The 137,294-nt window shown below is 32.8% G+C and overlaps 1 protein-coding gene across 1 annotated transcript; it reads left to right on the forward strand.

Moving 5' to 3' along the window:
- Positions 1 to 23,189: 23,189 nt before the first annotated feature.
- On the forward strand, positions 23,190 to 106,049 carry LOC127702202 (uncharacterized). The gene is made up of 12 exons (XM_052206311.1): positions 23,190 to 23,235; positions 33,633 to 33,716; positions 42,768 to 43,073; positions 43,569 to 43,623; positions 55,026 to 55,159; positions 57,331 to 57,408; positions 58,945 to 58,992; positions 60,028 to 60,135; positions 62,026 to 62,487; positions 93,518 to 93,651; positions 94,923 to 97,305; positions 104,008 to 106,049. Exons 2-11 carry the CDS (start codon positions 33,665 to 33,667, stop codon positions 94,992 to 94,994), a joined length of 1,449 nt encoding a protein of 482 aa, XP_052062271.1. The 5' UTR covers positions 23,190 to 23,235; positions 33,633 to 33,664; the 3' UTR covers positions 94,995 to 97,305; positions 104,008 to 106,049.
- The last annotated feature ends 31,245 nt before the right edge of the window (positions 106,050 to 137,294 follow it).

Below are 137,294 nucleotides of genomic sequence, written 5' to 3' on the forward strand. Positions count from 1 at the left end.
GAGACAGCCACCTAGTGACAGAAATAACCAAAAAGACATGTGCTCGGTTTGACGGTAAACCAGATATATGCGAGATTCCATCACGGGATAAAGAAACATAAGACCATTCACAATTTGTCTTACATTTGTTTTTCTCTCTTTTAATTAAATAAAAAAAAAACTTTCGAATGTTGAGTTCATAAGATAAAAATATTCCCTGTGGAACAACCCCCCCCCCCCCTTTTCTTTGTTTGGTGCTCTCCAATTTCAACACCCAAATAACTTAAAGGCTTTTCAATCTAATTAAAATTAAAACCTTGCTTTCTAACCAATCTATTCGTGTACCGGACCGGGAACTTTCTTTATTTAATAAGAAAATCTACAGTGCCGTTATATAAATGCATGCTGTCTGCTTGGAGTCCCCGCCCGAAAAGAAAGAAATAGCCCAACTCCAAGATACTACATTCCTGCATCACGTGATTTTTGCCACGTGGAGCTTACATTAGAATGAATACCGAATATGGAAAGTGAAACTACAGTTCAAAACATAAAGTCCGAAGGCACATAGAAGAAAAAGAAGGATTTTTTTTTGCAAAGGGTGCCGGGGTAATCTTCTCTGTGTTCATAATATACACGAAATATTTGCCACTGCCCCTTGTCTGTTCTATAAATTGTAATCCTGAGTTTTCTATCTGTTACATGCCAAGAAATCCTCGCTAAAAATTCCGGTGGACCTCCTACGGCACCTATTAGTATTTAAAGATTTGATTTCATTCAACAAATTAATTTATGACCTGCAAGTACGTGTCGCTTAGAACACGGCCATATACCAAATGGTCAATATTAATCATCCATGTAATTTGCTCTATGGGATGTTTGCAAAATTTCAACGGAGGCAATTTCTTGGCATGACGAGACAGCATCTCAGCGATAAAAGAATATGTTTGAAAGAACTATGCACTTGGCTACCTTTTTTTCTTCAATTCATTTTTAAAACGTCTTGGCTTCTTCAACTTGAATAATAGAAAATAAAACTATATATCAAACGAAAACTGGAGAAAGTGAGAAACAAGTTTCTTTCATTAGTGAAAATTACTGCTTCATTGCTTATCTCAGAGTTCGAACCCTACACGTGGTAGCTTGGTTCGACTCCAATCTTAATTGACTAGGATTGACAGTTTCCTTGCCGAAGGTCAGTGGTTCTCTCCGGGCGTCCCAGCTTTCTACACACAAAAAAAAGCTGGTCACCATGAAATAGCAAATAATGATAAAAGTGGCGTTAAAGACCAACAATGAATACATCAATCACTGTACATCTTAGACGTTTCAAACACATCTCGTAGTTTTTTTAAACACGAATCTATTTTTTTTAAATTGAATTTGACAATAGCAATTTTCCCGCATCGTATAATGGTGAATCCGGATAACACTGCAATATGTGCCGTTGGACATGAAAAAGCTTAACCTCTAATAATTTTGAATAACTAGGAGAATAGATGAATTTTAAAGCAGAACAATTTTAAATATTTGTCAGCTACTTTAGGGGAAAGCAATAAGTATTGTGCAGATATTTAAGATTTCCGAGGATAAGGCAACATTAAAGGGACCTGTCTTTAAAGGTTGGTGTGTCCATCATATAACATATGTGGCAACCTTTTGTTTAAGGCTTAAAACAAATTAAACTTTTCAAAGTTAATCAAGTTCCATTACTAACTTAATGTCGACACCTTATAATGTAGAATATCTATTTTAAACAGAAAAGGGTAATTTCTATGTCAAAAGATTGCAAAATTTCTGAGAATGAATAGAACAGTCCCTGTTCGAATGCAGCATTCGCTAACTTAGTAGACATGTCTTTGACAAGCAATACTTTGAACCACTGACAGTGTCTTTAACGATCCCATGCGCAAAAATGACAAAATTAAAAAACAGAGTATTGTCCCTGCTAAACTGAAGAGTGTAGGTTTCAGCTGGAGAGTTCCCGATGAAGACATTTTTTTTTTCAGTTAAAAAATTTGAGGTACACAGTCTACAAAATAAAACAAAAGTTGAAAATCTGATGCTCGTCTTGGCGTATACTCAAAAATGTACTTATTTGGGACTGCTTAGACATGAAATGATGTCACAAGACACATGCGACCAGTCACGGCTTTTATAGAACGAGTTGCCCCTCAATCATACACCTTTGACACATAGTCCCACAATGCCCTAATGTTCTAAAGCATAATAAAAAATATCTTAAAATCCACTATAAAAGAAATAACATAACTAATAATTTTAACCATAAAATTTTATATGAAAAAAAACCCCACATATATTAAAGTTTACATTCATTTCAAATGATAGGAACTATATTTGTAGACAATCGATTACGAGCGACCAAACAGGTCATTTTTGAAAATCAGATCATTTCGTCTTTTTCTATTTAGTTCTTTGAGTCTCTTTTTTTGCTATTTTTTCACTTTATTATTCATGGATTGAAACCTTAACTTCATGTTCTAAAACATATACAATGTACGTGGGCATTGTGCTTCAATGAAAAAATATGGGGTAAACGTCAATGAGACAGCCACCTAGTGACAGAAATAACCAAAAAGACATGTGCTCGGTTTGACGGTAAACCAGATATATGCGAGATTCCATCACGGGATAAAGAAACATAAGACCATTCACAATTTGTCTTACATTTGTTTTTCTCTCTTTTAATTAAATAAAAAAAAAACTTTCGAATGTTGAGTTCATAAGATAAAAATATTCCCTGTGGAACAACCCCCCCCCCCCCCCTTTTCTTTGTTTGGTGCTCTCCAATTTCAACACCCAAATAACTTAAAGGCTTTTCAATCTAATTAAAATTAAAACCTTGCTTTCTAACCAATCTATTCGTGTACCGGACCGGGAACTTTCTTTATTTAATAAGAAAATCTACAGTGCCGTTATATAAATGCATGCTGTCTGCTTGGAGTCCCCGCCCGAAAAGAAAGAAATAGCCCAACTCCAAGATACTACATTCCTGCATCACGTGATTTTTGCCACGTGGAGCTTACATTAGAATGAATACCGAATATGGAAAGTGAAACTACAGTTCAAAACATAAAGTCCGAAGGCACATAGAAGAAAAAGAAGGATTTTTTTTTGCAAAGGGTGCCGGGGTAATCTTCTCTGTGTTCATAATATACACGAAATATTTGCCACTGCCCCTTGTCTGTTCTATAAATTGTAATCCTGAGTTTTCTATCTGTTACATGCCAAGAAATCCTCGCTAAAAATTCCGGTGGACCTCCTACGGCACCTATTAGTATTTAAAGATTTGATTTCATTCAACAAATTAATTTATGACCTGCAAGTACGTGTCGCTTAGAACACGGCCATATACCAAATGGTCAATATTAATCATCCATGTAATTTGCTCTATGGGATGTTTGCAAAATTTCAACGGAGGCAATTTCTTGGCATGACGAGACAGCATCTCAGCGATAAAAGAATATGTTTGAAAGAACTATGCACTTGGCTACCTTTTTTTCTTCAATTCATTTTTAAAACGTCTTGGCTTCTTCAACTTGAATAATAGAAAATAAAACTATATATCAAACGAAAACTGGAGAAAGTGAGAAACAAGTTTCTTTCATTAGTGAAAATTACTGCTTCATTGCTTATCTCAGAGTTCGAACCCTACACGTGGTAGCTTGGTTCGACTCCAATCTTAATTGACTAGGATTGACAGTTTCCTTGCCGAAGGTCAGTGGTTCTCTCCGGGCGTCCCAGCTTTCTACACACAAAAAAAAGCTGGTCACCATGAAATAGCAAATAATGATAAAAGTGGCGTTAAAGACCAACAATGAATACATCAATCACTGTACATCTTAGACGTTTCAAACACATCTCGTAGTTTTTTTAAACACGAATCTATTTTTTTTAAATTGAATTTGACAATAGCAATTTTCCCGCATCGTATAATGGTGAATCCGGATAACACTGTAATATGTGCCGTTGGACATGAAAAAGCTTAACCTCTAATAATTTTGAATAACTAGGAGAATAGATGAATTTTAAAGCAGAACAATTTTAAATATTTGTCAGCTACTTTAGGGGAAAGCAATAAGTATTGTGCAGATATTTAAGATTTCCGAGGATAAGGCAACATTAAAGGGACCTGTCTTTAAAGGTTGGTGTGTCCATCATATAACATATGTGGCAACCTTTTGTTTAAGGCTTAAAACAAATTAAACTTTTCAAAGTTAATCAAGTTCCATTACTAACTTAATGTCGACACCTTATAATGTAGAATATCTATTTTAAACAGAAAAGGGTAATTTCTATGTCAAAAGATTGCAAAATTTCTGAGAATGAATAGAACAGTCCCTGTTCGAATGCAGCATTCGCTAACTTAGTAGACATGTCTTTGACAAGCAATACTTTGAACCACTGACAGTGTCTTTAACGATCCCATGCGCAAAAATGACAAAATTAAAAAACAGAGTATTGTCCCTGCTAAACTGAAGAGTGTAGGTTTCAGCTGGAGAGTTCCCGATGAAGACATTTTTTTTTTCAGTTAAAAAATTTGAGGTACACAGTCTACAAAATAAAACAAAAGTTGAAAATCTGATGCTCGTCTTGGCGTATACTCAAAAATGTACTTATTTGGGACTGCTTAGACATGAAATGATGTCACAAGACACATGCGACCAGTCACGGCTTTTATAGAACGAGTTGCCCCTCAATCATACACCTTTGACACATAGTCCCACAATGCCCTAATGTTCTAAAGCATAATAAAAAATATCTTAAAATCCACTATAAAAGAAATAACATAACTAATAATTTTAACCATAAAATTTTATATGAAAAAAAACCCCACATATATTAAAGTTTACATTCATTTCAAATGATAGGAACTATATTTGTAGACAATCGATTACGAGCGACCAAACAGGTCATTTTTGAAAATCAGATCATTTCGTCTTTTTCTATTTAGTTCTTTGAGTCTCTTTTTTTGCTATTTTTTCACTTTATTATTCATGGATTGAAACCTTAACTTCATGTTCTAAAACATATACAATGTACGTGGGCATTGTGCTTCAATGAAAAAATATGGGGTAAACGTCAATGAGACAGCCACCTAGTGACAGAAATAACCAAAAAGACATGTGCTCGGTTTGACGGTAAACCAGATATATGCGAGATTCCATCACGGGATAAAGAAACATAAGACCATTCACAATTTGTCTTACATTTGTTTTTCTCTCTTTTAATTAAATAAAAAAAAAACTTTCGAATGTTGAGTTCATAAGATAAAAATATTCCCTGTGGAACAACCCCCCCCCCCCCCCCTTTTCTTTGTTTGGTGCTCTCCAATTTCAACACCCAAATAACTTAAAGGCTTTTCAATCTAATTAAAATTAAAACCTTGCTTTCTAACCAATCTATTCGTGTACCGGACCGGGAACTTTCTTTATTTAATAAGAAAATCTACAGTGCCGTTATATAAATGCATGTTGTCTGCTTGGAGTCCCCGCCCGAAAAGAAAGAAATAGCCTAACTCCAAGATACTACATTCCTGCATCACGTGATTTTTGCCACGTGGAGCTTACATTAGAATGAATACCGAATATGGAAAGTGAAACTACAGTTCAAAACATAAAGTCCGAAGGCACATAGAAGAAAAAGAAGGATTTTTTTTTGCAAAGGGTGCCGGGGTAATCTTCTCTGTGTTCATAATATACACGAAATATTTGCCACTGCCCCTTGTCTGTTCTATAAATTGTAATCCTGAGTTTTCTATCTGTTACATGCCAAGAAATCCTCGCTAAAAATTCCGGTGGACCTCCTACGGCACCTATTAGTATTTAAAGATTTGATTTCATTCAACAAATTAATTTATGACCTGCAAGTACGTGTCGCTTAGAACACGGCCATATACCAAATGGTCAATATTAATCATCCATGTAATTTGCTCTATGGGATGTTTGCAAAATTTCAACGGAGGCAATTTCTTGGCATGACGAGACAGCATCTCAGCGATAAAAGAATATGTTTGAAAGAACTATGCACTTGGCTACCTTTTTTTTCTTCAATTCATTTTTAAAACGTCTTGGCTTCTTCAACTTGAATAATAGAAAATAAAACTATATATCAAACGAAAACTGGAGAAAGTGAGAAACAAGTTTCTTTCATTAGTGAAAATTACTGCTTCATTGCTTATCTCAGAGTTCGAACCCTACACGTGGTAGCTTGGTTCGACTCCAATCTTAATTGACTAGGATTGACAGTTTCCTTGCCGAAGGTCAGTGGTTCTCTCCGGGCGTCCCAGCTTTCTACACACAAAAAAAAGCTGGTCACCATGAAATAGCAAATAATGATAAAAGTGGCGTTAAAGACCAACAATGAATACATCAATCACTGTACATCTTAGACGTTTCAAACACATCTCGTAGTTTTTTTAAACACGAATCTATTTTTTTTAAATTGAATTTGACAATAGCAATTTTCCCGCATCGTATAATGGTGAATCCGGATAACACTGTAATATGTGCCGTTGGACATGAAAAAGCTTAACCTCTAATAATTTTGAATAACTAGGAGAATAGATGAATTTTAAAGCAGAACAATTTTAAATATTTGTCAGCTACTTTAGGGGAAAGCAATAAGTATTGAGCAGATATTTAAGATTTCCGAGGATAAGGCAACATTAAAGGGACCTGTCTTTAAAGGTTGGTGTGTCCATCATATAACATATGTGGCAACCTTTTGTTTAAGGCTTAAAACAAATTAAACTTTTCAAAGTTAATCAAGTTCCATTACTAACTTAATGTCGACACCTTATAATGTAGAATATCTATTTTAAACAGAAAAGGGTAATTTCTATGTCAAAAGATTGCAAAATTTCTGAGAATGAATAGAACAGTCCCTGTTCGAATGCAGCATTCGCTAACTTAGTAGACATGTCTTTGACAAGCAATACTTTGAACCACTGACAGTGTCTTTAACGATCCCATGCGCAAAAATGACAAAATTAAAAAACAGAGTATTGTCCCTGCTAAACTGAAGAGTGTAGGTTTCAGCTGGAGAGTTCCCGATGAAGACATTTTTTTTTTCAGTTAAAAAATTTGAGGTACACAGTCTACAAAATAAAACAAAAGTTGAAAATCTGATGCTCGTCTTGGCGTATACTCAAAAATGTACTTATTTGGGACTGCTTAGACATGAAATGATGTCACAAGACACATGCGACCAGTCACGGCTTTTATAGAACGAGTTGCCCCTCAATCATACACCTTTGACACATAGTCCCACAATGCCCTAATGTTCTAAAGCATAATAAAAAATATCTTAAAATCCACTATAAAAGAAATAACATGACTAATAATTTTAACCATAAAATTTTATATGAAAAAAAAACCCACATATATTAAAGTTTACATTCATTTCAAATGATAGGAACTATATTTGTAGACAATCGATTACGAGCGACCAAACAGGTCATTTTTGAAAATCAGATCATTTCGTCTTTTTCTATTTAGTTCTTTGAGTCTCTTTTTTTGCTATTTTTTCACTTTATTATTCATGGATTGAAACCTTAACTTCATGTTCTAAAACATATACAATGTACGTGGGCATTGTGCTTCAATGAAAAAATATGGGGTAAACGTCAATGAGACAGCCACCTAGTGACAGAAATAACCAAAAAGACATGTGCTCGGTTTGACGGTAAACCAGATATATGCGAGATTCCATCACGGGATAAAGAAACATAAGACCATTCACAATTTGTCTTACATTTGTTTTTCTCTCTTTTAATTAAATAAAAAAAAAACTTTCGAATGTTGAGTTCATAAGATAAAAATATTCCCTGTGGAACAACCCCCCCCCCCCCCCCTTTTCTTTGTTTGGTGCTCTCCAATTTCAACACCCAAATAACTTAAAGGCTTTTCAATCTAATTAAAATTAAAACCTTGCTTTCTAACCAATCTATTCGTGTACCGGACCGGGAACTTTCTTTATTTAATAAGAAAATCTACAGTGCCGTTATATAAATGCATGTTGTCTGCTTGGAGTCCCCGCCCGAAAAGAAAGAAATAGCCCAACTCCAAGATACTACATTCCTGCATCACGTGATTTTTGCCACGTGGAGCTTACATTAGAATGAATACCGAATATGGAAAGTGAAACTACAGTTCAAAACATAAAGTCCGAAGGCACATAGAAGAAAAAGAAGGATTTTTTTTTGCAAAGGGTGCCGGGGTAATCTTCTCTGTGTTCATAATATACACGAAATATTTGCCACTGCCCCTTGTCTGTTCTATAAATTGTAATCCTGAGTTTTCTATCTGTTACATGCCAAGAAATCCTCGCTAAAAATTCCGGTGGACCTCCTACGGCACCTATTAGTATTTAAAGATTTGATTTCATTCAACAAATTAATTTATGACCTGCAAGTACGTGTCGCTTAGAACACGGCCATATACCAAATGGTCAATATTAATCATCCATGTAATTTGCTCTATGGGATGTTTGCAAAATTTCAACGGAGGCAATTTCTTGGCATGACGAGACAGCATCTCAGCGATAAAAGAATATGTTTGAAAGAACTATGCACTTGGCTACCTTTTTTTCTTCAATTCATTTTTAAAACGTCTTGGCTTCTTCAACTTGAATAATAGAAAATAAAACTATATATCAAACGAAAACTGGAGAAAGTGAGAAACAAGTTTCTTTCATTAGTGAAAATTACTGCTTCATTGCTTATCTCAGAGTTCGAACCCTACACGTGGTAGCTTGGTTCGACTCCAATCTTAATTGACTAGGATTGACAGTTTCCTTGCCGAAGGTCAGTGGTTCTCTCCGGGCGTCCCAGCTTTCTACACACAAAAAAAAGCTGGTCACCATGAAATAGCAAATAATGATAAAAGTGGCGTTAAAGACCAACAATGAATACATCAATCACTGTACATCTTAGACGTTTCAAACACATCTCGTAGTTTTTTTAAACACGAATCTATTTTTTTTAAATTGAATTTGACAATAGCAATTTTCCCGCATCGTATAATGGTGAATCCGGATAACACTGTAATATGTGCCGTTGGACATGAAAAAGCTTAACCTCTAATAATTTTGAATAACTAGGAGAATAGATGAATTTTAAAGCAGAACAATTTTAAATATTTGTCAGCTACTTTAGGGGAAAGCAATAAGTATTGAGCAGATATTTAAGATTTCCGAGGATAAGGCAACATTAAAGGGACCTGTCTTTAAAGGTTGGTGTGTCCATCATATAACATATGTGGCAACCTTTTGTTTAAGGCTTAAAACAAATTAAACTTTTCAAAGTTAATCAAGTTCCATTACTAACTTAATGTCGACACCTTATAATGTAGAATATCTATTTTAAACAGAAAAGGGTAATTTCTATGTCAAAAGATTGCAAAATTTCTGAGAATGAATAGAACAGTCCCTGTTCGAATGCAGCATTCGCTAACTTAGTAGACATGTCTTTGACAAGCAATACTTTGAACCACTGACAGTGTCTTTAACGATCCCATGCGCAAAAATGACAAAATTAAAAAACAGAGTATTGTCCCTGCTAAACTGAAGAGTGTAGGTTTCAGCTGGAGAGTTCCCGATGAAGACATTTTTTTTTTCAGTTAAAAAATTTGAGGTACACAGTCTACAAAATAAAACAAAAGTTGAAAATCTGATGCTCGTCTTGGCGTATACTCAAAAATGTACTTATTTGGGACTGCTTAGACATGAAATGATGTCACAAGACACATGCGACCAGTTACGGCTTTTATAGAACGAGTTGCCCCTCAATCATACACCTTTGACACATAGTCCCACAATGCCCTAATGTTCTAAAGCATAATAAAAAATATCTTAAAATCCACTATAAAAGAAATAACATAACTAATAATTTTAACCATAAAATTTTATATGAAAAAAAAACCCACATATATTAAAGTTTACATTCATTTCAAATGATAGGAACTATATTTGTAGACAATCGATTACGAGCGACCAAACAGGTCATTTTTGAAAATCAGATCATTTCGTCTTTTTCTATTTAGTTCTTTGAGTCTCTTTTTTTGCTATTTTTTCACTTTATTATTCATGGATTGAAACCTTAACTTCATGTTCTAAAACATATACAATGTACGTGGGCATTGTGCTTCAATGAAAAAATATGGGGTAAACGTCATTGAGACAGCCACCTAGTGACAGAAATAACCAAAAAGACATGTGCTCGGTTTGACGGTAAACCAGATATATGCGAGATTCCATCACGGGATAAAGAAACATAAGACCATTCACAATTTGTCTTACATTTGTTTTTCTCTCTTTTAATTAAATAAAAAAAAAACTTTCGAATGTTGAGTTCATAAGATAAAAATATTCCCTGTGGAACAACCCCCCCCCCCCCCTTTCTTTGTTTGGTGCTCTCCAATTTCAACACCCAAATAACTTAAAGGCTTTTCAATCTAATTAAAATTAAAACCTTGCTTTCTAACCAATCTATTCGTGTACCGGACCGGGAACTTTCTTTATTTAATAAGAAAATCTACAGTGCCGTTATATAAATGCATGTTGTCTGCTTGGAGTCCCCGCCCGAAAAGAAAGAAATAGCCCAACTCCAAGATACTACATTCCTGCATCACGTGATTTTTGCCACGTGGAGCTTACATTAGAATGAATACCGAATATGGAAAGTGAAACTACAGTTCAAAACATAAAGTCCGAAGGCACATAGAAGAAAAAGAAGGATTTTTTTTTGCAAAGGGTGCCGGGGTAATCTTCTCTGTGTTCATAATATACACGAAATATTTGCCACTGCCCCTTGTCTGTTCTATAAATTGTAATCCTGAGTTTTCTATCTGTTACATGCCAAGAAATCCTCGCTAAAAATTCCGGTGGACCTCCTACGGCACCTATTAGTATTTAAAGATTTGATTTCATTCAACAAATTAATTTATGACCTGCAAGTACGTGTCGCTTAGAACACGGCCATATACCAAATGGTCAATATTAATCATCCATGTAATTTGCTCTATGGGATGTTTGCAAAATTTCAACGGAGGCAATTTCTTGGCATGACGAGACAGCATCTCAGCGATAAAAGAATATGTTTGAAAGAACTATGCACTTGGCTACCTTTTTTTCTTCAATTCATTTTTAAAACGTCTTGGCTTCTTCAACTTGAATAATAGAAAATAAAACTATATATCAAACGAAAACTGGAGAAAGTGAGAAACAAGTTTCTTTCATTAGTGAAAATTACTGCTTCATTGCTTATCTCAGAGTTCGAACCCTACACGTGGTAGCTTGGTTCGACTCCAATCTTAATTGACTAGGATTGACAGTTTCCTTGCCGAAGGTCAGTGGTTCTCTCCGGGCGTCCCAGCTTTCTACACACAAAAAAAAGCTGGTCACCATGAAATAGCAAATAATGATAAAAGTGGCGTTAAAGACCAACAATGAATACATCAATCACTGTACATCTTAGACGTTTCAAACACATCTCGTAGTTTTTTTAAACACGAATCTATTTTTTTTAAATTGAATTTGACAATAGCAATTTTCCCGCATCGTATAATGGTGAATCCGGATAACACTGTAATATGTGCCGTTGGACATGAAAAAGCTTAACCTCTAATAATTTTGAATAACTAGGAGAATAGATGAATTTTAAAGCAGAACAATTTTAAATATTTGTCAGCTACTTTAGGGGAAAGCAATAAGTATTGAGCAGATATTTAAGATTTCCGAGGATAAGGCAACATTAAAGGGACCTGTCTTTAAAGGTTGGTGTGTCCATCATATAACATATGTGGCAACCTTTTGTTTAAGGCTTAAAACAAATTAAACTTTTCAAAGTTAATCAAGTTCCATTACTAACTTAATGTCGACACCTTATAATGTAGAATATCTATTTTAAACAGAAAAGGGTAATTTCTATGTCAAAAGATTGCAAAATTTCTGAGAATGAATAGAACAGTCCCTGTTCGAATGCAGCATTCGCTAACTTAGTAGACATGTCTTTGACAAGCAATACTTTGAACCACTGACAGTGTCTTTAACGATCCCATGCGCAAAAATGACAAAATTAAAAAACAGAGTATTGTCCCTGCTAAACTGAAGAGTGTAGGTTTCAGCTGGAGAGTTCCCGATGAAGACATTTTTTTTTTCAGTTAAAAAATTTGAGGTACACAGTCTACAAAATAAAACAAAAGTTGAAAATCTGATGCTCGTCTTGGCGTATACTCAAAAATGTACTTATTTGGGACTGCTTAGACATGAAATGATGTCACAAGACACATGCGACCAGTCACGGCTTTTATAGAACGAGTTGCCCCTCAATCATACACCTTTGACACATAGTCCCACAATGCCCTAATGTTCTAAAGCATAATAAAAAATATCTTAAAATCCACTATAAAAGAAATAACATGACTAATAATTTTAACCATAAAATTTTATATGAAAAAAAAACCCACATATATTAAAGTTTACATTCATTTCAAATGATAGGAACTATATTTGTAGACAATCGATTACGAGCGACCAAACAGGTCATTTTTGAAAATCAGATCATTTCGTCTTTTTCTATTTAGTTCTTTGAGTCTCTTTTTTTGCTATTTTTTCACTTTATTATTCATGGATTGAAACCTTAACTTCATGTTCTAAAACATATACAATGTACGTGGGCATTGTGCTTCAATGAAAAAATATGGGGTAAACGTCAATGAGACAGCCACCTAGTGACAGAAATAACCAAAAAGACATGTGCTCGGTTTGACGGTAAACCAGATATATGCGAGATTCCATCACGGGATAAAGAAACATAAGACCATTCACAATTTGTCTTACATTTGTTTTTCTCTCTTTTAATTAAATAAAAAAAAAACTTTCGAATGTTGAGTTCATAAGATAAAAATATTCCCTGTGGAACAACCCCCCCCCCCTTTTCTTTGTTTGGTGCTCTCCAATTTCAACACCCAAATAACTTAAAGGCTTTTCAATCTAATTAAAATTAAAACCTTGCTTTCTAACCAATCTATTCGTGTACCGGACCGGGAACTTTCTTTATTTAATAAGAAAATCTACAGTGCCGTTATATAAATGCATGTTGTCTGCTTGGAGTCCCCGCCCGAAAAGAAAGAAATAGCCCAACTCCAAGATACTACATTCCTGCATCACGTGATTTTTGCCACGTGGAGCTTACATTAGAATGAATACCGAATATGGAAAGTGAAACTACAGTTCAAAACATAAAGTCCGAAGGCACATAGAAGAAAAAGAAGGATTTTTTTTTGCAAAGGGTGCCGGGGTAATCTTCTCTGTGTTCATAATATACACGAAATATTTGCCACTGCCCCTTGTCTGTTCTATAAATTGTAATCCTGAGTTTTCTATCTGTTACATGCCAAGAAATCCTCGCTAAAAATTCCGGTGGACCTCCTACGGCACCTATTAGTATTTAAAGATTTGATTTCATTCAACAAATTAATTTATGACCTGCAAGTACGTGTCGCTTAGAACACGGCCATATACCAAATGGTCAATATTAATCATCCATGTAATTTGCTCTATGGGATGTTTGCAAAATTTCAACGGAGGCAATTTCTTGGCATGACGAGACAGCATCTCAGCGATAAAAGAATATGTTTGAAAGAACTATGCACTTGGCTACCTTTTTTTCTTCAATTCATTTTTAAAACGTCTTGGCTTCTTCAACTTGAATAATAGAAAATAAAACTATATATCAAACGAAAACTGGAGAAAGTGAGAAACAAGTTTCTTTCATTAGTGAAAATTACTGCTTCATTGCTTATCTCAGAGTTCGAACCCTACACGTGGTAGCTTGGTTCGACTCCAATCTTAATTGACTAGGATTGACAGTTTCCTTGCCGAAGGTCAGTGGTTCTCTCCGGGCGTCCCAGCTTTCTACACACAAAAAAAAGCTGGTCACCATGAAATAGCAAATAATGATAAAAGTGGCGTTAAAGACCAACAATGAATACATCAATCACTGTACATCTTAGACGTTTCAAACACATCTCGTAGTTTTTTTAAACACGAATCTATTTTTTTTAAATTGAATTTGACAATAGCAATTTTCCCGCATCGTATAATGGTGAATCCGGATAACACTGTAATATGTGCCGTTGGACATGAAAAAGCTTAACCTCTAATAATTTTGAATAACTAGGAGAATAGATGAATTTTAAAGCAGAACAATTTTAAATATTTGTCAGCTACTTTAGGGGAAAGCAATAAGTATTGAGCAGATATTTAAGATTTCCGAGGATAAGGCAACATTAAAGGGACCTGTCTTTAAAGGTTGGTGTGTCCATCATATAACATATGTGGCAACCTTTTGTTTAAGGCTTAAAACAAATTAAACTTTTCAAAGTTAATCAAGTTCCATTACTAACTTAATGTCGACACCTTATAATGTAGAATATCTATTTTAAACAGAAAAGGGTAATTTCTATGTCAAAAGATTGCAAAATTTCTGAGAATGAATAGAACAGTCCCTGTTCGAATGCAGCATTCGCTAACTTAGTAGACATGTCTTTGACAAGCAATACTTTGAACCACTGACAGTGTCTTTAACGATCCCATGCGCAAAAATGACAAAATTAAAAAACAGAGTATTGTCCCTGCTAAACTGAAGAGTGTAGGTTTCAGCTGGAGAGTTCCCGATGAAGACATTTTTTTTTTCAGTTAAAAAATTTGAGGTACACAGTCTACAAAATAAAACAAAAGTTGAAAATCTGATGCTCGTCTTGGCGTATACTCAAAAATGTACTTATTTGGGACTGCTTAGACATGAAATGATGTCACAAGACACATGCGACCAGTCACGGCTTTTATAGAACGAGTTGCCCCTCAATCATACACCTTTGACACATAGTCCCACAATGCCCTAATGTTCTAAAGCATAATAAAAAATATCTTAAAATCCACTATAAAAGAAATAACATAACTAATAATTTTAACCATAAAATTTTATATGAAAAAAAACCCCACATATATTAAAGTTTACATTCATTTCAAATGATAGGAACTATATTTGTAGACAATCGATTACGAGCGACCAAACAGGTCATTTTTGAAAATCAGATCATTTCGTCTTTTTCTATTTAGTTCTTTGAGTCTCTTTTTTTGCTATTTTTTCACTTTATTATTCATGGATTGAAACCTTAACTTCATGTTCTAAAACATATACAATGTACGTGGGCATTGTGCTTCAATGAAAAAATATGGGGTAAACGTCAATGAGACAGCCACCTAGTGACAGAAATAACCAAAAAGACATGTGCTCGGTTTGACGGTAAACCAGATATATGCGAGATTCCATCACGGGATAAAGAAACATAAGACCATTCACAATTTGTCTTACATTTGTTTTTCTCTCTTTTAATTAAATAAAAAAAAAACTTTCGAATGTTGAGTTCATAAGATAAAAATATTCCCTGTGGAACAACCCCCCCCCCCCCTTTTCTTTGTTTGGTGCTCTCCAATTTCAACACCCAAATAACTTAAAGGCTTTTCAATCTAATTAAAATTAAAACCTTGCTTTCTAACCAATCTATTCGTGTACCGGACCGGGAACTTTCTTTATTTAATAAGAAAATCTACAGTGCCGTTATATAAATGCATGTTGTCTGCTTGGAGTCCCCGCCCGAAAAGAAAGAAATAGCCCAACTCCAAGATACTACATTCCTGCATCACGTGATTTTTGCCACGTGGAGCTTACATTAGAATGAATACCGAATATGGAAAGTGAAACTACAGTTCAAAACATAAAGTCCGAAGGCACATAGAAGAAAAAGAAGGATTTTTTTTTGCAAAGGGTGCCGGGGTAATCTTCTCTGTGTTCATAATATACACGAAATATTTGCCACTGCCCCTTGTCTGTTCTATAAATTGTAATCCTGAGTTTTCTATCTGTTACATGCCAAGAAATCCTCGCTAAAAATTCCGGTGGACCTCCTACGGCACCTATTAGTATTTAAAGATTTGATTTCATTCAACAAATTAATTTATGACCTGCAAGTACGTGTCGCTTAGAACACGGCCATATACCAAATGGTCAATATTAATCATCCATGTAATTTGCTCTATGGGATGTTTGCAAAATTTCAACGGAGGCAATTTCTTGGCATGACGAGACAGCATCTCAGCGATAAAAGAATATGTTTGAAAGAACTATGCACTTGGCTACCTTTTTTTCTTCAATTCATTTTTAAAACGTCTTGGCTTCTTCAACTTGAATAATAGAAAATAAAACTATATATCAAACGAAAACTGGAGAAAGTGAGAAACAAGTTTCTTTCATTAGTGAAAATTACTGCTTCATTGCTTATCTCAGAGTTCGAACCCTACACGTGGTAGCTTGGTTCGACTCCAATCTTAATTGACTAGGATTGACAGTTTCCTTGCCGAAGGTCAGTGGTTCTCTCCGGGCGTCCCAGCTTTCTACACACAAAAAAAAGCTGGTCACCATGAAATAGCAAATAATGATAAAAGTGGCGTTAAAGACCAACAATGAATACATCAATCACTGTACATCTTAGACGTTTCAAACACATCTCGTAGTTTTTTTAAACACGAATCTATTTTTTTTAAATTGAATTTGACAATAGCAATTTTCCCGCATCGTATAATGGTGAATCCGGATAACACTGTAATATGTGCCGTTGGACATGAAAAAGCTTAACCTCTAATAATTTTGAATAACTAGGAGAATAGATGAATTTTAAAGCAGAACAATTTTAAATATTTGTCAGCTACTTTAGGGGAAAGCAATAAGTATTGAGCAGATATTTAAGATTTCCGAGGATAAGGCAACATTAAAGGGACCTGTCTTTAAAGGTTGGTGTGTCCATCATATAACATATGTGGCAACCTTTTGTTTAAGGCTTAAAACAAATTAAACTTTTCAAAGTTAATCAAGTTCCATTACTAACTTAATGTCGACACCTTATAATGTAGAATATCTATTTTAAACAGAAAAGGGTAATTTCTATGTCAAAAGATTGCAAAATTTCTGAGAATGAATAGAACAGTCCCTGTTCGAATGCAGCATTCGCTAACTTAGTAGACATGTCTTTGACAAGCAATACTTTGAACCACTGACAGTGTCTTTAACGATCCCATGCGCAAAAATGACAAAATTAAAAAACAGAGTATTGTCCCTGCTAAACTGAAGAGTGTAGGTTTCAGCTGGAGAGTTCCCGATGAAGACATTTTTTTTTTCAGTTAAAAAATTTGAGGTACACAGTCTACAAAATAAAACAAAAGTTGAAAATCTGATGCTCGTCTTGGCGTATACTCAAAAATGTACTTATTTGGGACTGCTTAGATATGAAATGATGTCACAAGACACATGCGACCAGTCACGGCTTTTATAGAACGAGTTGCCCCTCAATCATACACCTTTGACACATAGTCCCACAATGCCCTAATGTTCTAAAGCATAATAAAAAATATCTTAAAATCCACTATAAAAGAAATAACATAACTAATAATTTTAACCATAAAATTTTATATGAAAAAAAACCCCACATATATTAAAGTTTACATTCATTTCAAATGATAGGAACTATATTTGTAGACAATCGATTACGAGCGACCAAACAGGTCATTTTTGAAAATCAGATCATTTCGTCTTTTTCTATTTAGTTCTTTGAGTCTCTTTTTTTGCTATTTTTTCACTTTATTATTCATGGATTGAAACCTTAACTTCATGTTCTAAAACATATACAATGTACGTGGGCATTGTGCTTCAATGAAAAAATATGGGGTAAACGTCAATGAGACAGCCACCTAGTGACAGAAATAACCAAAAAGACATGTGCTCGGTTTGACGGTAAACCAGATATATGCGAGATTCCATCACGGGATAAAGAAACATAAGACCATTCACAATTTGTCTTACATTTGTTTTTCTCTCTTTTAATTAAATAAAAAAAAAACTTTCGAATGTTGAGTTCATAAGATAAAAATATTCCCTGTGGAACAACCCCCCCCCCCCCTTTTCTTTGTTTGGTGCTCTCCAATTTCAACACCCAAATAACTTAAAGGCTTTTCAATCTAATTAAAATTAAAACCTTGCTTTCTAACCAATCTATTCGTGTACCGGACCGGGAACTTTCTTTATTTAATAAGAAAATCTACAGTGCCGTTATATAAATGCATGTTGTCTGCTTGGAGTCCCCGCCCGAAAAGAAAGAAATAGCCTAACTCCAAGATACTACATTCCTGCATCACGTGATTTTTGCCACGTGGAGCTTACATTAGAATGAATACCGAATATGGAAAGTGAAACTACAGTTCAAAACATAAAGTCCGAAGGCACATAGAAGAAAAAGAAGGATTTTTTTTTGCAAAGGGTGCCGGGGTAATCTTCTCTGTGTTCATAATATACACGAAATATTTGCCACTGCCCCTTGTCTGTTCTATAAATTGTAATCCTGAGTTTTCTATCTGTTACATGCCAAGAAATCCTCGCTAAAAATTCCGGTGGACCTCCTACGGCACCTATTAGTATTTAAAGATTTGATTTCATTCAACAAATTAATTTATGACCTGCAAGTACGTGTCGCTTAGAACACGGCCATATACCAAATGGTCAATATTAATCATCCATGTAATTTGCTCTATGGGATGTTTGCAAAATTTCAACGAAGGCAATTTCTTGGCATGTTTATTATCATGATGACATGTTTCAGTCAACATGGTTTAATACAATCTTTCAGAATTTCTAGATGAGCCCCGTATATTACACAAGGAAAAGAGTTTAAAATCAGTTGTTCGAATGAACCACTACTTTGAGTTGATGTCTGTCGACAGAGGCGGATAATTTAGAGGGGACCTATACATATTATGATAAATGCATAGAGCTTGTATAGCTTTTTAGCCTCCCTTTCAAATCCTGGAACCACACCTGCCATTATGGGTGGTTAAAGTAAGCAAGATATGATCATTTTGACAAATATCTATCTGACTTCCAGAAGATGATCCTGTGAGGCATACTACTCGACCTTTTTGTTTCTCCTCGGGTTGATATATACATCATGTACATTGATCTAACATTTATAGGCCAAATTTAAGACGAAGTACATGTATATATAAATTTTGGTGTTAGTCCTGTATAACCACAAGTTATCCGATGGAGAACGTCTGTCGTAAAATTGTCACATATTTAGACGTAATAACATTTTTATTTGATGTGACGGCATGGTAAGTGAAATAATCATCCTTTACGACAGACAAACTACTTGCCACTATACATCATGTACTGTGTTACATCCCTAGATAAAGCCGACGAGGAAAGGCATTACTCGATCAAAGAAAACTATATTTTATATAGCCTAGTTGGTCGAGTGGTATAGGGCGCTGGACACAGTGCAGGCGGTGTAAAAACGTTGCCACGATGTCTCAGATGCAAGGGTTCGAATCCCGCTCAATGAAAAACACACATTTGCAGTTCTAACATTGTTTGGCTAAATTAGAGACGAAGTATATATAATATATAGGTAGTATTTGTTAAGGATCGGACCTATGTTTTAAGTTCAGGACTCGCGATATATATTCTGATTTTACATACAACTGTGAATTCCTAATATAAGAATCTTACAAAATAGACCAAAATTCAGCTTTCATTTCGTATTTGAATGTTCCAAAATCAACCAAATTCGTATACATGTACATGTATACGTGCATGCACTTGCATAAGATCGATTTCTTTCCGACGCAGCTTATATATATGTGTATAATATAAAGAGAGAGGGAGAGAAAAAATGGGGGTGGGGTCCATTCCCCTGAAGCGCCTGTGCCGGGATATGTCAGTCTATGCACAAAGTAAAAGAGACTCAATAAACTGTTAATTTCTAGCTGGGACCGGGACTAATTCATGTATTATCTATTAATCCCAGTGTGTAGGATTTTTCCGTATAAATTTTAATTAATGGTCCTCAATACCATTTTTTTTAAATGAAGAGGTAGACAAAATGATAGAATAAACATGTAAAAAAAAAATTGAATCATTATATTCAAATTATTAGAAATAAAAATAGTAGAAAATCCAAATATATTATAGGTGTATAATAATTATGTTTGTAAACATAATCTAGGACTATTATATACGTGACACGATAAGCTGTCTATCAAAACAAACAATCAATAATCCGCTATCGGGATAGTGCAATCTCAACAGATTGATCAGTTTCCAGTGCCGTTAGTGTAATAGCCCCAGACATAATCAACTTGTCTTTTTTAGCTGTACATTGACATCATTGTACCCGGAAATTCCGTGCCCAACCGTGAGTGGTTTAATTTTTTAATGGAAAGGGTTACACTAATGTCCTGACCAATGTCCTGACTAATGTCCTGACCAATATGAAAAATGCTTATAACTTTTTCGTTCTTTGAAGTATAAACTTCAAATTTGATGTCAAGGACGATTATAACATTACATATATAAATATAAGAAAAAATATATAAAAAAATAATTTAAAGTGTTGAAAGTCTTGACCTGACCAAAGTCGACTCTGCCCTGACTAATGTCCTGACCGATGTAAAATTGCTAATTTCTTTTTTGTTCTTCAAAGGCTCGACTTCAAATTTGATGTCAAGGAAGATTATAGCATTAAATATAGGAATAAAAGAAAAAATATATAAAAAAATAATTTAAAGTGTTGTAAAACTTGACCTGACCAAAGTCGACTCTGCCCTGACTAATGTCCTGACCGATGTAAAATTGCTAATTTCTTATTTGTTCTTCAAAGGATCGACTTCAAATTTGATGTCAAGGAAGATTATAGCATTAAATATATGAATAAAAGAAAAAATATATAAAAAAAATAATTTAAAGTGTTGTAAAACTTGACCTGACCAAAGTCGACTCTGCCCTGACTAATGTCCTGACCGATGTAAAATTGCTAATTTCTTATTTGTTTTTCAAAGGATCGTCTTCAAATTTGATGTCAAGGAAGATTATAGCATTAAATATATGAATAAAAAAAAAAATATGAAAAAAATTAATTTAAAGAGTTAGAAAACTTGACCTGACCAACGTCGACACTGCCCTGACTAATGTCCTGACCGATGTTAAAATGTTAATCACTTTTTTATTATAGAAACAATTGACTTAAAGTTCGTTACCAAAGAAGATGATAACATTAAATATAAGAATTTATGAAAAAAAAATTTTGCTAATTTTTGAAATGTTAGAAAACTTGACCTGACCAACTTGATCTTTGCTATGATGAATGTCCTGACCGATATAAAAATGCCAATAACTTGTTTGTTGTTGAAAGGGATATTACCAAGATTTGTATCAGGGAAGATTACAACACTTAGTATAAGAATGTAAAAAAAAAATTGTAAAAAAAATATTTAAAAGGTAAAACAACCTTGACCTGATCTAGGGTTACCTTGTCCTCGCCAGTGTCCTAACCGATGAAAAAAGACAAATATAAATATATCTGGGTTTTTCTCTCTCAATAGACAGAATAGACTTCTTTAAATTATATTAATACTTCATTTTTTAAATATAGTTAAGAAAGAAGATGCACTTTTAATTAATTGAAATGAAAAGATGTATAGAAGAAAGCAAAAGGACAGTGACATGATAAAATTATGTTTTAAATGTTTATATTTCTATAAGTATGTGATTCTAACATAATTTTACTTTGATTACTTGTATAAACATTATTTTGAAATCAAACGAAGCCCATTTCCTGTCCTTATTTATGTTATTTGACACTGTATATTTAATCCCTCATTAACTAAAAAAACAGAAATTGAGTGAAATAAAAAGAAAATATAGGTAAGTAAACACTGCAATTTGTGTTAACTGTAATTAATATAGGTGTGATTAAATTTTAATTGTTCATGTCCCTGTCTTTTGACTTTATTGAATTCTGTACATCTATATCATTTTAATTTTTGAAAGTAGGAAAAGTGCATTTACTAAGTATCTTAATCATCATACATAAGGTTATCTAATCACATATCACTTTTATAATTATTTAATATGGTTTAATAAATCAGTAATTAATTTACACTTAACCAAGTTTATAGAATTATGAAAGTAGGGGTCAGTACTCACTGTCAACAACCAGTAATCATATTTACCAAATCATTTCAAATTAACAAAAAAAAAAATACTTTGAATGTTGTGTTTTTGAGGGGATTGGATAAATATGTTTTCATGATTATACAAGGCAAGAATTAAAACAGTTTCTGTGAAGTTTTGATAGGGGTTAATTGTGATCATTTCAAGTTCCATGTTGCTTAAAATTAAAAAGTGCACCTTCTTTCTTAACTATTTTATAAAAAAAATGGAATATTGATAAAATTCAAAGAAGTTTATTCTCACTTTTGAGAAAAAAAAAACAGTTATATTTTTTTATCGGTCAGGACATTGGCGAGGACAAAGTATAGATTGGTCAGGTCGAGTTTTTTTTACCTTTAAAATTATTTTTTTTTTACAATTTTTTTTTTAAAGTCTATTACTAAATGTTGTCATCTTCCCTGATACCAAACTTGATAATATCCCTTTCAACAACAAAAAAGTTATTGGCATTTTTATATCGGTCAGGACATTCACCATGGCAAAGATAAAGTTGGTCAGGTCAAGTTATCTAACATTTCAAAAATTAACAAACATTTTTTTTTCATAAATTCATATTTTTTATGTTATATTCTTCCTTGGTAACGAACTTTAAGTCAATTCTTTCAATAATAAAAAAAGTGATTAACATTTTTACATCGGGCAGAACATTAGTCAGGGCAGAGTCGACGTTGGTCAGGTCAAGTTTTCTAACCCTTAAAAAAAAAAAATTCTATATTTTTTCTTTTATCCATATATCTAATGGTATAATCTTCCTTGACATCAAATTTGAAGTCGATCCTTCGAAGAACAAAAAAGAAATTAGCAATTTTACATCAGTCAGGACATTAGTCAGGGCAGAGTCGACTTTGGTCAGGTCAAGTTTTACAACACTTTAAATTATTTTTTTATATATTTTTCCTTATATTTATATATGTAATGTTATAATCTTCCTTGACATCAAATTTGAAGTTGATCCTTCAAAGAACAAAATAGTTATTAGCATTTTTCATATTAGTCAGGACATTAGTCAGGACATTGGTCAGGACATTAGTGTAACCCTAATGGAAATCCCTTTTGCTAAAATTAGAACTTTGATAGACTAGAAGGGATCGACAGAGTGGTGGACAGAGCTTCAGGTTTGTTTATTTAAAAAGTAAGAAACACAACAAGAAGATGCAAAAAGCTCTTGATTATTTTGATACTTATGTTGTGTCAGTTTATATCTTGTGCAGCATGTGTAGAGCCTTCACAAAAGGGATTACCAAGACCTGATTATAAAAACAATCCTGATACTAATATCAAAGTTGACACAACTTGTCTCTCTGTACTGTTTTTTTTTTATTTTTATTTTATGGTACAGCGTTGCACATGGTAATTTCTGGCGGTACTTCCGATGTTAAGGCACAGGATCGGGATTCAATTTGAATCCATGACAAATCGCCCCACTGGAAAATCGCCCCACACCTAATCGCCCCACTTTTTCACCAACTCGCCCCACTTTCTAAAAAATAGCCCCACTTTTGTTTGCCAACTCGCCCCACTTATGAAAAGGGTAAAATCCCATTGAAAACAGGTTGGATAACTTGCCCCACTTATGAAAAGGATTAAAATCCCGCTGAAATAAGGTCTGCCAACTCGCCCCACTCATGACAAAAAGATAAACCACGACGAATTTAGTAATACCAACTCGCCCCACTTATGAAAAAAGATGCAATCCCGTTGTACAAATGTATGTCTATGTCCCTGCCCCACTTATAAATAAAATCAATACCTAATGAAATGAGATTAAATTAATAATACCAATTAAGAAAATAATAATGATTGAATAATAATCAATAGAAAATGATTATAATAATGTTTAATCAATATAACATTATAATATCAATAATAGTAATATAATGATATACATTTTGGAATGGGTTTACAGGAATATATAACTACGTGAATTTGGATTGGATATTGGCAAAATCAGAGACTTTATTATATGTCTCTGGCAAAATAAAACACGTGTCTCATTACATCAATATACAGAATGAGATATCAAACATAAATAGAATTTGAATGGATGGCACGTGCTATCGTATATACACGTGTCAAATTGTTTCATGCAAGGATATAAGAAAAAAATGTGTTTAATTACTGCTTAGTTTTTTCCATTTTTGAATTAAGATTAAATTCAAACTAACTCAAATATTTTTATTGGTGACTACTCGTGTTTACTAACAAAAACAAAAACATGACACACGCTTATTGTAAATGAATGAATGGACATTCTCTTTGGTATTTACTTGAAAGTAACATTACGAAAATTACATGATAATAGATAATGTATTTACAACTATATTTTAAAAAAGTGAAACATCATTTAATTTCAATAATAATAATTTAATGAATTTTCTTTTTTTTTTGTATTCTGTGTAGATTAGTTTTCATTTAAGTGGGGCGAGTTGGCAGACCTGAAAATTATATATTCATCTAGATTTTACCTTTTTTTTTATTAAGTGGGGCGAGTTGGCAGGAGTAAAATTACCGAGATTTAACCCTTTTCACAGGTATGATTTTACCTTTTTTCATTAAGTGGGGCGAGTTGGCAGGAGTAAAATTAACGGGATTTAACCCTTTTCACAAGTGGGGCGATTTTTTAAAAAGTGGGGCGAGTTGGTAAACCAGTTTGGGGCGATTTTTTTAAAAGTGGGGCGAGTTGGTGAAAAAGTGGGGCGATTTGGTGTGGGGCGATTTGCCAGTGGGGCGATTTGTCCTGCTTCCTTCAATTTCAGGGCTTGTCAGTTCTTGAAATCGCCATGATCTTGCTATATATCCCCCTACAATGCACATATGCCAACTTTTCATGAAGCAAATGCGTGAGATTTGGCTAAAATTGTAAAGATCAAAGAGAAAAAACAATAGATCAAAGGAAAATGCCGCCAACTAAGCATGAAAATGCGTGAGTCTCACGCTAAATGTGTGAGACTTGGCAGCCCTGACAATTTGAGTTGTTGCTTTGTAGCTTTCTCTCTTTGGTGATACATGTAATGTGACATCATGTCTTTTGGGACGTTCAGCATTTCCATTTGTCTTAGCATATCTTCTGTTTCATGATGGTGTCTTGGGCAGTATAGTACTTAATAAATGTTCTGTTGTTTCTTCTTCACCTCATTCACAATATTATGGCGCGAGGGACTGACCTATTTGGTTTCTGTATTTATTTAATCTGCTATAACCTGTTCTCAGTTCTGACAAATTTCTTCCTTTTAGACAAGGGGTTATATGTATCTCTATATAAGACATCTTTGCTAGCCAAGGGTAACGACCCAACCCACTCCTCTTCAGGGTGTCTAATTGTAACCCTTGGCTATCAAAGATGTATATTAGAGGGCCTTAATTTTTAGACCATAATTATTTTCCCACTGGCTACAATTATGCTTTTCTTTGTAAATTCTTTATTTACATGTAGCAATAATTTCAGTTTCTTACAAAATAAATACTTCTTCAATATTAACATGATTAAATCAAGATTTATGGGTGATAACTCAATTGTATTGAATTAAATCAACCATTAATTCCTGTAATTTGGTTTGGTTATTGAATTCAGTTCAGTAATTTTTAAGACTTTCAACAATCTGAATGTAAACATGAACATTTGATAAAAAATATAATCCTGAGGTCTTATTTATAGTAGGCAGATTTCAAGCACAAGGGGACCTCAGATTATGCATCTCTTTTAAGTGGTTCTAATCTAATATATCATAGTTGTGAATGAGTTTATAAGCAAATAAATGCCATTTTAACTCATTTGAATGCATTATGAGGCATAAGCCATTCAGTATATATTTATAATTGGAGATTTTTAAGTGTCAGGTTTACTCCTTATGTTGGGGAAACCCCCATTATTCAGGAAATGGCATGTCTGGATCTTATTTTTGCTGCTGACTTCAGTGCACAGGATTGAGTCATGTCTTTCTAGAATAACTTAATTCCTATAAAGTAATAAAAGTTAATTTGAAGGCATGGAGCACATACTTTTGTTTACTTAACATGCATCCAATGGCAAATTTTTCATGAATTATTCATCACAACTTACAAGTCCATTTTGAAAACAAATATTACAAATTTTTACTAACTTTCAATTTTGCTAAAGTATTTATTTAAATGTAAACAGATTATATGATTATACAATTTTACTATCACTACTACAACCATGCATTCTAACTCCCATATTTTCAATCATTGTTGTGAATTACATGAATTAAGCACTTTAAATAAATCTTTGATGGGTCCATAGTCTGTTGCAAGGCAGACATGTTTGCCCCTACATGTATCTAAAATACCATTGTTTTCTAGGGACAGTCATATTTTCTTGCCCTTTATTCAGGGTTTTCACTATGGGAAGTCCATGAGTCCTGGACTTATCTTTTTGAAAAGTGGTGAGTCCAAAGATGCATCAAGTTGTAAAATGTTGTGTCCACTGAGCACATATATACATCATGTACATTGTATCATCAGTGTATAATAAGTTTATAACAGTAATTAAATTTGATGTCATTTCCTTGCTCTATTTTGTCATTAATTGAGACTCAAATAATAAATTAGATGTATATATATATATAGCAATAAAATGTCATTTTCACACTGTTGGACTCGTCTTCAAAAATCCATAGTGAGAATTGGTCTTCTTCCTTGCAGAACCTACTTATTGCATTAATTGTGAGTAGTTTCTCTGCATGTATTTACATGAAATAATTGCCACTGGATGTTTAGCAAACAACAAACAATAGATCAATCAATTATACCAGGTAATCAATTAAGAAAATCTATTACATGTATGATATGGTGTTAAGTGTACATGGTGTAGATGAATGGCAACCAACTAGTTCCTTTTCATGGTCATGATCATGATGATGGAAAAGTGATACTTTTTGTCGAGCTGCGACTTTTGTCGCAAAAGCGAGACATAGCGATCCTACATTCGGTCGGCGTCATCAGCGGCGGCGTCCACAAATATTCACTCTGTGGTTAAAGTTTTTCAAATTTTAATAACTTTCTTAAACTATCCTGGATTTCTACCAAACTTGGACAGAAGCTTGTTTATGATCACAAGATAGTATCCAGAAGTAAATTTTGTAAAAAAAAAATCCTGTTTATCCATATATTACTCATAAATGGACTTAGTTTTTCTGCCAGTTAACATTACATTCACTCTGTGGTTAAAGTTTTTCAAATTTTAATAACTTTCTTAAACTATCCTGGATTTGTACCATACTTGGACAGATTTTTTTTTAAGCTTGTTTATGATCATAAGATAGTACTCAAAAGTAAATTTTGTTAAAAAAAAAATCCTGTTTATCTGTATTTTACTTATAAATGGACTTAATTTTTCTACCAGTTAACATTACATTCACTCTGTGGTTAAAGTTTTCAAAATTTTAGTAACTTTCTTAAACTATCCTGGATTTGTACCAAACTTGGACAGAAGCTTGTTTATGATCAAAAGCTAGTATCTACAAGGAAATTTTGTAAAAAAAAAATTTCCTGTTTTTCTGTATATTACTTATAAATGGACTTTGACGTTGGCGTAGTCATCGTTGTCGTCATCCGAAGACACATTGGTTTTCGCACTCTAACTTTAGTTTAAGTGAATGGATCTCTATGAAATTTTACCATAAGGTTCAATACCTCAAAAGGAAGGTTGGGATTGATTTTGGGGGTTATGGTATCAACAGTTATGGAATTAGGGGCCAAAAATAAGCATTTTTGTAACTTCCAGACATAACTTGTGTGTTAGTGTATGGATCTCTCTGAAATTTTACCTCAAGGTTCCATATCACAAAGGAAATGCTGGGATTGATTTTGGGGGTAATTGCCTCAAAATTTTAGGAATTCGGGGCCAAAAAAGGGGCAAAAAACAAGCATTTTTCTAGTTTCCAGACAATAACTTGTGTTCAAGTGTATGGATCCCTCTGAAATTGTACTGCAAGGTACCATATCACAAAGGGAAAGCTGGAAATGAGTTTGGGGGTAATTGCCCAAAACGTTTAGGAATAAGGTGCCAAAAATTAGCATTTTTCTAGTTTCCAGACAATAACTTGTGTTCAAGTGTATGGATCTCTCTGAAATTGTACTGCAAGGTACCATACCACAAAGGGAAGGCTAGGATTGATTTTGGGGGTAATTGCCTCAAAATTTTAGGAATGAGGGGCCAAAAAGGAACAAAAAACAAGCATTTTTCTAGTTTCAGGACAATAACTTGTGTGTAAGTGTATAGATTTTTATGAAATTGTACTACAAGGTTCCATATCACAAAGGGAAAGCTGGGTTTGAGTTTGGGAGTAATTGCCCTAAACGTTTAGGAATTTGGGGCCAAAAAGGGGCCTAAAAACAAGCATTTTTCTAGTTTCCAGACAATAACTTGTGTTCAAGTGTATGGATCTCTCTGAAATTGTATTGCAAGGTACCATACTACAATGGGAAGGCTGGGATTGAATCATAAGTGGGTTCAAAAATTTTGGGGGAGGGATTTTTTTTTTTTTTTAATTTTCCATTTTAAATTGGTTATTTCTGATTTATATGTAAAAGCAAATAATAATGATATGGTTTGAATAGGTCAATTAAAAAAATTTAAGTTCTTAGACCACATTCATTCTGTGTCAGAAACCTATGCTGTGGCAAATATTTAATCACAATCCAAATTCAGTGCTGTATCAAGCTTGAATGTTGTGTCCATACTTGCCCCAACTGTTCAGGGTTCGACTGCTGCGGTCGTATCAAGCTGCGCCCAGCGGAGCATTTTATTCTTCCCGTTAACATTACATACAGTATGCAGTTAAAGTTTTTAAAACATTTATTAGATTCATAAACCATCCTGGATTCTTACCAAACTTAAACAGAAGCTTCTTACATTCAAAAGATAGTATCTAGAGGAAAATTTTTAATAATTATTTCCCCATTTTTGTTGAGCCTGCGACTAACAGCAAAAGTAGGTGAGAGACCGGGTTCCGCGGAACCCTTACGAATTTTTGTTTGAAACATTTTAAAGACTTTATTCTCCATGTTCTCTTTTATCACAACGACTATATACACTATTTATGACTGTTTGTCAAATTTTTTTCTTCAGTAAAGTAGTTTTTTATCCCACAGCCAGGCCACAGTTGTATTAGTAAACCAAAACATTACTTAGATGTACATGTATTAGAAGAAAGATTATAATAAGTTTAAATATATCGTAAACACTGATTCTTGTCTTTTTACTCACACTTGAATTGATAAAATTTAGACTTCAAATATAATATACCCTGCACCATTGAGTGTATATTAGAACTGCATGAGCATGCAGCATATATTATATTTTAAGTTAACATTCTATTAATTTAAGTGTACAGTGAAATTCTATTGATCTGAAAAGAAAGAAGGATTATTGATAGCAATATTTGTTCATAATTAATGCAAGTGTTTTTCTTTTCATTAAAAACAATTAAATTATACATGTATATATATGTTGGCTAATTTTATTGTTTGATTAAGATCTTTATACTCCTAATATTTTACATTTGATAATCAAGAATCTGCATTGATAAATCTGAAAGTTTTATTTTGGTGTGTCTAATTTTGATATTTTCACCTTGGGCGTCAATTAAACCAAATTACAACCACATTATCCTATTATGGTATAGCTTAATAAAATGTGAAAATGTGTTAGACTTTTCATGTTAATATTGAAAAGTATGTGCTTTATCATATATCTATTGACATGAGCTTCCTTTCATGAAATAAATTTCAGATTTACCGTTTCTGAGTTCTGGGGTTTTATTCATTAAAAAAGGGGGGATTTTCCAGTTTTCCGACAATAACTCAAGAATGTTTTCACCAACTTGCAAGAAATTTTGGTGAATTGTTGATATCTATTGACATGAGCTGCCTTTCGATTTTTAAAAATTTTAGATTTTACGTTTCCGAGTTACAGGGTTTTATTCATAAAAAAGGGTGATTTTCCAGTTTTCGGACAATAACTAAAAAATGCTTTCAGCAGTTCTCATGAAACTTTGGTGAATTGTTTATATCTGTTGTCATCATGTAAGCTCCCTTTAGAATTTTATAAATTTAGATTTTACATTTCTGAGTTATGGGGTTTTATTCATTAAAAAAGGGGGGATTTTCCAGTTTTTGGACAATAACTCAAAAATGCTTTCAGCAGTTCTCATGAAACCTTTGTGAATTATTTATAGCTATTGATGTAATCTCCCTATTGATTTTCATAAATTTCAAATATGACATTGAGAAGAAATTGAACTTTATTTGTTTATAGTCTGACAACAGATTTACTAAGTATTGCGCAACAGCACAGTGTATTGCACAACAGCAAGAAATCTTTAATTGAATATAAATTCAATTCATATAACCAATTTCAAGTTCTTTGACTACATTTATTCAGAAACCTATAATATGTCAAATATTTAATTACAATCCAAATTCAGACCTGTATCAAGCTTGAATATTGTGTCCATTTTTGCCCCAACTGTTCAGGGTTGGATCTCTACGGGCGTATCCAGCTGCACTCAGCGAAGCAGTTTATTATTATGTAGCAAGAAAACGAGTCCAGTGACCTATATTTATGCCACCTCCGTGGGAGCATTAAGTTTTACCCTTGTCCCTCTGTACGTACGTCCAAAAATTGGTTTCCGTTCTCTAACTTGAGTTTGCCTCAACCAAATGTTATGAAACTTATACACAATGCTTATTACCACAAAACACAGATGAAGTTTGAATTTTGGTGGTGTCATTTTAACCGTTCTAGAGTTATGCCCCTTTATAAATGGAAAAATTGCAAAATTTTTAGTTTCCGTTCTCTAACTTAAGTTCGCCTTAACCAAATGTTATGAAACTTATACACAATGCTTATTACCACAAAACACAGATCAAGTTTGAATTTTGGTGGCGTCATTTTAACCATCCTAGAGTTTATGCCCTTTATAAATGGAAAAATTGCAAAATTTTTATTTTCTTCTAAATATCAAGTAATTTTTAAAATTGGAGTTATCTTCCTTTGTCCATGGTTATAGTTGAATCAACTACAATCAATGCTTTATACAATGCAATGTTTAATTTTGACATCCACTGATAAAACACAGATCAAGCTGAATTTGGGTAGTGTCACTTTAACCATTATTGAGTTATGCCACTTTATATAAACATAAAAATTGCTGAATTTTTCGTTTCCGTTCTCTAACTTTAGTTTGTCTCAACCAAATGTTATGAAACTTATACACAACTGTTCTAGAGTTATGCGTGTTTACAAATAGAAACATTGCTGAATTTTTAGTTTCTGTTCTCTACTTAAGTTAGCCTCAACCAAATGTTATGAGACTTACACACAATGCTTATTACCACAAAACTCAGATCAAGTTCAAATTTGGGTAGCGTCACTTTTACCATTCTTCAGTTATGTCCCTTTATAACTATATGATATGCAAGCGGGGGCATCATCTGTGTCCACATATGGACTCTTTCCACATTTATTTCTTTTTATTATCTGAAAGCATATTATTAAAGCTATCTTCTCATATTTTATTTTAAAATTCTATGTTGTAGTTTTCTTTTCATCATACAAAAATGGGTTTTCCATGCATAATCTATACAAAATCTGACAATTTTGCACAACCTCTAGCGTGAAAAAAAGCCTGGTTACCCATATTTTTTATTATAATTTTGAAAAAAGCATGTTATAAACTACATTTTGACAATTTAAATCATTAAAAAAATTTATGGACTTTAATTTAGAACCCTATCTACCTTAACAGTATAAGATTGTGGTATTTAGTAAGTTCCTGATGGATAGTATGGTATTATCCTTTCCCCTTACTATACATTACTGAGACATGTCAGGGTTGGATCCAGGATTTGATGTTTTTTTTTTTTATTGGGATAAAAAATCCAATGTCATATGATATATGTATTATATTGGAAATGCCTTTTGGTAGGATTAATTTTCATACGACCACAAAAAATTTTGCGGTCGTATATTGGTATCACGTCATCGTCGTTGTCGTCCGAAGACATTTGATTTCCGGACAATAAATTCAGTAAATGTGAATAGAAATCTATGAAATTTAAACACAATGTTTATAACCACAAAAGGAAGGTTGGGATTGATTTTGGGGTTATAGTCCTAACAGTTTAGGAATTAGGGGCCAAAAAGGGGCCCAAATAAGCATTTTTCTAGTTTCCAGACAATAACTTGTGGAATGGTGTATGGATCTCTCTAAAATTATACCACAAGTTTCCATACCACAAAAAGATGGTGAGGATTGACTTTTGGGGGTTATGGCTCAAACCGTTTAGGAATTAGGGGCAAAAAATGGGGAAAACAAGGGTTTCCTGGTTAATGGACAATTTAAAAGCAGTGTAAGGGAGGTAATCCAAACACATTTAAAGTACAATGTTGTGTATGTTTTGATTTACCTCCCTTACACTTCTTTTAAATTATGTATAAAGAAATATTGTATTGTCTTGAGGTGATTAGCTGTCAATTAATTTTTAGAAGTTACTATTAAAGGAATATTAATTTAGCCATGATTATGTATGTCATTTTCTATTTTAAGACTTTTATGATGTATTTAAATTGGTAATTATGGTTGCAAACTCCATTGGAAATTTGAATTGAGATTATGACCATATCTTGAGGTGAAGATTTTTTTTTGGGAAAAAGGGGAGTGGGGGGGGGGGGGGGTGAAAAAAGGTTGGGGGGGCAATCTTTTCTCATTTCAGCTTTCAGAAATTCTTCAAATAATTTTTTTTTGCCAAAAAAAGGGAGGGGGTAAAAAAAAAATTTTTTTGGGGGGCGGGGTCAATATGCAACAGCATAGTGTATTGCACAAAAGCAAAAAAAAGGGGGGGTAAATTTATTTTTTTTGGGGGGGGGAGGGTCAATTCGCAACAGCATAGTATATTGCAAAAAATTGAATATAAATTCAAATCATATAACCAATTCTAATTAAGCTCTTTGACTACAGTTATTCTGTGTCAGAAACCTATTATGTGTCATATTTTTAATTACAATCCAAATTCAGACCTGTATCAAGCGCGAATATTGTGTCCATTTTTGCCCCAACTGTTCAGGATTGGACCTCTGCTGTCGTATCCAGCTGTGCTCAGGGAAGCATTTTATTTTTTTAGCAATCAATCCTTCTCCTTTTTAAAAGTATTCAATGAGTTAAAAAACAGAAGTACAGCTATGAATAAAAAGAGATTTGGGGTATACACCAATAAGACAGCAACCCAATGACACACCAAAATTAAACGTCCAAAAGAATACATTTTGTACCATAAAATCATATTGGCTTGCATATATATAGTTGTGCATGTATAAATGTTCATGATCAATGAAAAACAAGATCATTATGAACTTTTATTTATGTAATAGCCTTTGTTATTCTGATCTAGGAATTCATGCATTGTATTGTCTATGACAATTTTTAAAATTGAGTTATTAAAACTAGAATGTAAACTTTGTAATTTTAGATTATCTTTTTATCTTTTTCAGAATTTGAAATACCAAAATTGGTAGTATACATAATGTGGGTATTTGTTTGGATGGTTTTCATGCTCTTTATGTCAGAAGCTAAAGGTATGTTTCACAAGTATATGTGTACCAAATGTTTGATTTTTATACGACTGCAAAAAAATTTTGTGGTCGTATATTGGTATGACGTTGGCGTCTTCGTCGTAGTTGTCTGGCGTCGTCGTCCGGCGTCGTCGTCCGAAGACACATTGGTTTTCGCACTCTAACTTTAGTTTAAGTGAATGGATCTTTTTGAAATTTTACCATAAGGTTAAATACCACAAAAGGAAGGTTGGGATTGATTTTGGGGGTTATGGTACCAACAGTTAAGGAATTAGGGGCCAAAAAGGGGCCAAAAAATAAGCATTTTCTAGTTTCCAGACAATAACTGGAACGGTGTATGGATCTCTCTGAAATTATACTACAAGTTTCCATACCACAAAGGGATGGTTAGGATTTGCTTTGGGGGGTTATGGCTCAAACCGTTTAGGAATTAGGGGCAAAAAAGGGTGAAAAACAAGGTTGTCCTGGTTAATGGACAAATACTTTAGTACAAAACATAATTTAAAGCAGTGTAAGGGAGATAAATCAAATACATCATCTCCCTTACACTGCTTTTAAATTATGTATAAAGTAATGGTTAATGAACAATAAAGATAATTTAAAACAGTGTAAGGGAGATAATCCAAATACAACGTTTTGGTTACTTCCCTTACACTGCTTTTAAATTATGTTTAAAGAAATGCATATTTATAAAGGAAGACCAGTAAAAATATCTGCAAATGTTGCACCCTTTTTTTTTACAAAAAAATCCATATGAAAGATTTGACACTATATTTTTAATTCTATTATAAAATAGATTAAGTTAGCACTATGGTAAATTTAAATGGGTAATTATGGTTGCCAACTCCATTGGAAATTTGAATTGAGATTATGACCATATCTTGAGGGAAAGAATTTTTTTTGGGAAAAAAGGGGGGGATAAAAAGAAATTGTGGGGGGTCAATTTTTTCTCATTTCAGATTTCAGAAATTAAAAAGAATTATTCTTCAAATATTATTTTTTTTTCAAATTTCAAATATTGAAAAATTTCAAGAAGTAATCTTTAATTGCACAGTATGGTGCATTAGATTTGTAAAATCTTTGATCACATTTATTTATTTATTTGTTATGCCGAATCTAACAGTGTATTTAGATTTTTAATTTTTGGTCCAGTTTTCAAATTGGTCTACATTAAGGTCCAAAGGGTCCAAAATTAAACTTTGTTTGATTTTAGCAAAAATTGAATATATGAGGTTCTTTGATATGCTGAATCTAAACATGTATTTAGATTTTTGATTATGGGCCCAGTTTTCAAGTTGGTCCAAATTGGGGTCCAAAATTAAACTTTGTTTGATTTCAACAAAAATTGAATATATGGGGTTCTTTGATATGCTGAATCTAACCATGTATTTAGATTTTTTATTTGTGGACCCCGTTATCAAATTGGTTCATATTGAGGTCAAAAGGGTCCAAAATTAAACTTTGTTTGATTTCATCTAAAATTGAATTATTGGGGTTCTTTGATATTCCAAATCTAACCATGTATTTAGATTTTTAATTTTGGGTCCTGTTTTTTAAATTGGTCTACATTAAGGTCCAAAGGGTCCAAAATTAAATTAGTTTGATTTTAACAAAAATTGAATTCTTGGGGTTCTTTGATATGCTGAATCTAAACAGATTTTTGATTATGGGCCCAGTTTTCAAGTTGGTCCAAGATAGGGTCCAGTATTTAAACTTTGTTTGATTTCAAATAAAATTGAATATATGGGGTTCTTTGATATGCTGAATCTAAACATGTATTTAGATTTTTGATTATGGGCCCAGTTTTCAAGTTGGTCCAAATTGGGGTCCAAAATTAAACTTTGTTTGATTTCAACAAAAATTGAATATATGAGGTTCTTTGATATGCTGAATCTAACCATGTATTAAGATTTTTTATTTGTAGGCCCCGCTTATCAAATTGGTTCATATTGAGGTCAAAAGGGTCCAAAATTAAACTTTGTTTGATTTCATCAAAAATTGAATTATTGGGGTTCTTTGATATGCCAAATCTAACCGTGTTTTTAGATTTTTCATTTGGGTCCCGTTTTTTAAATTGGTCTTCATTGAGGTCCAAAGGGTCCAAAATTAAACTTAGTTTGATTTTAACAAAAAATGAATTCTTGGGGTTCCTTGATATGCTGAAGCTAAACATGTGTTTAGATTTTTGATTATTGGCCCAGTTTTCAAGTTGGTCCAAGTTGGGGTCCAAAATTAAACTTTTTTTGATTTCAACAAAAATTGAATATATGGGGTTCTTTGATATGCTGAATCTAACCATGAATTTAGATTTTTTATTTGTGGGCCCCGCTATCAAATTGGTTCATATTGAGGTCAAAAGGGTCCAAAATTAAACTTTGTTTGATTTCATCAAAAATTGAATGGGGTTCTTTGATATTCCAAATCTAACCGTGTATTTAGATTTTTAATTTTAAGTCCTGTTTTTTTAATTGGTCTACATTAAGGTCCAAAGGGTCCAAAATTAAACTTAGTTTGATTTTAGCAAAAATTGAATTCTTGGGGTTCTTTGATATGCTGAATCTAAACATGTGTTTAGATTTTTGATTATGGGCCCAGTTTTCAAGTTTGTCCAAGTTGGGGTCCAAAATTAAACTTTGTTTGATTTTAACAAAAATTGAATATATGGGGTTCTTTGATATGCTGAATCTAACCATGTATTTTGATTTTGGACATTGGACCATAATAGGTAAATTAAAAAAATTCAAGTTCTTAGACTACATTCTTTCTGTGTCAGAAACCTATGCTGTGTCAAATATTTAATAACAATCCAAATTCAGAGCTGTATCAAGCTTGAATGTTGTGTCCATACTTGCCCCAACTGTTCAGGGTTTGACCTCTGTGGTCGTATCAAGCTGCGCCCCAGCGAAGCATTTTATTGTAATCTGTAGTCTTTTAGCACATTTACTTAATTTTGTGTCTATATCATTAAATTCAGTGATACTTTTAACAGCTTCTTTCCTACATTTTTGTCCCCTGCGCTCAGTGAAGCATTTTATTTAAAGAGTTATGCCCCTTGGAAATATTAATTATATGGAAAATTGCCTTATGAGCGCTCTCGTGTACAATTCTTGCCAGATTTTTATGAAATTTATATTATAGATTTATATCATCAATGTTTTTGATGAGTTCGAAAATCAGTGCCAATCACTCATTTTCATAAGAGTTATACCCCTTTGAAATATTGACTTATATGGAAAATTGCCTTATGAGCGCTCTCATGTGTACAATTCTTGCCAGATTTTTATGAAATTTATACCGGTATTATAGATTTATATCATCAATGTTTTTGACAAATTTGAAAATCAGTGCAGATCAATTATTTTTAAAAGTGTTATGTCCCTTGGAAATATTGATTATATGGAAAATAACATTCAGTTAGTGCTCTTATGTGTTCAGTTCTTGCCAGAATTTTATGAAACATATATCAGAGGGTTTATATCAGCAATATATATGTCTTTGACACTTTCGAAAATATTTTTAACGAGTTATGCCATTGGAAAAATTAATCATTATAAAAATTGCATTGCATTTGCTCTTAAAAGCCTTCATTTCTCTAAGTAATTTATAAATTGTTTTTAAGAACAAAAAAAAGTGGTTTTTTTAGTAATTGCCCTTGTACCTTGGATAGATAAAATTTGTGCAATGTGGGGGACATTGGAACTCTGTTCTTTTATTTAAAATTATTTTGTCCAAACATTTTTAGATATATATATCTCCTTTTATGGTTGTAGCTTTCATCTTTTTTTGTACACAAAGATACAAAATGTATATATTTCTCCAATCACACTGAACAGTGTGTGATATCAACAACACTAATGTATTGATTTGGGTGACCTATATCCTACAATGGGACATCACATAACCACATTTCCATTGGCTATTTATAAGGTCAATTATAAGGAACAAGGTCAGGAATGAATGCTTTTTATACGGCCGGCCGCAAAATTTTTGAGGCCTTCCAATGGTATGACGTTGTCATTGTCGTCGTCCAAAGACATTTGGTTTCCAGATGATAACTTGATTATAAGTGTATGGATTTCTATGAAATTGAACCACAAGATTCCATACCAAAAAAAGGAAGGTTGGGATTGATTTTTTAGGTTATTGTCTTAACTGTGTAGGAATAAGGGGCCAAAAAGGTCCAAAAAACAAGCATTTTTCTTGTTTCAGGACAATAACTTGTGTATAAGTGTATAGATCTCTATGAAATTGTACTACAAGGTTCCATATTTCGAAAGGAAGGTTTGGATTGATTTTGTTGGTAATGACTCAAACCATTTAGGAATTAGGGGCTAAAAAACAAGGAGTTTCTGGTTTTTATACGGCCGCAAAAAAATTTTGCGATCGTATATTGGTATGACGTTGTCGTCGTCATCGTCTTCGTCCGAAGACACATTGGTTTTCGCACTCTAACTATAGTTTAAGTGAATGGATCTCTATGAAATTTTACCATAACGTTCAATACCACAAAAGGAAGGTTGGGATTGATTTTGGGGGTTATGGTACAAACAGTTAAGGAATTAGGGGCCAAAAAGGGGCCACAAATAAGCATTTTTATACGACCGCAAAAATTAAAAATATTTTGGTCGTATATTGGTATGACGTTGGCGTCGTCGTCGTCGTCGTCGTCGTCCGGCGTCGTCCGAAGACACATTGGTTTTCACACTCTAACTTTAGTTTAAGTAGATTGATCTCCATGAAATTTTACCATAAGGTTCAATACCACAAAAGGAAGGTTGGGATTGATTTTGGGGGTTATGGTAACAACAGTTAAGGAATTAGGGGCCAAAAAGGGGCCAAAAATAAGCATTTTTGTAACTTCCAGACAATAACTTGTGTGTAAGTGTATGGATCTCTCTGACATTGTACCACAAGGTTCCATATCACAGGGATTGAGTTTGGGGGTGATGAATCATAAGGGGTTCAAAATATTTGGGTGGGGATTTTTTTTTCTTTTTTTTTTCTTTTTTTCCTTTTTTTTTTCTTTTAAAATTTTCCATTATAAGTTGGTTATTTCTGATTTATATTTAAAAGCAAATAATAATGATATGGTAGGAGATACACACCAAACAGGATGTGTAAATTATTATATAATTAGTATTGTGCAATAGCAAGAAATTTTCAATTGCACAGTATTGCACAATAGCAAGAAATCTTCAATTGCACAGTATTGCGCAATAGCAAGAAATCTTCAATTGCACAGTATTGCGCAATAGCATGAAATATCCAATAGCACAATATTGCGCAAGAGCAAGAAATTGTCAATTGTACAGTATTGCGCAATAGCAAGAAATATTCAATTGCACAGTATTGTGCAAAAGAAGATACTTCGTATAAATTGCTTATTTCTTGATCAATTTCAATGGGGTTTTATTCTTGAATTCTTGGGGTTCTTTAATATGCTGAATCTAACCGTGTATTAAGTTTTTGGATTTTGGGCCCCGTTTTTAAATTTGTCCACATTGAGGTCCAAAGGGTCCAAAATTTAACATTGTTTGATTTCATCAAAAATAAAATTATTGGGGTTCTTTGATATGCCGAATCTAACCGTGTATTTAGATTCTTAATTTTTGGTTCCGTTTTCAAATTGGTCTACATTAAGGTCCAAAGGGTCAAAAATTAAACTGAGTTTGATTTTAACAAAAATTGAATTTTTAGGGTTCTTTGATATGCTGAATCTAAACATGTATTTAGATTTTTGATTATGGGCCCAGTTTTCAAGTTGGTCCAAATCGGGGTCCAAAATTAAACTTTGTTTGATTTCAACAAAAATTGAATATATGGGGTTCTTTGATATGCTGAATCTAACCATGTATTTAGATTTTTGATTTTTGGGCCCCGTTATCAACTTTGTCCACATTGAGGTCAAAAGGGTCCAAAATTAAACTTTGTTTTATTTCATCAAAAATTGAATTCTTGGGGTTCTTTGATATGCTGAATCTAACCATGTATTTAGATTTTGGATATTGGACCATAATAGGTGAATGTCCAATTTAAAATTTTTAAGTTCTTAGACCACATTCATTCTGTGTCAGAAACCTATGCTGTGTCAAATATTTAATCACAATCCAAATTCAGAGCTGTATCAAGCTTGAATGTTGTGTCCATACTTGCCCCAACTGTTCAGGGTTCGACCTCTGCGGTCGTATCAAGCTGCGCCCTGCGGAGCATTTTATTGTAACTTCCAGACATAACTTGTGTGTTAATGTATGGATCTCTCTGACATTGTACCACAAGGTTCCATATCACAAAGGAAATGCTGGGATTGATTTTGGGGGTAATTGCCTCAAAATTTTAGGAATTAGGGGCCAAAAAAGGGGCAAAAAGCAAGCATTTTTCTAGTTTCATGACAATAAGTTGTGTGTAAGTGTATGGATCTTTCTGAAATTGTACTACAAGGTTCCATATCACAAAGGGAAAGCTGGAATCGAGTTTGGGGGTAATTGCCCAAAACGTTTAGGAAAAAGGGGCCAAAAATGGGCCAAAAATAAGCATTTTTCTAGTTTCAAGACAATAACTTGTGTTCAAGTGTATGGATCTCTCTGAAATAGTACTGCAAGGTACCATACCACTAAGGGAAGGCTGGGATTGATTTTGGGGGCAATTGCCTCAAAATTTTAGGAATTAGGGGCCAAAAAGGGGCAAAAAACAAGCATTTTTCTAGTTTCAGGACAATAACTTGTGTGTAAGTGTATGGATCTTTATGAAATTGTACTACAAGGTTCCATATCACAAAGGGAAAGCTGGGTTTGAGTTTGGGGGTAATTGCCCTTAACGTTTAGGAATTTGGGGCTAAAAAGGGGCAAAAAAACAAGCATTTTTCTAGTTTCCAGACAATAACTTGTTTTCAAGTGTATGGATCTCGCTGAAATTGTACTGCAAGGTACCATACCACAATGGGAAGGCTGTTATTGAGTTTTGGGGTGATGAATCATAAAGGGGTTCATAAAATTTGGGGGAGGGATTTTTTTCCTCTTTTTTTTCCTTTTTTTTTCTTTAAATTTTTCCATTTTAAATTGGTTATTTCTGATTTATATATAAAAGCAAATAATAATGATATGGTTTGAATAGGTAAATTAAAATTTTTTAAGTTCTTAGACCACATTCATTCTGTGTCAGAAACCTATGCTGTGTCAAATATTTAATCACAATCCAAATTCAGTGCTGTATCAAGCTTGAATGTTGTGTCCATACTTGCCCCAACTGTTCAGGGTTCGACCTCTGCGGTCGTATCAAGCTGCGCCCCAGCGGAGCATTTAATTAAACAATAACTTCAGTATAAGTCTATGGATCTCTATGAAATTGTACCACAAGGTTCAAAACCAAAAAAAGGAAGGTTGGAATTGATTTTGGGTATTATGGCCCAACCATTTAGGAATAAGGGGACATACATAATACTTTTCTAATACATGTAATACTTTGTACAAATTGCTGATTTCTTGACCAATTTCAAAGGGGTTAAATTCATAGTCTTAGGGTTCTTTGATATGCTGAATCTAAACATGTATTTAGATTTTTGATTTTGGGCCCAGTTTTCAAGTTGGTCCAAACATGGGTCCAAAATAAAACTTTGTTTGATTTCAACAAAAATTGAATAAATGGGGTTCTTTGATATGCTGAATCTAACTGTGTATTTAGATTTTGGATTTTGGTCCCTGTTATTAAATTGGTCCACATTGAGGTCCAAAGGATCCAGAATTAAACTTTTATTCGATTTCATCAAAAATTGAATACTTGGGGTTCTTTGATATGCTGAATCTAACCATGTATTTAGATTTTGGATTTTAGACCATAATAGGTAAATGTCCAATTTCAAATTTTTAAGTTCTTAGACCACATTCATTCTGTGTCAGAAACCTATGCTGTGTCAAATATTTAATCACAATCCAAATTCAGAGTTGTATCCAGCTTGAATTCTGTGTCCATACTTGCCCCAACTGTTCAGGGTTTGAACTTTTTGTTTTATCAAGCTGCGCCCTGAGGAGCATTTTATTCTCTTTTGCAGTGGTTTGTTTATTTCTGGTTTTTGTGGTGTTGTCTGCATTATAATTTACTTATTCAATCTTGGAGATTTTCTGCATTATAATTTACTTATTCAATCTTGGAGAAAGAAATCAGGAAAGGAGCTCTTATCCACTAATGCAGTGACACTGCACCCCTAACAATGTACCAGTTCTAGTAGGGAGACTCCCTCTTTTTCCTGTAAATATTTGAAATCTCCATCTTTGGACCTGTCACTTTTAAGGGATGTGAAAATCTCCTTTGTTGAAATCAAATGCAAGAATAATGTTATGATTTAATCATTTATCAATTGTGCTCAGTCATAATTAGCAAAATGTAAAAATTTCCAACTATATAAAATATGGCTACAATCAGGCTACTGAAGTTTTGTTTTGATAAGCATTCTTAGCTGATGATGCTTATCAATGAAATAGACTAATGTACAAATTAAAATTTTACCATTGATAAGAGAGATAGTTATCAATTTCTCAGAAATGGATATTGCTCCACATCACATCTTGTCACGCTTTTTATGTACATGTAATTTCAATAACTATAAAAAATGGGATGATGGTTAGTTTATTTTTTATAATGACAATTAATTCATTGTAACTTAGTATTAAATGAGATTAAAAGTTAGACTAAGTTTTAAATTAATATCCATGGCCAATTCTTACTTGTTATGGCAATAATATTACAAGCTGACTATAAAATAGGTTCAGCAATTGAACATTGCATTGTAAGCACTCTCACACCTACATTTCTTGTCAAATTTTTATCAATTAATATCAAGGGCTCATATCAGTAAGGTCTTGGAAGAGTGTCAACTAACTGTTTTACAGAATTTATTCCTCTTGAAAGTAGAAATATATTGAACTAAACATTGTAAGCGATATCATGTCTACATTTCTTATGTATTAAAGAGTTAGAAGAATTTATTTTTGTATTGCCTTTGGACAGATAAAATATGTGCAGCATTGTGAACATTGGAATGCTGGTCTTTTATTATTTCAGTTACATGGAATGTAGAGAAACAAATAACAGATTATGGTGAAGATTTAGAATTGTTTTGTAATATTTCTGATGATTATAAAATAAAATCACAAAAAAGTAAAAGATGGTATAGGGGATCTGAACAGAAGTTGCTTACAATTAATGATGTAGATAAACCAAAGTACAGTGCCTCCATAGAAAGTAATGGATTCAAGTTGATTATCAAAAACTTGACAGAAAATGATGTGAATGTTACATATCAGTGTGAATACGGGTTTACAAAGTCTGAAAATTTACTTCTTCTGGCAAAAGATGTTTTTATTAAAGGTATGTATTAAGATTAATCTTTGGTTAATGTTAACAGATTAAGATTGAAAGGACAAATAGGCAGAAGATAGGTATCAGTTGATCTACAGAAACTGACAATGACATTGCAAAAAACAAAAAATGGTGAAAAGACAAGCAACTGTCATCAAAACACTACATATAAAACTGAAGAATAAGAACAAATACTTCACCAAAATTTCAGGTGCTCCATACAGGTAAGCAAATCCTGCTCCACCTGTTATATTGCTCAAAGTAGGTTGATGGTGATGAGTTCATATACAAGAAATCTATGCAGTATTGTTTGTCAAAACTTTCACTTTTGTCCCTCCTGACATACAATGTATATGCATATTTTCTTCACTTTCAATAACTTACTTAACAATATATATTAGAAATCTTTAATCCTCTGTTTTCCTTTCCTCCTTTAGCCCTGATCATATTTAGAAACAATATGTTTACATTTATACATGAAAGTTCATAAAAAATTATTTTCAGATTTACCTGGACATAAAGAAGAGGCTAAAGAAAGTGGTGGGAAAATTGCTGTAATGTAAGATTTTTATATTTAAGTAACTGTTCAATAGTATTTTACTTTTAAAAGTAAACAAAAATATGTTTATCATGTGGACTCTAAGGGCATATGATACAGTTTTGATCCAACAATGATGTTTTTACAAAAATTGTCGTACAAGCTATATTTCACCTAGTCAATTCAAATATGTTATAAAAAGTATACCTTTATGTGCTAAACATTGCTAAATTTAGAGATAAATGGGGTCGAAATTTTAGACATTGACTTAAAGTTTCGGTTTCTTGGACATTTCTATCCTTTGGACAGACATACTTAACTTTTTAGTTTCAAAAGATAAACACATGGGGATTTTTAAAAAAAAGATTTGTAATATCTTCTTAACAAAAGTATGCTCTTAATTTGTGTAACGCTTCTTTGTAGATAATTCATTTTCATTAAAGGAGTAGGGACTGTAATGGCCTAAAATCATGAAAATGGCCCCAGATTTACAAAATAATAAAATTTTAAACAGAGCAGATTTTTCTCCAAAAATTATTAGAATATGAGTCAATGATTAAAAATACTAATTTTATCTAACAAAAAAAAGGTTTAATGATGTCACAATGGTAGGTGCAAAGGACGTCATAATCATGAAAATTAGCAAAAATACAGAAATTTTGATGGTTTTCCTACTTTTTGACCACCGCACCATGCTTGCATCAATTTGAAATTTTAATATTTTGACAAGTTCATAACTATCAAACTTCAGATAAAAAATCTTTTTGGTGCAAGGTTGGTGTGGTAGTTTATTTAAATTTTTTTCATAGCCAATTGTAGCAATAAAAAGCTGAAATTTGCCTTTAAAATGAGAGCTATTCCTCTGACAAAGTTTAATTTATACATTCATATGCCTATATGAATGTTACTTTTTTGCTTATGAATCAGTAACATGTATTTTTATTTTTATTTTCGTAAGTATACCTAGTTTAACTTAAAAAAAAAACAAACCCAAAAGCAATTCCAGAAGACCAAGTTTACTGATAAATTATTTAAATGATTAAATGATTGAATCTACATAATTAATGGAAAACATGAGATTTTTATTTTGGAAATGATGCCACCCTTATTCAAATTTGATATGTCTTTGGTGGTAGTAAGCATTGTGTATAAGATGTTTAATAAAATTTGGTTGTGGCAAAGTAAAGTAGAACAGAAACCGCAAAATCGCTGATTTTTCCACTTATAAAGGGACATTTCTCCAGAACCGTGCAAGTGACACCACCCAAATTCTAACTTGATCTGTGCTAGGTGGTAAAAAGGATTGTGTATTAGTTTCAGAACATTTCGTTGTGGACAAGTAAAGTTAGAGAAAGGAAACCAATTTCTGGACATACGGATGGACAGGGGTAACCCGTAATTAATCCGGGTCCTTTCACCCAAAATTATTTTTTACCAGTCACATTTGCTCCCTCTCATGTTCCAATCACACCTGTTCGCACCCTGGGTGTGTTCCCACCCTACACGTCTGCACCCTTTTTAAACGATCGCAAAAAAATGTTTGTGGTCGTATATTGGTATGACATTGTCGTCATCATCGTCTCCGTCGTTGTCGTTGTCGTCCAAAGACATATTGGTTTTCGCACTCTAACTTTAGTTAAAGTGAATGGATCTCTATTAAATTTTACCATAAGGTTCAATACCATAAAAGGAAGGTTGGGATTGATTTTGGGGGTTATGGTACCAACAGTTAAGGAATTAGGGGCCAAAAAGGGGCAAAAAATAAGCATTTTTGTAACTTCCAGACATAACTTGTGTGTAAGTGTATGGATCTTTCTGAAATTGTACTACAAAGTTTAATATCAAAAAGGGAAAGCTGGAATTGAGTTTAGGGGTAATTTCCCAAAACGTTTAGGAATAAGGGGCCAAAAATGGGCAAAAAACAAGCAGTGTTCAAGTGTATGGATCTCTCTGAAATTGTACTGCAAGGTACCATACCACAAAGGGAAGGCTGGGATTGATTTTGGGGGTAATTGTTTCCAAATTTTAGGAATTAGGGGCCAAAAAGGGGCAAAATCAAGCATTTTTCTAGTTTCATGACAATAACTTATGTGTAAAAGTATGGATCTCTCTGACATTGTACCACAAGGTTCCATATCACAAAGGGAATGCTGGGATTGATTTTGGGGGTAATCGCCTCCAAATTTTAGAAATTAGGGGCCAAAAAGGGGCAAAAAACAAGCATTTTTCTAGTTTCAGGACAATAACATGTGTGTAAGTGTATGGATCTTTATGACATTGTACTACAAGGTTCCATATCACAAAGGGAAAGCTGGGTTCGAGTTTGGGGGTAATTCCCCTAAACGTTTAGGAATTTAAGGACCAAAAAGTGGCCTAAAAACAAGCATTTTTCTAGTTTCCAGACAATAACTTGTGTTCAAGTGTATGGATCTCTCTGAAATTGTACTGCAAGGTACCATACCACAAAGGGAAGGCTGGGATTGAGTTTGGGGGTGATTCATCATAAGGGGGTTCATAAAATGTTGGGGAGGGATTTTTTTTTTCTTTAAAATTTTCCATTTTAAATTGGTTATTTCTGATTTATACATAAAAGCAAATAATAATGATATGGTTTGAATAGGTAAATTAAAAAATTTTAAGTTCTTAGACCACATTCATTCTGTGTCAGAAACCTATGCTGTGTCAAATATTTAATCACAATCCAAATTCAGTGCTGTGTCAAGCTTGAATGTTGTGTCCATACTTGGCCCAACTGTTCAGAGTTTGACCTCTGCGGACGTATCAAGCTGCACCCAGCGGAGCATTTTATTATTTAAGGTTATGTTTTGAATAATTTTTATACAACCGCAAAAAAATGTTGCGGTCGTATATTGGTATGACGTTGGCGTCATTGTCGTCGTCGTCGATGTCCGAAGACACATTGGTTTTCGCACTCTAGTTTAAGTGAATGGATCTCTATGAAATTTTACCATAAGGTTTAAAACCACAAAAGGAAGGTGGGGATTGATTTTGGGGGTTATGGTACCAACAGTTAAGGAATAAGGGGCCAACAATAAGCATTTTTTTAACTTCCAGACATAACATGTGTATTAGTGTATGGATCTCTCTGACATTGTACCACAAGGTTCCATATCACAAAGGGAATGCTGGGATTGATTTTGGGGGTAATTGCCTCCAAATTTTAGAAATTACGGGCCAAAAAGGGGCAAAAAACAAGCAGATTTCAAGTTTCAGGACAATTACTTGTGTGTAAGTGTATGGATCTTTATGAAATTGTACTACAAGGTTCAATATCACAAAGGGAAAGCTGGAATTGAGTTTGGGGTAATTGCCCAAAACATTTATATATAATTAGGAATAAGGGGCCAAAAAGGGGCAAAAAATAAGCATCTTCTAGTCCCAGACAATAACTTGTGTTCAAGTGTATGGATCTCTCTGAAATTGTACTGCAAGGTACCATACCACAAAGGGAAGGCTGGGATTGATTTTGGGGGTAATTGCCTCCAAATTTTAGGAATTAGGGGCCAAAAAGGGGCAAAAAACAAGCATTTTCTAGTTTCACGACAATACTTACGTGTAAGTGTATGGATCTTTATGAAATTGTACTACAAGGTTCCATATCACAAAGGGAAAGCTAGGTTTGAGTTTGGGGGTAATTGCCCTAAACGTTTAGGAATTTGGGGCCAAAAAGGGGCCTAAAAACAAGCATTTTTCTAGTTTCCAGACAATAACTTGTTTTCAAGTGTATGGATCTCTCTGAAATTGTACTGCAAGGTACCATACCACAAAGGGAAGGCTGGGATTGAGTTTAGGGGTGATGAATCATAAGGGGGTTCAAAAAATTTTTGGGGGGGGATTTTTTTTCACTATTTTTTGTTTAAAATTTTCCATTTTAAATTGGTTATTTCTGATTTATACATAAAAGCAAATAATAATGATATGGTTTGAATAGGTAAATTAAAAAATTTTAAGTTCTTAGACCACATTCATTCTGTGTCAGAAACCTATGCTGTGTCAAATATTTAATCACAATGCAAATTCAGTGCTGTGTCAAGCTTGAATGTTGTGTCCATACTTGCCCCAACTGTTCAGGGTTCGACCTCTGCAGACGTATCAAGCTGCACCCAGCGGAGCATTTTATTATTTAAGGTTATGTTTTGAATAATTTTTATACGACCGCAAAAAAATGTTGCGGTCGTATATTGGTATGACGTTGGCGTCATTGTCGTCGTCGTTGTTGTCCGCAGACACATTGGTTTTCGCACTCTAACTTTAGTTTAAGTGAATGGATCTCTATGAAATTTTACCATCAGGTTCAAAACCACAAAAGGAAGGTGGGGATTGATTTTGGGGGTTATGGTACCAACAGTTAAGGAATTAGGGGCCAACAATAAGCATTTTTGTAACTTCCAGACATAACTTGTGTGTTAGTGTATGGATCTCTCTGACATTGTACCACAAGGTTCCATATCACAAAGGGAATGCTGGGATTGATTTTGGGGGTAATTGCCTCCAAATATTAGAAATTAGGGGCCAAAAAGGGGCAAAAAACAAGTAGTTTTCTAGTTTCAGGACAATTACTTGTGTGTAAGTGTATGGATCTTTATGAAATTGTACTACAAGGTTCAATATCACAAAGGGAAAGCTGGAATTGAGTTTGGGGTAATTGCCCAAAACGTTTATATATAATTAGGAATAAGGGGCCAAAAAGGGGCAAAAAATAAGCATTTTTCTAGTTTCCAGACAATAACTTGTGTTCAAGTGTATGGATCTCTCTGAAATTGTACTGCAAGGTACCATACCACAAAGGGAAGGCTGGGATTGATTTTGGGGGTAATTGCCTCCAAATTTTAGGAATTAGGGGCCAAAAAGGGGCAAAAAATAAGCATTTTTCTAGTTTCCAGACAATAACTTGTGTTCAAGTGTATGGATCTCTCTGAAATTGTACTGCAAGGTATCATACCACAAAGGGAAGGCTGGGATTGAGTTTAGGGGTGATGAATCATAAGGGGGTTCAAAAAATTTGGGGGGGGGGGTTGTTTTCACTTTTTTTTTGTTTAAAATTTTCCATTTTAAATTGGTTATTTCTGATTTATACATAAAAGCAAATAATAATGATATGGTTTGAATAGGTAAATTAAAAAATTTTAAGTTCTTAGACCACATTCATTCTGTGTCAGAAACCTATGCTGTGTCAAATATTTAATCACAATCCAAATTCAGTGCTGTGTCAAGCTTGAATGTTGTGTCCATACTTGCCCCAACTGTTCAGGGTTCGACCTCTGCGGACGTATCAAGCTGCACCCAGCGGAGCATTTTATTATTTAAGGTTATGTTTTGAATAATGTTTATACTACCTCAAAAAAATGTTGCGGTTGTATATTGGTATGACGTTGGCGTCGTCGTCGTCCGAAGACACATTGGTTTTCGCACTCTAACTTTGGTTTAAGTGAATGGATCTCTATTAATTTTTACCATAAGGTTCAATACCACAAAAGAAAGGTGGGGATTGATTTTGGGGGTTATGGTAACAGTTAAGGAATAAGGGGCCAAAAAGGGGCAAACAATAAGCATTTTTGTAACTTCCAGACATAACTTGTGTGTTAGTGTATGGATCTCTCTGACATTGTACCACAATGTTCCATATCACAAAGGGAATGCTGGGATTGATTTTTCGGGTAATTGCCTCCAAATTTTAGAAATAAGGGGCCAAACAGGGGCAAAAAACAAGCAGTTTTCTAGTTTCAGGACAATAACTTGTGTGTAAGTGTATGGATCTTTATGAAATTGTACTACAAGGTTCCATATCACAAAGGGAAAGCTGGAATTGAGTTTGGGGTAATTGTCCAAAACATTTAGGAAAAAGGGGCCAAAAATAAGCATTTTTCTAGTTTCCAGACAATAACTTGTGTTCAATTGTATGGATCTCTCTGAAATTGTACTGCAATGTACCATACCACAAAGGGAAGGCTTGGATTGATTTTGGGGGTAATTGCCTCAAAATTTTAGGAATTAGGGGCAAAAAAGGGGCAAAAAACCAGAATTTTTCTAGCTTCACGACAATAACATGTGTGTAAGTGTATGGATCTTTATGACATTGTACTACAAGGTTCCATATCACAAAGGGAAAGCTGGGTTCGAGTTTGGGGGCAATTGCCCTTAACGTTTAGGAATTTAAGGGCCAAAAAGGGGCCTAAAAACAAGCATTGTTCTAGTTTCCAGACAATAACTTGTGTTCAAGTGTATGGATCTCTCTGAAATTGTACTGCAAGGTACCATACCACAGAGGGAAGGCTGGGATTGAGTTTGGGGTGATTAATCATAAGGGGGTTCAAAAAATTTTGGGGAGGGATTTTTTTTTTCTTTAAAATTTTCCATTTTAAATTGGTTATTTCTGATTTATACATAAAAGCAAATAATAATGATATGGTTTGAATAGGTAAATTAAAAAATTTTAAGTTCTTAGACCACATTCATTCTGTGTCAGAAACCTATGCTGTGTCAAATATTTAATCACAATTCCAAATTCAGTGCTGTATCAAGCTTGAATGTTGTGTCCATACTTGCCCCAACTGTTCAGGGTTCGACCTGTGCGGTCGTATCAAGCTGCACCCAGCGGAGCATTTTATTATTTAAGGTTATGTTTTGAATAATTTTTATACGACTGCAAAAAAATTTTGCAGTCGTATATTGGTATGACGTTGGCGTCATTGTTGTCGTCCGGCGTCGTCTTCATTGTCTGAAGACACATTGGTTTTCGCACTCTAACTTTAGTTTAAGTGAATGGATCTCTATGAAATTTTACCATAAGGTTTAAAACCACAAAAGGAAGGTGGGGATTGATTTTGGGGGTTATGGTACCAACAGTTAAGGATTTAGGGGCCAACAATAAGCATGTTTGTAACTTCCAGACATAACTTGTGTGTTAGTGTATGGATCTCTCTGACATTGTACCACAATGTTCCATATCACAGAGGGAATGCTGGGATTGATTTTTGGGGTAATTGTCTCCAAATTTTAGGAATTAGGGGCCAAAAGGGGCAAAAACAAGCATTTTTCTAGTTTTATGATAATAACTTATGTGTAAGTGTATGGATCTCTCTGACATTGTATCACAGGGTTCCATATCACAAAGGGAATGCTGGGATCGATTTTGGGGGTAATTGCCTCCAAATTTTAGAAATAAGGGGCCAAAAAGGTGCAAAAAACAAGCAGTTTTCTAGTTTCAGGACAATAACTTGTGTGTAAGTGTATGGATCTTTATGAAATTGTACTACAAGGTTCCATATCACAAAGGGAAAGGTGGAATTGAGTTTGGGGGTAATTGTCCAAAACATTTAGGAAAAAGGGGCCAAAAATAAGCATTTTTTTAGTTTCGAGACAATAACTTGTGTTCAAGTGTATGGATCTCTCTGAAATTGTACTGCAAGGTACCATATCACAAAGGGAAGGCTGGGATTGATTTTGGAGGTAATTGCCTCCAAATTTTAGGAATTAGGGGCCATAAAGGAGCAAAAAACAAGCATTTTTGTAGTTTCAGCACAATAACTTGTGTGTAAGTATATGGATCTTTATGAAATTGTACTACAAGGTTCTATATCACAAAGGGAAAGCTGGATTTGAGTTTGGGGGTAATTGCCTTAAATGTTAAGGAATTTGGGGCCAAAAAGGGGCCAAAAAATAAGCATTTTTCTAGTTTCCAGACAAAAACTTGTGTTTAAGTGTATGGATCTCTCTGAAATTGTACTGCAAGGTACCATACCACAAAGGGAAGGCTGGGATTGAGTAAGGGGGTTCAAAAAATTTGGGGGAGGATTTTTTTTCCCTTTTTTTCTTTAAAATTTTCCATTTTAAATTGGTTATTTCTGATTGATATATAAAAGCAAATAATAATGATATTGTTTGAATAGGTAAATTAAAAAAATTAAGTTCTTAGACCACATTCATTCTGTGTCAGAAACCTATACTGTGTCAAATATTTAATTACAATCCAAATTCAGTGCTGTATCAAGCTTGAATGTTGTGTCCATACTTGCCCTAACTGTTCAGGGTTCGACCTCTGCGGTCGTGTCAAGCTGCGCCACAGCGGAGCATTTTATTTAATCATGCTTTAGTAAGTGTACTATAAAATAAAGATTATAAGTGTTCTTATTATATAGAAATAAAGTGAAATTCTAAAAATGTAAACAGGTTTTGATTTGTAAATTATTTTGACATTATAAATAATGAATAATGTCATAATGAGCAAACGCCAAGTCATACGTCTCTTAGACTTGTAAAAGAAAGGTGGAAGATTCCAAACAAATACTAAATTAGTCACAGTGACAACAATGAATTAGTCAAATAATATATATAGAGAATAGAGAAAAATTTAAAGAATACACATATGAAGGACCCAACCTCTACCATTTCTAGCCTTGTTGTATATCATACTTGTCCAAATACACACGCGTATGAGAAAAAGTGGTGAAGCTGTTAAACATGTTAAAAACAATTATATTACATGTTGTCTATTTAAAATCCTCATTATGCTTACTCCTACCAAACTCCAACGAAGCCAAACTACTTGTATGCTTGTATGTTACATTTCACCACTATCAATTCAATTCTTTATTGTTATAAGAGCTATCCTGATTTCAAACACATTGCAATAATACCAAATAAAATAAATACAATTATAATAATCATAAACAATTAATCATCTAATCACCCAAAACATTATTTCATCCAAAATTCACAATTTTTTATACATCTGAAAATACAAATGCACATTTAATAATTCAACTTGTATTTGAATAAAAATAAAGTCCGAACATATAGGGTGCGAACCAACCAATGGGGTGAAGGTGAATGTGTTTTGGGAGCGAACAGACCCGATACTAATCGTTAAATGTCCCCTCCGCCACGGCAGACGGACCCATTTATTAACAACAAGAAGTATTTTAGTGACAAGAAGAAAACAATAAGCGAAAAGAAGAAAAAAAATGCGACAAGAAGAAAAATTTAGCGGCAAGACACTTTATATACTATCAAAACAATAAATTAATAGAAAAACTCAATTAGTTACATCTAATTATCTGTTGTTTAAAAAGGTTTCAAATTTTGTATTACTTAATAGAACGTAACAGTTTTTGTAATGCTATATGTACAGATGTATGTTCCTTTTGAGTCTGAAATAAATAGAGATATTAAGTTAATTTTATATTATGGTTTGAATTTTGAAAATGTCAACCTGTCAACCCTCTACATAAGTACTGTCATGAACAGATATTTAAAAGAAACACCCTCTAATGCATGTTTCTATATTAATTCTTAGTTAAGATAATTAATATTAAGATTTCTTAGAGTTATATTAGTCTTCTTGTCGTAAAATTATTCTTCTTGTCGCTAATTAGTGAGACCCAGTAGAGGGGTAATTACAAACTTAAAAGGACTGCACCCAGCTCTAGATATAAAATCTGTTTATATCAGCAATACTTGGTATAATTATCAGAATATATATAAGATGTACACGTATTGATTCATGAAAAAATGTAAAACCAGCAATTTCACCGTAAGGATAATGGTACATTATTTTACTCCACAGATGGACTTTAGAAGTGCTATTCTTTTTACTTGGTACTGTTGTTTGTCTGTAGTTTTGTTTGTTGATGTTTCAGTATTTATTTTTATCCATTACATATACTTTGGAGTTTGTTACTTTTTACAATGTGCCACTTGAATAGTCTTATTGTTGCAATTAATCAAAAGTAAATATTTTTAAATAGAAAACAAATTGTCGTTGCTTTGGGCAAACACTTGTTGCTAGGGAGAAATTACAATGATTTTGCCAAAAAATGTACATTCAATTGCGTTACATTTAAACAGTGTAAAATTTACTGCATGTTTGACAGGTTTGATTTCAAACATAAATAGGTTTAAGCTGTTTATTTAGCATATTTCATGAGTTAATCTCCACCAATTTACTGGGTGCTAGGCAACAGAATATACGAGATAGACCCAAAATGCCATCATTTTTAGAAGGTCTTTGCTATAGAGTTACAACATGACAAATTCAATTTGGGGATGGGGCCAAAAATGGCCCTTATAGCTCCTTGTCCTTTCCATGATTTTAGAAAAAAACAGCCTTTTTAGCTGCATATTTATCTAATTTTTAAAAAAATTATCGGTTGACATTTTCATAAAAATTGGAACAAATAATCTTCATAAAGTATCAAGTCAAATGTCATTTTAAAAAAGAGGGGTCCATGTACTTTTTTCAAGGTAATGATTAAAATCACTCGAAAATGCATCTTTTCCTGAAATGTCGCGGTTTGACGTCGCGAAAAATAACATTTTACGTTAGCAACGTCATTACCTCCCCTGTAACTGTATCATACGCCCTTAAGGTGACAACTAAACAAGGAAAAGGAGTAAAACATGTATTGAAATACAAATACATACACTCAAAGAGAGTGTATTATTATGCAATCAACTTGTACATTCCTTTGTTCCTATACCATTCTATTTTAAGGAAATATTCTATTTTTGGGTTTGAACTTTATTGTGTTGAGTTCAAGCTATATTCTGAACTTTACTGGACATAAACTTCCAGTTTTAGTATACTTTGCAATTTTATTATATCCACACAAAGCCATGCACAAAGCATGCAACTTTTTGTTTATTATTTGTTCCTATATTCTCATACATGTATTTCATTTGTTATGTCATAACATGATAACAAATGCTTTAATAGTGGATTGATGCAGTGTGATTTAAATGTTGTCCAAACAAAAACAAAGATTATACAGTCTGTTCTTCATTAGGATGTTTCATAAACCATCAAATCTTGTTTTAAGACATATATTTTAAAGACATCTTACAAATAGTTGATCAGGTTTTAAAAAAATACTTGTCAAAGATACCAGGCTTAAAATATGGTACGTCATAAACTTGTTACATGGCAAGTTATATTCTTGCCAAAATTAATATATACAGCTAAAATCTGCTGCAAAAGAAGAGAAGATAATTTCATAGGAAATGTGGTGTCATACATGTATATTTGTTTATCATTAATCTTCTTTGTTGTTTAAAGCAGATGCAATTTAGAAAATCCTGCTACAATCTGATATATGCAGAACTGCACATATATATATATAAAGATAACAAGATGTGGTATAATTGCTAATGAGACAACTCTTCACGAGAGACCAACTGTTGTAGACTTAGTAAGCAACTATAGGTGACTGTACTGGCTTCAACATATGCATATTTGTTTATGTTTTACCATAAATGTTAGGGATAAGAAAGTTTTCAAGTTCAGCTTGAAGCCAAATTAAAGTCATGGGTTTTTTCGAATCCCTTGACTGTCTCATATGTTGCTGGATTTACGGATTTGACTCTCTTGTTTATGTTTGTAACTTAGTTTAAGTTAATGTTTTCAGACTTGGCATAGTGTTTGCAGTTCTAATATTTATTGTTATACCTGTATGTGTTATATATATATTGTACAAAAGAGGTCAACTGGTGATGGTAACTGAAATTTGTAAATGTAATGGAGAACCTCAGAATGCCGAAGGTAAGTTTTTTTGTGGATTTTCAGCACCATATGAAGCTCTGAAGCATGGAATACTTTTGAAATTCCTTTTTTCTCAATATTACAATGAATACTTTGTACACAAAATATGACCAATCAGTTTGCAACATTATTTTTTCTGTGAAAAGACAAAAGTGAAATTATCAAATCAAGTGCAATCAAAACCCTATGGTACTGACTTGATTTCTATATCTACCAAGGTTTATCACTACTTTTGAGATACAAAAATATAATACATTGATAATAATATTCTAAACATCCTATCCATGATCATTTTCAGAAATTTATCAATGAAATATATGCCCGGGTATTCAAGTTACAAAATGATGTTATACTTGTCAAGAAATTTTTTAAAATTACATAACTTGTGCAAGGTGCAGTAATCTAAATATCTGTTCTAAAAATATCAATGATGTGATATAAAGTAATCTGTAAAAATTGAGTTATCTTCCTTTGTTCATATATAATTGTAGTTGAATCAACTACAACCAATGTTTTTATACGAGCGCAAAAATTAAAAATGTTTTGGTCGTATATTGGTATCACGTTGTCGTCGTCGTCGTCTTCATCAGCGTCGTCCGAAGACAGATGTTTTCAGGATAATAACTTTAGTATAAGTAAATAGAAATCAATAAAATTTTAACACAAAGTTTATAACCACTAAAGGAAGGTTGGGATTGATTTTGGGGGTTATAGTCCGAACTGTTAAGGAATTAGGGGCCCAAATAAGCATTTTAGTAGTTTCCAGACAATAACTTGTGTTAAAGTGTATGAATCTCTTAAATTATACCACAAGTTTCCATACTACAAAGGGATGGTTAGGATTGATTTTGGGGGGTTATGGCTCAAACCATATAGGAATTAGGGGCAAAAAAAGGGGAAAAACAAGGGTTTTTCTGGTTAAAGGACAATTGAGACAATTTTAAAGCAGTGTAAGGGAGGTAATCCAAATCAAAATCCAAATCAATTTTTAATAACAATGTTTGATTACCTCCCTTACACTGCTTGTAAATTATGTATTAAGAAATGATGATTGCCTGAGATACTGAGCATAACTTGAGGGAAAGAATTATTTTTTGGAATAAGGGAAAGGGGGAGGTGAAAAAAAAATGGAGGGGGACAATCTTTCTCATTTCAGATTTCAGAAATTAAAAGAAAATGTCTTCCAAGATTTTTTTGGGGGGGGGGGGGGTTAATATTCAACAGCATAGTGTATTGCACAAACGCAAAAAAAAACTGGGTAAATTGTTTTTTTTTTTTTTTTTGGGGGGGGGGGGGGGGGGGGGGGGCGGGAGTCAATTAACATAGTGTATTGCACAAAAACAAAAAAATGAATATGAATTCAAATCATATAACCAATTTGAAGTTCTTTGACTACAGTTATTCTGTGTCAGAAACATTATATGTCAAAAATTTAATTACAATCCAAATTCAGACCTGTATCAAGCATGAATATTGTGTCCATTTCGGCCCCAACTTTTCGGGGTTGGACATTTGCGGTCGTATACAGCTGCGCTCAGCGAAGCAATTTATTACAATGTAGTGTTTAATTTTACTTCTCCTTGAAAAATTAAAGCAATCTTTACCTTTCAGTGCTTACAAGCAATTAGATAATTGTTTAGGACCAAACACTTTTTATGTATTTGGTTTCCCATACTTTCATCTTGAACATATTGAATGGCCCTGGTTCTATAAGCACAATGAATTTGGTATGATGATTATATGATACCTCCACTCTAGGAGAGGGACTATGTTGCTTTCGCCTTGTACATGTCCATCTATCTTTTCTTCTGTTCATCTGTTCATTGGTCTAACAAATATTTTTCTCTGATACTACAAATTAGAATGACTTCATATTTTGTCAGCAGCAAATGAGTTATCACAGTGCTTTAATGAGTTGTATTGTGTGAACACTCTTTGCATCCTGTTTGTCAATGAATTGTACTTTGAATTTTTCCATATGTTGATTTAGTCTGACTAAACCCAGCCCCAATTTTCCACTTGCATTCTTGTTTGCTTTATTTAAATACATTGTATCTGTTTGCAGTTTTGTTTTAAGCAACCAACAATCAAACATTTATTGAATGTGTTTAACTTTTTTACTAAGAAGGTCTGTTAAAATTTTATATCTATATAAGTTTGTGGTATTTCAGATCAATATGATGGGGTACAATATAATCCTGTCCCACCTCGCGAAACAAATGGTACTAAAAATCAGCAGACCAATATAGGTAAGTTTCCGTATTAAAAGCATCTTGATTCTTAATTCCTTAAATCTAAGAAACTGTTCAGGTCTGAGATCCAATATGCAGGATTTTATGTTATCAGCATAGAATAGAAAAACAGAGGATACGGAATATCCATCCATGACACAAAATCAATTCATGCACAGCAAAAAACACACAAAAAGCAAAGGAACAGCGATTTAATTGCTGTTCTTCATCTTAAAGTCACCGTGAGGCCTTCAACTAGGAAAAAAAACTTGCCTCACTGCAAGTTTTAGGTGTAAATATCAAACTTGTAATTAAGATCTTTATAGTGATATAGATCTGGAATTATAAGGGCCCCATTTTGGTAAATACCCCAAATTAAACTTTTCTGCTAATATGCCCACCTATATTATGTTTCCTGTTCTGTACATCACATCAACTTCAAAATTACTGAACATATTCAATATGATGTGATTGGTTTGAAATATATATCATAAATTTTGACCCAGATTTCACATGAAATGGTTTTGATTAAGACCATGAAGACAGTTTGTGTCTCATCAACTTGAATACAAAAAAGGCAGATGTGGTATGATTGCCAATAAAACAACTATCCACCACAGTCAAATGGATGTGAAACTAACAATATATAGGTCACCATACAGCCTTCAAAAATTAGAAGTACCCGAATACTGTAAAGATAGCTATAAAAAGCATTGACATGACAAAATGTGATTTTTTTTTCAACCAAAAAGTTCAACAGCCTGATGTAAGACCAAACAAAAACACTTATAACCATGTTAACAGACAGCAACAAACAACAACCACTGAATCAGAACAGGCACATTCCGAATGTGAAATATAGCACACATGCTATGTAGACGTTTGAGCAGGACATGGTGACATATGGACACATCCAATTTTTCTGTATTTTTTTCTTTCTTTGAAGTTTTACGGGCTAATTAAAGAATTAATGTGTGGGATGGGATATGGTAAATTATGCCTTGACATGCACTTAAATTAACCAAATGCTGTTCTACATATTAAAGTCTCAGTGAGAAGCTCTATACATGGAACAAAAGTATACTACATCTGTGCATTGAAAAAAAAACAGTTTAATGTTGATAAATTTTTAACTATATCTGACAAAGAAATTAAAAAAAATGCTTTGACTCAAATTGATGCATTCTTAAAAAAAAACTTGTCAATTTCACATGTTGTGGCTCATACATTTTCAATGCTACAAGTGTCAAAAGACTAAATATTATATATTAACATGGTAATATTTACAATTTTATTACTCGGGCAAGGTTTTTTTTTTTCTTCCTTAAATCCTTCGATGAGAGGTTTCAGTATTTTTCAGATTTTGCATGCATGTTACTCCAATATTGGAGCACATTATCATAATGCTATAATGGTACTTTATTTGTGATTCATACACTTTCAGTTATAGAATAGTCATTATATAAATCTCTAACTTTAATTTTCAATAAGAATTGTTTTAAAGTTTTGGGGCTATTTGAGGTCAAGGCTGATTAGTTTTATTCTGCATTACAGTAATTGATAATGAAGCAAATAGATGTTGTCATCATCCATCAAATGAAGGTAAGTGGTCAAGTTGTGAAAACAAATTAAGTTGCGGTTTTACACTCACAGTATTTTCATCTATTTGTCGATATCTGCAAACTTCTTTCTCAATAATATTAATTATCATACTGAATTAACGATATGACGAAAGAAACAATAAATGCCAATATAGACATGAAGATTATTTTATTATTAATTCTAAGTGTTTAACATTCAAATTTATTTTCTTTAAAACCATAATGCAAAATATTTAATGGGATATGATATACTTCTGTACTACCTAACAAAACAAATGATACTGACAATCAGCAGACAAATATAGGTAAGTTTCCCTGTTAAAAGTATCTTTATTTATAATAATTAAAATTTAAGAGACTGTTTAATTTAGGATCCAATATGCAGGATTTTATGTTAACAGAATAGAATAGAAAAATAAAAGAAATAGGATATCCGTCCATGAAACAAAATCAGTACATGCACAGCAAAAAACACACAAAAAGCAAAGGAACAGCGCTTTAATTGCTATTCTTCATCTCAAAGTCACATTGAGGTCTTCAACCATGAGCAAAAAAACTCATCTCACTGCAAGTTTAAGATTTAAATATCAAACTATGTGGAATATGTTTTTGTACTTAAGATCTGCATAATGATATAGATCTGGAATTATAAGGGCACAATTTTGGTAAATCTCCAATATTGAAACTTTTCTGTTTATATGCCCCACCTATCTTATGTGTCCTATTATGACTGTCACATCAAATTCAAACTTAGTACACAAACTTATTATAATTGGTTTAAAATATGTATGATAAATTAAGGTTTTGACCTAGATTTCACATGATATGGTTTTGTTGAAGAAAGTTTGTGTCTCATCAACTTGAATACAAAAAAAGGCAGATGTGGTATGATTGCCAATAAAACAACTATCCACTACAGTAAAGTGGACATGAAATAAACAATATATAGATCACCATACAGCCTTCAAAAATTAGAAGAACCCCAATACTGTAAAGATAGCTATAAAAGGCATTGTATGAGTTTGTGGTATTTCAGATCAATATGATGGGGTACGATACAATCCTGTACCACCTTACAAAACAAATGGTACTGACAATCAGCAGACAAATATAGCAAATGGATGTCATCATCCATCAAATGAAGGTAAGTGGTCAAGTTGTGAAATCATATTAAGTTGTGGGTGAACACTTTCAATTGTCCATGTGTTTGTGGATAATTGTAAACTCCTGTTAAAAACATAATGCTTATTTGACAATATGACAAAAGAAAATGCTACTATAGGCATAATGTTCTTGATTCTTAATTCTAAGTGTTAAAAATTAAAAATTCTTTTCATTGAAACCACAATGCCAACTGCGTTTAAATAATGATAAGGACACTTGCTGATTGGTATTATAATTTTTTAACTAGGCACTGACAAATGATTACATGTCCATTCGAAGCTAATGTTTAACCAGATTAAAGTTTCTTAGCAAAATGGTTTAAACACTAAAGAGTATTGACTGGGGAATTAAAAATGTGTTTAAGTTTGTGATGAAGTCTGTTTTAGAGGTGCTGCTGATGGTAATTCAAGGATATAGAGTATATAAAATAGTCCCTCATTCATAGTGTATTGTCATTTAAAACTTTCACATAGTTTACATTTTAAAGTTTGTCAATAGCATTTACTGGTAATATGCAGTTGTATAAGCACTAGCCTATCTCATTAACAAAGATTATATCATGGTCCTACCCCCTTAGTCATGGTTCATTGACTTTGAAAGTTTTGCATAGTTTATATGTTTAAGTGCTGCTGTTTTAATATTACTTGCATTACTGGTAAACTATCAAAATTGCATACAGGTCCTTAAATGTGCATGAAACACAGAACATTTTGTGTGGTCATTTTTTATTCATTTTGCTTTTGGTTCATGACCACAGCTGCTGGACATTAAGTGATGAAATATATCTTCCCCATGTGGTTAGTGTTTTGACATGGACAATGATTTATCACATATATTCTGAAAAATTCTGGGCTGACAGTTATTATTAACTTTGCTAAAATAATGTTGCAGTTCTTATAGGCAAAGTTAGCTAAAGTTTTGGCTTTTCTTACAAGTCCCTTAGGTTATATAATGGATGAAGAATTAATTACCTGTTGATAAAATTTGTATGCCCTGCCTACGATAGCATAGGGGCATATGCTTTCTAGTCTGTGCAACCGTTAGTCAATTTGTCAATACTATAGCAGGTTAGTTTTGGTTTAAGGAAGTTACAAATTTGGTGTTAGATAGTTTGTGGTTACATGAATCTGATACTTAGTACACATGCTCATTTTGATTGATTGATTATGTTGCTGTTTAACCACATAAAGTGAACTGTTTAATATATATATTCTAAATTAGGGTTTTTGGCAGATTTATCATGTTAATTTAACATGGTAATGTGATAGTGCGAGCGTGGCACTGTGTGACCTAAGTTTGTTCATGATAGGTAAGAGATATTTAGTTTGTTGATTTGTTAAGATGAGTATATGTCTGTCTGACTAAATCCTGCCTTCTCATTGCATAATTTTCCTGTACAATTTGGTTATATATCCAGTTAAAGATGAATTCACAATATACAATGATATAAGCTTTTTGTTTATGTTGACAAACAATACACTTCATCAGTCAGGGCCCGGACTCAGGGGTATGACTTAAAGAAGTGATTTCAGGACCCCTTTTTCAGTAATTATGGCATTTTGAAATTGAAAATGTTAATGAAATTTTACACAGAATCTTTAAAATCATCTTATAAGTACAAATTACAGAGAAATTGTCATTTAGTGGAAAATTCATGAAATCTATATTTGAAGATCAAAGGAAACAGGGAATTACTGAAATTTTCAAATTGCTAAACATTGCTAAAATAAGCGATATTAAAATCACTTATGTAGATATTATCCCTGACTGTTCAAAGAAAATGAGAGAAACTTTAAAGTTCCATTGAATGCACCAGATTTCATGTTTGATTCTTTATAATATTGATTTCATTTTTTTTTATTTATTACAGTACCATTTGAAGATATAGAAACAACAGGGAATGCATCATATATTTCTCAAACCGAAGCACTGTCCAACCAAGTTACAGTATTATGTGATAATAAAATGATAGAACGCTCACCTGGTACATCACACACACCTCAGGAGTGCCAACAGCCAGTAATTGTAACAAGCTTTACAAGGCTGGGTGGTTGTAAAGCACAACAATCACAACAATCTTATGATGAAGAAAAGGAAACATCTCATGCCGCTGATACAGAGAGATCTATTGTGTCCTCCCAACAGGAGGAGGGTGCTCTTTCCAATAGTGAATGTCAGATTACAAAACCAAATCAAGAGGAAGAATATGCAATCAGTTCAAGAAAATTTCCAGCATATTCTAAGAAAAGAGTTAGAGAACAAAGTTTTACTGAATGGTCTCTAAACAGCCCATCTATACAAAAGATGGCCAGTGCTGGATTCTTCTATAAAGGTATAGCTATCATGATGCTTTGCTTGTTTGAATATGTTGAATGATTTATTGTTTAAGTTTTTACTTGAAATAAGGGGAAGGTAAACTAAGGTACACCATGGTGTCAATTGCTAACATCCATGTCATTTGGAATCTGGTTATCTGATAGTTGTTGCATTGGCAATCATACCACATCTCCATATATTTATAATTTTTACTCTCTTATGTTTATACATGTATATTCATCAAGAATTTCATACTTTTCTCTTCCATTTTAAATTTACCTTTGATTAATATTGTTTTAGGCTACTGAAAATTATTGTGTATATTGTCTTATATCTGTTCATTGAATTTGAGTGGTTTTTTCAATTTTCGTTGTCTTTTGCCATCATCATTGTTGGTTGTGGTCGTAAACTTAAACAAAAATCTTCTCTGAACCAAAAGGAAAAATTTCAACCACACTCTAACTGAATAATACATAGGGTATCTAGTATAAATTTTGTGCATTTTGTTCCTGCTAATTTATAAATATGGATACCATGGCTAGAAATAGAACATACTAGGGTTAAATATGCATTTATTGTCTGATATCTTGAAAACCTTAATAGATAGTGGAAATCTGAAGGCCTGCTCATTGCAGTTGTTATTGGCTTTAGACTAGCTGTCAGTAACTGCGAGTACTCCCTGATCTGTACTTACTGTCTTTTTAGCTCACCGTTCAAAAGGAACGGTGAGCTTTTGCCATCACTTGGCGTCCGGTGTCCTCTGGCGTCGTCGTCTGTCCGGTGTAAACTATTTCAAAATTCTTCTCCTCTGAAACTACTAAACCAATTCCAACCAACCCTAAGCTGAATGATCCTTAGGGTATCTAGAAAAAAAGTTTGTGTTTTATTTTCTGTTTTGTCGAAAAACATGGCCGCCATGGCTAAAAATAGAACATAGGGGTAAAATGCAGTTTTTTGCTTATACTGTGGATTCATTATTATTCGTTGGATACCAATTTTCGTGGGTTTCGTGGCTATGGGTGAACCACGAAATTAAATGTTCAACGAATGACAACTTTTCGAAAGGCTTGTATGCAGACATAGAAAAAACCACGAAATTAAATATCCACGAACATAAAAGTTTTCCTTGATCCACGAAAATTGGTACCCACGAAAATAAATGAATCCACAGTATCTCATAAACTAAAGCATTTAGAGCAAATCTGACAGTTTAAAAATGTTCATTAGGTCAAGTTCTATCAGCCCTGAAATTTTGAGATGAATCTAACAACCCATTGTTGGGTTGCTGCCACTAAATTGGTAATTTTAAGGAAATTTTGCAGTTTTTATACGACAGCAAAAATTTTGCGGTCGTATATTGGTATGATGTTGGCGTCATCGTCGTCGTTGTCGTCGTCGCCCGAAAACAGATTAGTTTTCGCACTATAACTTTAGTTTAAGTGAATGGATCTCTATGATATTTAACCATAAGGTTCAATACCACAAAAGGAAGGTTGGGATTGATTTTGGGGGTTATGGTACCAACAGTTCAGGAATTAGGGGCCAAAAAGGGGCCAAAAATAAGCATTTTTGTAACTTCCAGACAATAACTTGTGTGTAAGTGTATGGATCTCTCTGACATTGTACCACAAGGTTTCATATCACAAAGGGAATGCTGGGATTGATTTTGGGGGTAATTGCCTCCAAATTTTAGGAATTAGGGGCCAAAAAGGGGCAAATACAAGCATTTTTCTAGTTTCATGACAAAAACTTGTGTGTCAGTGTATGGATCTTTATGAAATTGTACTACAAGGTTCCATATCACAAAGGGAAAGCTGGAATTGAGTTTGGGTGTAATTGCCCAAAACGTTTAGGAATAAGGGGCCAAAAAGGGGCCAAAAATAAGCATTTTTCTAGTTTCAAGACAATAACTTGTGTTCAAGTGTATGAATCTCTCTGAAATTGTACTGCAAGGTACCATACCACAAAGGTAAGGCTGGGATTGATTTTGGGGGTAATTGCCTCAAAATTTTAGGAATTAGGGGCCATAAAGGGGCAAAAAAAACAAGCATTTTTCTAGTTTCATGACAATAACTTGTGTGTAAGTGTATGGATCTTTATGAAATTGTACTGCAAGGTTCCATATCACAAAGGGAAAGCTGGGTTTGAGTTTGGGGGTAATTGCCTTAAACGTTTAGGAATTTGAGGCCAAAAAGGGGCCAAAAAAAAAGCATTTTTCTAGTTTCCAGACAATAACTTGTGTTCAATTGTATGGATCTCTCTGAAATTGTACTGCAAGGTACCATACTACAAAGGGAATGCTGGGATTGAGTTTGGGGGTGATGAATCATAAGGGGGTTCAAACAATTGGGGGGGGGAGGATTTTTTTTTCGTTTTTTTTTCTTTAAAATTTTCCATTTTAAATTGGTTATTTCTGATTTATATATAAAAGCAAATAATAATGATATGGTTTGAATAGGTAAATTAGATTTTTTTATAATTTCTTAGACCACATTCATTCTGTTTCAGAAACCTATGCTGTGTCAAATATTTAATTACAATCCAAATTCAGTGCTGTATCAAGCTTGAATGTTGTGTCCATTCTTGCCCCAACTGTTCAGGGTTCGACTTCTGCGGTCGTATCAAGCTGCGCCCCAGCGGAGCATTTTATTTAAAATTAAAGGAATAAAATAGGGGTCAATATACAACGGCAGGGGGGGGGGGGGTCAAAATACCATGGCTAAGTAAAATTTTCAAAACATCTTTTCCAGCATGTTAAATACATACCAACTACTAATTGGAGTATTATAACTGTGTAAAGGAGTTAGAATAGCTAGAATTTTTGAAATTAGAGGTCTATAGTAGGGGGTTCAATACACCATGGTAAGGGGGTCAACATACCATGGCTAAGTAAAATTTTCAAAACATCTTTTCGAGCATGTTAAATACATACAAACTACTTAGTGGAGAATTATTACTATGTAAAGGAGTTAAAATAGCTAAAATTTTTGAAATTAGAGGTCAATGGTAGGGGGTTCAATATACCATGGCAGGGGGGTCAAAATACCATGACTAAGTTTAGATTTTCGAAACATCTTTTCCAGCATGTTAAATACATACAAACTACTGAATGGAGTATTATTACTGTGTAAAGGAGTTAGAAAAACTAGAATTTTTGAAATTAGAGGTCTATAGTAGGGGGATCAATATACCATGGCAGGGGAGTCAAAATACCATGGCTAAGTAAAAATTTCAAAACATCTTTTCCAGCATGCTAAAAACATACAAACTACTGAATGGAGTATTATTACTGTGTAAAGGAGTTAGAAAAGCTAGAATTTTTGAAGTTAGAGGTCTATAGTAGGGTCTTCAATATACCATTGCAGGGGGGAGTAAAAAAACCACGGTTAAGTAAAATTTTCAAAACATCTTTCCAGCATGTTTAATACATACAACCTACTTACTGGAGTATTATTACTGTGTAAAGCAGTTAGAAAAGCTAGAATTTTTGAAATTAGAGGTCTATAGTAGGAGGTTAAATATACCATAGCAGGGGGGTCAAAATGCCATGGCTAAGTAAAATTTTCAAAACATCTTTTCCAGCATGTTAAATACATACAAACTACTTACTGGAGTATTATAACTGTGTAAAGGAGTTATAATAGCTAGATTTTTTAAAATTAAAGGAATAAAATAGGGGTCAGTATAACATGGCAGATGGGGGGGGGGGGGGGGGGTCAAAATACCATGGCTAAGTAAAATTTTCAAAACATCTTTTCCAGCATGTTAAATACATACCAACTACTAATTGGAGTATTATAACTATGTAAAGGAGTTAGAATAGCTAGAATTTTTGAAATTAGAGGTCTATAATAGGGGGTTCAATATACCATGGCAGGGGGGGGGGGGTCAAAATACCATGACTAAGTAAAAATTTCAAAACATCTTTTCCAGCATGTTAAATACATACATACTACTTATTGGACTATTATAACTATGTAAAGGAGTTAGAATAGCTAGAATTTTTGAAATTAGAGGTCTATAGTAGGGGGATCAATATACCATGGCAAGGGAGGGGGGGGGGGGGTGTCAAAATACCATGGCTAAGTAAAAATTTCAAAACATCTTTTCCAGCATGTTAAATACATACAAACTACTTAGTGGAGTAATATTACTGTGTAAAGGAGTTAGAATAGCTAGAATTTTTTAAATTAGAGGTCTATAGTAGGGGGATCAATATACCATGGCAGGGGGGGGGGGTCAAAATACCATGACTAAGTATAAATTTCAAAACATCTTTTCAAGCATGTTAAATATATACAAACTACTTAGTGGAGTAATATTACTGTGTAAAGGAGTTAGAATAGCTAGAATTTTTGAAATTAGAGGTCTATAGTAGGGGGTTCAATATACCATTGCAGGGGGGTAAAAAAACCATGGCCAAGTAAAATTTTCAAAACATTTTCCAGCATGTTAAATACATACAAACTACTTTTTGGAGTATTATTACTGTGTAAAGGAGTTAGAATAGCTAGAATTTTTGAAATTAGAGGTCTATAGTTTGGGGTTAAATATACCATGGCAGGGGGGTCAAAATACCATGGCAATGTAAAATTTATAAAACATCTTTTCCAGCATGTTAAATACATACAAACTACTTACTGGAGTATTATAACTGTGTAAAGGAGATATAATAGCTAGATATTTTTAAAATTAAAGGAATAAAATAGGGGTCAGTATACCATGGCACGGGGGTCAAAATACCCTGGCTAAGTAAAATTTTCAAAACATCTTTTCCAGCATGTTAAATACATACCAAATACTAATTGGAGTATTATAACTATGTAAAGGAGTTAGAATAGCTAGAATTTTTGGAATTAGGGGGCCAAAGTTGGGGGTTTATTATACCATGGCAGGGGGTCAAAATACCATGGCTTAGAAAAATTTTCAAAACATCTTTTCTAGGATGTTAAATACAAACAAACTACTTGGTGGAGAATTATAACTATGTAAAGGAGTTAAAATAGCTAGAATTTTTGAAATTAGAGGTCAATAGTAGGGGGTTCAATATACCATGGCAGGGGGGTCAAAATACCATGACTAAGTGAAATTTTCTAAACATCTTTTCCAGCTTGTTAAATACATACAAACTACTCAGTGGAGTACTATTACTGTGTAAAGGAGTTAGAATAGCTAGATTTGTTTAAATTAGAGGTCTATTGCAGAGGGTTTAATATACCATGGCAGGGGGCAGGGCTCGACAATAGTGCTTGTCCGATTGTCCGGTACCAGAGGAAAAAAAGGTTGGACAAGTAAAAGCTACATCAAGCTTGTCCGATGGGACAAGTAAAATTATTCTGCATAAAATAAATTTAATCCAACTTTGATGAACAAAGTAATTATAAACAAAAAACAAGAAAAGAAGATAAAAAAAAGTGTTAATTTGACATGTTTACTTGCAATCGATAATTTAAAACTGGTTCTTTGTCAGGTACTTTTTATACGACCGCAAAAAAATTTTGAGGTCGTATATTGGTATGACGTTGGCGTCGTCGTCGTCGTCGTCGTCGTCGTCGTCGTCGTCCGGCGTCGTCGTCCGAATACACAATGGTTTTCGCACTCTTACTTTAGTTTAAGTGAATGGATCTCTATGAAATTTTACCATAAGGTTCAATACCACAATAGGAAGGTGGGGATTGATTTTGGGGGTTATGGTACAAACAGTTAAGGAATTAGGGGCCAAAAAGTGACCGAAAATAAGCATTTTTGTAACTTCCAGACATAACTTGTGTGTTAGCATATGGATCTCTCTGACATTGTACCACAAGATTCCATATCACAAAGGGTCAATGCTGGGATTGATTTTGGGGTTAATTGCCACAAAATTTTAGGAATAAGGGGCCAAAAGGGGGCAAAAAACAAGCATTTTTCTAGTTTCATGACTATAACTTGTGTGTAAGTGTATGGATCTTTCTGAAATTTTAGTACAAGGTTCCATTTCACAAAGGGAAAGCTGGAATTGAGTGTTGTGGTAATTGCCCAAAACGTTTAGTAATAAGGGGCCTAAAAAGGGGTTTAAAATAAGCATTTTTTAGTTTCTAGACAATAACTTGTGTTCAAGTGTATGGATCTCTCTAAAATTGTATTACAAGGTACCATACCACAAAGGCAAGGCTGTTATTGAGCTTGGTTTGGGGGGAAAGGGGGGTGGGGGTGATGAATCATAAGGGGGGCCAGGGTCAAAAAAGGGGTAATTATGGCTCTAATGTTTAAGGAATAAGGGGAAAAAAGGTTAAAAAACATGGGTTTCCATTTTAATAGACAAATAATTGAGTAAAGAACATTATTTAAAAGCAGTGTAAGGTTGGTAATTCAAACTCATTTAAATATCTCATCTACACTGCTTTTAAATTATGTAAATTGGAAATTTGCCAATAACTTTATTGTTAATAAATGCATTGGAAATTTGCCAACAATTTTAGTGTAATAAACTTCATTGGAAATTTGCCAATATAAAATTTTGCTGATGAAGGTTTTTTGTTTACCTTTAGCCTTGACTATGAAGTCATTTTCTATTTTTATAGCCTTATGATGTAGTTGAATTATTTAATACTTTTATGATGTGTTTAAATGGGGTTTTATCATGTTTATGGTTGCAAATTTATTGTTTTAGTATAATAAACTCCATTTAAAATTTGCCAATAAAAAAATTTTTGTTTATTTTTAGCTATGATTATGATGTCATTTTCTATTTTACTTTTATGGTTGCAAAGAAATTTTTATTTTTAGATATTACTGTTAAATGATGCTGATTAAGGTTTTTGCTATGTTTAGCCATGACTATGATGTCATTTTCTATTTTAATATCTGTTATGATGTATTTAAATGGGCTTTTATGGTTACAAAGGAATTTTATTTTTAGATATTACTATAAAATGTTGCTGATGCTGATTAAGGATTTTGTTTATTTTTAGCCATGACTATGATGTCATTTTCTATTTTAATACCTTTATGATGTAATTTCCATTTTTAGATATTACTGTTAAATGATGCTGATTGAGGGTTTTTTGCTATGTTTAGCCATGACTATGATGTCATTTTCTATTTTAATATCTTTATGATGTATTTAAATGGGCTTTTATGGTTACAAAGGAATTTTATTTTTAGATATTACTTTAAATGTTGCTGATTAAGGATTTTTGTTTATTTTTAGCCATGACTATGATGTCACTTTCTATTTTAATACCTTTATGATGTATTTAAATGGGCTCCCATGTATTTAGATTTTTGATTATTTATACATGTTACCAAATTGGTCCACATTGAACAAAAACAGTCCAAATTTCAACTTTATTACATTACATCAAACATTGAATTCTACATATTCTTTGATATATTGAAATTAACAAACAATTTAGTTTATGGATATTCCACCATAATAGGTAAATTAAATTTTTTCCAGTTCTTACACCACATTCATCCTGTGTCAGAAACCTATGCTGTGTCAAATATTTAATGACAATCCAAAGTCATAGCTGTATCAAGCTTGAATTTTGTGTCCATACTTGCCCCAACTGTTCAGGGTTCGACCTCTGCGGTCGTATCAAGCTGCGCCCCAGCGAAGCATTTTATTAACAGGTAAAAGGCAAACTCTTATGGAAACCGGTCTTACTGATCCGAATCGGCGATGAGCTTTGTAGATAGATAACTTTACAAGACAGTTCGTCACCAGCTTGCAAACGATTCGGCTTCAAGTTTAATAGACAGTTTGGCACGGTAGGAGACATATTTAATAGACATGATAAATAGACAGTCTTGTCAACCAGGAGAAATTTCGGGACCAGGACAAATCAGTACCGCGTTTTCCTACCTTGATTCTGTTGCTTTATAATAAATACCAAACCAGTAATTTTTTAACAAAAATATTTTTTAAATAAAAATGAAGAAATTATTTACCATAAAATTCACAAAATCATATTTGATCATATATAGAAAAAAAAACAATATTTGCAATACGGTCACCTATAGTTGTTAATTTCTATGTCATTTGGTCTCTAGCAGAAAGTTGTCTCATTGGCAATCATACCTCATCTTCTTTTTTTTATTGATTGCATTTGAATAAACTTTTTTCAACTAAAAAAAAACAGAATACAAATCCAATGAGTGTACATTGACAGGCCTATCAGACGGGGCCTCATGTGCAGATTCTCATGAGACTTTGGCATCAGTGAAAACTAGAACCTTAAAGTCCTGTTACATGACTAGATTCAGTTGTTCTCGACTCATATTTTTGAAAAGTATATCAAAAGATATAAAACTAACTTCTGTTATATTGTTTGTATGCAACATGCTGGAAAACATGTTTTAAAATTTTTACTTAGCCATAGTGTTTTGACCTCCCTGCAATGGTATATTGAACCCCCTACTATAGACCTCTAATTTTGAAAATTCTAGCTATTCTAACTCCTTTACATAGTAATAATACTCCAATAAGTAGTTGGTATATATTTAAGATGGTGGAAAAAATGTTTTGAAAATTTAATTTAGCCATGGTATTTTGACCCCCCTGCCATGGTATATTGAACCCCCTACTGTAGACCTCTAATTTCAAAAATTCTAGCTATTCTTACTCCTATACATAGTAATAATACTCTAATAAGTAGTTTGTATGTATTTTACATGCTGGAAAATATGTGTCAAAAATTTTACTTAGCCATGGTATTTTGACCCCCTGCCATGGTATATTGAACCGCCAACTATAGACCTCGAATTTCAAAACGTTCTAGCTATTCTCACTCATTTACATAGTTATAATACTCCAATAAGTAGTTGGTATGTACAAACATGCTGGAAAAGATGTTTTGAAAATTTTACTTAGCCATGGTATTTTGACCCCCCTGCCATTGTATATTGACCCCCTTTTACTCCTCCAATTTAAAAAAATCTAGCTATTATAACTCCTTTACACACTAATAATACTCCAATAAGTAGTTTGTATGTATTTAACATGCTGGAAAGATGTTTTGAAAATTTTACTTAGCCATGGTATTTTGACCCCCCTGCCATGGTATATTAAACCCCTACAATAGACCTCTTCTTTCAAAAAATCTAGCTTTTCTAACTCCTTTAAGCAGTAATTATACTCCACTAAGTAGTTTTTATGTTTTTAACATGCTTGAAAAGATGTTTCAAAAATTTTACTTAGCCATTGTATTTTGACCCCAATGCCATGGTATATTGATCCCCCTACTATAGACCTCTAATTTCAAAAATTCTAGCTATTCTAACTCCTTTACACACTAATAATACTCCAATTAGTAGTTTGTATGTATTTAACATGCTGGAAAGATGTTTTGAAAATTTTACTTAGCCATGGTATTTTGACCCCCTCCTGCCATGGTATATTGAACCCCTACAAAAGACCTCTTATTTCAAAAAATCTAGCTTTTCTAACTCCTTTACACAGTGATTATACTCCACTAAGTAGTTTGTATGTTTTTAACATGCTTTAAAAGATGTTTCAAAAATTTTACTTAGCCATGGTATTTTGACCCCAATGCCATGGTATATTGATCCCCCTACTATAGACCTCTAATTTCAAAAATGTTTGCTATTCTAACTCCTTTACATATAGTTATATTAGTCCAATAAGTAGTATGTATGTATTTAACATGCTGGAAAAGATGTTTTGAATATTTAAACTTGCCAAGGTATGTTGACCCCCTACCATGGTGTATTGAACCCCCTACTATAGACCTCTAATTTAAAAAAATTCTAGCTATTCTAACTCCTTAACATAGTTATCATACTCCAATTAGTAGTTGGTATGTATTTAACATGCTGGAAAATATGTTTTCAAAATTTTACTAAGCCATGTTATTTTGACCCTTCTGCCATGGTGTATTGAACCCCCTACTATAAACCTCTAATTTCAAAAAATCTAGCTATTCTTACTCATGGTATATTGACCCAATTTTACTCCCTAATTTTGAAAAATCTAGCTATTATAACTCCTTTACACAGTAATCATACTTCAGTAAGTACTTTGTATGTATTTAACATGCTGAAAAAGATGTTTTCAAAATTTTACTAAGCCATGTTATTTTGACCCCTCTGCCGTGGTGTATTGAACCCCCTACTATAGACCTCTAATTTCAAAAAATCTAGCTATTCTAACTCCTTTATTTAATAATAATAATCTAATAAGTAGTTTGTATGTATTTAACATGCTAGAAAGATGTTTTGAGAATTTTATTTAGCCATGGTTGACCCCCCTGCCATGGTATATTGAACCCCCCAACTATAGACCTCTAATTTCAAAAATTCTAGCTATTCTTACTCCTATACATAGTAATAATACTCCAATAAGTAGTTTGTATGTATTTTACATGCTGGAAAATATCTGTCAAAATTTTACTAGGCCATGGTTTTTGACCCCCCTGCCATGGTATATTTAACACCCTACTATAGACCTCTAATTTCAAAATTACTAGCTATTATAACTTCTTAACACAGTAATAATACTCCAATAAGTAATTTGTTTGTATTTAACATGCTGGAAAAGATGTTTTAAAATTTTTACTTAGCCATGATATTTTGACCCCAATGCCATGGTACTGTGGATTCATTTAGTTTCGTGGGTATCAATTTTCGTGGATAGAGAAAAAAAGACGTTTCGTGGTATACGTAAATTCGTGGATCGCTGATAACAAAAAAAAAAAAATCCGATACGTAATTCGTGGATTTCTTTTTAATTTAGGAGATCATATACCGTCCTTGGTTTGATCAATAATAAAACAAACAAAAAAGAAAGAATTCATTGAAAAGGTTTTGAATTGTCAAAATCCTCGCTTGGTCATTCTAGGTTAAAGTGTTCATTGAAAACTTCTATTACAATAATGGACAGAGACAACTAATTATTTGTTTGTTTTACAATTTATAAATTCTTGTCGGAATTTTATAAGGCATTCAAAACTCTATGATCAAAAGCTCATTTCCCTAATCACGATATAATATATAAGTTTAAGTAAAAGGTGTGAAAATAAATGTTCCTGTCATAAATAATATTACCTACGGGCAATATCCCCGCACCGTTAATCCTATTGATTTTTAATCACCAGTAAACCAAACTATGACACGGTAATTAACAACTTGCATTTATTTCCCATGAACAGTTTAAATCAATTTTAAAAAGTAAATTGTCACTGATATTCGATATATTTATTATTTATATATATTGATTTAATCAAAATACTTGTATCTTCTTTCAAGAAAAACACGTGTTATGTTACAATGTTTATCGTTAGTCAACACTATACTAGAACTGCATAACATAACTGGAAATAAACATCCGACTCCATACACATTTCTCGGGATTATTCTTCGTTTGAATTCTTAAATTCGTGGTTCGCTGAGACCCACGAAACCCTAGAAAATTGGTAAACCACGAATAAAAATGAATCCACAGTATATTGAACCCCCTACTATAGTCCTCTAATTTGAAAATTATTTGCTATTCTAACTCCTTTACATATAGTTATATTAGTCCAATAAGTAGTATGTATGTATTTAACATGCTGGAAAAGATGTTTTGAAAATTTAAACTTGGCCATGGTATTTTGACCCCCTACCATGGTATATTGAACCCCCTACTATAGACCTCTAATTTCAAAAAATCTAGCTATTCTAACACCTTTACATAGTTATTATACTCCAATTAGTAGTTGGTATGTATTTAACATGCTGGAAAAGATGTTTTGAAAATTTTACTAAGCCATGGTATTTTGAACCCCCTGCCGTGGTATATTGACCCCCTTTTACTCCTCCAATTTTAAAAAATCTAGCTATTATAACTCCTTTACACAGTAATGACACCACCATAAGTAGTTTGTATGTACTAAACATGCTGAAAAAGATGTTTTTAAAATTTTACTTAGCCATGTTATTTTGACCCCCCTGCCATGGTATATTGAACCCCCTACTATAAACCTCTAATTTCAAAAATTCTAGCTATTCTAACTCCTTTATTTAATAATAATACTCTGTTAGGTATATATAGTTTGTAGGTATTTAACATGCTGGAAAAGATGTTTTAAAAATTTTACTTAGCCATAGTATTTTGACCTCCCTGCCATGGTTTACTGAACCCCCAACTATAAACCTCTAATTTCAAAAATTCTAGCTATTCTAACTCCTTTTCAAAGTAATAATACGCCAATAAGTAGTTAGTATGTATTTAACATGGTGGAAAAAATGTTTTGAAAATTTTATTTAGCCATGGTTGACCCCCATGTTATGGTATATTGAACCCCCTACTTTAGACCTCTAATTTCAAAAATTCTAGCTATTCTTACTCCTAAACATTGTAATAATACTCCAATTAGTAGTTTGTATGTATTTTACATGCTGGAAAATATGTGTCAAAATTTTACTAGGCCATGGTATTTTGACCCCCTGCCATGGTATATTGAACCGCTAACTATAGAACTCGAATTTCAAAAATTCTAGCTATTCTTACTCCTTTACATAGTTATAATACTCCAATTAGTAGTTGGTATGTATTTAACATGCTGGAAAAGATATTTTGAAAATTTTAATTAGTCATGGTATTTTGACCCCCCTGCCATTGTATATTGACCCCCTTTTACTCCTCCAATTTTAAAAAATCTAGCTTTTATAACTCCTTTACACAGCTATAATACCCCACTAAGTAGTTTGTATGTATTTAACATGCTAGAAAAGATGTTTTGAAAATTTTACTTAGCCATGGTATTTTGATCCCCCTGCCATAGTATATTTAACCCCCTACTATAGACCTCTAATTTCAAAAATACTGGCTATTATAACTCCTTTACACAGTAATAATACTCCACTAAGTAGTTTGTATGTATTTAACATGTTGGAAAGATGTTTTGAAAATTTTACTTAGCCATTGTATTTTGACCCCAATGTCATGGTATATTGAACCCCTACTATAGTCCTCTAATTTCAAAAAATTTTGCTATTCTAACTCCTTTACATATAGTTATATTAGTCCAATAAGTAGTATCTATGTATTTAACATGCTGGAAAAGATGTTTTGAAAATTTGAACTTGGCCATGGTATTTTGACCCCCTACTATGGTGTATATTGAACCCCCTACTATAGACCTCCAATTTCAAAAATTCTAGCTATTCTAACTCCTTTACATAGTTATCATACTCCAATTAGTAGTTGGTATATATTTAACATGCTGCAAAAGATGTTTTGAAAATTTTACTTAGCCATGGTATTTTGAACCCCCTGCCATGGTATATTGACCCCCCTTTAACTCCTCCAATTTAAAAAATCTAGCTATTATAACTCCTTTACATAGTAATAATACTCCAATAAGTAGTTTGTATGTAATAAACATGCTTAAAAAGATGTTTTTAAAAATTTTACATTGCCATGTTATTTTGACCACCCTGCCATGGTATATTGAACCCCCTAATACAGACCTCTAATTTCAAAAAATTCTAACTCCTTTATTTAATATTAATACTCCAATAAGTATATATAGTTTGTAGGTATTTCACATGCTGGAAAAGATGATTTAACAATTTAATTAGCCATATTATTTGACCTCCCTGCCATGGTTTACAGAACCCCCCACTATAGACCTCTAATTTCAAGAATTCTAGCTATTCTAACTCCATTACATAGTTATAATACTCCAATAAGTAGTTGATATGTATTTAACATGGTGGAAAAAATGTTTTGAAAATTTATTTAGCCATGGTTAACCCCCCTGCTATGGTATATTGAACCCCCTACTATAGACCTCTAATTTCAAACATTCTAGCTATTCGTACTCCTAAACATAGTAATAATACTCCGATAAGTAGTTTGTATGTATTTTACATGCTGGAAAATATGTGTCAAAATTTTACTAGGCCATGGTATTTTGCCCCCCCCCCCCCTGCCATGGTATATTTAACCCCCTACTATAGACCTCTAATTTAAAAAATTCTAGCTATTCTAACTCCTTTATTTAATAATAATACTCTAATAAGTATATACAGTTTGTAGGTATTTAACATGCTGGAAAAGATGTTGTACTATAAACCTCTAATTTCAAAACTTCTACCTATTCTAACTCCTTTTCAAAGTAATAATACTCCAATAAGTAGTTGGTATGTATTTAACATGGTGGAAAAAATGTTTTGAAAATTTTATTTAGCCATGGTTGACCCCCCCTGCTATGGTATATTGAACCCCCTACTATAGACCTCTAATTTCAAAAATTCTAGCTATTCGTACTCCTAAACATAGTAATAATACTCCAATAAGTAGTTTGTATGTATTTTACATGCTGGAAAATATGTGTCAAAATTTTACTAGGCCATGGTATTTTGCCCCCCCCCCCCCCCCCCCTTGCCATGGTATATTTAACCCCCTACTATAGACCTCTAATTTCAAAAATTCTAGCTATTCTAACTCCTTTATTTAATAATAATACTCTAATAAGTATATACAGTTTGTAGGTATTTAACATGCTGGAAAAGATGTTGTAAAATTTTACTTAGCCATAGTATTTTGACCTCCCTGCCATGGTTTACTGAACCCCCTACTATAAACCTCTAATTTCAAAACTTCTACCTATTCTAACTCCTTTTCAAAGTAATAATACTCCAATAAGTAGTTGGTATGTATTTAACATGGTGGAAAAAATGTTTTGAAAATTTTATTTAGCCATGGTTGACCCCCCCTGCTATGGTATATTGAACCCCCTACTATAGACCTCTAATTTCAAAAATTCTAGCTATTCGTACTCCTAAACATAGTAATAATACTCCAATAAGTAGTTTGTATGTATTTTACATGCTGGAAAATATGTGTCAAAATTTTACTAGGCCATGGTATTTTGCCCCCCCCCCCCTTGCCATGGTATATTTAACCCCCTACTATAGACCTCTAATTTCAAAAATACTAGCTATTCTAACTCCTTTATTTAATAATAATACTCTAATAAGTATATATAGTTTGTAGGTATTTAACATGCTGGAAAAGATGTTTTAAAAATTTAACTTAGCCATAGTATTTTCACCTCCCTGCCATGGTTTACTGAACCCCCTACTATAAACCTCTAATTTCAAAACTTCTACCTATTCTAACTCCTTTTCAAAGTGATAATACTCCAATAAGTAGTTGGTATGTATTTAACATGGTGGAAAAAATGTTTTGAAAATTTTATTTAGCCATGGTTGACCCCCCTGCTATGGTATATTGAACCCCCTACTATAGACCTCTAATTTCAAAAATTCTAGCTATTCGTACTCCTAAACATAGTAATAATACTCCAATAAGTAGTTTGTATGTATTTTACATGCTGGAAAATATGTGTCAAAATTTTACTAGGCCATGGTATTTTGCCCCCCCCCCCCCCCCCCTTGCCATGGTATATTTAACCCCCTACTATAGACCTCTAATTTCAAAGATTCTAGCTATTCTAACTCCTTTATTTAATAATAATACTCTAATAAGTATATATAGTTTGTAGGTATTAAACATGCTGGAAAAGATGTTTTAAAAATTTTACTTAGCCATAGTATTTTTACCTCCCTGCCATTGTTTACTGAACCCCCTACTATAAACCTCTAATTTCAAAACTTCTAGTTTTTCTAACTCCTTTTTAAAGTAATAATACTCCAATAAGTAGTTGGTATGTATTTAACATGGTGGAAAAAATGTTTTGAAAATTTTATTTAGCCATGGTTGACCCCCATGCCATGGTATATTGAACCCCCTACTTTAGACCTCTAATTTCAAAAATTCTAGCTATTCTTACTCCTAAACATTGTAATAATACTCCAATAAGTAGTTTGAATGTATTTTACATGCTGGAAAATATGTGTCAAAATTTAACTAGGCCATGGTATTTTGACCCCCTGCCATGGTATATTGAACCGCTAACTATAGAACTCGAATATCAAAAATTCTAGCTATTCTTACTCCTTTACATAGTTATAATACTCCAATTAGTAGTTGGTATGTATTTAATATGCTGGAAAAGATATTTTGAAAATTTTACTTAGCCATGGTATTTTGACCCCCCTGCCATTGTATATTGACCCCCTTTTACTCCTCCAATTTAAAAAAATCTAGCTTTTATAACTCCTTCACACAGTTATAATACCCCACTTAGTAGTTTGTATGTATTTAACATGCTAGAAAAGATGTTTTGAAAATTTTACTTAGCCATTGTATTTTGATCCCCCTGCCATGTTATATTGATCCCCCTACTATAGACCTCTAATTTCAAAAAATTTTGCTATTCTAACTCCTTTACATATAGTTATATTAGTCCCATAAGTAGTATCTATGTATTTAACATGCTGGAAAAGATGTTTTGAAAATTTAAACTTGGCCATGGTATTTTGACCCCCTACTATGGTGTATATTGAACCCCCTACTATAGACCTCTAATTTCAAAATTTCTAGCTATTTTATCTCCTTTACATAGTTATCATACTCCAATTAGTTGTTGGTATATATTTAACATGCTGCAAAAGATGTTTTGAAAATTTTACTTAGCCATTGTATTTTGAACCCCCTGCCATGGTATATTGACCCCCCTTTAACTCCTCCAATTTTAAAAAATCTAGCTATTATAACTCCTTTACATAGTAATAATACTCCAATAAGTAGTTTGTATGTACTAAACATGCTTAAAAAGATGTTTTCAAAATTTTACTTAGCCATGTTATTTTGACCACCCTGCCATGGTATATTGAACCCCCTACTACAGACCTCTAATTTCAAAAAATTCTAACTCCTTTATTTAATATTAAAACTCCAATAAGTATATATAGTTTGTAGGTATTTAACATGCTGGAAAAGATGATTTAAAAATTTTACTCAGCCATAGTACTTGACCTCCCTGCCATGGTTTACAGAACCCCCCACTATAGACATCTAATTTCAAAAATTCTACCTATTCTAACTCCTTTACATAGTAATAATACTCCAATAAGTAGTTGGTATGTATTTAACATGGTGGAAAAAATGTTTTGAAAATTTTATTTAGCCATGGCTGACCCCCCTGCTATGGTATATTGAACCCCCTACTATAGACCTCTAATTTCAAAAATTCTAGCTATTCGTACTCCTAAACATAGTAATAATACTCCAATAAGTAGTTTGTATGTATTTTACATGCTGGAAAATATGTGTCAAAATTTTACTGGGCCATGGTATTTTGCCCCCCCCCCCCCCCCCCCCCCCCCCTGCCATGGTATATTTAACCCCCTACTATAGACCTCTAATTTAAAAAATTCTGGCTATTCTAACTCCTTTACACAGTAATAATACTCCAGTAAGTAGTTTTTATGTACTAAACATGCTGAAAAAGATGTTTTCAAAATTTTACTTAGCCATGGTATTTTGACCCCCCTGCCATGGTATATTGAACCCCCTACTATAGACCTTTAATCTCAAAAAATCTAGCTATTCTAACTCCTTTATTTAATGATAATACTCCAATAAGTTTATATAGTTTCTATGTTTTAAACATGCTGGAAAAGATGTGTTAAACCTTTTACTTAGCCATAGTATTTTAACCTCACTACCATAGTATATTGAACCCCCTACTATAGACCTTTAATTTCAAAAATTTTAGATATTCTTACTCCTTTACATAGGAATAATACTCCAATAAGTGGTTTGTATGTATTTTACATGCTGTAAAATATGTGTCAAAATTTTACTAGGCCATGGTATTTTGACCCCCTGCCATGGTATATTGAACAGCCAACTATAGACCTTGAATTTCAAAAATTCTAGCTATTCTCACTACTTTACATAGTTATAATACTCCAATTAGTAGTTGGTATGTACAAACATGCTGGAAAAGATGTTTTGAAAATTTAACTTAGCCATGGTATTTTGACCCCCCTGCCATTGTATATTGACCCCCTTTTACTCCTCCAATTAAAAAAAATCTAGCTATTATAACTCCTTTTCACAGTTCTAATACTCCACTAAGTAGTTTGTATGTATTTAACATTCTGGAAAATCTGTTATAAAAATTTTACCTAGCCATGGTTTTTTGACCCCCCTGCCATGATATATTTAACCCCCTACTATTGATCTCTAATTTCAAAAAAACTAGCTATTCTAACTCCTTTACACACTTAAAATACTCCAATAAGTAGTTTGTATGTATTTAACATGCTGGAAAGATGTTTTGAAAATTTTACTTAGCCATGGTATTTTGACCCCCCCTGCCATGGTATATTGAACCCCTACAATAGACCTCTTATTAAAAAAAATCTAGATTTTCTAACTCCTTTACACAGTAATTATACTCCACTTAGTAGTTTGTATGTTTTAAACATGCTTGAAAAGATGTTTTAAAATTTTATTTAGCCATTGTATTTTGACCCTAATGCCATGGTATTTTGACCCTAATGCCATGGTATATTGATCCCCCTACTATAGACCTCTAATTTCAAAAAATTTTGCTATTCTAACTCCTTTACATATAGTTAGTTTAGTCCAATAAGTAGTATGTATGTATTTAACATGCTGAAAAAGATGTTTTCAAAATTTTACTAAGCCATGTTATTTTGACCCCTCTGCCATGGTGTATTGAACCCCCTACTAAAGACCTCAAATTTCAAAAAATCTAGCTATTCTAACTCCTTTATTTAATAATTATAATCCAATAAGTAGTTTGTATGTATTTAACATGCTGGTAAGATGTTTTAAAAATTTTATTTAGACATGGTTGACCCCCCTGCCATGGTATATTGAACCCCCTACTATAGACCTCTAATTTCAAAAATTCTAGCTATTCTCACTCCTATACATAGTAATAATACTCCAATAAGTAGTTTGTATGTATGTATTTATCATGCTGGAAAATATCGGTCAAAATTTTACTAGGCCATGGTATTTTGACCCCCTTCCATGGTATATTGAACCGCTAACTATAGACCTCGAATTTCAAAAATTCAAGCTATTCTTACTCCTTTACATAGTTATAATACTCAAATTAGTAGTTGGTATGTATTTAACATGCTGGCAAAAATGTTTTGAAAATTTTACTTAGCCATGGTATTTTGAACCCCCTGCCATGGTATATTGACCCCCCTTTTACTCCTCCAATTTAAAAAAATCTAGCTATTATAACTCCTTTACACAGTGATAATACCACAATGAGAATAAGTAGTTTGTATGTACTAAACATGCTGAAAAAGATGTTTTTAAAATTTTACTTAGCCATGTTATTTTGACCCCCCTCCCATGGTATATTGAACCCCCTACTATAGACCTCTAATTTAAAAAATTCTAGCTATTCTAACTCCTTTATTTAATAATAATACTCTTATAAGTATATATAGTTTGTAGGTATTTAACATGCTGGAAAAGATGTTTTAAAAATTTACTTAGCCATAGTATTTTGACCTCCCTGCCATGATTTACTCAAGCCCTTACTATATACCTCTAATTTCAAAAATTCTTGCTGTTCTAACTCCTTTTCATAGTAATAATACTCCAATAAGTAGTTGGTATGTATTAAACATGGTGGAAAAAATGTTTTGAAAATTTTATTTAGCCATGGTTGACCCCCATGCCATGGTATATTGAACCCCCTACTTTAGACCCTTAATTTCAAAAATTCTAGCTATTCTTACTTCTAAACATTGTAATAGTACTCCAATAAGTAGTTTATATGTATTTTACATGCTGGAAAATATGTGTCAAAATTTTACTAGGCCATGGTATTTTCAACCGCCAACTATATACCTCGAATTTCAAAAATTCAAGCTATTCTTACTTCTTTACATAGTTATAATACTCCAATTAGTTGTTGGTATGTATTTAACATGCTGGAAAAGATGTTTTGAAAATTTTACTTAGCCATGGTATTTTGAACCCCCTGCCATGGTATATTGACCCCCCTTTTACTCCTCCAATTTTAAAAAATCTAGCTAGTATTACTCCTTTACACAGTAATTATACCACAATAAGAATAAGTAGTTTGTATGAACTAAACATGCTTAAAAATATGTTTTTAAAATTTTACTTAGCCATGTTATTTTGACCACCCTGCTATGGTATATTGAACCCCCTACTATAGACCTCTAATTTCAAACATTCTAGCTATTCGTACTCCTAAACATAGTAATAATACTCCGATAAGTAGTTTGTATGTATTTTACATGCTGGAAAATATGTGTCAAAATTTTACTAGGCCATGGTATTTTGCCCCCCCCCTGCCATGGTATATTTAACCCCCTACTATAGACCTCTAATTTAAAAAATTCTAGCTATTCTAACTCCTTTATTTAATAATAATACTCTAATAAGTATATACAGTTTGTAGGTATTTAACATGCTGGAAAAGATGTTGTAAAATTTTACTTAGCCATAGTATTTTGACCTCCCTGCCATGGTTTACTGAACCCCCTACTATAAACCTCTAATTTCAAAACTTCTACCTATTCTAACTCCTTTTCAAAGTAATAATACTCCAATAAGTAGTTGGTATGTATTTAACATGGTGGAAAAAATGTTTTGAAAATTTTATTTAGCCATGGTTGACCCCCCTGCTATGGTATATTGAACCCCCTACTATAGACCTCTAATTTCAAAAATTCTAGCTATTCGTACTCCTAAACATAGTAATAATACTCCAATAAGTAGTTTGTATGTATTTTACATGCTGGAAAATATGTGTCAAAATTTTACTAGGCCATGGTATTTTGCCCCCCCCCCCTGCCATGGTATATTTAACCCCCTACTTTAGACCTCTAATTTCAAAAATTCTAGCTATTCTAACTCCTTTATTTAATAATAATTCTCTAATAAGTATATATAGTTTGTATGTACTAAACATGCTGAAAAAGATGTTTTTAAAATTTTACTTAGCCATGTTATTTTGACCCCCCTGCCATATTGAACCCTCTACTATAGACCTCTAATTTCAAAGATTCTAGCTATTCTAACTCCTTTATTTAATAACAATACTCTAATAAGTATATATAGTTTGTAGGTATTAAACATGCTGGAAAAGATGTTTTAAAAATTTTACTTAGCCATAGTATTTTTACCTCCCTGCCATTGTTTACTGAACCCCCTACTATAAACCTCTAATTTCAAAACTTCTAGTTTTTCTAACTCCTTTTTAAAGTAATAATACTCCAATAAGTAGTTGGTATGTATTTAACATGGTGGAAAAAATGTTTTGAAAATTTTATTTAGCCATGGTTGACCCCCATGCCATGGTATATTGAACCCCCTACTTTAGACCTTTAATTTCAAAAATTCTAGCTATTCTTACTCCTAAACATTGTAATAATACTCCAATAAGTAGTTTGAATGTATTTTACATGCTGGAAAATATGTGTCAAAATTTTACTAGGCCATGGTATTTTGACCCCCTGCCATGGTATATTGAACCGCTAACTATAGAACTCGAATATCAAAAATTCTAGCTATTCTTACTCCTTTACATAGTTATAATACTCCAATTAGTAGTTGGTATGTATTTAACATGCTGGAAAAGATATTTTGAAAATTTTACTTAGCCATGGTATTTTGACCCCCCTGCCATTGTATATTGACCCCCTTTTACTCCTCCAATTTAAAAAAATCTAGCTTTTATAACTCCTTCACACAGTTATAATACCCCACTTAGTAGTTTGTATGTATTTAACATGCTAGAAAAGATGTTTTGAAAATTTTACTTAGCCATTGTATTTTGATCCCCCTGCCATGGTATATTGATCCCCCTACTATAGACCTCTAATTTCAAAAAATTTTGCTATTCTAACTCCTTTACATATAGTTATATTAGTCCCATAAGTAGTATCTATGTATTTAACATGCTGGAAAAGATGTTTTGAAAATTTAAACTTGGCCATGGTATTTTGACCCCCTACTATGGTGTATATTGAACCCCCTACTATAGACCTCTAATTTCAAAATTTCTAGCTATTCTATCTCCTTTACATAGTTATCATACTCCAATTAGTTGTTGGTATATATTTAACATGCTGCAAAAGATGTTTTGAAAATTTTACTTAGCCATTGTATTTTGAACCCCCTGCCATGGTATATTGACCCCCCTTTAATTCCTCCAATTTTAAAAAATCTAGCTATTATAACTCCTTTACATAGTAATAATACTCCAATAAGTAGTTTGTATGTACTAAACATGCTTAAAAAGATGTTTTCAAAATTTTACTTAGCCATGTTATTTTGACCACCCTGCCATGGTATATTGAACCCCCTACTACAGACCTCTAATTTCAAAAAATTCTAACTCCTTTATTTAATATTAAAACTCCAATAAGTATATATAGTTTGTAGGTATTTAACATGCTGGAAAAGATGATTTAAAAATTTTACTCAGCCATAGTACTTGACCTCCCTGCCATGGTTTACAGAACCCCCCACTATAGACATCTAATTTCAAAAATTCTAGCTATTCTAACTCCTTTACATAGTAATAATACTCCAATAAGTAGTTGGTATGTATTTAACATGGTGGAAAAAATGTTTTGAAAATTTTATTTAGCCATGGCTGACCCCCCTGCTATGGTATATTGAACCCCCTACTATAGACCTCTAATTTCAAAAATTCTAGCTATTCGTACTCCTAAACATAGTAATAATACTCCAATAAGTAGTTTGTATGTATTTTACATGCTGGAAAATATGTGTCAAAATTTTACTGGGCCATGGTATTTTGACCCCCCTGCCATGGTATATTGAACCCCCTACTATAGACCTTTAATCTCAAAAAATCTAGCTATTCTAACTCCTTTATTTAATGATAATACTCCAATAAGTTTATATAGTTTCTATGTTTTAAACATGCTGGAAAAGATGTGTTAAACCTTTTACTTAGCCATAGTATTTTAACCTCACTACCATAGTATATTGAACCCCCTACTATAGACCTTTAATTTCAAAAATTTTAGATATTCTTACTCCTTTACATAGGAATAATACTCCAATAAGTGGTTTGTATGTATTTTACATGCTGTAAAATATGTGTCAAAATTTTACTAGGCCATGGTATTTTGACCCCCTGCCATGGTATATTGAACAGCCAACTATAGACCTTGAATTTCAAAAATTCTAGCTATTCTCACTCCTTTACATAGTTATAATACTCCAATTAGTAGTTGGTATGTACAAACATGCTGGAAAAGATGTTTTGAAAATTTAACTTAGCCATGGTATTTTGACCCCCCTGCCATTGTATATTGACCCCCTTTTACTCCTCCAATTAAAAAAAATCTAGCTATTATAACTCCTTTTCACAGTTCTAATACTCCACTAAGTAGTTTGTATGTATTTAACATTCTGGAAAATCTGTTATAAAAATTTTACCTAGCCATGGTTTTTTGACCCCCCTGCCATGATATATTTAACCCCCTACTATTGATCTCTAATTTCAAAAAAACTAGCTATTCTAACTCCTTTACACACTTAAAATACTCCAATAAGTTGTTTGTATGTATTTAACATGCTGGAAAGATGTTTTGAAAATTTTACTTAGCCATGGTATTTTGACCCCCCTGCCATGGTATATTGAACCCCTACAATAGACCTCTTATTAAAAAAAATCTAGATTTTCTAACTCCTTTACACAGTAATTATACTCCACTTAGTAGTTTGTATGTTTTAAACATGCTTGAAAAGATGTTTTAAAAATTTTATTTAGCCATTGTATTTTGACCCTAATGCCATGGTATTTTGACCCTAATGCCATGGTATATTGATCCCCCTACTATAGACCTCTAATTTCAAAAAATTTTGCTATTCTAACTCCTTTACATATAGTTAGTTTAGTCCAATAAGTAGTATGTATGTATTTAACATGCTGAAAAAGATGTTTTCAAAATTTTACTAAGCCATGTTATTTTGACCCCTCTGCCATGGTGTATTGAACCCCCTACTAAAGACCTCAAATTTCAAAAAATCTAGCTATTCTAACTCCTTTATTTAATAATTATAATCCAATAAGTAGTTTGTATGTATTTAACATGCTGGTAAGATGTTTTAAAAATTTTATTTAGACATGGTTGACCCCCCCTGCCATGGTATATTGAACCCCCTACTATAGACCTCTAATTTCAAAAATTCTAGCTATTCTCACTCCTATACATAGTAATAATACTCCAATAAGTAGTTTGTATGTATGTATTTATCATGCTGGAAAATATCGGTCAAAATTTTACTAGGCCATGGTATTTTGACCCCCTTCCATGGTATATTGAACCGCTAACTATAGACCTCGAATTTCAAAAATTCAAGCTATTCTTACTCCTTTACATAGTTATAATACTCAAATTAGTAGTTGGTATGTATTTAACATGCTGGCAAAGATGTTTTGAAAATTTTACTTAGCCATGGTATTTTGAACCCCCTGCCATGGTATATTGACCCCCCTTTTACTCCTCCAATTTAAAAAAATCTAGCTATTATAACTCCTTTACACAGTGATAATACCACAATGAGAATAAGTAGTTTGTATGTACTAAACATGCTGAAAAAGATGTTTTTAAAATTTTACTTAGCCATTGTATTTTGACCCCCCCTCCCATGGTATATTGAACCCCCTACTATAGACCTCTAATTTAAAAAATTCTAGCTATTCTAACTCCTTTATTTAATAATAATACTCTTATAAGTATATATAGTTTGTAGGTATTTAACATGCTGGAAAAGATGTTTTAAAAATTTACTTAGCCATAGTATTTTGACCTCCCTGCCATGATTTACTCAACCCCTTACTATATACCTCTAATTTCAAAAATTCTTGCTGTTCTAACTCCTTTTCATAGTAATAATACTCCAATAAGTAGTTGGTATGTATTAAACATGGTGGAAAAAATGTTTTGAAAATTTTATTTAGCCATGGTTGACCCCCATGCCATGGTATATTGAACCCCCTACTTTAGACCCTTAATTTCAAAAATTCTAGCTATTCTTACTTCTAAACATTGTAATAGTACTCCAATAAGTAGTTTATATGTATTTTACATGCTGGAAAATATGTGTCAAAATTTTACTAGGCCATGGTATTTTCAACCGCCAACTATATACCTCGAATTTCAAAAATTCAAGCTATTCTTACTTCTTTACATAGTTATAATACTCCAATTAGTTGTTGGTATGTATTTAACATGCTGGAAAAGATGTTTTGAAAATTTTACTTAGCCATGGTATTTTGAACCCCCTGCCATGGTATATTGACCCCCCCTTTTACTCCTCCAATTTTAAAAAATCTAGCTAGTATTACTCCTTTACACAGTAATTATACCACAATAAGAATAAGTAGTTTGTATGTACTAAACATGCTTAAAAATATGTTTTTAAAATTTTACTTAGCCATGTTATTTTGACCACCCTGCCATGGTATATTGAACCGCCTACTATAGACCTCTAATTTCCAAAAATTCTAACTCCTTTATTTAATATTAATGCTCCAATAAGTATATATAGTTTGTAGGTATTTAACATGCTGGAAAAGATGTTTTAAAAATTTTACTTAGCCATAGTATTTGACCTCCCTGTCATTGTTTCCAGAACCCCCTACTATAGACCTCTAATTTCAAAAATCCAGCTATTCTAACTCCTTTACATAGTAATAATACTCAAATACGTAGTTGGTATGTATTTAACATGGTGGAAAAAATGTTTTGAAAATTTTATTTAGCCATGGTTGACCCCCCTGCTATGGTATATTGAACCCCCTACTATAGACCTCTAATTTAAAAAAATTGTAGGTATTCGTACTCCTTAACATAGTAATAGTACTCCAATAAGTAGTTTGTATGTTTTTTACATGCTGGAAAATATGTGTCAAAATTTTACTAGGCCATGGTATTTTGACCCCCTCCCCTGGTATATTGAACCGCCAACCATAGACCTTGACTTTCAAAAATTCTAGCTATTCTTACTCCTTTACATAGTTATTATTCTCCAATAAGTAGTTGGTGTGGATTTAACATGCTGGAAAAGATGTTTTGAAAATTTTACTTAGCCATGGTATTTTGACCCCCCACCAATTGTATATTGACCCCCTTTTACTCCTCCAATTTAAAAAAAAAATCTAGCTATTATAACTCCTTTACACAGTTATGATACTCCACTAAGTAGTTTGTATGTATTTAACATGCTAGAAAAGATGTTTTGAAAATTTTACTAAGCCATGGTATCTTGATCCCCCTGCCATGGTATATTGAACCCCCTACTATAGACCTCTAATTTCAAAAATTCTAGCTATTCTTACTCCTTTACACAGTAATAATACTCCAGTAAGTAGTTTGTATGTACTTAACATGCTGAAAAAGATGTTTTCAAAATTTTACTTAGCCATGGTATTTTGACCCCCCTGGCATGGTATATTGAAGCCCCTACTATAGACCTTTAATCTAAAAAAATCTAGCTATTCTAACTCCTTTATTTGATGATAATACTCAAATAAGTTTATATAGTTTGTATGTATTAAAGATGCTGGAAAAGATGTTTGAAACATTTTACTTAGCCATAGTATTTTGACCTCCCTGCCATGGTATATTGAACCCCCTACTAATTTCAAAAACTTTAGCTATTCTTACTCCTTTACATAGCAATAATACTCCAATAAGTAGTTGGTATGTATTTAACATGGTGGAAACAATGTTTTGAAAATTTTATTTAGCCATGGTTGACCCCCTGCCATGGTATATTGAATCCCCTACTATGGACCTCTAATTTCAAAAATTCTAGCTATTCTTACTCCTATACATAGTAATAATACTCCAGTAAGTAGTTTGTATGTATTTTACATGCTGGAAAATATGTGTAAAAATTTTATTAGGCCATGGTTTTTTTACCCCCTGCCATGGTATATTGAACCGCCAACTATAGACCTTGAATTTCAAAAATTCTAGCTATTCTCACTCCTTTACATAGTTATAATACTCCAATTAGTAGTTGGTATGTATTTAACATACTGGAAAAGATGTTTTGAAAATTTTACTTAACCATGGTATTTTGATCCCCCTGCCATGGTATGTTGACCCCCTTTTACTCCTCCAATTTTAAAAAAATTAGCTATTATAACTCCTTTACACAGTTATAATACTCCACTAAGTAGTTTGTATGTATTTAACATGCTGGAAAAGATGTTTTTTTAAATTTTACTTAGCCATCGTATTTTGACCCCTTGCCATGGTATATTGAACCACCTTCTATAGACCTCTAATTTCAAAAATTCTGGCTATTCTAACTCCTTTACACAGTAATAATACTCCACTAAGTAGTTTGTATGTAATTAACATGCTGGAAAGATGTTTTGAAAATTTTACTTAGCCATGGTATTTTGACCCCCCTGCCATGATATATTGAACCCCTTACAATAGACCTCTACTTTCAAAAAATCTAGCTATTCTAACTACTTTACACAGTAATTATACTCCACTAAGTAGTTTGTATGTTTTTAACATGCTGGAAAAGATGTTTTAAAAATTTTACTTAGCCATGGTATTTTGACCCCAATGCTATGGTATATTGAACCCCCTACTATAGACCTCTAATTTCAAAATTTTTTGCTATTCTAACTCCTTTACATATAGTTATATTAGTCCAATAAGTAGTATGTATGTATTTAACATGCTGGAAAAGATGTTTTGAAAATTTAACTTAGCCATGGTATTTTGAACCCTCCCCCTTTTTTACCATGGGAAATTTAACTCCCTTTATATGTTAGGATTTCAAATAACCAAAGCTTCAAGGTACATGGTCTAGTCATAATGCTCCAATAAGTATTTTGAATGAAATTTTGTTGGTAAAGACTTCATCATGTTCAGAGCACTTATACCAAGCCATGGTATTTATTTTTTCCTATCATGGAAAATTTACTTCCTCTTTTGGAATGTCTGATTTTCAATCTATAATAAGCTTTAAAATAATGTATTATGTTCTAATAATTATCTAGAATGAAAAAAAAACAGGGGGGTTCAATTTACCATTGGGGGTCAATTTTCCATACAGGGGGTAGGGGTTCATTTTACCATAGCGGTATTTTGACCCCGGGTCAATTTTCCATGGGGTTCAAAATACCATATGACAGGTACCGGTCTGTATTTTTGTTACTTGTTTTTCTGCTTTGTATCGATCTGATAAGGTAAGCCCTTTTCAACTGATTTTTATACGACCGCAAAAAAATTTTGCGGTCGTATATTGGTATGACGTTGGTGTCGTCGTGTTCGTCGTCGTCGTCGTCGTCGTCCGAAGACACAGTGGTTTTCGCACTCTAACTTTAGTTTCAGTAAATGGATCTCTATGACATTTTACCATAAGGTTCAATACCACAAAAGGAAGGTTGGGATTTTGGGGATTATGGTACCAACAGTTAAGGAATGAAGGGGCCAAAAATAAGCATTTTTGTAACTTCCAGACATAACTTGTGTGTTAGTGTATGGATCTCTCTGACATTGTACTACAAGGTTCCATATCACAAAGGGAATGCTGGGATTGATTTTGGGGGTAATTGCCTCAAAATTTTAGGAATAAGGGGCCAAAAAAGGGAAAAAAAACAAGCATTTTTCTTGTTTCATGACAATTACTTGTGTGTAAGTGTATGGATCTTTCTGAAATTGTACTACAAGGTTCCATATCACAAAGGGAAAGCTGGAATTGAGTTTGGGGGTAATTGCCTAAAACGTTTAGGAATAAGGGGCCAAAAAGGGGCCATAAATAACAATTTTTCTAGTTTCCAGACAAAAACTTGTGTTCAGGTGTATGGATCTCTCTGAAATTGTACTACAAGGTACCATACCACAAAGGGAAGGTTGGGATTGATTTTGGGGGTAATTGCCTCAAAATTTTAGGAATAAGGGGCTAAAAAGGTACAAAAAACAAGCTTTTTTTCTAGTTTCAGGACAATAACTTGTGTGTAAGTGTATGGATATTTATGAAATTGTACAACAAGGTTCCATATCACATAGGGAAAGGTGGGTTTGAGTTTGGGGGTAATAGCCTTAAACGTTTAGGAATATGGGGCCAAAAAGGGGCCAAAAAACAAGCATTTTTCTAGTTCCCAGACAATAACTTGTGTCCAAGTGTATGGATCTCTCTGAAATTGTACTGCAAGGTACCATACCACAAAGGAAAGGCTGGGATTGAGTTTGGGGGTGATGAATCATAAGGGGGTTCAAAAAATTTGGGGGGGGGGATTTTTTTTTCCTTTTTATGCCCCCGCCGTAGCGGAGGGGGACGGCGGGGCATTAAGTTTTACCCTTGTTCGTCTGTACGCCCGTCCGTACGCCCCAAAGTTGGTTTCCGTTCTCTAACTTTAGTTTGCCTCAACCAAATGTTATGAAACTTATACACAATGCTTATTACCACTACATACAGATCAAGTTTGAATTGGTGCCGTCACTTTTACTGTTCTAGAGTTATGCCCTTTACAAATGGAAAAATTGCTGAATTTTTTTCATTTTTTTTTCTAAATATCAAGTATTTTTAAAATTGGAGTTATCTTTCTTTGTCCGTGATTATAGTTGAATCAACTACAACCAATGCTTTATACAATGCAATATTTAATTTTACCTTCCACTGATAAATTAAAGCAATTTTTACCTTTCATTTCTAAAAATATTTTTAAGTCTTCTATGAAAATTGGAGTTATCTTTCATAATGGTAGTTGAATCAACTACAACCAATGCTTTATACAATGCAATATTCAATTTTACGTCCTACTGATAGATTAAAGCAATCGTTACCATTCAGTGCTTACAAGCACTTTGATTACGATTCTAGAGTTATGCCCATTTACAAATGAAAAAAATTGCTGAATTTTCGTTTCCGTTCTCTAACTTGAGTTTATCTCAAATTAATGTAATGAAATGTATATATAATGCTTTTTACCACATAACTCAGTTTAATTTTTTGTTTCCGTTTTCTAACTTTAGTTTGCCTCAACCAAATGTTATGAAACTTATACACAATACTTATTACTACAGATTAAGTACGAAATTTGGTGGCGACACTTTTACCATTCTTGAGTTATGTCCCTTTATAAACATAAAAATTGCTGAATTTTTCGTTACCGTTCTCTTACTTTAGTTTGGCTCAACCAAATGTTATAAAACTTACACACAACCGTTCTAGAGTTATGCGTATTTACAAATAGAACAATTGCTGAATTTTTAGTTTCTGTTCTCTACTTAAGTTAGCCGTAACCAAATGTTATGAGACTTACATACATTACTTATTACCACAAAACTCAGATCAAGTTAAAATTTGGTTAGCGTCACTTTTACCGTATTTCAGTTATGTCCCTTTATAACTATATGATATGCAAGCGGGGGCATCATCTGTGTCCACATGTGGACACTATCCACATTTATTTTTTTTTTTTTAATTTTCCATTTTAAATTGGTTATTTCTGATTTATATATAAAAGCAAATAATAATGATATGGTTTGAATAGGTAAATTAAAAAATTTTAAGTTCTTAGACCATATTCATTCTATGTCAAATATTTAATCACAATCCAAATTCAGTGCTGTATCAAGCTTGAATGTTGTGTCCATACTTGCCCCAACTGTTCAGGGTTCGACCTCTGCGGTCGTATCAAGCTGCGCCCAGCGGAGCATTTTATTATAGTTTGTTCATATGTTGTACTGTTACACCACTGTCCCAGCTTAGGGGGAGGGTTGGAATACCGGTAACATGTTGAACCCCACCACATTCTTTATGTGCCTGTCTTCAGTCAGGAACCTGAAATTCAGTTGTTGTCGTTTGTTGCTGTATATCTTATTTGTATTTCGTTCATTGTTTTTACATACATCAGGCCATTGGTTTTCTAGCTTGAATTCATTTCGGCGCCTTTTATGTGGTATGGGTTTTGTGCATTGTTGAAGGCTGTACGGAGACCTATAGTTGTTATCTTCTATGTCATTTGGTATCTGGTGGAGAGTTGTCTCATGGGCAATTATACCACATCTTCTTAATTTTATATACATTTGTATCTTGCAATTTTTGTGTTAATATTTTGATACTTGATGGCTTACCTTGGTGGGTTTTTTTTCAGGATGCAATACCTATGCGCAATGCTTCTGTTGTGGATTCAATCAGAAGTGGAGAGAAAATGATGATCCTTTAAGAAGCAGTTCACATTATGATGATTGTTCATATTCTCAAAAAGTAAATGACAGCTCTGCTCAGGTATAAATATTTGTTTTAAAATTTTTAAAAAAGTATGATACTGATAATTTGCTTATTGAGATCAGTGATTTTAGTTGTAATAATTTAAGTTTACGAACAGCTTAATGAACTATTTTATATTGATTTTATATGAATGAAATGTGATATGGGTTTAAATATTTTCTAGTAAGCAGATGATAGCTATTCACATTTAAAATTAATGTATTAAAAAATAAGACAAGCTTCGATTGTCAATTATCAAAATGTGTCTGGACAATTCAAACAGTGAAAATGTGTAAGTTGAATTGTACATTTGTATAATAATTAACATATACATTAAATTAGAAAACAAGCATGCTGTCTGTCCTTTCTAAAGAAGCCCTAGTCAGTTAAGTGTAATGTTTGAATTGTATGAAATATGAATTCTATTGATTTCAAAATTTGAAAAGGTCATATAATAGCATGTAGAGTCTTGTCATCTTGAAAAAATCTCTGAGCATGACTTTGCAGCAAGGTTTTAAAAAAAGTCAAAGACAGAGAAAGGCTTTGTCTTTACCTGTTACATGTATAACATTTATTTTTGAGTCAGATTTGACTTATGACTTGCAATGAAATAAATTCTTAACCAAGGGAGATGGATCATAATCTTAACATTAAATATGTGGCCAAATCAATATATTTGAATAACTATAGTTCAGTAGGAAAGATATTTCTTTAATCATAAACATCGATCATAAAGTTATTTCTGTCCACTTTCTGCAGGAATCATAAGGTGGCATTTGAAGAGATGTAGCTTGTATTTGAGATTAAATCTGTTTGAAGTACATAACTTTTATTGTAAAAAGTGATATTAGTCAAGAATTGTCAGAAGGTCACAATATGAACTGATGTAATATAGATTTATTTAACATATGAAATATCAATATCAATTTAATATCTAATATAAAAAAACACTTCATTGAAAAGTTATAAGCAATTTTGATTGTTTAAATAATCCTCTTTAGAAATAAATATAAGCTGGCATGAATTACACAATTATTATTTAAAATACTTCAAAAGCACAATTTAATATCTGCTGCTAAAACTTGTTTTCAATATTTAAGAAAGAAATGTAATTACTGTAGCTTTAACTTTGATTTTTAAAAGAGATCTACTTTAATGATTTTTCCATAAACCATGTACATTTTCACCCACAAAGAAAACTTCAGTTTTGTTGTACATATAAAATGACAGATCTGAAGATGTTTATAATTTTGTTTATTCATAAATAAAACTTCCATTTCTATTTTCAGGATAGTAACCCCAGTAGTCCTGATAGTGAACAAACAATTCCCAAGTCAATGGAGTTACCTCAATTTTTATGATGCATTCAGTGAATTGTTATGAGATTATTGTTATGGCTAAATGAAATCCACCTGGATACATCACAATATTCTACTATTGGTGTAAAATATTCAACTCAGTTTTTATACGCCCGTTTACGGGACGTATTATGGTAAACCGTTGACCGTCCGTCTGTCCGTCCGTCCGTCGTCAACATGTCGGACATTAATTCAAAAACGCTTTTACCAATATGCATGAAACTTTGGTGAATTGTTTATATCTATTGACGTGAGCTCCCTTTCGTTTTTTATAAATTTCAGATTTACCATTTCCGAGTTTTGGGGTTTTATTCATTAAAAGAGGGGTGATTTTCCAGTTTTCGGACTATAACTCAAAAACAATTTCACCAATTTGCATGAAACTTTTGTGAATTGTTTATATCTATTGACGTGAGCTCCCTTTCGTTTTTTATAAATTTCAGATTTACCATTTCCGAGTTTTGGGGTTTTATTCATTAAAAGAGGGGTGATTTTCCAGTTTTCGGACTATAACTCAAAAACAATTTCACCAATTTGCATGAAACTTTTGTGAATTGATCATATTTATTGATGTGAGCTCCCTTTCGATTTTTTTAAAAATTTAGGATTTACCGTTTCCGAGTTTTGGGGTTTTGTTCATTAAAAAAGGGGGGATTTTCCAGTTTTCGAACAATAACTCAAAAACAATTTCACCAATTTGCATGAAACTTTTGTTAATTGTTCATATCTATTGATGTGAGCTCCCTTTCGTTTTTTATAAATTTAGGATTTACCGTTTCCGAGTTATGGGGTTTTATCCATTAAAAAAGGGGGGATTTTCCAGTTTTCGGACAATAACTCAAAAAAAATTTCACCAATTTGCAAGAAACTTTTGTGAATTGTTCATATCTATTGACGTTAGGTCCCTTTTGATTTTTATAAATTTCAAGACTATACGTTTCCGATTTATGGGGTTTTATTCATTACAAAAAGGGGGATTTTCCAGTTTTCAGCATTTTTTATGAAACTTTGGTAAATCTATTTTTGTAAGCTCCCTTTTGATTTTTATAAATTTTCGATTTAATGTTTCCGAGTTATAAGATTTTATTTGTTTATAGTCTGACAACAGATTTAATAAGTATTACGCAACAGCACAGTGTATTGCACAACAGCAAGAAATCTTTCATATAACCAATTTGAAGTTCTTTTACTACATTTATTCAGAAACCTATAATATATCAAATATTTAATTACAATCCAAATTCTGACCTGTATCAAACTTGAATATTGTGTCCATTTTTGCCCCAACTGTTCAGGGTTGGACCTCTGCGGGCGTATCCAGCTGCGCTCAGCGAAGCAGTTTATTTTCAAAAAATTTAACGATCTTCTAACACAATTTATGATAATTGAATTATATAAGATTTTAATGTTGACTGATAGCAGAATCGATTATAAGACATAGTCACCATTCCTGTGGTTGGGTACTAACTTGTTACTTTTAAAATAATTTGAGAATGAAATATTTTACTGTTATGAGTACAGTTGAAAATAGTCATGATACAAATTAAATTGATTACAAGAAATGCCTTCTAGGGCTTCCATGTTATTTTTTCCAGATCACATGTTATGCAATTATTTTTTTTACTGTATAAAAGTTGTGCAAGGCCAAATATTATGCATGAAAGGGTGAAAATGATGTGATATAAAATTTACAAATTATTTAGTCAATCTCTGCAATAGGTTCAAAACTGCATTAGCATATAAGTGGCATAATAGAAAGCTGTTTTAAATCAGCAAAACATTAATCATAGGATGTTTACATATACATTTATGTTGAAAGTTTAACCTTTAGTTTTTATACGACCGCAAAAAAATGTTTTGTGGTCGTATATTGGTATGACGTTGGCGTCGTCGTCGTCGTCTGGCGTCGTCCGGCGTCGTCCGAAGACACATTGGTTTTCGCACTCTAACTTTAGTTTAAATGAATGGATCTCTATGAAATTTTACCACAAGGTTCAATACCACAAAAGGAAGGTTGGGATTGATTTTGGGGGTTATGGTACCAACAGTAAAGGAATTAGGGGCCAAAAAGGGGCCAAAAATAAGCATTTTTGTAACTTCCAGACATAACTTGTGTGTTAGTGTATGGATCTCTCTGACATTGTACCACAAGGTTCCATATCACAAAAGGAATGCTGGGATTGATTTTGGGGGTAATTGCCTCAAAATTTTAGGAATTAGGGGCCAAAAAAGGGGCAAAAAACAAGCATTTTTCTAGTTTCAGGACAATAACTTGTGTGTAAGTGTATGGATCTTTCTGAAATTGTACTACAAGGTTCTATATCACAAAGGGAAAGCTGGGTTTTAGTTTGGGGGTAATTGCCCTAAACGTTTAGGAATTTGGGGCCAAAAAACACATTTTTCTAGTTTCCAGACAATAACTTGTGTTCAAGTGTATGGATCTCTCTGAAATTGTACTGCAAGGTACCATACCACAAAGGGAAGGCTGGGATTGAGTTTGGGGGTGATGAATCATAAGAGGGTTCAAAAATTTGGGGGGGGGATTTTTTTTTTTTTCCTTTTTTTTCTTTTTTTCCTTTTTTTTTTTTTTCTTTTAAAATTTTCCATTTTAAGTTGGTTATTTCTGATTTATATTTAAAAGCGAATAATAATGATATGGTAGGAGATACACACCAAACAGGATGTATAAATTATTATATAATAAGTATTGTGCAATAGCAAGAAATTTTCAATTGCACAGTATTGCGCAATATCAAGAAATCTTCAATTGCACAGTATTGCGCAATAGCAAGAAATATCCAATAGCACAATATTGCGCAATAGCAAGAAATTGTCAATTGTACAGTATTGCGCAATAGCAAGAAATATTTAATTGCACAGTATTGTGCAAAAGAAGATACTTCGTATAAATTGCTTATTTCTTGACCAATTTCAATGGGGTTTTATTCTTGAATTCTTGGGTTTCTTTAATATGCTGAATCTAACCGTGTATTTAGTTTTTGGATTTTGGGCCCCGTTTTTAAATTGGTCCACATTGAGGTTCAAAGGGTCCAAAATTAAACTTTGTTTGATTTCATCAAAAATTGAATTATTGGGGTTCTTTGATATGCCGAATCTAACCGTGTATTTAGATTTGTAATTTTTGGTTCCGTTTTCAAATTGGTCTACATTAAGGTCCAAAGGGTCCAAAATTAAACTTAGTTTGATTTTAACAAAAATTGAATTTTTAGGGTTCTTTGATATGCTGAATCTAAACATGTATTTAGATTTTTGATTATGGGCCCAGTTTTCAAGTTGGTCCAAATCGGGGTCCAAAATTAAACTTTGTTTGATTTCAACAAAAATTGAATATATGGGGTTCTTTGATATGCTGAATCTAACCATGTATTTAGATTTTAGATTTTTGGGCCCCGTTGTCAACTTTGTCCACATTGAGGTCAAAAGGGTCCAAAATTAAACTTTGTTTGATTTCATCAAAAATTGAATTCTTGGGGTTCTTTGATATGCTGAATCTAACCATGTATTTAGATTTTGGATATTGGACCATAATAGGTGAATGTCCAATTTAAGATTTTTAAGTTCTTAGACCACATTCATTCTGTGTCAGAAACCTATGCTGTGTCAAATATTTAATCACAATCCAAATGCAAAGCTGTATCAAGCTTGAATGTTGTGTCCATACTTGCCCCAACTGTTCAGGGTTCGACCTCTGCGGTCGTATCAAGCTGCGCCCTGCGGAGCATTTTATTGTATCTTATGACTGTCTAAGATATATTCATAAAACTTATGATTTCAGACAGAAAAACCATTATGAAATTTATGGCATTACAAAATTATTAACATCAAAATACAGCTTTTGAACTGAAACCAAGTTTTATCATCTGTTAGAAAGGTTTTTAAAATTGTAATAATTAGTAAAATTATTGATTTTTTTTGTGGTACAATAAGTTCTGAAAGGGACTATAAATGCAGCGTGAGTCTTTCAAAGGACTATAAACTTAGTTTAAGAAAAACTATGGGTATGTTTTTGATATTTTCAGACAATTTGAAGTAAGGACCTAAAATCTAAATATAGTCCGTGATTATCAAAAGATTAATACAATTTTGGTGGGCTAGTAAACTTTTTCTGGAACTCTTAATTGCTAATCTGAAGAGCAAATGCTGCTTGGGATTGTAACTATATTATGTGGTAGTTATATAAAAACAAACTGTTATTATGTTTTGTAGTGGTTCGTTGCCATCTGCCCTAGTATGTAGCTGTTGGTTATTTTAAGTTGGCATTAATTACGTTGAAATTCCATGTTTATTTCACCATAACAGTTACAGCATAAAACTACAAATTACCATGGCCTTCCACTGAAGGATAAAACGTAGAACTACAATAGTGGAAAAGTCTTCATTCACTATGCTATTGATGTAAGAGAATCTGAAGAATATATTTTCAACACTGATAAGTAATTTAGTAATTTGCAATATAAAGGATGGTGGTCATATGCCACTACAAATCATTACAGTTTATTTTGTTATATTTTATGAATATTTTACCAATCAAAACTTCAGAGGTTTTCAATAATGTAATGGTGATGTACGATTTAAAAAAAAATTGAATTCAAACAATTTTTTTTAATATTAGTAAATCTGCTTCTTTACCTCTATAAAAGGTAAAATTATAGATATATATATATATCTTTTTTAAATATTTATATTTCTAAACTCATTTTATATTGTTATCTACTGTTGTTATATTGATTTTGTGAAAATATTAATTTTCTTTTTGATGTGTACTGCTTCCATAGAACTGTCAATCTGACAGTATTTTCAATAAATTCATTGAATATTATGTATATTCAAATGTATATACATGATACATGGAGGAGGTATGTTTATATTACCATTGTTCGCCTAGTCACTTCAATTAAAGTCAGTTTGGTAACTATGCATAGTAAATAGATTTTTATTTGATTGATATTTGTTTTGTAGTGTAAATGATTTTAAGGTATTCCCTTTTTAACTACATTTTTTTTTGTAAATGCTTGTAAAATATACATTTTGATAGACAACATTGTGTTATGTTATCCCATACAATTTAATCATTTATTGTGTAAGTTTATTTTATATAAGTAAGGATGGTAATATTGAATGATGCCAAAGCCCAAGGTCAAAATTGTTTCCTTATGTTGACAATGTGTGATATGAAATTGTTATAAGTGTAAATATATTTCCTGATGAAATCATAAGAAAGGTTATAAAACCATATTGGAATGTACTGTATTAATTGCTTATGCTGAGCATTTTCCATTTAGAGAGTCATGGGCTATTTTTATACGCTCGTTTACGGGACGTATTATGGTATACCTTTGTCTGTCTGTCCGTCCGTCGTCAACATGTCGGACATTAACTGAAAAACGCTTTTTTGCAAATTTGCATAAAACTTTGGTGAATTGTTTATATCTATTGACATGAGCTCCCTTTCGTTTTTTATAAATTTTAGATTTTACGTTTCCGAGTTATGGGGTTTTATTCATTAAAAAAGGGGATTTTCCAGTTTTTGGACAATAACTCAAGAATGCTATCACCAACTTGCAAGAAATTGTGGTGAATTGTTTATATCTATTGACATGAGCTCCCTTTTGATTTTTATAAATTTTAGATTTTATGTTTCTGAGTTGTGGGGTTTTATTCATTAAAAAAAGGGGGATTTTCCAGTTTTCAGACAATAACTCAAGAATGCTTTCACCAACTTGCAAGATATTGTGGTGAATTGTTTATATCTATTAACATGAGCTCCCTTTCGATTTTTATATATTTTAGATTTTACATTTCCGAGTTACAGGGTTTTATTCATAAAAAAAGGGGGATTTTCCAGTTTTTGGACAATATCTCAAAAATGCTTTCAGCAGTTCTTATGAAACTTTGGTGAATTGTTTATATCTATTGATGTAAGCTCCATTTAGAATTTTATAAATTTTTCATTTATCATTTCTGAGTTATGGGGTTTTACTCATTAAAAAAGGGGGGATTTTCCAGTTTTCGGACAATAACTCAAAAATGCTGTCAGCAATTCTCATGAAACTTTGGTGAATTATTTATATCTATTGATGTAAGCTCTCTTTACATTTTCATAAATTTCTAATATGACATTGAGAATTAATTGAACTTTATTTGTTTATAGTCTGACAACAGATTTACTAAGTATTGCGCAACAGCACAGTGTATTGCACAACAGCAAGAAATCTTTAATTGAATATATAAATTCAATTCATATAACCAATTTTAAGTTCTTTGACTACATTTATTCAGAAACCTATAATATGTCAAATATTAAATTACAATCCAAATTCAGACATGTATCAAGCTTGAATATTGTGTCCATTTTTGCCCCAACTGTTCAGGGTTGGACCTCTGCGGGCGTATCCAGCTGCGCTCAGCGAAGCAGTTTATTTCAGGATGCTTTGGAATAACTTTGTCTAAGTTGTATCAATACTAGATAGATTTTCTTTTTCACCACCATATTGCCGCTTCCATGTTTCACAAGTGATAACGTGATTATTATTTTGAGTTTTACAGTCAGATGTTGCATAAATATAATATAGCTGTTTTGTTACTGAACTGAAGTGTTTTCGTATATGTTTATATATATATATATATATATAAATGTTACTTAAAACTACTATGAGAATATTGCAGAATATATTGAATTAAAATATGTAGTAATGACAAGATGTAGTAAATATTGTGAACACCAAAGATTGAGATAGCTCTCTGCATTTCTTTTTTCTCTACATTAAAGGAGAAAACATTTATTATGTTTCCAAATACCAATTTATCTTGGAACTGATGCATTATATTTGAAATAAAGATGGAATAATACCAAAATCTATAGAACCAATAGGATGTTAATCTAATGAAATCTTTTTTCTGTTAAAGAATGACTTAGTAGTTCTTTTCATCTTGTAAATAAAAATACACATTAGAAAACTACCTCAAAAGTTTTGACATCGAATACTAGCCATGAGATTTGACATAAAATGCTGGAAATTGTAGCAAATAAAATATAAAATTAAGATATATTTTGAAAGTTTGCGAACGAAACAAGTAGTTTTAATTTTATAGATTGAACTTTATTGCAGATTTACAAGCCATGCCTCTCTTTTTGGAAGATACTTAACATTCAAAGATATTCGGTTTTGTTTACCTACTGGTTCCAAGATATAATCTCCATGTTTAATCTAATAAAAATTAAACCTGCGAATGTTATTAGTTAACAGTTAGAAAGTGTTCAAATTAAATTCTCAGGCAACCTCAAAGTTAAAGGAGGGGTAGTTCAAAATTTAGAATTTCAAGGCATTTAAAAAAAATTGTTGAAAAGATGCAGCACTACCTTTTGTTTTGATCTTTGAAAAATTGTAGTGCATTTGAAATTTCCATTCAAGGATATAATTTTTTATGGAACTTTATAGTAAATTTAGTTTTTTAGGCGTAGATTTTCTATTGGAAATCGTAGGTCTATACATACAGAAGTGCAAATTATACTGTTAGCAATGGCAAATGTTAATTTTTGCAATTTTTTTGTTAAAAAAAATGTAACAACACATTGTATTTTGTGTCTTTTTTTATACTGACTGCTGTGCTAATGAAACCCATACTATTTCCAAATTAAGACTTTAACTTGATCAAGTTTTGAGATTGTAAATCAATGCGTATGTCGTGAGACTTTGTTTGGATATACTTTATGTAATAACTGTTAATCCCTACTCCAGGAGTGGGTTCTGTATTCAATCTGTTAGTCCATTCGTCTGTTTATCCTTTTGTCAAGTACTATTTTTGTTGCAACTTTTTTAAGTGCAACGGAATAGAATGACTTCATATTTGGTCAGCAGCTTGACAGTGATTAGTGCAACATGTGCACTTTTTTCTGTCAGAAAACTACTCCTGTTTGCTGATATTGTACAAGTTGCCATATGTGGATTGAACCTAGTATTTTTTGTCATACATTTCTTAGGACTGAACAGAATGACTATATATTTGGTCAGCACTTGACATGAAAGAATTCTAAAGTATGAATACTCTCTGGATCTGTCAGAAGTCTATCCTCTGTTTGCCAATACTTTGACCCTTTCAATATGTTTTATAAACCTTATTTTTCATCATACATTTCTTCTGTAGTATTGAACAGATTGACTTCACATTTGGTCAGCTGTTTGATATGTGGCGTTTCAAGGTATGACCACTTATTGGATCTGTCAGACAACTAATACCTGATTTTTATATGACCTCAAAATTTTTTTGTGGTCATATATTGGTATGACGTCGTCGTCGTCGTGTGAAGACACATTGGTTTTCGCACTCTAACTTTAGTTTAAGTGAATGGATCTCTATGAAATTTTACCCTAAGGTTCAATACCACAAAAGAAAGGTTGGGATTGATTTTGGGGGATATGGTACCAACAGTTCAGGAATAAGGGGCCAAAAATAAGCGTTTTTGTAACTTCCAGACATAACTTGTGTGTTAGTGTATGGATCTCTCTGACATTGTTCCACAAGGTTCCATATCACAAAGGAAATGCTGGGATTGATTTTTGGGTTAATTGCCTCAAAATTTAAGGAATTAGGGGCCAAAAAAGGGGCAAAAAACAAGCATTTTTCTAGTTTCATGATAATAACTTGTGTGTAAGTGTATGGATCTTTCTGAAATTGTACTACAAGGTTCTATATCACAAAGGGAAAGCTGGAATTGAGTTTGGGGGTAATTGCCGAAAATGTTTAGGAATAAGGGGCCAAAAATAAGCATTTTCTTGGTTTCCAGATAATAACTTGTGTTCAAGTGTATGGATCTCTCTGAAATTGTACTTCAAGGTACCATACCACAAAAGGAAGGCTTGGATTGATTTTGGGGGTAATTACCTCAAAATTTTAGGAATTAGGGGCCAAAAAGGGGCAAAAACAAGCATTTTTCTAGTTTCAGGACAATTACTTGTGTGTAAGTGTATGGATCTTTATGAAATTGTACTACAAGGTTCCATATCACAAAGGGAAAGCTGGGTTTGAGTTTGGGGGTAATTGCCTTAAACGTTTAGGAATTTGGGGCCAAAAAGGGGCCTAAAAACAAACATTTTTCTAGTTTCCATACAATAACTTGTGTTCAAGTGTATGGATCTCTCTGAAATTGTACTGCAAGGTACCATACCACAATTGGGAAGGCTGGAATTGAGTTTGGGGGTGATGAATCATAAGGGGGTTCAAAAAATTTGGGGGAGGGATTTTTTTTCCTTTTTTTTTCTTTAAAATTTTCCATTTTAAATTGGTTATTTCTGATTTATATATAAAAGCAAATAATAATGATATGGTTTGAATAGGTTATTTAAAATTTTTTTAAGTTCTTAGACCACATTCATTCTGTGTCAGAAACCTATGCTGTGTCAAATATTTAATTACAATCCAAATTCAGTGCTGTATCAAGCTTGAATGGTGTGTCCATACTTGCCCCAACTGTTCAGGGATCGACCTGTGCGGTCGTATCAAGCTGTGCCCAGCAAAGCATTTTATTGAAACTGTTTTAGAAGAAGGAGGGTGTGAATAGTGCGACAATGAATGTGTTCATTTTAGAGTTGATATCGTACTTAAGCTTGTTATTGAGTTTTAAGATGTTTTACTTTTGTATGTCTTGTTGTATATTATTGTTAAGGAGTTCTAAAAGCTAAGCATGATGTTTATGAGGTGTTTAAGAATTAATGTAAAGGTCAGAAGTGTTTATAGTACATGTAATGGAAGGTAAGGATTAGCATATTGTTTGTTTCCAGTTTTACAAACTCAATATTTTTCATTGTTAGGGTTAGACAAAATTTCAAGGTACTGGTCATTTAAAAGGGAAAAAAATAATTGTTTTTTTCACATGATGTTACTTCAGACAAAAGTTGAAAAATAGAAGTGAAAGATACCAAAGGGACATTCAAACTGATAAGACGAACATAAACTGAAATTGTAATGGCATAAAAAGAAAATAACCAAAAGACAATCAACAGTATACAAAACACAACATGGAAAACCTAAAGACTGAGCAACATAAATCCCAACGATATCAAATGTTTCTATCTTATATATAAATTTTAAAATAGTTTGTCATTTAATTCAACGGTTGATTTGCTTTGAAACGTGCATTATGTTCATTGCCACTACCCATACAGGAGATACTGGTTCAGCAATTATGAATCAAAGTAGAAATGTCAACTTTCCAGAAACATACTGTACATCTAAGATCTAAATCTGCGGCTCTTTACAAAAAAACTCATTTCAGTATAACTTACGATCAATTTTAATCCTAAGATTTATTGTGAAAAGAGTCGCTGGCTTTTAACTTTTGAAATCTAGAGTAATACATTCATTCAATGGAATTTGAAACATTTAGAAGGGATTTAGAATGTTTGATTTGTAGCTTTAGATGAGCGATTTAAATGCCTGCAACTAATGCTGAAGTTGCAATCTTAGGTCAAATACAGTAAACTTAGATTTTATACAGAAATGGTTTTAAGCTAATGCAATCTAAACCTTATTAATATTAGAATATTTTCTGCTATCTGTAGGTTTCAGTAGACATACTTGAAGATGTCCAGCTAAAACGTAGCAATATCACATCTTATGTAGTTAACATGACAGAAAATATGTCAAAATAGTCAATTTTTTCATCACATTGAATTTTAATTGTTTGCTTAATATGTTTTCTTGTCAAATAGAGTGTTTTTGAAAAGATGACGAAAGATGAAAAACAAATATTCAATAAACAGCAAACCTTGTTAAATGTCCTATCAGATGAATTACGTACAGCTTAATTGTTATCCCCTTTTAAAGGGTATGCAGTATTCTTATAAAATTATCACTACCTCTTGTTAGGTAAAACTGATGTGTTATTTTACTGCACATGTCATCTGTTGATGTTCTTATTTTCTTTTAATAATTACAATTTCATGTAAATGTCCTATTTTGCCTTTTAGAGCATTATGATTTTGGTGCTCAATTATATATTTTTATTGTTTTTTAAAATAAAAGGTCCAAAAATCAGTTTTTAATATCTTTTGTTGTAACTTTACTCGATCAATTTACCTTCTATATAAAATAAGGAGATATGGTATGATTGCCAATGTTACAACTATCCACCACAGACCAAATGACGTAGATATTAGCAACTATGGTTCGACAATTAGCAAAACCTATACCTCATAGCAAGCCATAAAAAGCCACACACTTACAAATCAAATGAGAAAACAATCTGTCTTATTTATGTACAAAACAACAAACGAAAAACAAATATGATATACAGTAAAAAAATATGACAATTTTTTAATTACAGGTGTTGGACTATTTGGGGCAATTAAGACCATTGAGCTATAAGTACAAAATAGCATCATAAGTAAAATTCAGAACATTAAAAATAGGTAATACAACCCAAATCAAACAAAGAAAGGTAAGTTTTATTCCTTATTATTCACATAGGGGGAAAAGCTATTGGATGGAAGAAATAATCAACATTTGAAATGAGGAAGGATTAAGTCATTGCTTTTACTGTATTGTATGGAACTCTGTTATTAAAATAACGAATTGGGGATAATGCTCCTCAGTTTGTAATGAACCAGTCAGCAGATCAAGATCATTCCAGGTGAACAATATAATGATATTTGCTTTATAGTTTGTTATTATTGTTTTTAATGTAGAAAAATGACTCGGACCAGATACCTCCATATAGATTAAATAGTTGTTTAGGACAATCTTACTCTCTCTCATACAATGATAAAAACTAAAGAAAAAACAACCTCAACCTGCGCGTTTAGAAGTTGGTAGTCACTCATATGTTGATATTAATAAACAAGTAATGTGTTCAAGTTCGGGTATAGGTGTAGGTCTTCACTTTAGGAGGGTTAAACAATTTGTTTGTTCGGGCTGTCTACTGCTAGAGAACTTTAATATTGGTTTTTGTCGAGCTTGCGACTTTTGTCGCAGAAAGCTCGACATAGGGATAGTAATCCGGCGGCGGCGGCGTTAGCTAACTTCATAAAAGCTTTATATTTTAGAAGCTAGAAGACCTGGATGTTTCATACTTTGTATATAGATGCCTTATGTTACGAAGTTTCCGTCTGTCATATGTCCATTGTCATTGACCCCATTTTCATGGTTCAGTGACTACTTGAAAAAAAAGTCAACATTTTTTGTAATGTTAATTTCTTTCTTATTATGAGTAATAAGATAACTATATTTAGTATGTGGGTACCTTGCAAGGTCCTTATGCCCGTCAGATAATTTTCATTTGACCTCGACCTCATTTTATGGATCAGTGAAAAAAGTCAAGTTTTCGTGGTCAAGTCCATATATCAGATACTATAAGCAGTAGGTCTACTTTATTTGGTATATGGAATGATTGTAAGGTGAACATGTCCAACTGGTAGGTGTCAACTGACCTTGACCTCATTTTCATGGTTCAGTGGTCAAAGTTAAGTTTTTGAGTTTTGGTCTTTTTTTCTATTACTATATATAATAGGTCAACAATAAATGGTGTATGGAAATATTTGTGATGTACATGTCAGTCTCGCAGGTTTTATTTGACCTTGACCTCATTTTCACGGTTCATTTCTCAGTGTTAAGTTTTTGTGTTTTGGTCTGTTTTTCTTCAACTATAAGCAATAGATCAACTATATTTGATGTATGGAAGGATTGTAAGGTGTATATGTCTGCCTGGCAGGTATCATCTGACTTGACCTCATTTTCATGGTTCATTGGTCAATGTTAAGTTTTCATGGTTAAGTTTGTTTCTTAGATACTATAAGAAATAGGTCAACTATATGTAATGCCTAAATTGATTGTCAGGTGTACATGTTTGTCTGGCATTGTTCATCTGACCTTGACCTCATTTTTATGGTTTATTGGTCAATGTTAAGTTTTCTTGTTTAAGACTGTTTCTTAGAAACAATAAGCAATAGGTCAACTATGTTTGGTTTATTGAATGATTGTAAGGTGTACATGTATTTCTCGTTTGATTTATATGACCTTGACCTCATTTTCTTAGATCATGTTAATTTTATGTGTTACTTGTAGTAAAACTGTGTATGTAGGACTATCAACATAAAATCAATGGTTAGTAAAGAAGGCGAGACATTTAAGCGTGTGCACTCTTGTTAGGAATAAATGGGCACTCAGGTAGTCCCACATACAAAAATATATCATTTGACAAGGATGAGATTTTGGCGAATTATAAGCCCTTCATGTCTTCAATGAACAATACATTGAACAGCAAATCTGAGGACTTACCTTGTTTGTATTGGATACCTAAGCTTCACAAAATTCCATACATACAACGGTACATTGCCGGCTCATCTGCATGTTCTACAAAGGAGTTGTCCATTAGATTGACAAAAATTCTATCCGCAGTGAAAGAGGGTCTTCAGAAATATTGTGAACCTGTTTACTTGCATAGTGGTATTAACCATATGTGGATTCAAAAAAACTCTAAAGAACTTCTGGATAATTTTAAATCTCGATCTTTCTCTGGAATTAATTCGATCAAAACATTTGAATTTTCAACCCTGTATACCACTATTCCCCATGTGAAATTGAAAAATCGTCTAAAAGAAATAATCCACAATGCTTTTCAATATAAAAATGGTAGCATACGCTATAAATTTATTACTTTGGGATACCTTTTGGTATATTTTGTTAATAGTGAACAAAATGGTAAAACATGCTACATAGAGGAACAAGTGATCAGTATGCTGGAGTTTCTTATTGACAACATATTTTTTGAATTTGGAGGTAGACTTTTTCAATACATTGTCGGCATTTCTATGGGAACGAACTGTACGCCTCTCCTTGCCGACCTCTTCTTATTTGCATATAAGTCGGAGTTCCTTCAGACACTTGTCAAAAACAAGAAGATCAAAGAAGCCTGATCATTTAATTTCAAATATAGATATATTGATGATCTGCTTTCCATTAACAATCCAAACTTTTCTCATTGGGTTCCATTAATATATCCTCCAGAACTAGAAATTAAAGAAACAACAGACACGGCTTCCTCCGCATCATATTTAGATTTATACCTCGAATTTGACATCAGCGGTCATCTCAGTACCAGAATCTATGACAAACGAAACGATTTTAATTTTGAAATTATCGATTTCCCCCACCTTAGTAGCATTAATATACCAACTTCACCTGCATATGGGATATACATTTCCCAATTCATTCGGTATTCAAGACCTTGCAGCTGCTATTCAGACTTTATAAAACGTCACCAGTGTCTGAGCAGAAGGTTGATGAACCAGGGTTATGTCAAAGAACGTCTCGTTCTTTTTCTAAAAAAGTTCATCGGACGATACCAAGACCTTGTTGATAAATATTCCGTATCAGCTTCACAAATAATACATGATGGTCTTGAAGTATAGATTCTAGATACTGACGTTGTTTATCATCTTAATTGTGTGTTATAGTGTTCTTTTATTTGTCTTTGTAAATTATTAACCTTTACCGTTTAGTCCTTTTTTGGTAATACCCTTTTGGCGTGGCTCGGGACTTATGCATCCCGCTATTGTGTTGTTGTGCTGTGGTCATTTTTTTGTATTATTGTCTTTCATTTGTGCTTACGTGCTTTGTCTATATGCCATTTTGTTTTTCTTTGTTGACATATTTGTTTGTCTTTATAGTGATTACGATTATAACACGATGTTGACTGCTGTACCCCTATTTTTGACATTTTTACCTATTATGTCTGTTTATTTTGTTCACACATTGTTGTCAATATAATGGAATTTTATGCGACTGTCATACAAGTGAGAGCTCTAGCTAGCTATAAAACCAGGTTTAATCCACCATTTTCTACATTAGGAAATGCCTGTTCCAAGTCAGGAATATGACAGTTGTTTTCCATTTGTTTGATGGATTTGGGCTTTTGATTATGCCATTTGATAAGGGACTTTCCGATTTGAATTTTCCTTGGAGTTCGGTATTTTTGTTATTTTACTTTATGAAACAATGAAATTTCCTGTAATGAAGAAGTCTTTCAACGATCATTCTTGGTTTTTTAAAACTATAGTATACAAAAATAAACCATGTAGCCTACAAAAATAAACCATGTAGCCTACATAAAATATTACCATTATGAATTAGCTAGTTAACTGGTTATTTTACGAAAAGTTCTTTCAAAAGAAGATAAAAATCCTTTTTACATCTGTATCTTTGGTATATTTTTAACTTTTATATACCATCAGATGATAATGCTTTGTAAACTTTAAGAAGAGTTTTGCAGACAAACTTTCACCATATGAGACTTTTGCAATAAAATTGACTACGTTGAACAAAAGTATTTCAGAGATTATTTGAAGGAGATTTAAACTCGGAATATTTGTAGCCCTGTTCTACATTTTTAACTGCTGTGAACTGCAATGAGTTTTTAGTTCTGTATCTTTATGTTAGAAATTTTTACAAAATTAAGGTCAATATTGGTACTGCCATATGGTCAACATCTGGCAATTTTGTGAAAAACTCTTATACAAAAGATATGATATACATTTCTTTACAAATTTATTTAGTAATTAATGTTGTCCAATAAAGTACTCTAGAGTCACATTGATTTGTTTGTTGATATCAAGTCAAGGTTACTGCTTCAATAGTGTGTTTGTTTTGTTATATCTTATTTTCTTATTTTTTTTTTTTTTTTTCATATTAAAAGCTATCATACTCAGTTATCATAACACTTCCTTTCGAGTTACATCATACTGCTATTTTTAAGTAAAAGCAGACTTTTATTTAGTACCCAAATACGAGCGATTGAGCCTCAAATTATAATACATTCAATATATAAATTGCTTAAATGTGGAGTATATATTTCCAAGATACAGATATCTCATAGATAAGTTTTTCTTGTCAATATGCCGATAATAGACCGTTGCGCTTTGCAGGGAAACTACTGCACCTCGGATTATCAATTTCGAAAAAAAAATGTAAAGTTTTAACCTGGATTTATTACCTGCAATTTAGAGGGTAGGAATGTATTATTTATAAATTGGAGTCTGCTGAATAACTATAAACAGATTAATTGTAATGCACCATATCCGCATCTCGACAATTAACGTCTCTTCACTGAATTTTGAAGCCTTGATATATGAAAATTCAAACCCTGATAATACTTTGAAGTGATGATATAACCGAAAAAGACAGACAAAGTTTTAACTTATTAAATCAGTGTACTCTTGTTCAGTGTCTTTGTCGCATCTTGTTAAGGCAGCATATGGATTGACATATCCATCTTCATTCTGCGATACAACACCTTGATCTCTTTCGTCTGCTGAACTTCCGGAATCTGATGATTCAGCAAAGTCTACCATCGGCATAAAGTCTTCCTTGTTTTGGTTGCAACATTGATACAATTTATTGTCACTGTTAATTGATATATTGCGATTACTGATTCCTCCTCCACAGCATGTAGGAATATTGTCAGCCACAAGCCAATTTTGGTTTCCGAAACAAACATTATTTGATGCCTTGGAATTTTTCATATCTAGATCTTCGCTACTTAACTCGTCTTCATTCGAAATTAGATCATTTATTTGTTTGTCTTTCTGCAATGCTAACTTGATTCCATAATCTGATGGAGTCATGCTTTGCAAATCATCAGATTTACTACTAGATTTTGATGACATACAAGGAAATAGATACAAGTTATCGTCAATGACTTCAAAATACAATCTCTCTCCTGTAGAATTTTGATCTGTATTGTTATTATTTTGTGTGGCATGCAATTCTTCAAACGGGACCTCTACATTCAGATTTTATACATTTGGAAGCATCTCGCTTTCGCATATTGAATCGTAATTGGAAGAGAGATCTTCAGTATCTTCAGACAAAGTGTTAGCATTGGCAATTGTCGGTTTATTCTGATTACTCAAATTTTCTGTTCTGTATTTGTGGATAATACACATGTTACATAAAATTGATAAGCACAATACCACAACAAGACTACCTCCTAGCAGGCCATAGTATACTAGCTTCTCAGACGAAAATCCTATAAAAAATTTAACAAAAACATTTGATGTTTGCTTGTTCCAATCATCAAAATTGAGATTACAAAGAATAAGACACAAAATTAATGTCTACTGTTTAAATACATTAGCAAGACACAAGGAATTGCAACATTAGTGTTTAGATGAATCTCTGAATACATATACAAGAAATACACAAAATTTCTCTCTAGTCCTTCCTTTAATTGGGAACTTATATGTGAACAATACATTACAATTAATTAATCGATACTCTACCCAATGGAAAAAACTTACACGACTGGGAGAACACGAATTGTTTATTAGGTGTAATTTGCTTTGAACTACTTTCAGTAACTGCGAGTACTCTTAGATCGATACCTGTTAATGTCTTTTGCTTTTCTGTTGTCTTTGCTTCATACCGATCTGTTGACTGAAGCCATTTACAACTGAGTTTAACATTTTGTTCTAAGGTTCTGTAGTTATGTCAATGTCCGAGATTAGGGGTGGGGTAGAGAAGGGCTGATCATGAGCGCTCGTAAGTATTTCAGCTCCATCACATTATTAGACTATTTAGCGGATTTGTAATAACATAAGCAACACGACGGGTGCCACATGTGGAGCAGGATCTGCTTACCCTTCCGGAGCACCTGAGATCACCCCCAGGTTTTGGTGGGGTTCGTGTTGCTTAGTCTTTAGTTTTCTATGTTGTGTCATCTGTACTATTATTTGTCTGTTTGTCTTTTTATTTTTGGCCATGGCATTGTCAGTTTGTTTTCGATCTATGAGTTTGACCGTCCCTCTGGTATTTGTCGTCCCTCTTTTATAAAAGGATAGGCGAAAGATATCAAAGGACCATTGAAACTCATAAGTCGAAAATAAACTGACAATGCCATGGCTGAAAAAGAAAAAGACCAACAACAGTACACAAAACACAACATAGAAAACCAAAGACTGAGCAACACGAACCCCACCAAAAACTGGGGGTGATCTCAGGTGCTCTGGAAGGGTATGCAAATCCTGCTCCACATGTGGTAACCGTCGTGTTGCTAATGTCAGTACTAACCAGGTGATAGCCTAAGAAGCCATAATTTCAGTGGTTGTTGTTGTTTATCGTGTTCTTTTGTTTTTCTAAAACTGCTTTCTCAAAAATTATTATGTTGGTTTTCTCGTTTGAATTGTTTCACATTTTGATTCGTTGGAGGTTTTTTTATAGCTCACTAAATAGTGTGGGTTTTTCTCATAGTTGAAATCTGGACGATGACCAATAGTTACTAACATCGACGTCATTTAAACTCTAGTGGATACATGGAGTTGTTTCACTGGAAATCATATCTGATTTTATTATTCTTATATGTACTGAAATCAGAGTACTCTATACTTTTGTGAACGCATCCATAACATCGTATAGTATTATTTTGTCTGTCGTGGTTCAAGTTTTAAAGGATCTTCATCCGTGTCTAAGGTTTATCTTTATGAAAAGGGAAAATTTGACCACATGAAGTATTTAAGAAGTAAATGGTATCAGTCGGCAATGTGTTTTTTGTTGTTGTTGCAACGCAACTTATATTTGAAGCGCCATGATATAAGATGCTTTAGACAGCAGTGACAATGTTTGAGTTTTAATTTAATGAATCATCTCAACACATTAGCATTGACTTCTTTCATTTTGTGAAATGGAAATTATGATCTTAGGTGAGAAATATTTGACCAGATTTGTTCTTTTGTTTTAATCCAAGACTTCGAAAATTTAAACATGTGGATAGCTGACCAAACTAATGTCAAACATTACCAAACGAAAACTCAAACTGATACGTCAAAGAGAGATCGACAAAATTATGGCAAAACAAAACACTACACAAGACACAGTATAAATTGGATGCGTTCGTAGCAATACCAATGATATATAAATACATGAATACATGTACGTTGTGCGTTAGATTACCAAGATGGACCTAAAACATAGCCGGTTTAAATTGCCTAAGGGAGTTTAAACATAAGTTAAATGCGTAATAATTCCTAAATTCAACAACGACGAATTTCGGAAAAGTTTATTATAAGTCTGGTCAGTACCGACGTACTGACTACTGAGCTGATGAAACCCGTAAGCATTTCACAGTTTTATTTAAAAATAATATTTCATATAATTAAAGAATTTATAGTAAATGCCACTGAACATCAATATATATCACCTGTTTTTTGTCTTTTCACATCGATTTCGTCATTATGATTGCTTGTTGGTGGATGGATGTCTACATATAAATATTGGGATAAAATATAAAGTATGTAATATATACCGAAATAAGAAGATAAAACGTATAAATGAATATTGATAACTAAAGTTCTGATAAATATATAATTCGTAAGCGTTTAAGCTAATCATAAACTCGTGTTTATAAATTTAACGCATATGAAATAAAATATAGAGTGCTACATATATCTTACATCAATTTTAACAAATTATTAAAAAAATAGCAATGCTAAAAGATTTGTATTCGATTAAAAGATATTGCACTTTTAAAAGAAATTCGCACGCCAATTTACTTGACCTACATATTCAGTATGCTCCAAATGTATCAATAAAATGCACTGTCTTGTGGATAAAAATTTGATATCTCCTGCCTCTGTTGGACGAATGTTTAATATATGTTTTTACTCTGGGAAAAATAATTTTTGGGACTTCATTTTTTTTATAAAGTAATTGTCAAATCCTTTGTGCACATACGCAGTTATTATAAAGCACTAGATTTTTTTTGTTCACATTGATAAGTCTTTGGCTGAATGACATTCAACTAACATAAACCTGTCAATTTTTCTTTATAATTACCCCCAAAAATATGTCTATAAACGTTTCACCAATAAATCAAAAATGTGACCATGCAATAAAACATTGTTTCAGAAAGAGATTACTGATTTAGTCACCTATTTTCCCAACAACGTCAAAATCATAGTACACGGAGAGATGCACAATATTAGTTTTGCTAAACAAAAAGAACATGAAATCTGTGCAAAATGAGTTGTAAATACATTTAGGTAGTAAAGAAATACATGTTTAAGGAAGTTTCTGAATACCTACGTACATAATATTTACAGAAATTCTAAAAATAATTTACAACAAATATCAAAATTACTGTGTTTGTGCCGAAAATATTTAAATAGAAAATTAGAATAGTATTACATATTGGAAAGGAAATTCATCAATGTATAAAATCAAGATATCTCATACGAGTAAAAAAAACCAATCTTGTTGAAAATTAAACGAGTTAAGGTAAATAAGTTTTAATCGATGAAAGATCTTATCGGCTTCGATTTTCTTAGATGACAAAATCCAAAAGTAAAAACATTACAACGGCTCTTGCACTTTCGGCATCATTTCAGTACCTTCGTTAGAAATTATTCTATGGAAAATAATAATAATTTGTAGCGATCTTGATATGATGCAGCCTCTCTTGTCCTAATAGAGACTCCAGATACCTGACATAATCTATACACAATTTATACTCACAACGAGCATAATTAAAGAATCATTTGTTTTCCAGGAAATTAAAACATATAAACATTTGAACTGCATTCTATGTAAATGAGAAGGGTCAGAAAAGTCTTCTTTAGTGTAAATTGGAAGTAACAAACGAAATATAACCACACCACAACATTTCAGCAGATGTTAATGAAAAAAGGAGAAAAAAGGAAAAGGAACACAAGTCAAATATAAACAGACAACGCAGTGGCAAAATCCATAAACGACAAAAACACAAAAAGACAAACAACATCCAAAAAAAACACATCAAATGAAAATCTAAAGATTGAGTAACACAATCCAATCAAAAGCCGTGGAGTAAACAGGTATTCCAGAAAATTCAGCAGTTCCTGCTCTAAAAGTTACACCTGCAGTGCTACTCCTGTTATAATATGTTGATGGGTCATGGTGATTAGGAGACTTATAATAGAGGATTATAAAATGTCACTTATCTAACCATAAGACATGAAAAAATTCATACACCATCGGTCACTAGTTAGCATATAACAATCAATCAGTAATAATACAAAGGCAAAAAAGGTATCATTTCTTGTCCTAAGATATAGTATTATAGAAAACAAAACATAGCTCCGCAATTATTTTTATCGCAAATAATAAATGTTTGCATATTAGTTGTTCCAACATTACAGATCACATAAAACGATCCTTAGAAAATACAAAGAGAAGGTACGATTAGTCTAGAACTCGTTAACTGATGCAGTTCTTTTTATAAGCATCGAAAGGGTTTTTATCAGTTACTTCGTTTCCATCTATATATCATGCATATTTTTAGGACAATTTAAAGCTTAATGACATAATAAGGTCAGCGATCGAAGATTCAAGTGTCAAAACGTGACATTGTTTTTATGACATAGATTCCACTTACTGTTGGGTATATTTTGAAATTCTGTTTGAGATAACTTATGTGATGCAGTTTCTTCACTCGTTGTAGTAGGTTCTGTCTCTAGAATTATAAAAACACTTAATACATAAGATAAATAAAATAATGCAATGGTTATGCGCCATGGTCTTTTACAAGATAATTTCGGTCTTGAGTAATAGCTTATACCTTTTTTTTTACAAATCCGACGTATCTTATATACATGCACATTTAAAGCGACTTTATTATTGAGATTAAGCCTGGTAAACTTCATAAGGATTTGCATCATCGTCTACACTACGAATACTTTATACATCTGATACTTGCATTAAGTATACATAAAGTATGAGTTATTATATAAAATCCGGAAATTTCCTAACGACGTTTTTTATGTAATCGTAAACACAAAGACCTACAACATTTAAATTTGTCTTTGGTTTTAATCAAATTAATAAGTTTGGATAAATTCTAACTGGTTGAGGTTTTGTCAACAACCAGTTCCATTAAACAAATGAGTTTCCGTTAAAGACAGCAATAACTGCATGGTCGGATTATTTCATCAATTTAAGTGATTAAAATGCAACACTTTAAAGTTTGATATTTAAAGAGAGAGAGAGACAATATAACATTAAAAATATAAATCCAATAAAAGCATACACTATAACGCCAAAAACGAAAAACGACGAAACGGCAACCAACAATAACAGAACATATTGATGATTGGGCAAAACGTACCCCGCCCCAAAACATAGGTTAAATGTTAACCACGCTCCACGCAGTTAGGGGAGTTAAACTCCGCTCTTAATTGAAAAAGATGGCCAATTTTACTGCCGAAAGTTGGTAGTTATTTTCAAATTATCCGGCTTTCTCCATCATACTAACTGGCCGGTAAAGGCCGATGAAAGTTGTATTAATGCTAACAAACAATTAAGCAATCAAGCAAGGCTAAAACACAACTATTTTCAACATAAGGGACCCCGGTAATAACGTTTCCACTTTATTCCAATATTAAACACCTCTGTTCGACGCAATACGAGACACGATACCAGGCATCAAAAATATACAATATCTGCAGTTCACTCCGTGTCAATGGATGGTTTGGTATCTTTTGATTAAAAACATTTAGGAAATCACTATGTTTGAAATAACAGATTTACATATTATCGAAGCTCGATTCACTATAGAACTAATGTTTTGAAATAATTATGGACATTACTAACCACAAGCTATTATATCAAATCAGTAAACAGTTATCAAAGGTACCAGGATTATAATTTAATACGCCAGACGCGCGTTTCGTCTACATAAGACTCATCAGTGACGCTCAGATCAAAATAGTTAAAAAGCCAAACAAGTACAAAGTTGAAGAGCATTGAGGACCCAAAATTCCAAAAAAAGTAACAGAGCTTCGAAAGATGACGAAAAAAGTAGTTGTTTTTAATATAAGATTCATAATAAGGGTTTCGATGCTATCAACATCAGCAATATTTCAACCAAAAACCTGTACAGAAAACAATATATGATTATTTCAAGTAAAACTACATCTGACATTTCATATACTTACAACAAACCTAATGCAGACAAGAAACTCAACCACAAGAGCATAATAGATACTTTTCACTCTCGTGAATGTAAAATCATACCTCCCGTTGCTTTTGTTCACATAAATATATAGTCCCGTTGGTCAAGTTTTGTCTGAAGACCTTGCCATCGTAAACAATGGACAAATTCGAAAGTTGTTAGCCAAAATCCTAAATTATCAATTTCACCGGCAAATCAACAGGAAGAAGAAATTTAGACTACCGATGAATGGAGTTGATTACTATGTCTATAAATTAGTAAATCGCAGGCCAGATGAACCAAAACTAGACACTTTATAAGAATGGATCTAAGCTATTTGGTCATGTATTCAGATGCGCATTAAATATTTGCGACGTATAATGAGCTCACGCGGGTTTCTAACCCTCTCATGAGCCGGGATAGTTTATGCTCTCTTTACGATAAAATATGTTGATGTTCCAGTAGAAAAAGTTTTTAAAAATATTGTTATTATATGCAAACATCCTTATATTGAATGTCAACCTTAGAATACACAGCAAAACAGGAAATCCCACATAAAACCCCTTCATCATTCAAGAAAGAGGTATTTACATAAAAAGACGATGAAAATCTCCGGTCTTTATTCAGAATACCTTATCTTCACAAAAATTCATAAAGAACGATATATAGCCGAGTCATCAAGATTTTCGACACTTAATCTTTCTAGAGTTCTTACCATGATGACCATTCTATCCGCAGTAAAATATTTTCAGAAATTTTACTATGAAGTATATTCCAACACCAGTGTCAATCAGATGCGTATTTAAAAAAAAAACACTAAATATTTACTGCAAAATATTCAATCACATTCTTTAAAATAATACAGTTATATCAACACCTTTGATTTTTCCACGTTTTACACTACTTTTCTTCATTTTCAATTGAGGGAACGACTACATCGTCCTATGGAACAGAGCTTTTTTTTTATATAGAATTAGAAAAGTAGATGCGAATTTCTTGTTTGAGGCCGTGAGATATCTTACTTTGTGAAGAACCACACTAATTCCGAAAAATGTATACGCCAACGGTTATATCATCAACATGCTTGACTTTTTGATTGGCAACATATTTGTTGAGTTTGCTGGATTGATATTTTAACAAACAGTCGATATTCCAATAGGTACTGTGCACTCCTACTGGTCTACTTGATTTTGTTAAAATATGGCGCAGAATTCATCTCAAAGACAAACATAAAAAACATCTTGCAAAGTTTTTTAATTTTACTTTCAGATATATTGATGATGTTCTGTCACTCAATAACCAACATTTCAAGGAGTGCTTGCATCTCAAATATCCCAGTAAACCTGAGATTGAGGATATTACCGAAACTATAATAATTCCTTCATATGTTTATCGTTTCCTCAATATTGACACAGATGGACGACTTCAAACAAGAATCTAAAATAGATAAATCTTTAGGAGTAACTAACACTATGCTCTATCGTATAGCGTTTACATATTTAAATTGCTACGTCACGCTCGTGCATGTTCATGCTATACGGACATCATTAGGCGACATTTCATAGGTTTTACAGTCACCACAACGTAATGGTTGACCGAAAAATATTTATGTGATTCAATTAAGGATGTACACCTCTGATGAGCCAAACATTTCTAGAATTAAACTTTTTTTTTCTTAACCTGATTTTTGGGTTTATATGACTGTAAGAAAGTAACTGATGAAGACAAAATCATATGGTGGTGCACTTCTTTTCTGCTATAGCCATTTGAAAGTACCTATTTTTTTATGATTTTTCCATTTTTCATACATCTTTACTAATTTTTGAGCTATTATCATGAAAAAAATTACAATTTTACAACTAAACTTTTTTTCATACTTTCACTTAAGATGAAGTGGACCAATCTGAATAAATTGAACTAAAACAAACTATAGGTTGGTTTTAATATTAGAAAGTTTTTATAAAATTTTGTTGCTTTTTCGTGTCAAATTGACCTTGCTGTCAATTTTGTAAATTTGGGATTTTTCTCCTTTTTTTAGAACAAAAAATATGTTATTTCAACTTCTATGTTATAAATGATTGAAAATATATATATCTAAGAATTTTGAAAAGAAAAAAAACTGATATGGGATGTACTTAATTTTGGTAAAATCATTTCTTTGTACCCTCACCTATTTTCTCAATATTTTGGCTGATGACACTTACCAGATTGGTTAAAAAGTTTCAAAATTTTATTACTCAAAAACTACTTTTTGTAAGTACACAATTTTTTCACAGAGTTTAGTTTGATCATAATATTTTTTATATTCATTGATATCTTCCACTTGTATCACATGTTTTGGAAATAATTCCCAAACGAGATTTCAACGAGACTGAAACCTCAGAAGAATACATCCTTAATTAGCGACATATTTTTCTCAGTCTTATATCTGAATAAACATAAGAGACACCTGATCTGTAATTCGGAGAAAGTGTCATGTTCCCGATTGTTGAATTTGGAAGTAGGCTTTTTCAACAGATTATGGGTATTCCTATGGGAACGAACTGTGCGCCTCTCTTTGCCGACCTCTTCTTATTTTCATATGAGTCGGAGTCCCGTCAGTCACTTGTCAAAAACAAGAAGATCAAAGAAACTAGATCATTTAATTTCACATTCAGATATATTGATGATGTTCTTTCCATTAACAATCCAACTTTTCTGATTGGGTTCCATTAATATATCCTCCAGAACTAAAAATTAAAGAAACAACAGACACGGTTTCCTCCGCCTCATTCTTAGACTTATACCTCGAATTTGACATAGGCGGTCATCTAAGTACCATAATCTATGACAAACGAGACAATTTTAATTTAGAAAATATGAATTTCCCACACCTTAACCGCAATATACCAACTTCACCTGCATATGAGATATACATTTCCCAACTCATTCGGTATTCTGTGGAGCTGCTACTCAAACTTCATAAAACGTCACCGGTGTCTGAGCAGAAAGTTAATGAACCAGGGTGATGTCGAAGAACATCTCGTCCTTTTTCTAAAAAAAAAGTTCATCGGAAGATACCAAGACCTTATTGATAAATATTCCGTATCAACTTCACGAATAATACATGATGTCTTGAAGTATAGATTCTAGGTAATGACGTTGTTTATCTTCTTCTTTACGTGTTATATTGTTTTTATTTGTCTTAGTACATTTTTTACCTTTACAGTTTAGTCCTTTTTTGTGAAATACTTTTGTCGTGACTCGATATTTATACTTTCCTCCTTTGTGTTATTGTGCTATGGTCATTTTTTGTATTTTTGTTTTTCATTTTTGCTTATGTTCTTTGTCTATAGAGGGTCTAAATGCCATTTTGTTTTTCTTTGTTGAAATAGTAATTCATTTCTAAAGTGATTAAGATTATAACACAATGTTGACTGCTGTACCCAATGTTTTACAATTTTACCTATTATGTCTGTTTGTTTTGTACACACATTGTTGTCAATATGATGGAGTTCTATGCGACTGCTATACAAGTGAGAGGTTCAGTTAGCTGGAAAAAAAAACAGGTTTAATCAACCATTTTCTACATGAGGAAATGCCTGTACCAAGTCAGGAATAAGACAGTTGTTTTCCATTCGTTTGATGTGTTTGAGCTTCTGATAAAGGGCTTTCCGTTTTGAATTTTCCTTGGAGATCGGTATTTTTGCTTTTTTCTTTTGTTACATTTTGTTTATGGATTTGCTAGGCAGGTGAGGCATTCCTGTCAACGCACCCTGTCTAGCTCCGTTTTTAACTTCATACGATTTTTCTCAATTTTTGGTAGTTACTTTGATATGTATTTTTGTTTACAGTGCGCTTAACAGATGCTTTTGGAATTTCGTTTTAGGATATTATCGATCCTCAAGTGTAATTGTCAAAACATGACACTTCAAATTTGAAATTAATTTTGCTTACCTATTAGTACATTTTGAGGTTCTGCTTGAGATACTTATTTTTGTAGATTTTTTGTTCGTTTTAGATTCTTCATTTGTTGCAACACGTTCTTTATCTAACACGTTAAATTAATAATATATCTAATGGTATAATGGTCATGAATCATGGTTTACATGGTTTATGAAAAACACGATTCGTGAATTCATGCATACTTTATAATACATTTAGAATCTCTCTGATCTCACATATATACATATGATTCATTCTTAAAGCGGAGTAATTCTTTTTGAGATCTAACCAAAACGATAAGAACTTACGTCAATTATACAGTCATGAGCTTTCTTACAATTTGATAAAATGTTTATTTGCTTGATGTATCATACGTAAAACCCGTTTGAGGGATTCTTTATTTGACTTTTGAGTCATTTCTAAATTAAGACATATTCATGTAATCTTAATGAACTTAGTGAAGGATGTCATTAGACATATCAGACTTTCCATCTCAATGTTTCCCTATCGCAGACGATAACACTACATGCAACAGCACATGTCAAACATGCATTTTCGTTCGACATAAGGATTTCCGGCTGTACGACCGAAGGGTGAAATATAACAAATACAGGGGGAGGGAGATAACTATACAAAATTTGATAAACATTGGCTCCTCAGAAGATAAAGAAAACACTACAAATCAAATAAAATTGTGCTCCACTACACATATACCCCAACGAAAAATACCTCTTTACAATTTAACCGAATAAATGTCTTTCCCAAAAAATAGAATACTTCCACAATTCTAAAATTTTGAAAACACCACCTCCCACCATAGTTTCTTTTCAAAAAAATAAACCACATACAATGTATAATGTTTATCGTTAAATAGGTCTTGTAGAGTCACCTGGACAATGCCTCTTGTCATCTTGTGGTGAGTCCATATACCCGTATCAGATACAGGTCCTTTAATATCAATCAGTACACTTCCGACTTCCAATGGGTTTAGTGTAAAGACGTCATGTACAGTCAGAGAAATACATGACCTAAAGCATTGCCAAAATATAGGTATCGACAGCAGATTGTAGTACCGTAAACAACATTTAGTATGGTTTTGATTTACTGATAACAAAATAAATATTTATATCAATAAAACCATTATTCAAACATCTAATTGCAGTGTTTAAACCTTTTAGAATAAGTTCATTTAGAGAAGGAGGGTACATTGTTTTATAAAAAAGGGAGATGTGTTCAAATGAAGTGGATGTAAGCAATGATAGGCAAGAAACTATAAAAATCAGCTGAAAAGGGTTTAACTCAGATCGATAAAAAAAGGAAAAAACGTCTCACAAAAACTCAATCCGGACGTGGCAGGGTATTTATACATCGCTCACAACAAAAAAGACACAAAATACATATCTGAGAGTACTCGCAGTTACTGAAAGCTAGTTAAAAGGCAATATCAACTAATAAAATATCATTTATCTAAGACTTAAATATCTTGGCGCCTTCAAACACGTTTGTCCAAACAATTTGTCTAATTTACGATTCTTATATCTATTTCAGCATACATTGTAGATACTTTTTTTTCTGTCGGGGATTGCGAAAATTGAAACGTTCTAATATAAAGATCTTTCCTTTCTCCGTGATCAGAATAATTTGAGATTTGTTTGGGAAAAACAGCCCCCCTCCCCTCCTGTTTAAGGATTAGAATGTCGTTCCCCTTGATTTTTGTAACGAATGCAGGTGAGCTCGACATAAAATTCATAGTGGAAAAGGATTTGCGAATAAACGCTAAAAGGTTCATGAGAGTCTATTACACAATTTCAAATGTAACATTAAGCTACAATAAATCACCTGCAGTTTACTTTCTTGAAGGTGTCATTTTCAGTTGGTATCTGTTGTTGTTCACTTTTTTGCCAGTATTTGGGTTGCCCTGTCTTTATTAGTTAGTAAATAATTGTTTCTGGTACCCTTTTGTATCTGTTTGATCATCTTTTTTCTACAATTTGTCTAATTTACCCTCATTGTATAGTTGAGCGGTAACAAATGATAGATCAGAACAGCCGCCTTTGTCTTCAGTTAAAACTACCCCTAAGTTTTCGCAATATTTACCATTCTCTTTAATATTGCTTGTATTCGAACGTATAATAAATGTATGTGCATTACGATCGACCGTACAGTTTTGTACGAGACTGTGCGTAACCAACATTTAATTTGCATGCATTCAAAAAGAACTTTCAGATTGATAAACTAATAAACTACATAAACAATTGCCAATTCAAAGAATGAACAACAAAAGAAAAGTATTTTCATGGTGATTTAGAGGAGAGATAAATCGCTATCCACATGTTTACTTCCAATGTTCAACTCTCATGATGCTATGCTTAACTAATTGACTGAAACACCAATAGTCTCTACGATACTATAGTTTTAAGAAACATGCCAAATGTTAGGCTTATTTGACCAATGCTTATGAAGTTAATTAAAACTACGTACTGTTATTAATTTAGCAGGTTAAATGTATCTATCAAAATGAGAAATACATCTGATAATGGCAACGCATATTATCGTAAAGGCACAGTTAGGCATGGGGAGCGTCAAGAGATATACCAACATTGGGATTCATTTTGGTTGCCAGTATTTACTGGTACCTAAACGGTTATCCGCTTATACATTTTGCAATACCATTGAAATAGGTTTAAACCATTATACAAACAGGAGCTACGAAAAGATTTCGTTGGAGATTCGATATTTTAGATCTTCATTTATATACAAGTGTCTGTACAATATGTCATTCTCCCCACTTTATAAATCAACAAATTAATTTATCAGAAAAAAATCAAGGAAAGCAATAAACACCATATTTTCTCCAAATAACGATTTTTAAAACATATAAATCACTAGAACGATTTTCTACTTGAAATAGACGAATGAATATGTGGCTGTGTAAAAATGATTTGTTGGGTTCTGACTCGCCCGCTTTAATCTTGATCACTGGATAACAAACCGAACAGAAATATCCATTGCATTAAAATCAGACCATGAAAATAAATTCGCTGTAATTAGCAGTAAAATATAGGCATTCTAAAAAAGCAAAGGTATTCTTTTGTTTATATTTTCTTTTTTATTCTGATTGCAAAAAACGCATTTTTATTTTAAATGTTGTATATGTTTTCAAGTTTTATCAAACGTTTACGCCGGTATAAGTGATGTTACATATTTAAGTGTGTGAATTTTCATTTGTCCTCAGTTTTTTGTGATTTGTAGTTATCGTAAAACAATATCGGGACTTAAAAGAGGTCAATTAAAACAGACCTTTACTGTTGATCCAAAAGACTAAATGATATAGGAAATAATTTATAAACTTTTGCTTTTTTCACTGCTTCTAGTGTTTTTAGTGATCATTTACAGTTTGAAGCAACACTTGAACGTTTAGTTTATTTTTCTCATTAGTTCGTACTGCTTACAACGTTTAAAACGTTTATGATATGTATAACGTTGTTGTTCTTCTATGAAACAAAAAAATCAATATAACGTTGTAGGACGGCTAGATAACTAACCTGAAGACACAGTGTTCCTTCCGTAACTACGGTCATCTATTTCCAAGTTATTATTTTGGTCATCATTTTAAGATTTTGTTCGATATGATAGAAGTCTTTCGACTAAATTGGCAAACGTTGTTTTGTATTGAAAATGGTGTAAACATTATCAGCAAAATTTATTAGTTAATCAAAAATCCAATGAATTTTTATCAGTTTTCTCTGTTCTGCAACAACGTTTGCAGTATGCAGAAACTAACTCGTTGATAATTTTACAACATCCTTTTAATTATTCTTGATAAAGAACGATTTCCTGTCCTGAAACATAGCAAATCAAAACCTCTTGGACATTGTTGAGGTTTCTTGAAACTAAGGTTTTATCTTAACCATGAATACACAGTCTTAAGTAAAATAAATGGTTTATTTTCAATATCAACGTCGGCTGTAATAGATTTATAGTAAAGATGTTAAATCAGTTTTCGAATGCATCACATGAATTATCCTTCAATATACAAGTTAAATTCATAAAATCAGGTCGAAAACTATGTTTTTGATCTTACCTGTCTTCGTTAATGGGAAACTTTTAGATAACTAAAACCCCGTTGTGACCGAAGTTTTTTTGAAGATCAGATTGAAAATTGATATATCTCTACAATCTGCTCTGATCGTTATAACATGTTAATAACACTTTATTAAGTTAAACTTCCTTCATCCAAACTTTTATCAAGAACGCCTAATTCCACGCTTTTGAAAACCAACGATGTATTACAAGTTGAATACATTTGGAACTATAGGCACATTAAAAGAAAAGCTAAATTCATCTACGGTAAACTTTGTCTTGGGGAGTTTGAACCTTTGTTTCTAAATAATTTCGTAATTTATTAACAGAGATTTCGCAGAAAGTAAGTTAAAAATCATGTCTCTAACACATCTGAAAGTAGTAGGTACACGTTTGATTTCTCAAAAATATGAAAAAATAGAATAAAAACGCCATGTTTACATTATTTCGTTAGTGTCTCGATAATTCCAAGTTCAACACAATTCAAATATTTTCACTCAGGTCTCACGTTAGCTTGAAAACCTGTAATGCGGAACCGGATATTTTAAAATTTACACGTAACAAGCTCCCATCAATATTAAAACCAGGTATACAAATTTAAAATGGAATGCCTTGAAGTGTTAAGTAAAAGGCGTAAATTCAATATAATTTTATAACTATGAAATATGCACTAACGATTTGCCAATAAAACCCAAACCGACATAATTTGAAATGTGCTAATGCCATTCAACTGTTGAAGGGACAATTAGCTAGATGGACAAATATGTTTTAATTTAATTACTAGACGCATTGATGACACAGTTTCTTTTATTATCCTTCGAACTTCCATGCTATAATACCAGTCCTGAATGTACAATACAACATATAACTTAATGTTTATAATATTGTTAATCTTTGAATTTTCTTACTTTGGTATGTTTGTTAGCTAGTAATACATATATAAACCTACAATCTAATCTCAGGGTAACCTTCGTCAGATTGATGCCTTTTTTTATTTAGACCTCGCACCGATATACATCAAGATCCTCCACCATTATTTCTCAAATTTCTAAATTGTATTCGCCTTTTAATGAATCCCCAGTTATCCTGAATCTATCGTAACCGTCAACTGCATTGTTTATATCTAAATCAACCGAAATCATATCATCTTTTCGTCGCCATAGTGACATTGATGTGTAGTATTTTGATGATGTAGCCAAGATGATGGTTTCCCCAAGACTCGCATACTCTGCCTTAGTATTTATTCTTCCTTCTACGAAAATAGCAACTGAAAATGAATAAAGGGTCACTTGAAAAATGTTGATATATTTCGGATTAGTTGCATGATAAATTAAATTTTTACTTACGAGTGAAAGCTACAGTTTAACAGATCAAAATTTAATGACTACATGTACTATGAAAAGCATGCAAAATGTATTGCAAGTTTTCCCTTTTTAAACTTCCACCTTTAATCAACAATTATTTTTTGTTAATTGTGTTTTAGTTTCTCACTTGATACTTTGCATCATATATATTTATGGTTGTATCCGCTTTGTTTGGTGTTATAAGTAGATTCTAGCTTCTGATAACCGGAATCGAGCTTAGGAATATTGAAAACGTATAGTTATAATACTTTTTATAATACTTAATGAAAAATTTTCCTTTTTTTGCAGGATCCCTTATTTGTTATTTGTTATTTTTCAAGCGATACATTAGGCTTAAAGCCAAAAGAACGTTTTCTATGTTTGACCTGAATGCTTGCTGGTTGATTTTAGTTAAAGTTCTATGCACTCGATTGATTTAGATAGTTATCATGGACTACACTTAGACTCACACAAATAAAATAAACTCTATTTGAGCTCATACATACAAATGATTTAATTAAAATCAATATTGATTAAAACAAGAAGTGTAATGAAGAATACAAAATACTTGCAAAGCCAATTTTAACAACACTATTAAATTGTGTGTATCTAATAATCAACTTTCGGAGTAATGTTTATGTAGGATTAACTCGATTGTGCGAATCAGTTGCATTCAAACATTTTTATTTGAATACTGGTTTCTTTTAGGACGTATTTGTAAATTATATATTTTCGATTTATAGTATGTTCATACTCATCAGCGATACCAGGCTTATAACTTTTTTTTTATGTCAGACGCACATTTTGTCTATTTAAGACTCATCGAAAAAACTCGAACCGAAACAGTTGACAAACCATATATAAGTTTACCATTGCTATGACATGTATGAGCAAGACCTATTTATTAACCCTGATGATCATAATTAACTCTTCAAATTGACAAAAGGTAAGCAACTTGTCAACTGTTCATCTAATATTTTTATTTCTAATGTGTGAACAATTAATTTAAAGTCATTCTTTTCATTAACCGTGGTGTAAAAGGTATGAATGTTTCCCTTTTCGCTTTATCATATTGAATTTTTAACGTTATTTTATAAAGTCTGCATTGGCTAATTTTCTAATGGAATTAGTTAAAAGTATAAAGAGCTACTGTTAATATGTGTCATTTGTATTTTCCGTCAGAGGGCATCGAACTCGGCTCTTGAAGTCTGTATTATACCATACACATCCCCTGGCGTACAAAATTTTAATCCTGGTATATCACATATCTATAATGGATTTATTGATATGGTTATATGACACTGTTCGGAAATCAATTTTATTTTGGCACATTAGTGGCTTATATTTCATAAAACACAATAAGCATTTGTAAATCTTAAGCTAGCCATATAATTATAAATAAGAGAGTGAGTCTTGTGGGTTACCTCCTTATACATGTTATATGAACTTTTGATGGATACTAAACCCTTAAAAAGTAGCGAAAGTTAACTTCACTGTTATCAACATATAAAACATACCATACTGTGAAACAACCAAAATCAGGTGGAAATGTACTTTGTACTTTTAAGGTAGAGTATATGTACCTCATTCTACATTCTACAAAACATAAAAAAAATTGTGCAATTCACTTAAAATGCATCTTCTAGAAAAAAATGATGGGTTCTTTGAACACATATCATATGCGCCTCCAAAATAAAACGTATATTCAAAGAAGATATTTATTGCAATAACAAATTATGCTATGTAATATCGGTTGACAACACAAAGAGTTGGTGTGACTATTTTCAAAAGTTTGATACGCACAGAAGTCAATTTAGGAAGGAAATGTTTTGGTTTTTTTTTATTTGAGACTAAGTTAAGGAGATTCTATCATAGTAACAAGATATTGAAGATTTACAACCTCATGTTGAAATTATAATATGAAATATAATTGATTTTAACAGAATTAAACTATTTTCTGCAAACTGTAATTGTATTTTGAACGGAACTAAAATATCAACCTTAATGAATTGTATTGAAAAATAAGATTATAATTACCTTAGACATGATTTCTATTTACAAGTGAATTATTGAACATCAGTATCTCATCAATCATAATATGAAATTTATTTCTATCATACAAATTTTGGTAATTTCCTGGTCCCTCAAATAACAATAGATTTTTTAAGTCCGAAAAATTTATTGAGGAAATGTTTTTGAATAATAGTTCATTAGATGTTTTCTTTTAGGCGAGTGACATTTACCATAAAATTTCATTTTAAATGCACCCACCTAACATACGGCTAAATCATACACCATTCGAAAGCATATGTCATCTGTACTATCTTTTTTGCCCGGACGTCAAATATTCGTACTGTACAATTTCAGTCAAATCACGATGAAAGGTAAATGACGGACAATTTCTTATTTTTCAAAATGCAAGCATGTCTGCATATTCTGTCGTCTAAACAATTGATTATGTATGGAAATATGAAAAACATTATAACAAGGATTAATAGTTACTTGTCAAAGGTACTTTTTTTAAACAGATAGCGCCCTTTTCCGGAAGTTCCAATGAAAATGATAAATATGAGTAAATACCAAAATATTTGTCTGTGATTTAATTTGTAATCGCCATACAACCAACTAACATATTTTACTTAGTATTAAAGAAGATTTTGACATTATTGAATTACTGCAATCACGCTTTTTGCTAATGAAACAGTCAATCAAAAAAACTCATACAGTTGCCCATAATACCACCATCTGCAAAAAGATGGCTTTATAGTTCTTATGATACCTGTTTGCAGATGGTGGTAATTAGGTAAGCTGCAAAAGCTTCATTAGAAGGACTATTTCTGACAAATATAACATTAATCATGTTGTTTGCAGTTTAAAATCATGAACAAATCCCTGTACGTATAAACGACATATTTATATCATTTATGACTAATAGATTTTGAGACGTCAAGAAACGATTTGCTTTTAGTGTAGTATTATCATTTTTGGAGGATTTTTAAGAAATACAATTTTCTGAAATTATTGCGAAAGTAACATATTTTTCACTTAAATTAGACTTCATGTAATCTGGTCTATAATGTTCCTATAATTTTTAAAAACAAAATAACACACATGAACCAGAAATGGACTTTTTGTTTAATTCTTGCAAAATATAAGAGTTTTCTTTCTTGACCTTTGACCTTGATTTAACGAAAATTGCACCAAACAAATTGACGACCGGGCAAAACAGAAATTACAGATAATAAGCTTTCGAATGATATATTTATATCCAACTCTTTTTATCATATATAATGATATTTATTCATGTATGATATTATATTGTAGTATGTATGACGCACTTTCATCTACTGCTTATTTATGCAGATCAACACAAGGTCATGTTTTTCTCTGACTGTTAATGACGTCTTTATACTAAATTCATAGAATGTTGGATGTGAACTGATTGATAATTTAGTCTTAAATACATCGTTTTTATCTTATTAGTTGTTATTGACCTTGAAACTAGTTTTCAGTAACTGCGAGTACTCTCAGATCTGTACGTTGTGTCTTTTTTGTTGTTAGAGATCTATAAATACCCTGCCATGTCCGGTCTGTGTTTTTGTTTGATGTTTGTCTGCTTTGTGTCGATCTGATGAGTTAAGTCCTTTTCAACTGATTTTTATGGCACCCTCAACGGAGTTGGGGTGACATATTGTTATTCTACGTTTCTTTTTTTTTCTTATTATGTCACCCCTTTGGAAAAGGGGGGACATATTGTTATTCTTACGAATTTTTTGTTCCACACTTTTTGTTCAGCTTAGTTCTCGGAGATGACTTGACATACATTGATAAAACTGCACCAGAATGACAATCCCCATGTGCAGATGTGCACTTAGGGTTTGGAATTTTTAAGATGGCCGCCGTTACAATGGAAACGGCAAAAATGTGAAAAACCGAAAAATGGTCCAAATTAAATGAAACTTGCAGAAATTATAACTCATCATTCGAAAGCGTGCCATCCATCTTAAGAATTTTCAAAATGGCTACCATTGCCATGGAAACAGTCCGAACGTTAAAAAAACGAAAATAAATCCTTAATTAATTCATGTTCAATAAACCGTTACAGATACGACCCCCAAACCTACCCCTGCGTAACAACAGTATGAACTGTGGAATTGATTGCCGTTGGATTTTTTAAGATTGCTGCTGTTACCATGGAGATAAGGCTAAAAGTGTAATATTGACCCAGATGGGAAAAAACGTCAAAGTAACATTTTCTTACAAATTTTAAGCTCAATCCCGATTAAATGCTATTGAAATGTCATCTGTCTTTGAAATTTTCAAAATGGCCGCCGTTGCCATGGAAACAGCAAAAAAAAAACCCATAAAACTCTTCGCAAATTTGAGGCAAAATTCTGTAATCAAGAGTATGTGCATACGATCAAATACAAATCTGTTCTGCAAAACATCTTCTAGAATATGCTAGAAAAAAACGAATAAACAATTTAACGTGCTTCTATTCTATACAAAAATCGTGCTTTGAAGAGAAAATCGCCACTGAGAGAAGGAGAAACGCTAAGAGTACACATTAGTGACATTTCTGCACTTGCATTAAAGTACATCATCCGGTAATCAAACACCTGCTAAAATATACACATTATCTGAAATCAATCGATGAGCGTGTAATTAAATTGTACAAGATAAGATACAGTATCGTGTGATACGCGAGCTATTGAAGAACAAAATGAACATTTAGTATGCCGCTCCGTTAATGTATACACATGTTGTCTGTTCCAAGGTCCCCTCTAAAAAGATTATTAATGTGCTAAGTCCACGATAGTATACTTGAGTATCACGTGACGCCACCTTCTTCCTCGCGCGTGTGTCTAATTTAAGATTCAAAATAATTCCCCAACTATACACAGCTACAATAGTACAAGTAATATTGATGTACAGTTGTAAAGATGCATATCGAATGTACATCTGTAAAGCTGTAAAGCTGTATATCAACTGCACAGTTTTACAGATGTACAGTTTATATACATCTTAACAGCTGTACAGTTGATATACAGCTTTACAGATGTACAGTTTATATACAGCTTTACAGCTGTACAGTTAATATACAGCTTTACATATGTACATTTGATATGCATCTTGAGAACTGTACATCAAGATTACTTGTACTAAAGTAGCTGTGATATATATAGGCATCAATCTTATTCTACGAGAAGAGAAAAAAAAAGGGGGTGGAATCAAAGACATGTATAATAGATGTGCCATTTGACTTTGGTACACTCAAAATGATTGCTACTACCCTGACAATGTCCAGTACGGGGTGACATCCTCCGCTATTGCTTGCAATAGCAAATCTAGTTAAGTCGCCAAAACGGAGTTTTGGAGACTTTATGTTTTTGTCCCGTTTCTTATTATGTTACCCTGACGGAGGTCGGGTGACATATTGTTATTGTTCGATTCTTTTTTTTATTATTCTTATTCCACACTTTTTGTCCAGCTTAGTTCTCGGAATTGACTGGACCATTGTTGATGGAACTATAGCATAATGTTAATCCCCATGTGTAGTTGTGCACCTGACTTTGGAATTAAAACAATGGCTGCCATTGCCATGGAAACAGCAAAAATGTGAAAAATAGAAATGTGTTCCAAATTATATGAAACTCCTATGATATAAAGAGACCCATGTACACTTCAACATGGAACATTTTTATTTCATTTTGGGGGTCTCCTTGGCATAATTTAAGGGGGGTGAATTTTTATAGAACATTCCAGAACATTAGTCTGAGATTAATTATACAGACATTGAATGTTATATCCAAAATGAATAAAACTTTGTGGAAATGTTACTTGGCATGCAAAGACTTGCCAACCATCTTTGGAATTTTCAAAATGGCGGCCGTTGCCATAGAAACAGTTTAAACATAAAAAAAATCAAAATGCTTTAAACTTTCTGAAAATTAGCAGAATGATGAATTGTGAAGTGAACTTGTTAATCAAATGTTAAGAAATTTCGAAATGGCTGCCACTTAGTGGCAATTGGCGGACCAGGGTGACATCCGCTATTGCTTGCAATGGCAATTCTAGTTATGTCACCCGATCGACAATGTCGGGTGACATATTGCTTTTCCTCTGTTTCTTTTTCCCTATTATTATTATTAAGCCGCCAAAACGGAGTTTTGGGGACTTTATGTTTTTGTCCCGTTTCTTCTTCTTATTATTATTATTCTTAACCCTAATTTGTCCGACCATTTTCTTCCAAGCCTTAAATGATGGAAACTTTATATTTGGTATGATGATGGGGTAGTATCCCTAGGGGTGCATTCACTATTTTTTTATTTCAAATGGGGGTCAACTTGGCACTATTTGGGGGCCGGAACATGGGTGGGGTCATTTTTCGACTATTGATTCGCTACTGGTAGAACCTTTAAGTTTTGTGTAATACAAGAGACCGATGTCCAGGTGTCCATTCCACATTTTTTATTTCAGCCTGGGGTCATCTTGGCATTATTTTAGGGGGTCAATTTTCATGGAACATTCTAGAACAATAGTCATGTGATTAGTCATGTGATAGTGTTGAATTATTCCTATGTACTTTTTATGTTATATAATGATAGATTATTTCAGGTAGCACCATATGTAGCTGTAATTCGACTTTGGAATTTTTAAAATGGCCGCCGTTACCATGGAAACTGCAAAAATGTGAAATTTTTTTAAAATGCTTCAAATTTAATGAAATTTTACAGAGATATTAACGAGTGTATGTAGATTTGGAATCTGACTTTGGAATTTCCAAAATGGCCGCCGTTGCCATGGAAACAACAAAAATGCGAAAAATCTAGATTTGGTCCAATCTTTATGAAACTTGACAGTAATGTGACCTGTCATGTGTAGATGTGCCATCCGACTTTGGAATTTTCAAAATGGCTGCCGTAACCATGGAAACTGCAAAAATTTCAAAAATTTCAAAATGCTTCAAACTTAATGAAACTTTACACAAATGTTGACTGTCTTTTGTAGATGTGGCATTTGACTTTGGAATTTCCAAAATGGCCACCGTAACCATGGAAACACGAATGCCTAAATTTAAAAAATTGGTCCGTTTTTTATGAAACTTGTAAGAAATGTGACCTGTCAAGTGAAGATGTGCTATCCGACTTTGAAATTTCAAAATGGCTTCCGTTACCATGGAAACAGCAGAACAATGGTTGGGGGCCGTTTTGGCGACTTTTGTGTTAGCATCCTAACACAGGATTACTTGTTATTATTATTTTTCTTCCACCTAATTTTGTCCGCCCGCTTTCTCAGAGCCAAAGGAACCAATCTGAATGATGGTTCACTATAACAAGGAACCCTGACTTTCCAGTTGCAGTGCAACTTTGGAACTAAAAAATGGCTGCCATCACCATGGAAACTGAAAAATGGTGAAAAAAGATAATTTTGGAGTTTGGTGATTTATTTTAGAATGCCTAAACTTAAAATCATTAGATTTTAATAAAATGTAGGTGCCCACTATATACTGGTTTTGGATGATTTTGGCAATCATTGGAACTACTATGTTGTCATGGAAACAACACCAAAAATTTCAAAAATATCAAAATGCTCCAAATTTCATGAAACTTCACAGTAACGATGGGCAACATTGGTAGATGTGGAATTTGGCGTTGGAATTTCGAAAATGTCTGTCGTTACCAAGGAAACAATGCAAAAATGGTCAAAATGCTTCAAAAACCTTAAAGTGGCATTTACTTTCTTAAAATGGTAGGTCAAATCCATTGAAACTTTGATGGTATGTTGCCTCCCATGTACCAATGTGGCATCTGCCATTAAAATTTGGGAATGGTCTCTGTTACCATAGGAACCATCACAAATGTCAAAAATTTCAAAAAATTCAAAATGCTCCAAAATTGATGAAACTTAATAGTATTGTTGACTGCCAAGTCTGGATGAGACTTTTGACTTCGGAATTGCAAAATGGCCACCGTCGCGATGGAAACTTCAAAAATGTCAAAAATTTTCAAAATGCTTTGATCGTCATGAAACTTGATATTTTTGTTAGCTGCCAAGAATAGATGAGACTTTTGACTATGAAATTTTCAAAATGGCTGCCGTTGCCATGGAAACGGTAAGAATGCGAAATTTTTTAAAATGCTCTGGATGTACTGAAAATTTACAGAGAGATGTATAGCCATGCATATATATGCATTCACTGTTGACATTTCTTGAAATGGCTGCCGCTTATTGGCAATGGGGGAAGGGTGACATCCGCTATTGCTTGCAATGGCAATTCTAGTTATTATTCTTATTCTTCTCTTTCTGACCTCTTAAACTGTCTTACCATTTTCTTGGAAGCTATACAGGATGGAAACTTTATATTTATTATGGGTATGGGTCTGTATCATGGGGGTTGCAGAACCCAAAATTCATGATACCAGGGTGTCCACTTGGCATAATTAGGGGGCCTCAAAGATGGATGGGGTCAAAGAAATTTTACATTTCTTAGATTAGCTGCTGTATGTAGAGTAGATAAAATTATGATTACTTCTATGAATATTTAGAGACATATGTCCACTTCAACATGGAACATTTTTTATTTCAGTTGGGGGTCTCCTTGGCATAATTTGAAGGGGGTGAATTTTCATGGAACATTCTAAAACATCAGTGTTGAATTAAATCTAGAGACATAAAATGTTATATGATGGTATATTATTATGGGTAGCACCATACGCAACAGCAGTTTGACTTTGGAATTTTTAAAATTTTATTATCATTATGGCAACCTCAACGGAGTTGGGGTGACATACTGTTATTCTACGTTTCTTTTTATTCTTATTATTTTTCTTGCACAAATTTTGTCCGCGCGAGTTCTTGGAATCCAATGGAACAATGTTGATGGAACTCTACTATAATGAGGACCCCCATGTAAAGTTGTGCACCTTGCTATAGAATGGTAAAATATGGCTGCCGTTTCCATGGAAACAGCAAAAATGCCAAAAAAGTGTTCCAAACTGGAAGAAACTCCACAGGAATGGTAACTGGCATATGCTGATTTGCAGTTTGACTTTGGAATTTTCAATATTGCTACCGTTACCATGGAAACAGCTAAAATATCAAAATTTCTAACTCTTCCGTTATAAAACCGAACTGGATGAAACTTAATGAAAATGTTACCCAGTATGCTAAGATTCCAAGACAATATTTAGATACCTCAAAATGGCCGATGTTGTCATGGAAACTGGGGGCAAGTTTAACATTGACCCTATGGGAAAATGCATAAAATCAGCATTTTCTTAAAGAGTATTTCACCAAAGTCAATGAAACTGTATTGATATATAACATGACATGTGGCAATGAGATGTCTGCTTTTAGAATTTTGCAATTATCGACTGTAACCATGGAAACAGCAAAAATTTCAAAATTTCCAAAAAATTCAAAATGCTGCAAACTTGATGAAACTTTACAGAAATGGTAACTGGCATGGGCAGAGTTGCATTTTGAAGTTGGAATTTTCAAAATGGCCGCCGTAACCATGGAAACAGCAAAAATGTCCAAAACTTCAAAATGCTCCAAACTTAATGAAACTTTACAAAAATGATAATTTGCATGTGTAGATGCACTCTTTGACTTTGGAATTTTTCTAAATGGATGCCGCTCGCCTGGCAATGTGGGAAGGGTGCCATCCGCTATTGCTTGCAATGGCAAATCTAGTTATAGTTTGTTCTTATATTGTACTGTAACACCACTGTCCCAGGTTAGGGGAGGGTTGAGCGCCCACAAACATGTTTTATCCCGCCATATTCTTTAAGTGCCTGTTCCAAGGCAGGAGCCTGTAGTTCATTGGTTGTCGTTGGTTCATGTCTGCCATTTTTGTTTTTCGTAAACTGTTTTGTTATAAATTAGGCTGTTTTCTCAATTATATGTTTTCATAGTTGTCTCATTGGCATTCATACCTCATCTACTTAATTTTAATTTAATTTCACTAAAATTCTA

This window comes from Mytilus californianus, unplaced genomic scaffold (assembly GCF_021869535.1).
Source record: "Mytilus californianus isolate M0D057914Y unplaced genomic scaffold, xbMytCali1.0.p SCAF_5, whole genome shotgun sequence".
In the NCBI taxonomy this organism is placed as follows: Eukaryota; Metazoa; Mollusca; class Bivalvia; order Mytilida; family Mytilidae; genus Mytilus; species Mytilus californianus.

Bases quoted from the DNA above. Each gene is read 5' to 3' on its own strand.
- LOC127702202 (XM_052206311.1), top strand. From the start codon at position 33,665: ATGTGGGTATTTGTTTGGATGGTTTTCATGCTCTTTATGTCAGAAGCT. The intron at 62,488-93,517 runs GTATAGCTATCA...GTTTTTTTTCAG, and splicing joins TGCTGGATTCTTCTATAAAG to GATGCAATACCTATGCGCAA. The intron at 93,652-94,922 runs GTATAAATATTT...TTCTATTTTCAG, and splicing joins TAAATGACAGCTCTGCTCAG to GATAGTAACCCCAGTAGTCC.